At 40.2% G+C, this 134,158-nt stretch overlaps 4 protein-coding genes across 13 annotated transcripts; 3 read left to right on the forward strand and 1 right to left on the reverse strand.

Moving 5' to 3' along the window:
- The first annotated feature begins 43,543 nt into the window (after positions 1 to 43,543).
- LOC143481760 (uncharacterized) lies at positions 43,544 to 53,837 on the forward strand. Its single transcript, XM_076979907.1, has 7 exons — positions 43,544 to 43,758; positions 46,502 to 46,678; positions 47,276 to 47,437; positions 47,891 to 48,040; positions 48,751 to 48,909; positions 49,461 to 49,505; positions 53,152 to 53,837. The coding sequence occupies exons 1-7, from the start codon at positions 43,559 to 43,561 to the stop codon at positions 53,342 to 53,344; spliced, it is 1,086 nt and encodes a 361-aa protein (XP_076836022.1). The 5' UTR covers positions 43,544 to 43,558; the 3' UTR covers positions 53,345 to 53,837.
- Positions 48,228 to 59,710, reverse strand: LOC143481765 (uncharacterized). Of its 4 annotated transcripts, XM_076979911.1 has the most exons (3): positions 55,741 to 59,710; positions 51,045 to 51,147; positions 49,077 to 49,524 (listed from the first exon to the last, which is right to left on the reverse strand). In XM_076979911.1, exon 1 carries the CDS (start codon positions 58,528 to 58,530, stop codon positions 57,541 to 57,543), a length of 990 nt encoding a protein of 329 aa, XP_076836026.1. In that variant the 5' UTR covers positions 58,531 to 59,710; the 3' UTR covers positions 49,077 to 49,524; positions 51,045 to 51,147; positions 55,741 to 57,540. The 4 variants fall into 4 exon arrangements, with proteins under 4 accessions (XP_076836028.1, XP_076836026.1, XP_076836029.1 ...); XM_076979913.1 differs by lacking the exon at positions 49,077 to 49,524 and adding an exon at positions 48,228 to 48,888 and having other exon boundaries at positions 51,045 to 59,710; XM_076979914.1 differs by having other exon boundaries at positions 51,045 to 59,710.
- On the forward strand, positions 54,993 to 56,505 carry c20h2orf81 (chromosome 20 C2orf81 homolog). Its single transcript, XM_076979917.1, has 3 exons — positions 54,993 to 55,226; positions 55,727 to 55,936; positions 56,215 to 56,505. Exons 1-3 carry the CDS (start codon positions 54,993 to 54,995, stop codon positions 56,503 to 56,505), a joined length of 735 nt encoding a protein of 244 aa, XP_076836032.1.
- Positions 59,711 to 59,734: 24 nt separating the features above from the next.
- LOC143481736 (NACHT, LRR and PYD domains-containing protein 12-like) lies at positions 59,735 to 96,442 on the forward strand. 7 transcript variants are annotated; one of them, XM_076979849.1, is made up of 17 exons: positions 59,735 to 60,965; positions 61,454 to 61,535; positions 62,329 to 62,445; positions 63,504 to 63,629; positions 63,963 to 64,079; positions 65,142 to 65,196; positions 65,337 to 65,466; positions 68,264 to 70,031; positions 71,119 to 71,295; positions 71,832 to 72,008; positions 89,111 to 89,287; positions 89,819 to 89,995; positions 90,306 to 90,482; positions 90,790 to 90,966; positions 91,518 to 91,694; positions 91,977 to 92,015; positions 92,111 to 96,442. In XM_076979849.1, the coding sequence occupies exons 2-17, from the start codon at positions 61,483 to 61,485 to the stop codon at positions 92,124 to 92,126; spliced, it is 3,660 nt and encodes a 1,219-aa protein (XP_076835964.1). In that variant the 5' UTR covers positions 59,735 to 60,965; positions 61,454 to 61,482; the 3' UTR covers positions 92,127 to 96,442. The 7 variants fall into 7 exon arrangements, with proteins under 7 accessions (XP_076835964.1, XP_076835965.1, XP_076835966.1 ...); XM_076979850.1 differs by having other exon boundaries at positions 61,457 to 61,535; XM_076979851.1 differs by having other exon boundaries at positions 59,735 to 59,994; positions 61,457 to 61,535.
- Positions 96,443 to 134,158: the final 37,716 nt, after the last annotated feature.

A 134,158-nucleotide genomic window follows, 5' to 3' on the forward strand; every position in this document is an offset into this window, starting at 1 on the left:
CGATGTTTAACGGTGCATAAATAGCCACCCGATCGTACACTTTGTATTTTGCACACAAATTACAGAGATCACATAGCTGGATGCATTTAATCACTCATTTTAATGAATTTATTTTGCACAGAAAAGACACAAGACTGGGTAGCTGTTGTACATTCAACCATCGATGTTTAACGCCGGATAAATAGTCAGCCTTCGTAATTTGCACAGAAATTACAGAGATCGCGTAACTGGATGCATTTAATCACTCATTTTAATGAATTTTAAACGTGTCAGCTCACTAGCCAGCTGGTCCGACAGCCGCATTTTGAACAGAAACGACGGATCGGGCAGCAGGCTTCCTACCGAGACGCAACCGAGCGGCGGTTTTAGCTAAATGACCCGGTCGGTCTTCGCACTTTAAATCTCCACTACAGGCTATCGAGACAGAGGGATGAAATAAATAAACTGCACATAATACTTACCAGAAACGAAGTAAAGCTCGAAAATTGAAACGAGGTGTCAAACGGTGATCAAAAGAAGAAAACCTTTAGCGCTAACTTACAGCGAGAAGGGGGGTGCGAACGGGAGAAGCAACGAGCTAGCAACGGAGAGCCAATGAGAATTCGAGAAGCACATTGGAACAGGCCAATGGCGCTCTGCACGTTTTCTGTATATATTGGAACAGGCCAATGAGAGGACGCAAGCACATTGGAACAAATTGGAACAGAAGATCGGTCTGCCAGGGGCGCAAGGATGACACGCAAAATCGTGAAGCGTCCAATATTTTGGCCCCTGGGGGCCCCCCGGGGCCAATAGAGTCATCAGAACTCCTATAGAAGGCTCAGAGAGCCACAGGTACTTATCAATTATTAAAACCTATAAATAATATACACTACAAACAACTTTAAAATAAAAATAAACAGAAAAAAACAAACAGCTAAACATATGTAGACCTGTCAGATCGGTCAACCATACATAAGGGCCTTGCAGCACTGCAGGATTATAGCGAAAGGACATTGTGGTCTGTCTTCAACTCTGAGGTCAAACCCCTCATCACTCCTGAGAGAGAGGAATCTGAATTTCAGTGAACCTGGAGACTCAGGAGTGAAGCAGCTCTCTGATCTACTGGAGGATCATCACAGTGAACTGGAGAAACTACAGTGAGTTACGCACACATTTTCCACTTTTTTCTCAAGCATGTTCAGTCTCTTACACAGCTGAATTGCACACACAGACACACACACTCAGTCACTCGTGCACGATCACACATGCTCTCACTCACACACCCCATCACTCACTGACATCAAGACACATGAACACACACTCTACCACACCCTCACTCATGCTCACACACATTCACTTACACCTCTCACCCACACACCGACCCTCAACAACAAACTCCTTCACTCACTCATGCATACACACAAACAAGCAGTTTAGTTGTACTATTACATTGACATGTACAGAATCAAACACAATACAATTAAAGGCCCTTTCACATCGAATGACATTTAGAGACAAAAAAGATTTTAAAAATTCACAGCAGGGCTGGACTGGGACAAAAAATTGGCCCTGGCATTTTTGGTTTAGACTGTGGTTTTGGTTTGGTTTTAAAGCATTTGACACCATTTTACTCTTATTCAGTGTGGGCATATCGTTTGCTAATATTACTTTTATATTTTTTTTACACGTACTGTAGTCATGCTTAAATTGCAAAGCTTTTATTTATCATTTATAAATTTTAAAATCTGTAATTTTACTTGTTTTGAGTGCTTTTTAAAACATGTTGAACCACAGCATAGAGGCTACGAATTCAAACTACTATGCAGCCTTTCAACACACCTTTAACCTAAATATCTAAATTGCTATGATAGCCTAAAATGGATACTAGCAGCTCATCCAACACTTCTCAGTCTTGACCATTTGCTATTTTATCAGAATAAGGGCGCATGGCTGCCCGATTTTGGGAAGTATGCAAATACCAATTAATATTGATACTAGTGGTGGGACTTTAACACGTTAATTTCGATTAATTAATTACTGGAAAATTAACGCACTAAAAAAAATTAACGCATTTAACGCATGAGCCACTTTTGCACCGTGGAATGTTTTTCAGTGCACGAGTTCCAGACATACAGATTATATGGACGCACAATAAGATCATGATGGAGATGACTGAAGAGGCTACGCTGGTGGATGGGAAATTTAAATATAAGAAACTTCCAGATGGAAGTACAAACACAAATAGTGTTATTTACACTTTATGTAGGAAGGAGTTCGCTTATCACAGGAGCACTTCCACCCTTCATTACCACCTCAACGCAAAACATGTTGGGGATAACGCGCAGGTCAGTAATGATAACTTAGCTGCTAAATGTATTACTAGTATGATAGGGTGACCAAACGTCTGTATTTGCCCGGACATGTCCGTATTTCACATCCTGTCCAGGGTGTCCCGGGTTTTTTTTTAAGTGAGGAAATGTCCTGGTTTTTAAATTACCTTCATTGGACCATTAAGACTGGATTAAACTTTCGCGAGTGGCCGTAGAGCGCGACTCCACACGTGTTTATACATGACGCGTCACATGATTTGCAGTGTTGTTCGCTCTCTGTGGTCGAAGATAAAGGCTTACAAGACGCGCTGCAAATTGCGTCAACTGATGCAAGTTACGAACTGCCGTTCAGAAAGACAATGTCGAAGAAAATCCAGCAGCTGTATGATGAGGAAAAGGAAGTAAAACAGGTTATTGTGAAGAGAGCCACAAATGTGGCTCTGACTGGGGATCACTGGACCTCTGTTAGCAACAAGAATTATCTTGGTGTTACAGCTCATATTATAGATGATGAAGGGAAGATCCAGTCATTTGCTTTGAGCATGCAGAAGCCCACTTCTAAGCACTATGGAGATGCCTGTGGCAGAGGCCTTGGAAATGAAAGAAAAATATACCATCTAAAATGATATTAAAAAACATCTTCTGATTTACTTCAATTCTTCCAATATCCTGAGAAAAACTCCCAAAACAACATTTTTGATCAGAATTTCCAGTGTTCTGAACTGTTTTCTGCACTCATCTATTGGTCTGTGTAGTAGACTGGTGGAAAAATAAACAAGTTGAAGTTTATGATAATGTTCATTGATTAATTCATCATTCAAACTTAAATTAATATTTATCATGTTAAATACTGAAATGCGATTAAAATGCGATTAATTTAGATTAATTAATTACAAAGCTTCCGATTAATTCGATTAAATTTTTTTATCGCGTCCCACCCCTAATTGATACTAATCAATCGCCATTGCTCATCATTCTCATGTAATAAAGTCCCTGTGTTATCCTAACATTACTACCTGCTTACGTACTACACTTTCACGCTCAGTCTGTCCCTCGGTTTCTCTATCACAAGCCTGCATCTCTGGCTGCTGCTCTCCCTGTCTGCTGCTGCTGTCTTCACCTACAGAGGACGTGGAGGCTACAGCAGCGAACATGTCTGTGATTTTTACACATTTTGTAGCATCTACATTGAGACTCCTCAATTTCTTCACTCGTAACTTCTCCGCACCCCCTTTCTGCCGCTTCTGTTGCTCTATGCTGCCTCTCCTTTAACAATGCGCTCAACACTCAACGTAGCGGGAGTTACAGCGGACCACGCAGAGAAAGGGTGGGGCGGCTTTCGTCCTATATCATGATTGGTAATACCGGTACACCAGATTACCAGTCCAGCCCTGATTCACAGACTATTTGAAAGACTGACCACAGTGCACCTGGTCATACAGGTCAGACAACATAATATAATGTAATCAGCTGATGCTCATCATTTTCAAAATCCTCATGTCGACCTGCTTCTTCTCCTGGCTGCAAGTAGCAAAGAGTGCAGCTGGCCTTTTTGACACTGTCAGTTGTCTCAGGGCAACATGCATCCTTCGGTGGTATACTCACCATCTTTGACTGAGGATGCCAAAGACATTGTCTGAAACACGGCATGCTCTGGAAAGACTGTAATTAAACATTAGCATGTCCTCTAGTAGACATCTTCCTGAATAGGGTCACAGGAGATATGGCTTCAGTGGAAAGGCTTCATTTGCCACAATGACATGTGGCACTTGCCCCAGCTCAGGTGGGAGGGGAGAGGACGGGGACACATTCAGGGTTCCCGCTTGCAGACCACATCCTAAGGATGAATTTGTGAATATGCCCCCATCACTATTACTGCCATAGCCATCAACATCAACTGCGATTAATTTATAATTAGCATCAACAAGAGCAAGGAGGTGTCATCTACCTCCACCGGGGGGAGATCACGAGTAAGTTCTCGTCAGCACAATGAGCGGTGATGACCTGCATCTGTCTTTCTCCCTACTTAAGGAAGACAGATGCAGTGTCTCACCACTGAGTTTGCTTGTAGCCCCACACTATGTGTTTGCAGGCAGTACTGTGTTGCGGTGTCTAGGTGTCTCATCACCACGCGCTCTCTCTGAGTCTCTGTTTGTTCGAGTGTGTTCACTCCTGCGCCGTTCTTTGGCCTATCTCAAGTTTTCCTTCGCTGTTTGTTCCTCTGTCCAGTTTTGTTGGTTATTTTGGGAAGGGCTTTTTGTTTGCACTTCTCTTGCTTTAGAGAGCCAGTTACTTCCCCTGGCGTCCTGAGTTTGCTTACTAGATTCTTTTTGAGGTTGAGGTTTCTGCGTCTTTTCTGTTTTTTTCTGTTTTTCCGGTGCTGTGAACGGTGTATTTCCTGTAGAATTTTGGAGAATTTCAGTTCTCCATTTATTTTTGTGATGTTGGCGTTTGTATTCTTCCATATTTGTTAAAAACTTTGTGGTGTTTTTACTTCTGTACTAACCACAGCATCACAGGAGGACTATAGAGAATGTTCCCTTGTAATTACAAAACTGGGAGCCTGATTTGGCTGGTGCTTGAATGACAATGTGCTTGATGCCCAGTGCACCAATACAATTAGGAAAATTCCACTTTTCTGTAGCCTTCCAGAGCTCTTCTGTTGGCAGGGGGCAAGTATATTTCTTTCAAGTTTGTCCAGATGACATCACATGTATCTTTAACAATTTTGGAAATTGCTGAGACCCCTGTACTCATTAATCTGTAAAAAACAATGATACAAGATGATTGACAAAATTTAAAAAGCCTAAAATAGTTAAGTAATAGTAAAGAGCTTTTGCGTCGAAGTCCGAATATGTCGAGTACCGAGGCGTTCTACTGTACATAAAACACCGTGTTGATCTGCTTTCTCTCCTGGGCGCAAGTAGTTGCAAAGAATGCCGCTGGCCTTTTTGACACTGTCAGTTGCTTACTTACAATTTTGCTTACTTAGACCAAATGGAAACTATTTTATTAACTATTTTACAATGCTAATCAAATATTAGCTGTTCTCTCTCTCCTTATACTTTTGAACTGTACAACAATTTACTCTCATCAGCTGACTCTAAACTAAAGTTAAATAAACTCTTTAGCTTCTGATCTGACAGTCAAGGGGAGAGTGAAGGAAAACAGCACTGAGCAACTGACTTTCTTTGGGGGAAGAGAAGAGCAGCGTTACAGAGAACATGTGTAACCCCTTATTTAGGAACATTTTGAGTTGTGAGTAATGCATGAGTCATGCATGATTGTTCTCAGGCAAGCTACCATATTTCATAACAGACCTTTTGTTGCAAATATGCTATTCAGGCCCTTACTTAATGTTTCTGAATTTGTATTGTTTCAAAATTATGTTCAATTTCTCTTAAGCGCAGAGGCAAAAATTAATTTTGTAATTTTGCAATTATTTAAATGTAACACAAGCAATTTCTCTGATGAATGCTATCTTTGACACAGATTAAATTGAGTGAATTTGGCCATGGGTGTGATTTCACTTGAAAACAACACGCCACTTGACTAGTTTCGTGTTTCCCTCTTAATAAACAACAGTAAAGAGACCAGTGGTCACTCTAGCTCTGAAGGAATGCATGAAAGGAAAAGTGCCTTTTCATACAACAGAACTGCAAGCTGGGGGGGAGTCACGTGACCAACTGGGAGATGGCTGCTTGAACTTTTGCTCCGCTCCGTTTATCTTTTATATTCGACGCTATCCTCTGTAAAACTGATTCGAACACCCTTTAATTGATCTCCTACGGGACCCGAAATGTCTGAAAGTCAGGAGACACGAGACTTTCCGCTCTTTTCATCTGCCCGGCCGTCCAGAGCAGCAAAGCAGAAAGCTGCTAAGCCAGATACTTCTCAGGCGCCATTGGAATTAGCATCCCAAGAGGATGTGCTGTCTGAAATACGCGCGCTCGGCTCTCGGATGGACGCACGTCTGGACACCATTGACAGCCGCCTCGATGTACTAACTTCTAACCTTTCCACACTAGGTGCAGCTCTTACTGATTTGACGGAAAAGGTTAACTCAGAGAAAAGGCTGTCTGAAGCAGAGGACCGTGTGTCAGCAGTAGAGGATCTTACAACTTCTCACGATAGCCGACTAACCGCGTTGGAGAAAAAAACTCACCAACTCCAGTCCAAGGTTGATGACCTGGAGAACCGCGGACGAAGAAAAAACATAAAAATTGTTGGCCTTCCTGAGGGCGCTGAAGGTTCCTCGTCCCTGACTGTTTTCCTGCGCACAATGCTACCGCGATGGCTGGACCTTTCACCGGAGTTTGCTCCCGAAGTAGAGCGGGCACATAGGTCACTCGCACCAACTCCATCTTCGCATGGTCGTCCTCGCTCTGTTTTGGTCCGCTTCCTTCGATATCCAGACAAGGAGACAGTATTGAGAGCTGCGCAGCAGAAGCGACAGGTGATGCACGAGGGTACACAGCTCCGATTCTATCAAGATCTCTCTGCTGAAGTTCTCAGAAAGCGGCGCGAGTTCAACGAGCTGAGGCAAGAGCTTTCTACCCGGCAGATGTTCAGGGGATTTGCTTATCCTGCAAAGCTTCGGTGTCTCCATGACGGCAAAATTCGTCTGCTTTCGACGGTTGAGGAGGCAAAGAATTTCCTGAAAACTATCGAGACAGATAAGTAACTGTACTGGGAACCCGGCCAATCTGGTGTTCTTTTCATTTTCTTCTTACAGACCTTACTAGAGGTAAAATTTTCTTGGATCTCTCACTTAAGGTGACAGAAACTGTCCTCCCCGACTTTTTATTTATTAAAAGGAAGCGAGGGAAGAAGAGAGAGGGGGAAGAATGGGGGAAAAGGAAAAAGAGGATCTTATTATTTTTCCCCCCTCTCTCGGCTCAAGTCGGCGGACAATTCCTTTTTTTCTTTTGAGATCCGAACAAATGTTGTTTTAATATAAAGTAGCGGAGCGATGCTCGCTTGGTTTTTTCTCTATTTCACAGCGAATGTGGAATATGTTTTTTTTTTTGTGTGTGTGTGTTTTTCTTAGGGTTTTTTTTTTGCGGTTGTTCCTCTGCAGGCCTAGTGACCTATTCTCATTCTATTTGCCCTGCCGTTTGGGGGTGGGGCTCGGGGCGGGTGGGTTGGTTTGTGTGTGTTGTTCTGTGTGTGTTAAATTTAAATTGGTTGCTCCTAAACTTTCCTACTCAATCTGTACCACGTTCTACACCCATGCAGTCGCAATGTTCTTATTTAGCTCTGTGATTGCATATGAATGATTCTCTTATATACATAACCTGGAATGTAAAAGGTCTAGGGCATGTCGTTAAAAGGAAGAAAACTCTGACTTTTCTTAAAAGGAAGAGAGCATCAGTTGCCATGATCCAGGAAACGCACCTGTCGGATTTTGAGCATTTAAAACTTAAAAGGGATTGGGTGGGACAAGTGTACTTTGCGTCTTGTACTTCTAATCCTAAAAAGCGTGGGGTGGCTATATTGATCAACAAACATCTGCCATTTATTTTTGAAAAACAAATAAGTGATCCTGAAGGTAGATACGTCATGATCTCAGGCCTATTGTATGGACAGCATATTACTATGCTCAATATCTATGCGCCAAATGAAGACTGTCCTAAGTTTATGTCTGATGCAATTTTGTTGTTCAATAATAACCGTAAACACTTAGGTGTTTTGGCCAGGGATTTTAATTGTGTTTTGGATCAAAATTTAGACAGGTCATCTACTCACTCTACCAATTCTAAATCTTCAGTGGTGCTTAATCAGATGTGCACGGAATCTGGATTAATTGATATTTGGAGAGAACTGAACCCCCAAGTCAGGGACTATACTTTTTATTCCAACCCCCATAGTTCATACTCACGAATTGACTATGTATTTGTACCCAATGCTTCAATTTCCCTTGTAATGGGAAGCAAAATTGGTCCAATTGCTCTGTCTGATCATGCTCCAGTATATATGGAAATGAAATTGGACATTCCAAAATCCAACAGCAAGACTTGGAGATTTAATTCTTCTCTACTCACAAGCACAACATTTTGTGACTTCATGCGTCAGCGCATTCGCTATTTTTGGGAGGATAATAAATATTCTCCAGTATCTCCAGCTACTTTATGGGACGCAGCCAAGGCTACAATTAGGGGTGACATTATTTCATACTCCTCTTCAGTAAAAAGAGCTCAGAATCAAGAACGATTGGATTTGGAGACAGAAATTACTCGTCTAGAAAAACTACATAAATCCTGCCCCACCCAGTCTAACTGGGTGGGGTTATGCCAAGCAAGAGCTAAACTAAATTTGAATTATACAAACCATATAAAAAAACTGCTTCTCTTTTCAAAACAGAGATATTTTGAATGGGGCAACAAATCAAGTCGATTACTTGCGCATCAATTAAAGAAGGAACAAAATGAGAGAGCTATTAAATCCCTAAATAACCCCGATGGCACAATCACATATGACCCCTCAGTTATAAACAGTTCCTTTAAAAATTATTATCAATCTCTTTATAAGTCAGAAAATACAGCATCTGAGGTGGATATTTCATCCTTCCTGGATAAGTTAGCTCTCCCTGCTATATCTAATGAGGACAGAGCTAACCTAAATGCCAGGTTCTCTCTGGAAGAGGTCTTCCAAGCACTGCAAGCAATGCCTTCCAACAAATCCCCCGGTCCCGACGGCTTTCCACCTGAATTTTTAAAAACTTTCTGGCCTGAGCTACACCCAATCTTATTACCCGTCTTTCATGACCTTTTTGAACATGGTTCAGTGCCTGAAACGTGGAATATGGCAACAGTGTGTTTAATTTTGAAAAAAGGAAAAGACCCTCGGGACTGTGCATCTTACAGACCAATAAGTTTATTAAATGCTGACTGTAAGATATTAGCTAAGGTTCTTGCTCGTAGGCTGGATAAGGTGCTGCCTAAGATAGTCAAACCCGATCAAACTGGCTTTGTGACAATGCGATATGCCTCTGACAATATACGCCGGTTACTAAACATTGTGGACTTTGTTAATACATCTAAACGCCCTGCTCTTATTGTGTCACTTGATGCAGAAAAAGCTTTTGACCGGGTGGAGTGGGCTTTTCTGTTTGCCACACTTGAAAAGTTTAATTTGGGACAGAATTTTATTAATTTGGTCAAACTTTTATATTCTGACCCTCGAGCCACAGTTTTAACTAACGGACAAATGTCACAAGCTATCCACATTAAAAGAGGCACGAGACAAGGTTGCCCTCTCACCCTTAATGTTTGCCTTGATGATCGAACCACTGGCTGTGTTGATCAGAAGGGACACCAATATCTTGGGGATCCAAGTTGGAAATGAGGACCACAGAATTTCCTTATATGCCGATGACGTTCTATTGTTTATCTCCAATCCCGCTCAATCACTCCCTGTAATATTGGATAACATTGCTCAATATAGCACACTCTCTGGATACAAAATTAACTTTTCGAAATCCATGGCATTACCATTCAATGTTCAAGCCAGCTCTCCTGCATCTTTGCCTGCTTTTCTGGGGGATGACTTTCCATTTCAATTAACCCACAAGGGTTTTAACTATTTGGGTATTTTCTTGACACCAACTCTTAGCAATCTTTTTTCTGAAAACTATCTACCCCTGGTGCAGAAAATTAAGACTGATCTGGATGTCTGGTGCTCTCTCCCTCTATCTTTTTTTGGCAGGATAAACGCCCTCAAAATGAATGTTCTTCCTCGTTTTCTGTACTTATTCCAATCCCTTCCCTGCTACCTCTCTAGTGCATTCTTTAAAGATTTGAACAGTTGTTTTTCAAAATTTATTTGGAATAATAAGAAGCCTAGACTTAAACTTTCTAATTTAATGAAACTGAAGGAAAAGGGGGGTGCTGGGGTACCAAACATGCAGTTATATTATTGGTCAGCTCAGATTAAGCACATCCTCGGATGGTGTGCTAACAGATCAGAGTCTTTATGGATTAATATGGAGTCTAGGATGTGTTCTCCTCTTCCAGCTCATTTTCTACCATTTATCCATAATCCAGAAAAATTGAAGGGTGTTTCTGCATCCTTTGTCATATCCAATACCCTGTTGACATGGAAAGATGTTAAAAACTATTTTAAAATACCTAAACATCTCTCTCTGTTTTCCCCAATAGCTCATAACCCGGATCTTCCCTACCAATTGCGCAATATAGGTCTCCATAATTGGTTTAACCGGGGAATTACGCAGATCTCTTGTTTATTTTCAGATGGAGTTTTGTTGTCCTTCACAGACATTGTGGAGAAATATAGTTTGCCAAAATCTGATTTTTTCAGATATCTTCAAATCAGACACTTTCTTAAGTCCTCTCAGGACAAACGGCAGCTGCGAGTAGAGCTGACAGAGATAGAAAAATTCTTCACTAAACAATATGAATCTAAGAGGCTGGTCTCGAGGATATATACTGTCCTATCTAATGAGTCCTCATCATCTTTGGTTAGTTTGAAAAATGTTTGGCAGAGTGATTTGGAAGAGGAATTTAACCAGGACATATGGGACTCTATATGTTTGAACTTGTACCCCAAATGTACCTCAATTAGTGTGCATGAGCTTAACTTTAAATTCATGCATAGAATCTATTTGACACCAACACGTTTAAACAAGATATATCCAGAGAGATCTGACTTATGTTTTAAATGTCAGACACAGAGAGGTACACTTATTCATTCTTTTTGGTCCTGCAGCAGAATAGAACCGTTTTGGAGGGAAGTGCATTCAGCTTTGGAGAACATTTTTGATATGAAGTTTGCTATGCACCCTTCTCTATATTTACTACATGCCCAGCTAGGTGATGTTTTTGATTTCCGACGGAGACAGATTTTTATTTTGCTGACTTTTATAGCAAAAAATGTATTCTGCTGTTGTGGTCCTCGAGGCGAGCCCCGTCTATGACTCTGTGGATCTCACGGCTGATGTCTCTTCTTCCCCTAGAGAAATTGACTTATGACCTTCACCAGAGGTCAGAAAGGTTTTCTCAGATATGGACTCCTGTCTGGACTTACCTGGAAGGTCTTGGCTAGAGCCCGATAGAGACCATGCTCTGTTCTAGATTATATTCGCTGTTCTAGATGTAAATATGTGATTGTTTCAGACTGTGGGTGTGGATGTGGATGGGATCTGCAACGCTATCATTGTATTTAAAGTTTGTATGCAACCTTGGAAAAAATAAAATAATAAAAAAAAAAAAGAACTGCAAGCTAATTTTACTGAGTAGCACAATTTGGGTTTGATGACAGCAAGTGGTTTTGTTGTAATAGCTGTGGGCAGAGCCAGAGTGGCTAATCGGGAGATTCGAGAGGATTCCCGATGGGCCGGATCATGTCAATCTTTAGTTTGGTCCGATTGAGAGGGAAAAAATAATTTTGGGCCGGATTTGGGGATGAAACTCCTGGACTGAAAAAGGGGCTCACTCCGGCCCTGGCTGTGGTTATAGTGTGAGGATTATTTATTGGAAAATATTTTATTCAGCTTGTTATTCAATGACCGTTTGAGATGACTTGACATGTTTCAAGGTAGTGTGAAGCAAGGTTATAATTGTTAAAAACGAAAAAATTAAAACTGATATTGAAAACATTTTCATTAACTGAAATCAAATCAAATATATTTGTATAGCGCTTTTCACAACATTTGTTGTCACAAAGCGCTTTACAGAATTTACAAGGTTAACAATACTATGGGTCCAAATCCCTAATGAGCAAGCCAAAGGTGACAGTGGCAAGGAAAAACTCCCTAGATGGTGGCGAATAGGAAGAAACCTTTTGGAGGACCAAGACTCAAAAGGGAACCCATCCTCCATTGGGCAGCCTGTTAACATTCCGTGTTGGAGCGATGATACTGGTATTGTATAGGCTCCAACTGCAGTGTTACTCCCCAAGTGAACCTCGGAGAAGAAAGATATGTGATGTGGTAGATATGTAACAGATTATTCAAAGGCCAAACTAAACAGATAAGTCTTTAGTTGAGTTTTAAACATTGAGACTGTGTCTGAGTCCCGAATAAAGGCAGGAAGATAATTCCACAGTTGTGGAGCTTTAAAAGAAAAGGCTCTTCCACCTGCTGTTATCTTTTTGATCCTAGGAACAGTTAATAAGCCTGCGTCCTGTGAACGAAGTGAACGTGCTGGATTGTAATGATCAATAAGTTCACTAAGATACTCTGGAGCTAAGCCATGCAGTGTTTTATATGTTAATAAAAGTCAATACGTAATCTAACTGGCAGCCAATGTAATGACGATAGTACAGGACTAATGTGATCAAATTTTTTAGTTTTTGTTAAAACTCTCGCTGCTGCGTTCTGAACCAGCTGGAGTTTGTTTATCGATTTACCAGAACATCCAGCTAGAAGACTATTGCAATAATCTAGTCGAGAGGATATGAATGCATGAATTAGCTTTTCCGCATCACTAGTATTTAATATATTTCAAATTTTAGCAATGTTGCGTAAGTGAAATGAATAATGAATAATAACGGTAATTTAAAGAAAAAAACGCTAACTATTTGTAACTATTACATGTTTAGAAAACTAACTAAAATATTGTGAAATTATAGATAGGATACTCTTCGTTTTTGTGTTTGTCAATTTATAAGTTCTGTGGACTGATATGAAATCGATTTTTTTTTCTTCCCCACTAGAAGTTTTATATTAGTTGGCAGAAGCGTACGGCACCTCATGGTCCATAACGTCTCTTGCTTAGAGCTCCTGCTTGCCATGCTAGCCTGCAAAATTACGACAACAAAAGTTGGGAGAAAACGGCGAGTCCTGTATGGGATTTTTTTATATGACTATGAGAAAGACTACATGTCTTGTAGTGTAAACAGGTGATAAAATATATGGAATAGTTCTCAAGAGGAAAAACGCCATGAATTTCAAAGCTCACATAATGGGGCTAACTGCCAGTGCCTTGACAAACTAGTCTCTGAGTAGCTCCACCGAAAGAGAAGCACCCGGCTAGGTAGTACCGGGAAAGAGAACCATAATGGACCATAATTTTTTTAAACTAATAAAAACTAGCAAACATGCTCTAAAAACTAATTTAAACTAACTGAATTAGAAAAAGAGTCACAATTAAAACTAAACTAAAATGAAAAACCCAAAACTATTATAACCTTGGTGTGAAGGGGTCTCAACAATAATTCAACTTGATTTAATATCATTAACACAGCATTTTTAATATACTCAAGACCTTCCCCCATTTCTCTCTCTCTCTCTCTCTCTCTCTCTCTCTCTCTCTCTCTCACACACACACACACACAAAACAGCATTTTTTGTAGTAGATAGTGGCTGCCCCTCCCCCACTCAGTGGTGATGATTTGTTACATTGCCCTAAATTCTCACGGGGCTGAGCAAAAGCAAATCTAAATGAATATGCAAGATCTATATAAAACCCCCTGCCAGTATCAAAACTCCTCACATTCAGACAGTTCAGCTTGTGAACTTGCTCTGTGCTTTTACTACAACTTTTACCTTGCTATTACCAGATCAGCAACCAACAGCCTTTTTAAGGCTCATTGCCCTTTTTAAGGCTCATTGAGCCAGCTCTTGGCAGCAAGATCACAATCAGCAGTGATGACTTGCAGCTGTCCTTCTTTCTACTTAAGGAAAGCAGTTGCTGTGTCTCACTGCTGAGTTGTTTGTATTCTATGCTATGAGCATGCCTGTTACCGCCCGGTCTAGGTCAGACGGTAACAGCGAATTAATGTTGGAGTGGTTGAGGAGTGAAATAATAAAGGGTAACCGACAACACGTTAACTGATTCAATAATGTGTATTTGGACAACATGAAAATGCAAGATGTAACAAGCATTGGCTTAGCACCACTGACTTCAGGTAGGCCACGCTGAAAACGGGAAAAGAAAACTAAACTACAAAACAAACAGCGGCCTACCCTACCTGGTGCTAAGCGACTTCTTTTAAACTTACACAACAACCAAGAAAATAAAAGAGAACACTACATAACAAACACAACTACGCAAAAACAGAGACACAGTCCACCACACACACACAAGAACAAGGGGCAGTCTAACAAGTCTCGATTACGGTTAGCAGATGTGTATATGTATATATCCAAAATCATCCCCAAAACAGGGAGATCAAACGAGGAGAGCCTGCCACTCTCTCCTGCCGTCTTCACTTCCAGGAAGCCTTTTATAGCTGTGGACTGACTTGTCAGGCACCACCCAGAACCATGTGACCCCATCATCCCGGGTGCACCTGAAAGAGATTACAACACAACACACATTCCACAGCACACCACGCTCCCTCGGGAGAACAGCACAAACACACAGCAACAACTCATCACGCTCCCGCAAGAGATTAGTACAATGTGTACAGTAATAACTCATCTCGCTCCTGCAAGAGAATAGTACATATCAGGACCTAACAATGCCAGTAGCGAACCGTGACCATTATACCTGGGCCTGCGGGGAGCAGTTGGGGTTAGGTGCCTTGCTCAAGGGCATCTCAGTCATGGCCTCAGGTCTGGGAATCAAACCCACAACCCTCCGGTCACAACACCAGCTCCCTACCACCATGCCATTACTGCCTCTGGTGTCTCGTCACCATATTTATCCCCTGTTTCTAATTTCTCCTTTTGGAGATGTTCTCCTGTCCCTGCTATTTCGAGTGTTTTCACTCCTGTGCCTCTCTCTGGCCATTCTCAAGTTTTCCTTTGCTGTTTTTTCTCTGTGGGTTTTCTGGTTGTTTTGGAAAGGGTTTTTTTTACTTACCACTATGCTCAGAGAGCCAGTTACTTCCCCTGGCGTCCTTAGTTCGTTTTTTGTTTTTAGCATTGAGTATTCTGCATGTCTTTAGTAAGCCCTGGTTTTTCCCCGTACTTTGTGTATGGAGGTATTTTATTTCAGCACTTTTCCTGCAGTCTTTTTGGCAGAGGTTAATATAATTTTGTTTTTGTGTGGACAGGCTCTTGGGTTTGTCTATTGAAATAAAACCTCATGGTGGAGCTTGTTACCGAGACTCAGCGCGTTACAAAATCAGGCAGATTTCATGAAAAGTGTTCCTTTGATTTCAAACTTTTTTGAGAAACCGCTGGATATGAGTTATCACTGCTAACATTAGCTATACTTGTCTGAGTTCTAGTGATGACGATGTAATCCCACTGGCTTAGTGTCACCTGTCGGTGACTACCTTTGCAGACCTAGTCAGGCTACCACTGACCAGCAGCAGAAAGACGATGAAGGGAAAGTTGCAGGTGTGTCAGACCCACAATCCGATCAGCCAGCTGCATCGTGTCCGTGTCCTTTTTCAAATGAGGAGGGCAAGGACCCCAACTCCTCCCCAGGGACCCAGACTATCCTTAATCCGACCTTTAATTTTTAATTAAGACCTCAATTAAAAATTCTGAAAATTTCAGAAATGTGATCTATGCGTTTTCGTGCGAGTCTCCTGCTTTGGTTCAAATTGGTACCTGCTAGTGGTCCACACAATGCCAAACCTGACAGAGTAAAAGTAACATGGGTGTGGAACTCTTCCATCTTGAAACGTTTCCCACAGTGCAAGACATCAGAGTATTTGTAAGTTAACGCCTCAATAAAAAGCAAGGAACTATCGCACATTTCCATCAGTCAACATATAAAATCAGTCCTCAGCTTACTTAAATTTACCATTATTCGTTGCAGCACAACCAAATATTATATGGATATAAAAACAAATTTAAATACCGTTAAGTCTGAAAAGGAAGCTCCAGTGTTTGTTACAGAAACTGTAGGCTAGTGGCTTGGTTCTGCCATTTCCGTCATTTAAATAAATCTGCCAATCGGTGCTTATAAATATTATAAATCAGTGCTTACTTATTTTGCTAATTAAAAATTATTTACCAACCAGTGCTCATTCAGTACACATAAAACTATATATACTTCAAAAAGATATAGATCCCCCATACTCAAATAGCGGCCTGCGGGCCATCTATTTCTGAAAAGTTTTTAAAATTTATTTATTTTAATGATATTATTTTTCAATCGCGCTATCCGCTCTTATTTTGAAATCGCGCACCGCAATCTCAAGACGAGGCTGGGGATTGCCTCCATGGCAACAATAAACAGATAGCAGATGCCCAAATATGTTTGCTCACAGTGTGGCCCCTCATTGTTTCTATTTGAGTACCCCTCATATATATTTACATAAAAAAAAATATATATATATATATATATATATATATATATATATATATACACACACACAACTATTTACAACAGGGCAGGTGGAGTGTTTGTATCACTGACTCTGTCCAGCAACTCTCTTCATCTTCTCCATCCACTGCTCCACTGTCTTCCCCACTGCTGTTGCGCCGAAAGTGGCTGTTGGCAAAATCTTTGGTTATTGGCTGGCCACATTGTTTGCATGAGTCTGATCGTACTTTAGCCGCTTCGTGGGGACGGGCTGTCTTGCCCTTGCCCGCGGTGGAACAGCAGTCCCGGTCCACATAGAGGAGATGGGGAGGATCCTCTCCGGCTCACTGGTACCGCTCCATCAGCTTCACACACATGGGCAGCAGGCCCTCGCCCTCTCCCGCCGTGAGGACGCTGATGAGGACCTGCCCAAACTCGTTGCCGACGTTTGTTGCCCATGCCGCCGTGCCGGAAGCAGCACCAGCAAGTTTCTTGGTCACCTGAACAGACAGACAAGACACAGCGCATGACAAAAAAGCCCACCATAGAGATTACTGTGTGTGTGTGTGTGTGTGTGTGTGTGTGTGTGTGTGTGTGCGCGCGTGTGTGCATAGCCGCGGGAAGGTATTTTGCTTAGGGGGTGCTGAAAGGGGGGGGGGGGGGGTAGTGTTGCGCTTTACAACGTCACAGCAAATATGCAAATACAAGCCCTACACTCTGAGTTTGACAGCAAGTACAGCACACAAGATACATACAACCTACACCAGCTATTTAATGCACTCTGCACAGCGGCAGGACAAACCACTGTCCTACCTCAGGGTTGCCAACTCTCACGCATTGAGCGTGAGACACACGCATTTGACTGTCTTCACATGCTCACACGCCACACATCCGAGTTCTCACGCCGAAAAAAAATCTAGTTTATTTACCTCTGATCTACATCTATGATGCAATGAGTTACTAGAGTTACTAGTAGTTACTACTACTCTGGCGCCAACCACTGGCGGTCGATCCCGATATAATACTTGTGTCCATTTTACGTTCACCTCCCCCATCGACAAGTTACACTCGCCAGCACCTCCAGGTTCAAATCTCACTCCAAGCGATCTTGAAAAGTTGGCAACCCTGCTACCTTCTTTCTGCAGCTGTGCCCAAGTGTCTCATATAACCCCAAACGTAGCCTTTCTCTCATGGTTGGCGCTAATGAAAGTCTTCATTAAAACGTAAATGTCCAAACTCTCCAAAATGTGACTGTGCACATGCATAAGTGCTAGATGTGTCAGTCTCTTTTGTGTCATTGTAGTGCGTAACCAGGTTTTCAGGTGGCGCAGAGAAAGTTCTCTCAGATGAAGCGGCTGAGACAGGAAGGCTGAGGCAAAGCTTTATAAAGTTTTCAGCTTGTTGGAAAACACTTCGTGTTTGACTTGTTGCTATGTTTTGCACACTGTTGCACTGTGAAGCTTGAATGACATCACCAAGCATTTTTAATTGAAGTTCCAGGCGCACTCGGTCACCATTTAGCTGCTGTGGATGATGAAAGGACTGTAACCAGATTATTATTATTAGTAGTAGTAGTAGTAGTAGTAACAATATTTACTAAATGATTTTTTTCAGTTATTTGTTTTATTCATTTTTATTTTTTGGTATCTATAATTTTTCTTTAGTTACAGATGTTTGAAATTATACTCGTAGTGCCCACAGGGGGTGCTGCAGCACCCCCAGCACCCCTACTTCCCGCGGTTATGGGTGTGTGTGTGTGTGTGTGTGTGCACATGTGTGTGCTCCCATACAATCTTACCTTCTTAGTGGAGTCCATCTTTAATACGGCTCCGTAGATGGAGGTAATCCTGGCCTTTGTCTCCTCAAGCCGTGACAGCACATCCTGGGCATATACTGTCAGCAGCCATTTTGGAGTGGGCACTGGCACCATCGGGGGCAGCTGGTGGGTGATGGTGTTGGGGTCAGTGCCCGGGACCAGACACTTTTTGAGCACGGAGAGGTACTCAGAGGACTAAGTCAGCCATTGCTGTCTGTGCCTGACACACAGATGCTTGTACAGCTAAAGAAAGAAAAAGAAACACGTGTTTTCAGTTACTGAACGCTTCTAATGATGTTGTACACATCGCTGCGCGTAACTACAGTGCAACATCAGGGACCTAGCTAGGTACGTTTAATCAAGAATCTTAAGGAGAACTAACTAGCCACTTGGACACGTCAGATATATTACCATTCGGACGTCTGAAGCCCTTATCTATCTTTCAGGACTATGCCTTCAACTCAAAAGGAGTACTACAAGAAAGAATAGAGAGAGACTACAGGCCTGCTGAGCATACACTGATCAACATGTCCTAGGCCTGACATATATAATATACCTTAATAAAGTGATTTCCTTTCCACTTATTACTAATAGTGTTCAATGCATATATGAATACTGATTATGATTACAGAAAGACCAAATATAAATTTTGCCCTGACACTGGTTAACCATTTGTAAAAAAGATTTCAGTAGCCTAAAAGTGTTACATATCTTGTAAATTTGTTTGTACTTTTGTAATTCTGTTGACTAAAATTCACATTTGTCTTGCCCTTCTTGGCTATCGTAGTTCTGTATCACACAGAATGTTTTCCATGACTCTGATGCTTCCCTGAGTGAGGTTTTCTTTCTCAGGCCTGAAGTAAAATTCATTGGTGAAGGAGAAAGGGAACAGGAGCTAACCAGCTGTTGGTGTCACAGGAGAAACTCTTGTTCAATTACAAACATTGCATCACGACATTGATCTGCTGTAGTGATATAAAAATCATTACTGAAGAATTTTTTTTTCTTGTCATCCATTTTAATGAACAATTAATTCTAAAATGAAAGAATTCCACATAAATTAACTTTAAACAAACCTTCAGGCAGTTCTCCTCTCCATTTATAGCAACAGTTCATTCCAGTGTGATCAGTTCAATAACTTTTTGTTGCATTCCAGTATAATCATTTCAGTGGAACACCAGCAGTACAAAACAGGACCAACCTGTACAAATGATAAAGTGCATTCACACTTACTAACACCTGATGAAGTTCTTCAACGTGAATTGGTTGGCACTTCCTCAAAGTCCAGAACAGAATTTCTGCTGGTGCAGGAAACCCATTACTCCACCCCCTTACTAGCTGTCGTGTCTCTGTTGTCCTGTTGCATGTGCCAGTGTTTCTCCGTGCCTGTTTGTGCCCTCCTAGTGATTTGTAACCCCAATTCTCATCATGATTCTCATGTGTTCCTTATTTAGTTCCTTGTCAGTGTCATGTATTTAAACCCTGTGTTAGGTCCATTGTCTTGCTGGTTCTTGAATGTATTGACTGCTGTTATGAGTTAGTCTGGCATCTTTTCTTGTGACAAAATTCTGCCTGTTTGTCATCTTCCAGTTTATGTTCTGTTTAGTCTGCCAAGTTTTCCTTTTGTTTACTTTTTTATAAATTGTTGGCTTGGTGACTGTGGACTGTGACCCTGACTCTGATTATGGATCTGCCTTTAATAAACCATGCTTAGCACACGTGTCCACCTCATCGCTCTCTGATGCCCATGGAGTTACAATGACAATTGTTACCCAGTCCTCTGGGGTTTAGACATTATTATTATTATTACTACTATTATTATTACGTTAGTATTATATTATCTAATAACAAAGATCAGAATTATTTTAAACACAATATATCAAGATAATTATTTGTACCAGTGTAACACAAACACCATGTCAGTGTCTCTGCTAAGAATGATCCAGGGGCGGACTGGGGAGAAAAAGTGGCCCGGGAGTTCCTGACAGACTGGCCCGCTATATTATATATACAGTATATATATGACCCTGACAAAATACATGGGAAAAACAACTGGAAAGCTACTGAAACCTACATTGTTCACTCAGTGAGTAACCTCTGCAGCTTTTCTTTTTTTCTCTCTCAGCGCCACCTATACGTTTCGTAGTTTGTTTAGACCCTGGCTTAGACTGCTCCATCTTTACGGCAATGCGGACTTATTTTTTCACCCGTCAACCGTGTCATGGAGGGATCACATGATGAGTTAGACCCTCAGCAGTGTCAGTGTGCAACTAGCGTCTCTCTCATGACTTGTCACTCGTGGGATACAAACAGGGAGATATCATTAATGTGGCATTAGTATGGACAAGGCTTTCCCAGTTCGTGACCACTTCTATTAATAAGTGACACAGCTGCTGTATGTTTTCATAGTCCGGCCTGGAATTTCTGGGACAAGTTGGTCTTTTTTCTGATCTCTGCTGCATGTTGTCAGCCCGCATCAGCTGGCCGGCATGCTCGTTCATGTGTTTACAGGCCCAGTCCGCGGCCGCGCGCTGAGCAGATTTGCCTGACTGCAGTGGGGGAGAGGTAATAGGCACCATTAATGCTGGATTATACTGTCTGGAATGATCCACCACCCGAATAATACCTGGTCTTTGGTGGTCCTGTGTTACGCTTCAGTATTGGGAGGCTGGACACAAATGCAGAATTTTCAAAAGTCTTTTAATAAAATAAACACTGCAGGGAACATATTGATGAAACAGACTAACTAACCAAACAAAATCAAGCAGATTAACTAAAGGGCAAGTACTACATACATAGGACAGAGGAAACATAAAGGCTTAGAATCAGAGAACATAGAACAACTGGGAAAACAAACAGCATACAGGCAGGAACTACTTACGAGGAAGAACTGACAAAGGAACAGGACAGTCATGGGGCTTTTAAACACAGGCTACAGGGGAATTAAACAAGACAAAGCTGGAGACGATAACGAGAGGGGCGTGACAAACAGAGGGACAGACCAGACGCGGTGAGGAAAAACAAATGTGCCATTCCGGTGCACGCATGGACCAACACGAGGGGGAAAGACCAGGGGCAGAATTGGAGCAACATACGTGGAAACTGGGGAACTGGCATTCACAACAGGACATTGGACCACATGAGACAGGACAGGGTTGTGGGGCATGGGGCGCTGGGGGTGACTTGGACTGACAGGGATGGGTAACGTTGAACCGGAGTTAGACAAAAACACTGGGAGGAGACACGAGACGGGGGCTAGCGACGGGAGACGAGGCAAACACAGAAGCAAAAATGCGTTGGGTTACAATGTAGGGAACCAAGACAGGAACAGGAACACGGACCACAGTACCACACACAACCACAGGGACGGGCATGCAGACATGAACGGAGACATGAACAGGGACTGGGACCAACAAAAAACCAGGGACAAAACAGCAAAGGGGACACGGGCATGGATGGGGAACAGACAGGAGCAGAAACAAAAACATCAGTCTTGGGCCCACATGTGGGCAGTGCCATCACAGGGGAGACAGGAGGAGTCCTTGGACAAGCAGCGAGGACAGGAGATGGCGGTGACCCCTTCTGGGTCACGGGAACAGGCGCAGGCCTCTCCTGGGCCTCTGGCGCTTGAGCAGGCCAGGAGATGGTGTTGGGAGGGGCTACAGCCGCTGACTTGGTGCCTTGTTTCAGGTCCTGGAGAGTGTCTCCACTACCCCATCCCCCACCTTTGGACAAGGTAAAACAGAAGACATGGACAGGACTGACAGCAGGATTGGATCCATACATGACATCCTGTAAGGATACTGATGCCCCCTCACTGTATATGTTCTGGCGCCGGCCCTGCTGATGGGATAGATTGCACAAGAGTTCAAAATACTGTAGCTCTTCCTGTAAACTGAAATTATAATCAGAACCTTGATCTGTTATTGTGATACCTCATCTTTCTGATGCGTCCTTGAGAAATTGGTGACCCAAGTTCTCCACCACCGGCTGCTCCGACATGGGAGGATTCTAGATGTACACTGCAGGTTGAAACCCCAGCATGCACTCAAACGAGGTGAGCCTCAACCCTGCATGGCAGAGAGAGTTCTCTGTGTATTCTGCCCAGGATAAGTAGGCGCACCAGTTAGTTGTGTCAGTGCTCTTGACAGTATGCCCACAGGAACCTACCTAACACCTGGTTAACCAGTGTCCTTCTACCTCGTCATGCTGGACATCAGCTTCTGGACAAAATCTTAACTGATTGCGACCCATTCTTGCCTTTTCAATTCTTTGGAGTTGATCAGAGTTCTTGGGTTTTGTCACGTCCAGCTCCGCCCTCCTCCCTGGTCCCGCCTAGTTTCCCCGTTTCCTTGGTTTCCCTCTGTCTGTCATGCCCCTGCCTTCAGTGCTCGCACCTGTGTCTCGTTTCACTCCCCTATTTCAGTGTATATCATCCCCTCTGATTCTGTCCTCCATGTCAGTCATTGTGTTTGCCATGTTTCCTGCACACTCCGGTGTATGCTTCTCTCCACGCTCAGTAGCCTGCACTCTCCCTTCGCTTCTCCCGTGTGCTGGTCTGGTTTGTTCTGTTTTGTCTTCCCTGTTTTAGTTCTCATATCTCTTTGCTGGTTTATGTAGTTGTTCCTTGTTAGTTGTGTTTTCCTTCACATCTTGTTCTCCTCCCTTGTTCTCTATTCAGACCCTCCAGAAAGTCGCGATGTTGCGATTTGCAACTTCAATGCAACTTCAAGCAAACACCGCAAATTCAGGGCGGTGTTGCAACTTCAGCCAATCACCGCAACTTTCCCGCAAATTTGACCAATCACTGATGTCTTCTTGATGTGACGTCGACAAACTCCCGCCTTACTTCCGTATATACGTTCAAGAGGAGCAGACTGAAAGCAGCATGAGCGACGAAAATAACGGCAAAAAGATCGGGAAAAGCAGTATCCCGGTACACTACATGAAAGCGGGGATAAACTGTCCAGATCCGACCCGCGAATTGATTATATATGGCCCCCTGGATGATATTTAATTACTATTAGAACCGGCCCGCAGGCCACAGCCGCCCGATGGTGTTTTGCACGCACAAACACTACATTCCCCACAATGCAACGGTAGCCCGCGAAGTCACAACTTACGTTCGCTAACCCCGCTCCCCCCCGTCAACAATTAATGTTCGCCACCCCCTCCAGGTTCAAATCTCACTCCAAGCGATCTTGAAAAGTTGGCAACCCTGAATAAATAGGTAAATAGATAATTAAAATGAACTACTAAATAGAGGAAACCATACCAACCAACATTTACTCCCTATTGCAATGTACTCACAAAAAAGCAAAAACACACCGCAACTTCCATCGCAATTTTTTTGAAAAACACCCGCAACATCAAACATTTTAGCCCGCAACAATCACAAAAAAGGGCCGCGAAATCCTGGTGGGACTGTCTTTTGTTTTCTTCGCACGTATATTTCTCCCCATCATTCTGTTCCCCTTAGTGCAGACCTGGGCAAACCACGGCCCGCGGGCCACATCCGGCCCGTTGTGCGTCCCTGTCCGGCCCGCGAGAGGCCAATCATAAACTAAACAAATATCTATGTCGTGCGTGCAATACAACTGTGATGCTTTTATTTTGAAATCGCTACGTTTGTGTTAATTCCGTATGGACGTACGTGCGCGTGTGTGAGCTGTGCGAGAAACAGTAGGGTTAGGTAGGTGATCAGCGACAAATTAATACTTTCGCGAATGAACGTAGCGCGCGAACCTCCACGAACAGCGGAACATTTACGTGACAAATTTTAATGTTGCATTGTGTTCCAGGTTTGAAATGTGCTGGAATTTAAGCTAAAGTACTTGAAAATGCTTGAAATTGTGACTGTATTTTGATTCACAACAAATAGCTGACTGAACAGGGGGGTAATTCCAGAAAGCGGATTTAGTGACGAAACCGGGTAAGTAAACTCAGAGTTAACGAAAACTCAGGGTTTTCCGTTCCAGAAACCGAGCTTAGAGAGAACCTGAGTCAGCTGGGAAATATTGAAATGGATATTAAAAGTGCCGTAGAAGTGATTTAAAGCTAGGTTTAAGCCAGGTTTATACTTGTCGCTGCGCGAGGGTCATGTTTGCAGGGTTTATACATCTTTACAAGGTGGAATTAAAGCACTTGTACGTCACTTTCAAGGTCCATTTCAATATTTCCCAGCACGTTAAACTTAATTAAGTTAAATATTTATACATATACTCGAAATAATTCACTTTTAATCACATTATTTAATGGTGGTTTATTTTCAAAACGCCCAATCTTAACGTCTTCGCTTTCTCTCATGTTTCGTCCTGGAATTACAATAGGCTCGTATTTGTTAACGTAATACAAGAAAACTGTTTAGTCAGACAGATATCTGTTGTGAAAAGAAGTATTTACAATTTCAAGCATTTTCAAGTATTTAGCCTAAATTCCAGCACTTTTCAAATCTGAAGCAAAAAGCAACATTAAAATTGGTCAGGCAAATGTTCCTTCCCCTGTTTTTGAGGGGTGTTTCTTTACACTAACACATATCGTTTCAGACAACACTGCACAGAATGTGATGCGGCAAGTATAAAAGCCTCTGCCGTTTGCGGAAGTTCGCGACAGGTGGGCGGAGCCACCGCGATGACGTCATTTTCGTTTGTGTGGCCCTCTGACACAATTCAGGTTTCTCATGTGGCCCCTTGTAAAAATTAATTGCTCACCCCTGCCTTAGTAGTTGGGTTCTGTTGTAGCCTTCGTTTTTAACTTCTAAGTTCGTGTATAAATTCCCTGTGCATTCTAGTCTTCTTGCTTTCTAGTCATTCAGTTTATTCAGTCCCCTTTGTGGTATGGTTGTCATGCTTTAGTATTGTTAGCTCGTCCATTATTGTAAGTAGAGTAGTCCTTCCTGTGGTGTGTCTAAAGTTTAATATTTCTTGTATTTAAAGTGGTGTTTCATTTAGTGTGTTGCTGTGTTGTCTAGCTTATGTTTGATCTAGAGCAGGGATGTCAAAGTCAAATACACCGAGGGCCAAAAAAACTAATTTGTTACAAGCCGAGGGCCGGACTGGTTCAATGTTTATTAAAACATATTAAAATGATTGCACATAGCCTACTGAATCAAGACCTAACACAGTGTATATTATTTAATGCTTAAATGAATAAAGCAATATTTTCTTATGCATCTGTCAGTAATTTCAAGTGAAAATATTTTTCAACAAGCAAACATGAATAAAGTAATAAAGGTTTGAAAAGTGCTGGAATTTAAGCTAAAGTACTTGAAAATGCTTGAAATTGTAACTACTTAATTTCACAACAAATAGCTATCTGACTGAACAGTTCTCTTTTATTACGTTAACAAATACGAGCCTCTTGTAATTCCAGGACGAAACATGAGAGAACGTTAAGACGTTAAGATTGGGCGTTTTGAAAATAAACCACCATTAAATAATGTGAATAAAAAGCTAATTATTTCGAATCATTTCGAGTATATGTATAAATATTTAACTTAATTAAGTTTAACGTGCTGGGAAATATTGAAATGGACCTTGAAGGTGACGTACAAGTGCTCGAATTCCACCTTGTAAAGGTGCATGAACCCTGCAAACATGACTTTGTTCATTGCGCTGAGGCGCGGCGCGCGCAAAGTACAAAATTCGAGAGATGCACGACCTCGTGAATCGACAGCGCGCGAGACGGTCTCGCACGAGCTAAACCACTGCGATTACGTTATTTTCGCCGCGCTGACCCTCGCCGCTTGTGCGCGCTGCAGTGACTTTGCGGGCTACCGTTGCATTGTGGGGAATGTAGTGCTTGTGCGTGCAAAACACCAGCGGGCAGCTGTGGCCTGCGGGCCGGTTCTAATAGTAATTAAATATCATCCAGGGGGCCATAGATAATCAATTCACGGGCCGGATCTGGCCCGCGGGCCTTGACTTTGACATATGTGATCTAGAGTATATTCTCCTGTCCTTAGTTGTTCTCTCTTGTTCCTTTTGGTCTTTGTTTAAATTAATAAATCACATTAATACTTGCGTTTGCGTCACACCCGCCCCCCCTTGATTTGTTACAGGTTTTTGTTTGTCCACTGTCCTTTCAAGGATTTACAACAGGTTCTTAACACTAGAGCTCCTGAGAATTCAGGATTCTCAGAACATCACCCCTCCTTCTTCTCCTTCTTGCCAGCAATTAGCAAAGCCAAACATCACCCTTTATTATGTTAATTCACAGAGCAAGACTGAGGCAGCAGCCTCACCCAGAAAGTCTCTGATCACAGAGATCACAGATCACAAACAAGCAGAAACACAAATGCTTCTATCAAATGCTTCTAACACAAATATAGATAGATAGATAGATAGATAGATAGATAGATAGAGAGGTAGTATAAGAAATGTACAAAGAGCAAGATTCAAGCCTGCTGTTTAGATCACAAACAAGCAGAAACACAAATGCTTCTATCAAATGCTTCTAACACAAAGATAGATAGATAGATAGATAGATAGATAGATAGATAGATAGATAGTATAAGAAATGTACAAAGAGCAAGATTCAAGCCTGCTGTTTAGATCACAAACAAGCAGAAAAACAAATGCTTCTATCAAATGCTTCTAACACAAATATAGATAGATAGATAGAGAGCACATGAATTTGTTTTCCTGTCTTTTCCTCTCCTTTTCCAGCCTGCTGTTTAGATCACAACATTTATCAGTGATGCAGTGATGCAACGCGAACATGCTAATTTTCGCTAGCAATGATATGGGATTTCCTATATAACATTAGCATCAAGCTAATTGCGCCATATAATTTCTTAGCTTTTCAAACGCGGAAACAGAAAGTGTTTGATTACAACAAATATTATATAGCATAGTATATGAAATATACAAAGAGCAAGATTCAAACAATTTTATTTATTTTTATTGTTTGACGGGACTCATTAGAGAAACTGTCGTCTCTACATGCGATTGAATTGTAACTTTTGAAACACGAGTCTACAAATTTTCCGCTGTTTGTTGTAGTATCGGTAACATAGTCTGCTTGTAACTTCAACTTTTTCGTGAAGTATCACGTTTGGTGTTTTGGTCATATGAGCTTGGGGGTGAGCCAGCTTGTGCTTTGGCAGGCGTATGAGCTGGGGGTGAGCCGCTTCCACCGCATTACCAAGACAATGGGCGTTAATCCCTTCACAGCAGGGGAGTGGGCTACATGGACCCTACCAAGCCCTGTGAAATTTTTCGCTTCTCTAGGAGCTCTAGTGTCTTAATGGGATTGAGATGTGGGGAGTTTCCTGGCCATGGACCCAACATTTCAATGTTTTATTCATCCAGACACTTGGTGCTCCATCATACTGTAAAAACCATTGTTCATCTCCAAACTTCCCCTGGATCATTGGGAGAAGTTGCTCTTGGAGGATGTTTTGATACCATTTCTTATTCATGTCAAGTGATCTTGAGCAAACCCACTCCCCTGGATGAGAAGCAACCCCACAAATTAATAGTCTCCGGATACTTCACTGTTGACACAGGACTCATGGTAGTGCTCACCTTTTCTTCTCTTGACAATAATTTTTCCAGATGTCCCAAACAGTCTCAGGGGTTCATGAGACAAAATAACTTCACCCCAGTCCTCTGCAGTCCAATCTATACTACAACTTCCTGCAGAATGTCAGTCTGTCCTTGATGGTTTTCTTGGAGAGAAGTGGCTTCAAGAACTTATTTCCTATTATGAACCCCCACGTCTAAGATCACATGGTGCTGGCTTCTTATTAGTTCCAATAATTAATAAGGTAACAGTAGGGCAAAGAGCCTTTTCCTTTAAGGCCCCCAGCTATGGAATAACTTTCCATAGTTGGGGGACTCTGACACAGTCTCAAACTTTAAGTCTAAGTTGAAAACTTACTTATTTAGTTTAGCATTTGGTAATTAAAGTGCTCCCTTAGATAAAGGTACAGATCCAGGGGTTCAGATCCAAGGGTTTTATGGTAAACTGGGGCGCTGGTGCTGTCATCCCATCACTGCATGTAATTGCTCATTTTTGTTGACAGTGTAGTGCAGGAGTCTCAATCTCAAATGACCTGGGGGCTACTAACCAAGCTGTTTGGTTTGGTCAGTGCTTGCTTTGTGTTTGCTCAGTGCTTGTACGTACACATACAGTAATTCAAATACTTCCCAGCTCTGGCGATGAGCTCACTCACCACCTCAACTGCAGCATCTCTTTCTCTTTTTGCTCGCTGGAAATAGTTTTGGTGCAGGGAAAGATCTTTTAGAAGCTGAGTGACTCGTGTCTCCCTCTCCTCTTCTTCATACCTACATACTGCTCTGCATGTTTGGTTGTATAATGACACCTAAGGTTGTCATTTTTAAGCACGGCAACTTTCTCCTTGCAAATCAGACAAGTGGCGGTCACATTGAACTCCACAAATAATCGATTGTCCACCTCTCTTGAAACTCTGTGCTCCAGGTCAACCTTTTTTTTATTTTTTGAGAGTTTTGGGCTGAAGGTTTACGAGGACTAGGCTGGAAACGAGGTCTGGAACGAGAGCAGAGGTCAGTACACAGGATATCAATCACAGAGATATAACGCTTGGTAAGTGGCATGCCAACAATACTTCACAACCTGTAAGCGAGAGGGGAAGCTTAAGTATTCGTGAAATGGTGAGTTAACGAGCAGCAGGTGTATAGAATAATCCGGGAGGTCACGTGCTGTTCCTAACAAATGGTTTCGCTGGGAATGGTGAGCACATGCGTACAGACGTGCTGCCTACGAGTGGACTGGGCTTTTTATTGACTAGCACCATGCAACATAAAAAACATGTAAGACACACAAATACAACAAGTTAAAATAAAATATAAAAATTAAGTAGATTTCATGTTCAGTCAGTGTTGATCACATGCTGATGTAAAAGAAAATCTGATTCAGGTTCTCCATCAGGAATTGGGGTTGAAGAGTGCTAAAATCACATTTAAACACAACACAAAAAATAAGCATGTGGATTTTTATGGTGCACACCTGACAGAGAAGCAGCTTCACCTGCAGATCACCACCTGTATGCCACTTTTACAAACATTTTGGCAATGATCCCAGTTCATAGGAACAGTACATTGTAGTAGTATGATTACAAGAATGCATTCCAGCATAATTACTTCATTGGAAGATCAGCAGTACAAAACCTCACCTCAACGCAAAAAAGAAGTTTCTCAAAATGATTTGGTTGGCACTTCCTCAGAACCCAGGACAGAATTTCTACTGGTTGAATTAACCCATAACAAAATTGCTACCCAGTCCTCTGGGGTTTAGACATGACTGATATTTAGTTACCATGGAGGACCTCTTGTTTATTATACAAAACAATTTCATTTGCAGACAGTTTTGCTTCTAGAGCCCTAACATTAACAGTATTATTTCTAATAAAAAAGATGTTAGGGTTAGGTTTAGTATTTGAAACACAATATTCAATATCGAGTCTACATGTGTAGTGTAGAGACAAAACATTCTATTTCCATTTTAATCACATCCAACACTTTCAGAGTTTCTGAGATCCTAAAACAAGACATAAGTTCTGAAATAAGTGCAATACATAAAATATTGAAATGAAATGTGTATTTACATTTGCATGTTTGATCAATTATTTATGTAAGGTTTCTTTATTAATATTATCTCCATGATTGCAACATCTGATTCAAAGAGACACTGACAGCAGCACCGATGAACAGTGTACAGGTGTTCCCCCTGCCACCAAAAACCAGGAGATATTGATGTGTATCGGTCAGGTGGGGTTACAGGAGAGGAGTGTAGTGTTATGGTCAGGTGGAGTTATGGGAGAGGAGTGGTTAGGGAAAAATGTTATACATGTTTATAGTTTTTGTATACTTTTGTTGGATTTTCAGTCAGAAAATCTGGTATAAATTTGGTTAAGGGTATCCATGAGAGGAGGTCTACAAAAGGGTCGAGCACTGAAGTCCCTGAATGTCTGCAGCAAGTACATTGCATGTATGAGGACCGATGTGAGGAGGCGTATCACTGATGAGACTGACCGGAGAGAGGGGTGAAGCGACTGTTTGTTTTCTGTTTGTTTCCCTGCCTCTACGCGGATCTGGGTCCGCATCGTACCACAGACATCATGGGGAATTTTTTTGAACATCTCAAATGCTGGATAACAAGATGTTTTAATATTATTTCTTTCTGTGCAATGACTGGAGACATATTAAGGACTATCTGTCATAAATACCGGTCAAACACTGGTATGTTTTTTTTATGTTTAGTAAATTGTTTATTTAAACCAGAGTAATTTGGTTTTTATTATATTCCTGGGTGTAATACTGTGGTTGTCGTGCAAGAAGTGGGCCTGGCAATTGACGGGATAATGGTAAGACACTCATTTATTGATATAAAAGGAAATCCCCCCCGCCCCCCATAACTAGCGTAATCTCCATAGCTATACTCATTAGTATAAATAGATATTACAGACTCACTGTCACGTAGGGCTACGCCCCCTCTCCTAGCTGTCACTCCGGGTTCCCTCGTGTCTGTGTTCCTTGCTTGTTTATCCCGCCCTGCTCGTTTGTTTCGATAATTCCCTAGGCTATTGTCTACCACGCCCCCGTGTCATTGCCGTCACCTGTTCCTTGTTTAAAGTTCTGTGTATATATAGTCCCTGAGTGTCCCTTGTCCTTCGTCGGTTATTGTGTTATGTTCTAAGTTTGATTACTGATCGCCCGTTGTGCTTGTTCTCCGTATCTCCCTGCCTTGTTGGTGTTTCCCTGTTTTCGTTATGCCCGTCTATCTTTGTTATTCGGACTGCCCTCCTGTTATGACCCTGGATTGCTTTAGCGACGACGATGATGGAATGTCCTTTAATAAATCTCGCTCTCCTCAGCATTTGTGTCCGTCCCCTTGCTACGCAGCGCAAGCTTCGTTACACTCACCTTACTTTGCTGAGCAAGGCAAATATAAAAGTAAGGGGCTGCTGCAGTTAATACTTTTGAATACATTGTTGGTGCTCTCTTCTGTTGATGCTGTTACTTTATTGCCATCTCAAGTCAACTGCTAATATTCTGCCTGAGCTGAATGAATTACTCACAGAAGCCTCATATATTTCCTCTGTTATCATGTTGTTGGGTGATTAATGTTCATATTAACTCTACCTGTGAGCTTTCTACTGTAGTCTCAGATGTTTTTGAATGCTGTGGATTGACTTGGCATGCTGATTTTTCTACACATTTGCTTGTATCTTTGGTCTGGTTCTTGTATCCGGTTCTGTTAACCTTAACTCTAATCCTAGGCCTAAAACTCTTCAATACCATGAATAAATTTCAAACTCCGTCACACCATGTCCAACATCCCTGCCCAATGTCAAATCTCTTTGGATTATTTTCAGGATGAAATTTATAAAAGTTGGAAGCATTTAACTCAATCCTCTTTAATAGGTCTCTGTCTTTGTGATATCTGATAACTCTTCAGACAGCCATTGAAAAATTAGTCAACAATTTGCTGCTGTCAACAGATGACAGATTTTCTCAACATCCCGGTTCTCCTAGCTCTATCAGCAGCTTTTGATACGGTTAATCGTGATCTGCATTTCTAGACTGTCATCTGTCGTCATTACTGGCCTAGCCCTAATTTGTTATGTCATATCTTGCCAATAGATAAAAATAGCCTCTAACAAATAATCTATGGCCTCTGTTGTAGGCTTGGCCGCCGATATTTCCAAAAAATGCATATCGGTATAGGATCAGCAGGCATGAATAAATGCTGATCCAGACTCCCGATCCAGTTGCTTTTGAATGTCCGGGTTTTCTAGCGCACCCATTTAGATAGTCCATTCCGGTTTTTGCTGTGTTTTCGCCAGTGAGAGTAAAATCTGGTCCGCATGTTTTCAGCACACCTTCAGCATACGAGCATAGCATCTCCCCAATTTAGCTCAGTGGCATCTCCTAACCATTAAGACGGCCATGTAAATTTGAAGTTATCGGTAAAAATGTCAGTTGTGTGGGATTATTTTACCTTAAAGGACGACAAAGACGAAGAGGTAGAGTGCAACATAGTTTTAAGAACTTTTAATACAACCAATCTAATCAAACCTTTAACGAAATACCACCATAAACAACAAGAAAAGTTTCTAAAGCAAACCGAAGTGTGACGGCGAGGTGAAGGAGGCAGGCACGACGCCGTTGACGGTGAACACACAACGTTTATTGGCACAATGTGAAGCTCCGGGCGGAGCGCGAGCAGCACGACAGACACACTCACGCAGACACGAAACTTTAGACAAAGACGAGCACAAGACACCGCGTTAACGCATATTAAATACGTGAATTACACAGACCCACGTGACCTCGAGACAAGGCACAGGTGTAACCACGAACACGCTCACAAACAACCCACACCCACGGAAGTACAAACATGGACATAACGACACTCAGACAACATAGCGGCACGCCCACAGGGAAGGGTCCGGAGCTGTTCCGTAACACGAAGACAAAAAGAAAGGTCCTACACAATTAACAACTTGGTTTACACTTGTTCAAGAGCACTGATGAGTACAGCACCCAAGAGTACTGATGCTCTTAATAGACTTTTTTCTACTCAGGTGTGTTTTGCTTTTTTAATACAATTTACAATATTTTTTGCACTTATGGCTTTTTAAGCCTTGGTTTACTGGTGCCATTTCTGTTTGTTATTTATTATTTTGTCTATTTTGAGTTTATTAATTGCTAAATAAACTATTTGGAACAAAAAACTTTTCTGTGTTTTGAATTTCTCTGTTCTCTGCTAAGGTGTTGCTGTCAAGGCAGTACAAATGATTAAAAATGCCAGCTTTCTCTTTGATTCATCACTCACCATTGAGTCTCACATGAAGATATTCACTAAAATGGCATTTTACCATCTATGCAATATTACACACTTACACCCTGTGCTTAGTGATAGTGACTCTAGAATGTTGATCAATGCCTTATTATTGTCCTGTATTGATGATTGTAACACTTCCCTATGGCCTTCCTGTCACACGATTGATCAATTGTCTCCAGCAATGAGAGTTCTTACATCTTATTTTTCTGAACATTTTCTCCTCTCACACATTGTGATCTTCCAACTCTGGACTTCTTACTGTTCCCCAAACTAGACTGTTAACCATGGGTGGTAGATCCTTCACCACCACTGCTCCCAAATTCTGGAGCTCTGTCTCAGCCCTTCTACAGCTACTGGCTTCTTTCAAATGTTTGCTTAAAATGTTCCTTTTATTCTCATTGTGCTTCTTAATCTCTCCCTATTCTGTATTTATACTTTTATATGCATGTGTGTATCTATATACATACATATCAATGTAGGAGGAAATTAAGAGGAAAAATGAAGATCAACTTGAATCTGGAGTCTCCACCTCCAACAATCATATAAGAAACTGAACAGGACAAAGATATTCACATCAGAGTGAGAGAGACTGAGCAGGATCATCATTTTATGAGACACACAACTATTTTAGAGAAAAACGGTGAGTATGTGAGTCTGTGCTATAGATTCAAAATGATCAGAATTTGGACTTCAGTAGATGATGTTAGTGGAGACACAGCAGTAATAGACCTCTTCAGTCATTCTTCCATACTTCTACTTTCTTATTAACTGTCTTATTAACCAGAAGCCTTTGAGCACTGTTATAAACCGTTTGTGATATTCTGTTTTGATGGTTTGTGTGTGTGCTTATAATAATATTGTAATTTGCCATGAAGTTTTGTTTAAGAGGAATAATTATTCAGATTTACTGTTGAGAACACGTCACATTTGAGGTGTTGCAACTTAGTTATTTGAGAAACTTCAATTTTCATTATACTAAAATGACACTCACCGTATGTCTGAACTGTAATGTTTTCAGTTAGATTAAAATTACACCATCATGATTTCCAGACTACTGTCTGTAACTATTGTCTGATATGAAGATGCACAAACTGATGCACTGATTTTTATAGAACACATTAAACCACAACAAATTGTGTTTGAAACACAATTAGCACATTAAAACACAACAAAAAAAAGTTTTAGAAATAGGCACCCTGCAAACAACCACAAGCTCTCTGATACTCCAGTGATGAGGCCCTCATGTTGTTTCCCAACAAAAGAGAAAAGGTTCCAGTGTGTTTGGTTTTTCTTATTCGACTGGTCTGTGCCCTTATTAGCCAATACTGGCACAGCTTCATTCTGTCAAATACGAGTCAGTGGGTCATCATATAGGTTGGTGACATGAAGTTCAAAGATAGCATGTTATCTAAAAATACTGTTAAAGAGTTTAGAGTATTAAGGAGCATGGGCAGTCCATGCCTAAAATGAACATGATTTTCATCCTAGTCTAATGGAGTGCTTTTATTCTATGAATGTAGAATCCTAGGAATCTAAGAGTGCGGTAAGCTATTAAAATATCTGTAAAAGAATATTAAGCAAAATCAACAAGAGAAGAAAAATGGCTGAAGATTTAATAATGCCACTTCCCACTAGGCTATTAGCATCCTGCTTACAGAGATAGCTAAATGACAGATTTGAACAACTGTAACGCACCTTCATTTATGTTTCATTTCACCTATAATTGTGAACTGTTTTAATGTGTTTGATTTGGAAGTTAATGGATATGTTTATATCTGTTCAAGATGCCACGTTAGAAAAATAAATGGGCATTGTATTTTAACATACTGAACAATATTAATGAGAAGTAAACCATCAGTAGGGGAGGAGCTAATAAGGAGAGGTATACCATCATCAATAATGGAGGAGCTAATGAGGAATGGTAGCCTGTAATCAGTAGGGGAGAAGCTAAAGAGGAATGGTAGACTGTGATCAGAAACTGAGGAGCTAATAAGCCATGGTAGACTGTGTGTAACATATTAAGCAGGCAGACGAGGATCCAAATGTGGAGGAAAGCTGTTTTTATTAATAAAGAGAATACACTTAGACTGACGCGAAAGCACTTAGACTGACGTGAAACTCTGCTCAGAGCTTGATGTACAGGGATGCTGCACACGGAGTCAGGACGGTCCAGGGTCACGCCAGGAAGACAGAGGCCAGAAGGTACAGTAGAGCTAGGCAGGGAACGAGTTCTAGAAGGAGAACAGAGGTCAGTACACGGAGAGGCAATCGCTTGGGTAAAACGCTCAGTATGCGGAAGTGTGAAGTGGAAGATTAAGTAGTCGTGAAAAGGGGTGGGGTAACGAGCAGCAGGTGAAACGAATCTTTCCAGGAGAGATCATGTGCTGTTTCTAACACTGTGATCAGTAGAGGAGGAGCTGATGAGGAATGGTAGACTCATGTCAAGACTTATGGCAAACAAGATTTCCTCTTTCTTTCTGTTCATATTTGTTGTTTTGTAACGCAAACCTGATAACATACACAGGGAAGATCTGCTTAACATCAGGCAGCTCACTGCTAATAGTTTTCAGGATAAAATTCAGTAAAAACATGCTGACTCATTTTTTATAATCCTTGGAGACTTAACAGAGCAAGACTGAACCACAAACTACCAAAAAACAGACAACACAACTGTCAACATCAACTGTCCCACCAGGTGAAACAATAAACTAGATCACTGCTACACGAATTAAAGATGTGCCATGTGCAGCTTTAGGACATTCTGATCACTGTCTGGTTCCTCTTGTTCCAACAAATAAGATCACTCAGGCCTATGGTCAAAATGGTGAAGAGATGGACCAACAAGGCAAAACAAGAACTATAAGACTGTTTTGACTGTACTGATTGGAGCGTTTCTGAGACTGGAACCAACAGCCTGGATTAACTCACTGATCGTGACATCATATATCAACTTGAAGATTACATTAAATTACTAAGGAAACTTTGTCAAGAAAAGGAGGATACCTACAGAAGCGGAGACAGGGCCCTGTACTCAAGGCCAGAAACATGTTGAACAAAGTGATCAGGCTCACCAAAAACAGCTACACTGAAAAGTTGAACAAGTTTGCAGTTAATGACTACATCAGTATGGATAAGCAACTACATGAGATCCCCCAACTCCATTGAGGCAAACAAAGACCTGGCTGACAACCTTAATGTTTTCTATTGAAGGTTTGATAAGGACATGTTCACACCCATCGTACACACTTACACATCAACAGGCCAGATCACACCTTCAGCCAGAACCACAATCCCCACCAAGGTCTTGTGTGCTTTTATCAATGATAAGTACAGAGTTATGCCATATGGCCTTAGTGTGGCTCTGTCTGTATTTCAGTCCTTCATAAATGACGTACTTCGTGACTTTATCAGTCTATTCGTCACTGCTTATACAGATGAAATTTTAATTTATTCCAGTGACATGGTTTCTCATGTGCAGCAGGATAGGGCAATGCTTAAACGTTAACCAAGGGGGCGTTACCATGGATGACCATAGGGCCGAAGCCTACTTTAACCCACTTTACCTTCCCTTAGTTGTGAAGTCTTGCTACCGAATTATGAGTACATACCAAGCGTTTCCCAGTCAGCGTTTCTGTCATAAACCTCTATTCATGTTCCTGGTTTAATCTCTAGCCTGCTCCCTCAGATTTGGTCATTTGGATTTCCCTGTCTTAATCCCTGTCTGTTCCTGGAGTTCCCTGCGTTATACGAGTGTCACGGACTCTGAATACAGCCTGTCTCTAGTCTTCTATATTTTATTCTGTTCTCAATAAATCCCTTTGATCTCCAACTTTGTTTCTTCACAAAACCTACCTAGTGAATAAAGCTGATTCTGATTTATCATAGGGGAGGAGCTAATGAAGAATGGCAAACTGTTATTCCCATAAGTAAATGCAGCTGAAAACGTAGATGTACTGCTCGAGGAGATATAAAGATGGATATATAGTTAGTCCACAAGTGAGGTCTGAATACACATACTAAATAAGAAAAGTTTGAGGAGATCAAAACGTGGGTAAATCATAACCAGTTCACAGTTCAACAGAAGATGGACACAAGTGTGGTAAAGCGCCTGTTTTATTATGGAGAGACAGCAGAACCTTCTGCAGGGAAGCTGCGGCAACACAAATAGCATGGGAACAGCGAGACATGTTTACACTACCCAAATTAAAAATCACAGAAGTTTAATACAAAATATGAGGATTAACACAAATACGCTACACCCAAACAAACTCAACACGAGACCACTTAGTCATATGTAAACAACATAAACATTCACTTCAGAGATATGAAACAGTGATAAACCTGATACATGTGACTATAGTTACCAACAGAAATGAACACATACATATACAGAGAGACCCACCTGAATCAAATGTTCACAGCCAGGTACGGAACTGGAAAACAAAGTGCTAATATGAGAAGCAGGGACTACACACCAATTACACAAACACAATAGGAACCCAGAGGAGCGGAGAATATCGGAGATCAGCACAGAGCTAATGGAATAAGGAAATAGCAAGGAGACATATGAGTGAGTGAATACATGAATCTCAAAAGACAAGTAGACTTACAGGGAATATAAACCTAACTAATCATCAAGAAAAAAACAGAAACAGCTGAACAATGGGCAGGGGGACAAAGAGTGTGTGTCAAACAGAAGGCACAACTAAAGAAAGCAAAAGAAGGGTGAAACCTAGGAAACATGAAAGCGAGACACAAGGTAAGGGGTGGGGTAGACTTGATGAGCCTGGATTATCGGTGAATGCATGACTTGTTTTCACATAAGAAACAGTTTCAAAGTAAGATACTTTAGGTAGTGCATTTTTTTCTTAAAGTTGATTTTAAGTATAGCTATTTTTGCGTAAATAACACACTCAACACCCTTTATTGATCCAGTCAGATGTTGCTACTAACTTGTAACGTTTACTCAGTTCCATAAGTAAAAGTGGAATCTTGGAAGTTTAATGCATTTTTAATGGAAAATGGATTTTCAAATTGTAATACCTTTGAGTATTTTGAAGGAAATAAGTTTTACCAGTCTACATATTGTCAGCTTTAGTTTTAGAAAACCCTTTCCCAACTTTCCCCTTGTAGTGACACACAATGGCCACTAGTTCTCCACTTCTCCTGGATACTCTCAATGAACTGCTGAAAGAAGAATTCAAGAATTTTAAATGGCATCTGAAACATGATGTAGTGGAAGGTTTCAATCCCATACCTCAGGGTAAGCTGGAGAATGCCAAGCAAACGGATGTTGTGGACCTGATGGTGAGCCAGTATGGTCAGTCAGGTGCTGGGGAAATCACCATCACAGTCCTCAAGAAAATCCCACGAGAAGATCTTGCTGAAAAACTGAAGACAAAGCTTGAAGGTAAGAGAATGTTCTGCACATGACACTTCAGCTCCATCTATGCTAAAATGTTAGAACTAATCCTATCTCTACAAATAAACACTGCAGGCAAGATAACTTGCAACAGTGCATTAGAGCAATTTAAGTGAGTATAAACGAATTCACAGACTAAACTGATGTCAGCCTTTAAAAGCGCAAATACTTAGTTTTTGGGTTTCCCTTGCTGTAGACACCTCCTTGGAAATCCAGACACATTTCTTTTTGGGGTTAAAACTGATAGCGATCTTTTGGCTTCTCCCCAACTCTCCCCTTTTACTACTTTTTCTACCCCTTCTCGAATTCAGGTTTTGTTTTTTAAGTATTGATCCAAGGGTGTTGCGGATCATACTGGAGCTGAGGAGGTAATCAACTTAGTAGTAGAAATAACCATCACAGAGATGTGATACTAGTCTCATAAGTGAATGTCATGGTAAAATGGGAAATATGATCAGTAGTATATATGCATCAATATGGAACATGCAGTTAGCTCAATGCTATTTTATTAGCAATACGCTAACGGCAAAAACACACTGGTTCTAAGGGAGGGGGGACACTAACACGCATACAACACACATCCAGGGAAACGGGGGAACTGACCGCGGAGCTGTATGTGGTTAGAAAAAGTATCTAAAACTTGCCCCCAGCTATAAGTATTTAATTAGAAATCGATTGGGCTTCAGCAAATGCTTAATTACTACGCAGATCTAGCTAGCTAGGTAGCTAACGTTTGTCCGCATGCTAACAGTTTGCCGACATGAGGTAAAGTTATATTCGTAACGGATAGCTAACACGTAACGGTTAACCGTTAATCGGTAGCTTGTCCTTGCCAACCACGACAGTATTAGCACTAACATTACTAAACTCAGCAAAGTTAAACACTGAAAAACAACTTGTTGGCTTAGCGCTAGTTTTGATAACTATACGCTAGGAAAATATGTTGAAATACGATCGGGTGACCATATTTTTGTTTGGGAAAACAGGGACACTGTGGACAAGTAGTTGAGCGGGGGGGGGGGGGGGGGGTGGCGAACGTAAGTTGTTGGTTCTTTGCCAGTTGAGTACCCGGGACAGGACGTAAAATACAGACATGTCCCGGGAAATACGGACGTTTGGTCATCCTAAAATACAACCTAGTTCAAAATTCAAACTCAACAAACACCACCAAGTTAGTTGTGTTAGCTTAGTAAAGATCCACATTAACTTCACTCAGTGAACGTTTGAAGTCCTCTAGATAAATGGTGAAACGCTGGGTCTTCATTTTAGTTTTGGTGCAAAAGGCGCCAAAAAAATCGTCTCTCTTGAGCATGCGCATTAGTTTCACCACTACCACTATTGCTCGCCCAACAGTTTTTTACTTTGAACTTGACATGTTGACTGAGAACCATAATGCTCATTCACTGAACACAAAATACTAAGTTGAATGGTAAAAATGCAGCAGCTGATGGTACAACTCATTTTTCGTTTTTGGAGAAACTATTTTTGTTTCATGCTTTGCCCACATTCATTTTTATATTCACAGAACATAAGCAAACAAAGATTTTTTACAGTGTACCTTAATTATTTGTATGTGGTCGTCCTCATGTTATCTATCATTGATTTGAGCTAGAGTGAGTAGTATATCAGGTGACCAGTTGGCTAAAAATGCTTAGTAGTTTGGTGCTGTATGAGACATTTTACTGCACAACAAAATGATTTCATGTTGGGCTTAGAGAGCAAACAGTACGATTTTACTTGATGTGTATGTTACCTGGCTGGTGGGGCACGAGAGAAGAAGTCTATTTGTGACCGTGCGTGCTGTACTGAAGACGCTTCCTTCCACTCGCTGAACTGAACTGCTGCTGCAGCGCATCTGGTGTGACAAAGGAAGAGAGAGGTCGGGTGTGTGCGAGGTGGTGGCTCATTTCCGGGCATTGTTTTTAATCGTTCAGGTTTTCAAAAAATAATTTCAAACCGACCTCAGTAAAATGTTAATAATAATAATAATAATAATAATAATAATAATAATAATAATAATTTTAAAAAATGAAGTTTCAAAAGGGCACTTTCGTTGATAAAGGGCAGAGCTGGTGGTGCTTTAGCACCACCTGAGGTCTAATTGTGCACGCCTCTGTGTAGAACACATGCAAGGCCACATGGCGGGGAAACTGAGAGTAGTGGAGAACAAGATTAAGATCTTGTGGGAACCTCCAGATCCAGACAGATAAATGAGTAGTGAATCAACCAGACTCCTGTAATGTTCACAGCACAGATGATCTCACACCTTATATCATGGACGTAATTTTGATTTCATAGATGGGGGGGACACGGTCGATTTCTGCATGGTCCTAGCGCTAGATTTGTCGCTATTTAAATATTTGTTTTTTAACCATTAAAAAGTGGGGGGGGGGGGGGGGGGCATGGCTTCGTCGCTATTTAAATATTTGGTTTTAACTGTAAAAACTGGGGGGGACTGTAACGGAGCTCACGTCCGTTCCATGTTTCACTGTTTGAAGAATGAACCACAAGACAACCTCAGTTTTAAAGACTCTTTTTATTGAAACCCACAGGACTGCAGACCCACAGGACTGCAGTTGGACCTTGTCAGAACTCTGAAACACAATAAACTGCTGGGATTATTTTGCACCATTCAGGGTGGCCAACTGATGGTGTACATTATAACAATCATTCCATGTATTTTTGACTGTTTATAGTGTGTTTAGGAAAATGGTTCGGCTTACCTGTTGGTCATACCATGTTGGCAGTCTCTGGCAGGTCAAAGGACCTGAGCCCAGGGGTTTGTGGGGTTTTGTAGTTTTGGAGGAGGTTGTGTGGCAAGTGGACCATGCCATTTCGGATGTTTGAGCCGGGGGGAGAGAGAACCTGCTTTGAGGGGTCTAGTTTTAAAAGGTCATTCCAACTTGAATGTCTGATGATAAAATGTTTTATACTCATAGCCAACTATTGCATATATATTAAAATGTTTGATTTAATATAAACTAGGAAAGGTAATTATAGCCTGTGCGTTTTAAACCTTCCCTGTGGGCGTGCCGGTCAGTGGTGTAACCCAAGATTAAATGTTTAAGAGCAGAACTCTGAGAAGAGGGGAGCTGGCTGGGAATGCAGAGGCGTGAGGGCCTGGTTGTAATGTATCAATTGAGGTTGATTAGTTAGGTTAATTTGTTTTTTTTGTTTTTGGGTTTTGTTTTTTGTGCATTCTTTATTATTATGGTTGGTGGAATGCCAAGGCACTCTGCATGTGGACTAAAATAAATATGGGATGGTGGAACTTCCGGTTCTGTTTTTCAGTTTTTGCAAACGCCGTTCGGCTATTCTACAACAGGGACCAAAACTGGCTTTTGAAAAAGTGCCCCCCCAAATTACGTCCGTGCCTTATATAATCTGATTGGTTTGGATTACCTGACTGAGGAAAAATACACAAACAACACACTGTTCATACATTATATTCATATTAAAATACATTTGTTAAAGTGCTTATAGCCATTAGTACATACTGGTTAACCAAGCATCAATAAAAAAGGACTTAAAAATCTTCAGTATTTAAAACCTCTTAGAAGAATAATTTGTAAGAAAACAATGTAAACTGTAAACACTATCAAATTATTTATTGTGACGTCAACTAAATATATTTTTACTAGCAGCTAGGGTTGCAGCGGTAACCGCTGAGATTTTCTTTGAGATTTTCACGGTATGATAACCATCTCAGAAAATACCGCGGTATCACGATTATCACGGTATCAGTTTGTTACATATATTATTAAAAGATGCATTGACCCTTAAAGAAATTACAACAAAAGTTTTTTTTGTTCAATGAACAATTTATTGTAGAAACCTGGATCTATGGTATACAAAATGTCTCCTTAAAAAAAAAAAGCTGTACACCTGTTTATATAAATACTGCAAAATTAGAGAAACCTAAATCATGGATTTCAGTACAATTATTTAAGTTTAAATTATTTAACATCTGATAAACTGAGCCTGGGTTAGTGTCTGAACAACAACTATTGTAAACGTCCGTTTTACTTCCAAGTTGGAATATAACCAGATACTGCAGAAAGAGAGGATTTATTTCTGACATGATCCTCACAATAGAGATTTCCATATTAAGGCTTTCACACCGAGTCTGGTTTTAACATGTGAAAAACAGGCACGTCAGAATTTGAAAATGAACGCATGTAAATTAATGGCGTCTTTCCCATCCAGTAAAAGCAAGGACCTTAAAAAGTGACCGTAGCGTGCGACTCAGCACACCTCGCGCGAACCTGCGCGAACGGCAGAAGCGTTTATACTTGCCGCGTCACATTCTTTGCAGTGTTGTCCGAAACGATACGTGGTAGTATAAAGAATCACCCCTCAAAAACAAGGGAAGGAACATTTACCTGACGAATTTTAATGTTGCTTTGTGTTCCAGGTTTGAAAAGTGCTGGAATTTAGGCTAAAGTACTAAATGCTTGAAATTGTAACTACTTCGTTTCACAACAAATAGCTATCTGACTGAACAGTTCTCTTTACCTTAACAAATACGAGCCTCTTGTAATTCCAGGATGAAACATGAGAGAACGTGAAGACGTTGAGATTGGGCGTTTTGAAAATAAACCACCATTAAATAATGTGATTAAAAGTGAATTATTTCAAATCATTTCGAGTATATGTATAAATATTGAACTTAATTCAGTTTAACGTGCTGGGAAATATTGAAATGGACCTTAAAAGTGACGTACAAGTGCTTGAATTCCACCTTTAAAAGGTGGATGAATCCTGCAAACATGACTTTGTTTATTGCGCGAGGCCCTGGCGCACGGGCGGAGCCACTGCGATGACGTCATTTTTGCAGCGCGGACCCTTGCTCCGCTCGCGACATGTCAAGTATAAACCAGGCTTTACCCTTTTGGTCTGTTCGAAATAGCCTACTACATACTACTGGCATACTGATTGGGCCCCAAATCAGTATACAGTATGCAGTATACAGTATGTAGTAAGCTATTTCAAACAGACCCTTTGGTCTGTCATGTGTCTCACCTGTGTCTTGTTCCCCGTCATCGCATGCTGCCTAACTGCAGAGGAAAGCTGTGCTGCTTTAGCATCAGCTTCAAACCCCTCATCACCCCTGAAAGAGCTGAATCTGAACCTCAATGAACCAGGAGACTCAGGAGTGAAGCAGCACTCTGCTCTACTGGAGAATCCACACTGTACACTGGAGGAACCACAGTGAGTTACTGACTTACGGACTCTCTCAGTCAATATCCCCTCTGTGTGTGTGTGTGTGTGTGTGTCAGTGTTGCCAACTTAGCGACTTAGTCACTATACTTAGCGACTTTTCAGACCCTCTAGAGACTTTTTGTAGTAAAAAGCGACTAGCGACAAATCTAGCGACTTTTTGTGATGTTATTGGAGACTTTTGGAGACTCTGAACACACACGCTCTTCAGTTGCTGTCCTCTGGGGTGGGTGCTGCCGTGAGCCCCGCCCACAACACTCAGTGCAGTCTCACACTCAGAGCAGACCCTCACCGCTCCACGTCCACACTGCAAATGAACTGCGCATGCCCAAAGCTGCCGCTGACGCCCCGTATTTACAGAGCGGGATGTAAATATAAATGTTTTAGTCTTCAGTGAGACACGAAATCACTGCATTTAACTCACACAGTCTCAGCCATTCTTCACCTCATTCAATCCTGCTAACTGCTACTCTTATACTAACATTTAACAACACAGCGAAAAAACTATTTATGTAATTTACGTAAAAATGATTTACACAAATCATTAAAGTCATGTAGTTCTTTTGAGAAGTGACTGCCTATTTCAAAGGCAACAGATGTTGTTCATTTGTAGTTCTAACATATTTAGGGTGTTTTTTTACTCACTTTCTTCTCTCCCAACGTTATTCCTTTACAGCTTCAAAAACGAATTGTATTATGCAAATTAGGTGATGACGTCATTTAGCGACTTCTAGGACAACCAATAACTACTTTCCTTACTGAGGAGTTGGCAACACTGGTGTGTGTGTGTGTGTGTGTGTGTGTGTGTGTGTGTATCCCTATCTCTGTCAAATACTTTAACATGCAGGGAATATCGCCCCAATCCCCTCACACACACATACGCTCAATAAATATATCTTGATGCACACAGTCAAAATTCTCACACACAGGGCCGGCCCTTCCATTAGGCGACATAGGCAAATGCTAGGGGCGCCGGCTGTCCAGGGGGGCGCCTCGCGTGCATGCGTTTTTTTTTTTTTTTTTAAACAAATGAACAATTAATAAATGTGAAAACAAGCAAAGTCCACATAATCATAATTTCATTGTTTAATAATATTAGTCAAATTAATAATTCTTATAATAACACACGACACCTCTCACTCGCGCGCCAACCCGCCCTCCCACGCGCGCTCTGTTTCTCTGTACACCGCAGAGTGAGTGACATCTCCCTGTAAAGACGTCAAAAAGGCAGAAAAACAGGTAATATAATGGTAATATGTGGTGAATTAACACTATACCATTGGCGAATCGTCAGGGACTTCAACGCCTTCTCTGAAGGTTAATTGATCTTAAAAAGGATGCTTTATCTATTATATGTAATATATGTTAATAACGCTTCACCAATAATTTGTATTTTTCCTATAAATCGGCTTTCAAATCCACTTTTCGTACTTGTGCTGGAAAAAAACCTCAGCGGTGAAATAAAAAATCAACCAATCAGAATATTTCACACCGTTGTTTCTAGGTAAAAGAGAGAAAGGCCCTTTTACATTGAGAGCTTTTATTATAGATTGGCAGTTTTATCAACCAATCATATTATCGAATTAAAATCGTGGGGGGCGTGCTCCAATGGTCTCCTTTTTATTTGAAACAAATCCAAAATGTTGCCAATCTGTAGCTGTTGTGTTTTTCTTTGAAACCAGCTCGCTTGACTCACAACACTCAATTGTCATTGTGGCTTTTTCCCCTCTGTATGATTTTAGTGAAAAGAGTCATCATACTGCCCAATCCTAGTAGGTGCTATGATTAGCTTAGCTTAAAATAAATATATACTAAAACACACATATGCTCCTCTGTTCATTGCGAATGCACTTTTGAAATAATAATGTTGCAGTAGGCAAATTGCCCTGATTTGCACTGGTGGTAGTTGTTGTTTTTTTATTTTTATTTTTTATTTATTATTAATATTTAAAAGTTGTTCTCTGCACTACGTTATGTAAAATAGTTTTAAAATATTTTTTGTGCAACACCTTTATATTTATTGCTTGTTATATGGTAATATTTAAGTCATTTGCTTTTTATTTGTTTCTTTAATAGTGATACAATCAACACAATGATTGATGATGCAGGGGGCACCAACCAAAATCTCGCCTAGGGCACCACATTGGTCAGGGCCAGCTCTGCTCACACACGCATACATACACCCAAAGACAGAGTCAGTATCCACTGCACTACTGACACACTATATAGATTAGATAAAACATTCAAGGAAAATGACCAGCAAGAATCAATGTGATCAGTGCAACAATGTGAGCAGCAATGTAGTGTAACAACAAAATAATAGATTTTTTATACTTTTTTCACAAGACTTTTATACTCACTACAAAAGAGTATAATATAATAATAGTGTGCGTGTCATACAGCAGACCCAAGAGGACCACAACACCCAGAATCCCATTTGTCATCTGCCTTGTTCCTCCTCCCCTCACTACTGACTCACATCTGTTTTAGTATCTCCCATATATACTTCACTCACTCATGTCCACACACACACAGTACCCCTTTTATCTATGAGACAAACACTATCACTGCATAGATTATTTTCAAATACACACATTCTTGCTCATTCTGTCTCTACACAAAGACACACATTCCACTGCATGTCTTTCCTGTGTACACATACAGTGTCTGTGTTCACACGAATCTGTGTTCATTCAGCTGTAAATATAGCTGAGGAGTTCACTCCTGTCTGCAGGCAAGAGCACTGCAGGATTATACCAGAAGGCCGTGCTGGTCTGTCTTCAGCTCTGAGGTCAAACCCCTCATCATACCCGAGAGAACTGAATCTGAACTACAATGAACCAGGAGACTCAGGAGTGAAGCCGATCTCTGATCTACTGGAGGATCCACACTGTAAATTGGAGAAACTAGAGTGAGTTCTACTACAGCAGAATTTCTTTTCTCAAGCAGTGTCAGTCACACATAAACCCCTAAATCGCTCACTCACACCCCTCTCATGCACGCTCACTCACTTTCACTTACTCACACACTCATCCTCTCACACACCATCCCACTCACACACAACTTATTTTATTTCCTGGACATGGATCCAAAATTTCAGTGTTTTGATCATCAATCCACTTGGAGCATCATCATGCTGGAAAAACCCATTGTTCATTGCCAAATTGCTCCAGGATAATTGGGAGAATCTGTTCTTGCAGATTGTTTTGATATTTCTTAATTATGGAAAGTGATGTTGGGCAAAATCCTGAGCCAACCCCACAAAAGAATCGTCTCAGGATGCTTCACTGTTGGCATGACACATGACTCATAGTAGCGCTCACATTTTGTTCTACGGACAATAATGTTTCCAGATGTTCTAAACAGTTCGAAGGGGGCTGTGATGGCTGGAACATGGGGCCTTGCAGACGTGTGCATTCAATTACACACACACACCCCTCACTCTCTCATACACACCCCCCTTCACTAACTCATGCCCCTCTCTCTCACACACGCACATTCACTGCAGGATTATAGCAAAAGGACATCCTAGTCTGTCTTTGGCTCTGAGGTCAAACCCCTCATCACTCCTGAGAGAGAAGAATCTGAATTTCAGTGAACCAGGAGACTCAGGAGTGAAGCAGCTCTCTGATCTACTGGAGGATCATCACCGTGAACTGGAGAAACGACAGTGAGTTACTGAGTTTCTGTTGTTTTATACAGTTTTTCTCTTTCTCACACACATTTTCCGCTTTTTTCTCAAGCATGTTCAGTCTCTTACACACCTGAATTGCGCGCGCACACACACACACACACACACACACACACACACACACACACACACACACGTGCACGATCACACATGCTCTCACTCACACACCCCATCACTCACTGACATCAGACACATGAACACACACTCTACCACATCCTCACTCATGCCCACACACATTCACTTACACACCTCTCACCAACACTCACTCACACACACACCTACCCTCACCAACAAACACCCCTTCACTCACTCATGCCCACACACACAAAAACGTATCTCTCCATGTATCTCCTGAATACACACAGTGCCTGTGTTTGTGTGAGTGTGTGTTTGTTCAGCTGTAAGCATTAGGACTTCTTCTCCTCTCTGCAGCCAGGAGCACCGCAGGATGATAGCGGAAGGCCGTGCTGAAATGAGGTCAAACTTCTCATCACACCTGAGAGAGATGAACAACAGTTTTCCAGGAATCTCAGGATTCTCTGATCTACTAGAGGATCCACACTGTACAATGGAGAAACTTCGGTGAGTTACTGGCTCTTTGCACAGTTTTTTCAAATAATCCTTAAACATTCTCTTTCTCTTACTCACACATTTTCTCAACCAGGTTCAGTCTCTCTCTCTCTCTCACACACACACACACACACACACTCACGCAGACCCTCTCACTCACTTATTGTAATGCCAGTGAGTGATAAGGCGGACGCATGTGCTGAGCAGAGCAGGTTTATTAAGGGCAGATACATAATCAGGGTCAGGGTCCAGGGTCAACAAGCCAACACTGAGATTCATAGTGACAAACAGAACCAAACAGACTAGCAAAAGGAAATGAACAAAACACTAAGGAAAATACACAGCAAAATACTAGAAACAACTGACTTACGTTGGACAACCAGACCAGGGCCGGAGTGGGACACTTTTTCAGCCCGGGAGTTTTATGACCAAATCCGGCCCAAAATTATTTTTCCCTCCCAATCGGCCCAAACTAGAGATTGACATGAACCGGCCCATCGGGAATCCTCCCGAATCTCCCGATTAGCCACTCCGGCTTTGAACCAGACTCACTCACTCACTCACTCACATAAAAACACACACACACACACACACACACACACACACACACACACACACACACACATCAATGCATGTATCTCCTGAAAACACACAGTGCCTGTGTTTGTGTGAGTGTGTGTTTGTTCAGCTGTAAGCATTAGGACTTCTTCTCCTCTCTGCAGCCAGGAGCACCGCAGGATGATAGCGGAAGGCCGTGCTGAAATGAGGTCAAACTTCTCATCACACCTGAGAGAGATGAACAACAGTTTTCCAGGAATCTCAGGATTGAAGCACTTCTCTGATCTACTAGAGGATCCACACTGTACAATGGAGAAACTTCAGTGAGTTACTGGCTCTTTGCACAGTTTTTTCAAATAATCCTTAAACATTGTCTTTCTCTTACTCACAAATTTTCTCAACCAGGTTCAGTCTCTCTCACACACACACTCACGCAGACCCTCTCACTCACTTATTGTAACGCCAGTGAGCGATGAGGCGGATGCATGTGCTGAGCAGAGCAGGTTTATTAAGGGCAGATACATAATCAGGGTCAGGGTCCAGGGTCAACAAGCCAACACTGAGATTCATAGTGACAAACAGAACCAAACAGACTAGCAAAAGGAAATGAACAAAACACTAAGGAAAATACACAGCAAAATACTAGAAACAACTGACTTACGTTGGACAACCAGACTCACTCACTCACTCACTCACATAAAAACACGCACACACACACACACACACACACACACACACACACACACACACACACGCGCACACATACATATCAATGCATCAATGCATGTATCTCCTGAATACACACAGTGCCTGTGTTTGTGTGAGTGTGTGTTTGTTCAGCTGTAAGCATTAGGACTTCTTCTCCTCTCTGCAGCCAGGAGCACCGCAGGATGATAGCGGAAGGCCGTGCTGAAATGAGGTCAAACTTCTCATCACACCTGAGAGAGATGAACAACAGACACACACACACACACTCCCACTTACTCACACATACTCACACACCATCACTAACTCAAACACATGCCCTGAAAGTCACACACCCCATCAGTCTTCACATCACTTACATACATATACACGTACCATTACTCACACACACACACACACACACTTAACTCAAACACCCTCTCACTCACTCACTCACACAGTTGCTTGTGTTCGGTTTTAACACAACTAAACTAACTAACTAAACTAACATAACTAAAGTTAGACCCCATGTCTTAAGAACGCTCCTGGTACTAGAATATAATAGAGCTTTATAATAGAGCTTTATAATAGAGCTTATTGATATTTCAAAACAATATCAAAAAGAGTACCAGGCATTAAGGATGCTTTCCACAGAGCACATGTGAAAGTTTTGAGAATGGGGAAAGTTCATGCCAAACCTACACAACCTTTTGAGGTAGAAGAGTCGCTGTTGAAGGTGCAGACCTCTCTAATGAGAACCCCACAGATTCAATGTCTTGAACAGGTACCTCGTCACACAACCATGTTTCTCCGAGCTATATCAACCTGCCCCATTATTTTGTTAAGTTTCTTGTCTAGGGATGTACATTCGTAAGCACTACGCTACATAATGGGGAGCAGTGGATGCACATTTATCCCCTTGCGCCAGACACAGTAAAATTTTCTCAAAGCTACAAGCTAAACAGGGGAACTGCTTTGTTGAGTTCCTATGTGCTACTATACTACCACCACAGGGGAGAGTGCGTGAGCCAGTTCTAGTCGGAGTCTTCACAATCAGCAGTGATCTTTCACACCTGCCCTCTTGTGAGTTGTGACAGATCACTGCTGAATCATGTTGGTCTCATGCCGTTTTTATCAGCCAGTCTCTTCTCTGTGGTAAAGTGTTGCATTGCCTGGTGTTTTGCCACCTCTTGCAGCATTTGCCAGCTAGCCAGTTACTTCCCCTGGCATCTGTTGGTCTATTTTTTATGCTTTGAGTTTTCCGCATCTTTTGTGTTTGGTTTTAGTATTTTCTCGCTTTTTACGGATCGAGTTTATTTTTTTACGCATTGAATTTATTCCGCATCTTTTGTGTTTGGTGTTTGCCACCGCTAGTGTCTGCCTGCCTCGCTCTCTCGCTGTTCTGTGACACTTGTCATTTATTTGATTAGCTCGAGTTGACACTTGGGTCCACCTCTCTCTCTGCCATTATGCGGAGTGTGCGTTCGCTTATCCACCGCGTTACACAGTCATCTGGTCCTACATCAGCATCTCAGCAACATCACATCAGATCTTCAGGCAGAGTAAAGGCTTGTTTCCTACCTACATATATGAATTTGTTTCTGTTAAGAGTCCTGACAGACCGTGGAACCTACATTAACCAAATCTGAAATGTCACAGCCTTTCATAATTAATTATCTACTATGACTGGACAACAGGATCAGGCAGGAGTAGACCTGAACTGGTCTGAGTAGACGCATAACCTGTCATATGAAGTGTGGATGTAGACCCTTACATGTATTCCTGACTTGGACATGGCATGGTGTTGGGTTTAGGAGGATACTGCTGCCTCTCGCTGGTCCACCTTCCATGGCACCATGTTCCTCTCTCCAGCCCCACTGGAAAAAACATCAAAGCAGGAGCAGTTAAAATTCAGCCTGTTCTCTATTGCCTTTCAGTAAATGTACCTAAGTTAGAAGGTGAGCTGCTTTGCATGTAGAAGAGCAGGTAGGCTGTTTTTGCCCCACAGTTAAGGGTGGCTCATTTGTTCTTGCAACTTTTGACTCATTGAATGACAGCCAGCTCTCTCCTTCCTCTTCAGCTATGTGGCTAATGTAGTGCCCTGTTGGGGTAGCAAGACGTTAGTAGTAGCGTCTTGAGTTATCACATACTTTGTGACAATGCACACTTTAAATGAACACATGTTAAGACTAGTTAAGACCAGTGCATTTACATAAAGGACACAGATTAACCTGATGCAATTGCGTATGGACTTTTGCTACAAAGTAAAGTTTGCTACAGGGCAGATGTAAGAGAAGGAGACCCTGACTGTCCCTCCTCTTTCTGCTGCAGCAAACACAGCGTCCTGTGGAACACATGGGCGTCCTGTGGAAAACAGCACAGAACATCATAGGGGGCTTTGCTCTTGAACTTCAGCTGCAGCACAGTGAGAAAACAAAGAAGGCTGTGTGCAGTTCCTGTATGAGGGACTGATGTGTCCTTAATGGCTCAGAGGGCTATGTAGCTGGACCTGTTCATAGTACTCTACAAACGCAGGGCACCAGACTGAAACAGAGGCATTCAGGGCCCAAAGGCAAAAGACACTGCGGACATATTTGGTTTTTTCGTGTGCATGCAGCATCATGGCACCTGTTTGCATATTTTACTTCAGTGAGATCAGGCCAGTGGTTTCCAGGTTCAAATCTGATCTGAGGGGGTGACTTGGACACTGATCTGTGCTTCAAAGGAGGTGGAGTTGTAGTGGCTCTTCCTCTTTTGTGTGTTTCAACAGAACAAGCATTAATTAATGCATAAGCCACAGATGCTTTGAAATACAGAAGATCCTTCTTCTCCAGATTAGACATTCTGTATAGATGGCAGGTGTTCACAATGACCACATCCAAAAAATGAAAGAACATTCGGATGTACTACTGCTTGTTTTCACGTCTATGGGGATACATTGTGATGCATTGATCCATGAGGTCTCCTCCTTCCATGTGCTTATTGTACAGAAATATTGAAAATGGCCTTGGGATGTTGGATCACTGAGCTGTCTAACCATCTGGTGACTGTGATGTTTTAAGCATTGCTGATAACGGAGCAAACACATTCCCTTCTTTGAGCTGCTTTTCACAGTTTTAGCTGTGCTCCAATGAGCCTGTTAATGCTACATGTGCCAGTGCGACAGATGCCTTGTCGTTGCAGTGTCTGAAGGAGTGGAATGGTACAAAAAAAATTGTCAAAGAACACCTTGTGATTCTTCTTCTGAATATCATCACACAGATGCAAAACTACATCTGCACACATTCCCAGTGCACTGACCTGGGTGCACCAAACCAAACCCTGGTACACTTCGAATCAATACATGTGAATGAATGAATGAATGAATGAATGTTCAATTTATATGTATCCAGTGAATCCTGGTCTCATCCACACTTTCAGACCCCAGTGTTTTGGTATTTTTAGGGATGCACTGCTTAATGGACAGATGACCCTTGAAGGAAATAATCTGCTCATCCACTGACTGAAATTCTCCGGGATCTACTGCTGTTTTAAATGTTTTCTCAAGTGTGTCTAACACTGGTCTGACTTTGAAGAGCTTATCAGTATTTTCTGGCTACTGAGAGTAAATGTCCACAAAGTGAAGGTACCTCAAAATCTGCTCAAATCTGTTAACAGGGATGGCATTCGCAATCAAATCTAGACCTTCTGTAGATGCCCTTCTGTATTATTGATCTTGAGTACCGAAGATACGACATGACCATATTTATCTCCAGAAAAGTCTTCAGCTCTTAATTTTTCATACCAAGGTTTTCTTTTCCTTTTTGCAGTGCATACAAATTTGTGTTTTACACTATGTTTCGTGTGTATGTGCGCTGTTAACTGATCCTTTTTCATTACAGTATGTGGACACCGCACACCTTGTCTGGACACGGCACACCTGAACCAGTTATCACAAACCGGCCCATAACATCCAGATTCATGCCCAGGAACCTACACACACCACCTGAGTTTGACACCCATACTCCTAACCACTTCACCCACAGCTACACGAGTGAAAGAGTTTACAGAAATGTCAAATGGCCACCATCTTGAATAAGCGGAATTGCTTTGTCCTTTGAATTTATAATTGTACCAGAAAAATTAATTATGTTGATTTTAAGTTGATGACATTTATGATGGAGTTATGTGGATGTCGGTTTGGTTCCACGCAAGTGAATGAAGGTTTGGTAATGTTATAATGAAAGGTATTTGGGATCATAGCTTCCTTTTAATACTAAGTGTACTGCATCTTTAATTCTGAGTGTACTGCATCTTTAATACTGAGTGTACTGCACCTACTGAGTTTGTACCTGTGTGATCTTACTCTGCGGACACTATGTTCAGTAGAACAATAAACATCACTATAATGTTTTGTCACAAATTAACATGTTAATATTCATGTACCCTTGTTGCTTTTTACAATGTAGTGGCAGAATATACTGGAGTTACATTTGCAGAACTATATATTTTATTTGTGTGGAATTTACTCCAAACTCATGTAAAAATGTAGCCTGATGCTGATTAATAAAATACACTGTTAAAAACATTTAAAGCACTGTTTAAACATGATTAAAACATTAAACAGTTATTTACATTAAAGGTAATAAAGACATTTAAGACATTTATAGTGTTACATAAATTGCATACTATTTAATTCCATGTCAAGTTGATGTTCTCATTAGATCAGTCAAGGAATTGTCAGTCCCAATTGTAAGCAATGTAAACATAACCAATTGTAAACTGGTTCAGCTGAACTCCTGCAAAAATCAGAAGTGCAGTCACTAACAGTATCCCTGCTGGCAAACACTGGAAGAGGTCACTGACAAATGATTTAGCAAAGGAACAGTAAATTTAATAACAACACCCCTCCCCCTCGCACACACACACACACACAAAGAAAAAAAATCTGGAAACAAAACAAGTTCAAGCAGTAGGCCTAGTACGTCTACCGTATTCACCAGACATAAGCACACAGCGTGTATAAGTAAAACACACTGCCAAACATATTTTGATGGAAGAATACCTACAAGGTAGCTGAAAATGTATAATTGATTGCATGTCTGTATTTTGGATTTTATAGAAGTTACTGAATCAGCTGTGCTTAGTGCTCGGGTGTTAACAGTGGTACAAAAATGTAGCACATGAGTGTTTTAGCGTGTGTGTTTTAGCACATTTCAATGAAGGCTTAATTCATAGGAGTCTTCAAGGTGGGTTCTTCTTGCTTTCTTGTTCTTTGTCTTGCATTGTCTCCAAAACAAAAAATAAAATAAAATGAGACAAAACAAAGACTATCTTATGCTGGGTTAACGGGTTCTTTTTCAAAGGTTTTGTTTCAACAAATGTATAGAAACATTTTTACTCGCGCCACGGAGTGCTGTGGTGCGGCAGAATTGGTCTTTAAGTGCAATTTTGTTCATCTACTGCCATCTATCGGCCAGAAAGGGCACAGCACTCTTGGCTGCTAGGCAACAGGTGTTTGGAAAACTTGAACACGGAAGAAATTAAATGTAGCCTAAATATTGTAACGGTGCTAACGTTAGCGTATTTAAAATAGTTAAATGTAGCTTACGCTGTTTATGAAACAAACGAGCTGTCTCCTTTGCACTTTTTGTGCGATCAAAGAAAGATGTTCATTTAAAATGTTAAGATAGCTAGTTATAAAGCAGCCACAGGGATTTTGTTTTGTTTTGTTTTGTTAGTCATGTCCCGCTCAGCCGCCAAGTCACGGGCAGACAAAAGTCGCCCTGTCGCAGCGCCTCCTCCGCCTTCGGTCCCACCCGCCACCACCGTGGACATCGTCCCGGGTCGCCTGACGGAGACCGACTGGCTCGAGATGGTGGCGCGTGAGGAGGGCGAGGAGGTGGTGGCGCTCGTGCTCGGGCAGCTGCTGGAAGACGTTCTGGACAGGTGCTATGATGTGTACCTGCAGAGGCAGGTGAGGCACTGTATCCTGTTTCGAGTGTGAAGACTATAAAACTCTTGTTTTTATAGATCTGATAATAGGCATTAATGTGCACTCTAAATTGTCTTAATATTTATTTTATGTGTTTTTTTTCCAGTTTGTTTTAAAAGGCTTTATGTATTTCATTTAATAGTACTCCATTTAAACAGTTTTGTTACTGAATATGTCATTGTACTATTTAGAACATGGTGGATTACTGGTTTTGTCTATGTGGAGTGGAAATGTCATTATACTGGTCCCAGTCAGAATATGGTGGATTACTGGTCTCCTCTATGTGGAATGTAAATGTCATTATACTGGTCCCAGTCAGAACATGGTGGATTACTACTTTCCTCTATGTGGAGTGTAAATGTCATTATACTGGTCCCAGTCAGAACATGGTGGATTACTACTTTCCTCTATGTGGAGTGTAAATGTCATTATACTGGTCCCAGTCAGAATATGGTGGATTACTGGTCTCCTCTCTGAAGCAGCAGGTGCCCTTCACCGTGTGGTGGGTGCGGGAGGTCCTCATCCAGACCGTCAAATGGAGGTTTGTGGTGAGGGACGAAGGTGATGATCCTAACAGCGCCCTCCTCTGGACAGAGAACCCAGAACCCCAGGCCAGCATCATAGACTCCTGGGCAGAGGGCTGCATACCTGTTGTGTACGCTAAGCAGCAAGAGCACACGCCTTTACTGCAGGTACACACACTACAGTAAAACACTTACAGTAGTTACAGCCCTGACAGCTCAGATGGGCCACTGACGTTCATAAATATCACTGTTTGCCTGAATTTAATGTTTATGAAAAACAGCAGAATGTTATAACTGTGCACATGTAATATCCTCATATAAATGTATGATCACAGGTAATGTGCCCATGCAGAATATACAGTATTTTCATAACCTTACAGATAACATCTTACACTCAGGTCCACCCAGTATCATAGTTGATGACTCAGTATGTGATGTTTTTATAGAAACTATTAGACCTCTCCTTAGAAGAGTCTAAGGACTCCATAAACCCAGACAAGCCCAGCAGAGGCTCCTCCCAGTGTGGAGAGGGAACTCCACCCTCCGCCTTCCAAGCACCACCCTCCAGTCTCCGCCCTCCTGCAGAGCCACATCTACAGAGTGCCAACCCCAACAGAAAGTACCAAGATCTCCCCACACCATCCACTTCCCAACACAGAAACAATGGCAATACAAGGAAACCACTAAAATCACAAAGGTCAACTAAATCTACTCTTAGTTCACAGAAGCCATTGTAGGTCTTCTCTCCAAGAGCCATGAGGCCAGTGCAAGTTAGAGAAGACAAGAGTTTAGAGGTACAGAAAGCCGGCTTTGCACTCTGACCCTCAGAAGGAGCTCTATAAGTCTGACCCACTTCTGTGAACTGAAAACATAAACACAGACTCACATAATATCAGTGTGTACGAGAATTGATTAACACAGAGATTATGTCATATGCACAAGATGACAGTGGGGTATCATGATAATGAAATGACTGTACCTGGTCAGAGCAGGTTATGGAAACATGATAAATGTTTTAATAAATAGATTATAAAAATTGGTAAAATCTTAGCCATTGCCTGTATTTAACTGTGTTACTGTGTATTTAACTATGTTAACAATGTTAAATACAATGAGGAAAATAAGTATTTGAACACCCTGAGACTTTGCAAGTTCTCAAACTTAGAAATCATGGAGGGGTCTGAAATTTTTCATCTCCACTGTGAGAGACATAATCAAAAAATAAAATACAGAAATCACAATGTATATTTTTAAAAAATCATTTATTTGTGTGTTACTGCTGCAAATACATCATACATTGTGATTTCTGGATTTTTTTTAGATTATGTCTCTCACAGTGGACAGGCACCTAAGATGAAAATTTCAGACCGCTCCATGATTTATAAGTTTGAGAACTTGCAAAGTCACAGGGTGTTCAAATACTTATTTTCCTCACTGCACAGTTGTAGATGGTGTGTAAATTAAATGGATTGTGCACAATTAATTGTGGCTCGTATGTAGGTGTCCAGATTAAGGCTTTTATGTAGGTGAGCAGGTTAGAATCATGTATCCCTGCTGGTCAGCAGAGGTCTCTGGTAGCTCAGTGGTCCCCAGAGTTACAGTGGACTGAGAGTAGGTACATGTGTCTAAGAAAGTGTCAAAAACATCCTGTTTTCTGCAGTGGCATTATCAACAAAATAACACTGGCCATCATTTTGTGTCATATAATGTTATATAACTAACCATCACACACATGAACAATGCTGTCATGTATTGTTATACAAGTAATCATATCATAGGAGATCATGCTGGTATATACTGTTATATAAGTAACCACCACAGAGGTGAGGAGTGTGAGGGGAGGAGTGAGGAGTGTGAGGGGAGGAGTGAGGAGTGTGAGGTGAAGAGTGAGTGGAGGAGTGAGTGGGGAGAGGTGAGGAGTGTGAGTGGAGGAGTGAGTGGGGAGAGGTGAGGAGTGAGTGGGGAGAGCGGAGGAGTGTGAGTGGAGGAGTGAGTGGGGAGAGGTGAGGAGTGTGAGTGGAGGAGTGAGTGGGGAGAGGTGAGGAGTGTGAGTGGAGGAGTGAGTGGGGAGAGGTGAGGAGTGTGAGTGGAGGAGTGAGTGGGGAGAGGTGAGGAGTGAGTGGGGAGAGCGGAGGAGTGTGAGTGGAGGAGTGAGTGGGGAGAGGGGAGGAGTGTGAGTGGAGGAGTGAGTGGGGAGAGGTGAGGAGTGTGAGTGGAGGAGTGAGTGGGGAGAGGGGAGGAGTGTGAGTGGAGGAGTGAGTGGGGAGAGGTGAGGAATGTGAGGGGAGGAGAGAGTGGGGAGAGGTGAGGAATGTGAGGGGAGGAGAGAGTGGGGAGAGGGGAGGAGTGTGAGTGGAGGAGTGAGTGGGGAGAGGTGAGGAATGTGAGGGGAGGAGAGAGTGGGGAGAGGTGAGGAGTGAGTGGGGAGAGGTGAGGAGTGTGAGTGGAGGAGTGAGTGGGGAGAGGGGAGGAGTCAGTGGGGAGAGGTGAGGAGTGTGAGTGGAGGAGTGAGTGGGGAGAGGGGAGGAGTGTGAGTGGAGGAGTGAGTGGGGAGAGGGGAGGAGTGTGAGTGGAGGAGTGAGTGGGGAGAGGGGAGGAGTGTGAGTGGAGGAGTGAGTGGGGAGAGGTGAGGAGTGTGAGTGGAGGAGTGAGTGGGGAGAGGTGAGGAGTGTGAGTGGAGGAGTGAGTGGGGAGAGGGGAGGAGTGTGAGTGGAGGAGTGAGTGGGGAGAGGGGAGGAGTGTGAGGAATGTGCCCCTGACATTGTGCCCCATCTCTCATCAGAAACAGGATGGGACTGGATGCCTATTCAAGCAGAGCTGACAGGATTATTAGTGTATGTGTGTATTAGTGTATTATTAGTGTAACTCGTGTTCTTGGTCAGATGTTGTTTTTGATCAAGTCTCATGGACTTCTTATTTCATATTCTTTGTTGTTGGAATAAAAAACTAAAGATTAAAAGAAGCTCTTGTCTCAGGATCTTGCCTAATCCCCCACATCGTTACAATCATTGTCTTTGCCTTTTCTATTCAAAGTAAAGTTTCATTATTAAAATGCTGAACATAACACAAAACTACACACAAGACTAAACAAGTATACAAAATGTCATGCTATAAGTTAATATCTTAAACTAGTGTTTTCATGTGAAAGATTTGTGCAGAGTGGACAGAATTATATAGCTAACAACTTAGCTAAACCAATCAAACCAGTTTACAGGGTTTTCTATTAATTTTACAGTCACATTTTTCATTATAGTCACATTATTTATTAAAGTTCTATACAAATATATTTGATTTGATTTTGGAAATACAAAGATATGATGATTAAAAACAAGTACAGTGCAGCTAGCATGAAATAATTACAATAACAGATCTGCTGTTCAGACAGGATTTTCTTCTCTTCATATGTAACTTGAGTTTCATTCCAGCACCTTTATTCTTAAACTGTTTGGCCACTATTATTAGAAGGTTAAAGATAAAACTGAGCAGATTATCCTGGTTTGAGAATAAATGGTGGTGTTGGCCCAGTTTGGAGACTAGTATAATCCTTGTGGGAAGACAAAGATGACTTCAGGTAAAATGGCTTCTGGCTTCCCAAGTTAACACACCCCCACAATGAATACAGAATGACTTTCACATCAGGATTACATTCACTTAATGATCTGACCAGTGTATGTAGTCTTGATCGACAACGTTAGTTGTATCATCTGGTAGGTTAGGTTGCAATTGCAATCCATATAGTGTAGGTATCACACGCACACACAGCCAGGTAAGACCAATGACAGAGCAAAAGCATGTACTTCATACATTATTCTGACAGTTCATACAAACTACGAATCAAAATACACACAGCCTGGAAAAGACAAGGTATGCAGCAAGCCTTTGAATTTACCCCTATGAACCATTTAATCTGTGCGCTTAACTACTCAATATGCCGTGTTTCCAGTTAGATTTGAGGCATAAAATGATGTCGGGCCAGGCTAAAATCAGGTTACTCTATAGTAAACAAATGAATCTGAAACTGCGAATAAATAACCAACTTCAGCGTGGTCCGAATAAAGAGCTGCGAATAAGTAGCCAAACGAATCTGAAACGCAACTTCAGCGTCGTGGTTTGATGGTCGTCTCTGATTACTGCAGACACCCCGTAGTCTTGTGGAACATGACAGAAACTTTGGGCGTCTCCATTTTGTGAAGAGTGGAATAGAAATTTCTTTCCAAAAAAACGCAGTGAGTATGTTAATCTGAACTGTCATAAGAACTCTCCGAACCTACGCAACACAAATAACAGTTTCTAATGGATGTTTCCATCCGCAAGCAACACTATTTTACCGTCTGAAAACATAAAGGTTTTAGGCTCCATGTTGTAGTATCTAACTGCGTTTACAGGAAACCCAACAACATAAAGATAATCAGATTAAAAATAACTTACCTCGTTCTAGGCTCATCTAAGTAATTCAAAATGTTTACGTGAGCTGTACAAATATACGGTTACAGTTGTTTACCTTGTCAATTTACGCGAAACGCGTCTTTGTAATAAGCAGTTATACAGAGCTAGACTTTTAATCTTCGGGGTGGGTAAAGCTATTTTAGGGATCCACAGACTACGAATGCAATCTGTGTATAACTGTAAATGTCATGTTTTCTCAAAGTAGCTTACATCTTACGCGTACAGGAGCTACGATTTGTGTATGAAATTTGCAGTTTATTAACTGCACCTAACAGTAAACAAGTAGTATCGATTACAAAATACAACAGACCCTTCAACGAGACGTGCGGTGCCGTGGCACGTCATCTTGACTGGCACCAGGGGGATCCGATCAGATTTCAGCTGGATCCAGCGCAACCCGAACCCTTGGTCATTGGCTCCGCAATATTTGGCGAGTTTTTCTGGTGTTGTACACGTTCGGAAACTCGGACGTGCAAGCACATATCGTTCTGCATTTACTGTCCTCAACGACCAGTGTCTGCTGCCCTGAGCCTCTCCCCCGTCTCAAAGCACTCACAGGCGGTCAGTCTCACAGAAGCTGCAGTGCAGTCAGAGCAGAGGAGACACACACCACGTCTGCCCAAAGTCGCCGCTGATCCTGCCCTGGCTTTCAGAGCGGGATGTAAATGTTTCTTCATTTGTGAGGCTGAAATAAATCACCGTGTTTGACTCACATGGTCTCAGTGTCACCTACTCACATCATCCATAATGGGTATGCCTCTCTGTGAAATGAGCTAAACGCATAGCTATCTCATTATGTCTCAGTCTAAATTGTACACTCAAAAGGCTGCTTGAAGCCGTTTATTGGCTGATTTCTACGCCCAACACATGCTAATGGCCTATTTCAATGACAAAAACAAACAAACATAATGGACGGCAGAAAGTTCATTTGTAGTTTTAAACATATTGTAGGTGTTTTTATTCCTTTCCTCTACAGTGTCAATTCACGCAAAAGGGCTATTAAACAAATTAGACGTCATTTAGCGACTTCTAGCCACTTTTATGTCAGCCAACACCGTGTAGTTTATGTAATATTTTAATTGACTCAGTCTCAGGTTATTATTGGTATTGTGTATGTCTGTAAATATAGGCTACCTAATGATAATGAAGTGGGCATTCTGCCCTGCCCTTGTATTTGTGTAACAGTGATTTTGACCTGGATCATTACCCAACATGCAATTTTCTACTTTTGTGTGTTAGCAGGTTTATAGCTGTAATCTGTAGGAGACATGATCTCCCAAATGAGTCTCTCTCAGAAACGGCACAAGAAGAAAGGAAAGAGGTGAGAGAATAGTGGGACTCAGTAAATCTTAAATTCATGACCCTGTAAAGGCATTAATACTCTCATAAACACACCTGCAGTAGTTTTGTGCTCTTATTTACAAGTGGTATCTGAATACATTTATGGTTATTGAATTTAGCAGACACTGTTGTACTGAGTTCAGGTAATGATGATGTAGTAATGTGAGTGTTGTACTGAGTTCAGGTAATGATGTAGGGATGTGAGTGTTGTACTGAGTTCAGGTAATGATGATGTAGGAATGTGAGTGTTGTACTGAGTTCAGGTAACAATGATGTAGGAATGTGAGTGTTGTACTGAGTTCAGGTAATGATGATGTATGAATATGAGTGTTGTACTGAGTTCAGGTAATGATGATGTAGGAATGTGAGTGTTGTACTGAGTTCAGGTAATGATGATGTAGAAATGTGAGTGTTGTACTGACTTCAGGTAATGATGATGTAGGAATGTGAGTATTGTACTGAGTTCAAGTAATGATGATTTCTTAATTACAAAATGTATGTTTGTGTGGTTTGTACACCTACACCTAGAAAAAAATTTAAACATAATCCATTAGATTAGGGCTTCTCTAAATATGAACGCTAGTTGCTTTGAGTAGCGCTCTTTGTTACCGCACTCAGTCACCTTGCCTTCTGCTCCCTCCTTACATGTGCCCCTGCCATTACATCATTTTGTAATTTGTTAACAATGAATGTTAAATAAAAATTCTAATGCTAGACATATTGCTAGACAAGTCATATTTTCACCCTTGTAGCAATGCAATTGTTTGTTCTAGTCTGATTAAGGGTAACAGATTCAAATCACCTGAGCCCAGCTGTGTGACCATGAAGAGTGACACATCATTGGACTGTCCATATAACTTCAGAGAGGGAGACATTCTTAATGTGCTCAGGTAATGATGATGTAAGAATGTGAGTGTTGTACTGAGATCAGGTAATGATGATGTAGGAATGTGAGTGTTGTACTGAGTTCAGGTAATGATGAGGTAGGAATGTGAGTGTTGTACTGAGTTCAGGTAATGATGTAGGAATATAAGTGTTGTACTAAGTTCAGGTAATGATAATGTAGAAATATGAGTGTTTTAGGAATGTATTCCTGAGAAATGTCTCACAGAGTTACTCCTCCCTTTGTTCTAATATGGAAATCTTTAAGATCACTTCAAGGATCTTAATATGTATTACAATTACTGTACTATTTCCAATGTCTTTGTGTAATTTCTTAATTACAAAATGTATGTTTGTGTGGTTTGTACACACCTACACCTAGAAACAAATTTAAACACAATCCATTAGATTACGGCTTCTCTAAATACGAATACTAAAACTCTTCTTCACCATGCATGACATTAAATCATGACTAATGAATGTTAACAGGACTTCTCGCAGATAGATCAAATTGTCCCTGCCTTTCACAAAACTAAATCAGTTTTGATTGGATGTTGGCCCTGCCAAAATATTCCTGACGTTTTTATTCTTTGACAAAAGTGTCGAACCATTTTGTCATAGTTTTTAATCCTTTTATGAAGTTTTATTTAGATAGCATCTCGTTTTCGTCATGAAAAAAGGTTAGTTGGCGAAAACATATGATGAAAATTGTTCGTCAACGAAATAAACACTGATTTGAAATGAAACTGTGAGGTTTATTTGTCTATTATAATAGTCGAAATGGCTTGCGTTTCCAGATGGGGGGAATATGCTGCCTCCCCTTTGTACTAATAGCCAGTGAGTTCATGATTTTACCCCCTCCTGTCCCATGATCACCCCCCAACTCTAACTGCATTAGATTAAATTGCCTTTAACATTAAGAACATGAATTTAGTCAGGTGTATCCAAACATTTCACTAGTACTGTATATATACTTACATTTTCATCATATATCATAATACATGTAGAATTATGTATGTTGAATAATACACAAAATAATACACAAAAAACTTTTTTTTATTGTTAGCCTAATTCAGCTGATTCAGGGTAAGAGATCACACTCACCTGAACCCAGCCGTGTGTCTATGAAGAGTGAACTGTCAATGGAGCGTCCATTTAACTTCAGAGAGGTCGAGTGTCCTTATAAGCTCAGGTAAGGATGATATAGGGAATTTGAGTGTTGTACTGATCTCAGGTAATGATGATGTATGAATGAGACTGTTACCTGGCCTCAACACACACACCCCGTCTGCCTCACTGTTCTATTATATCCCACGCTGCCCTAACACACTGTTCTATTATATTATATTAAGTTGTTCTAGTGCTTTGAGTAGCGCTCTTTGTTACCGCACTAAAAGTCGCCTTGTCTTCGGCTCCCTCCTTACCTGTGCCCCTGCCATTACAGCTGTACCGGTTCAACATCATTTTGTAATTTGTTAACAAAGTCATATTTTCACCCTTGTAGCAATGTAATTGTTTGTTCTAGTCTGATTAAGGGTAACAGATTCAAATCACCTGAGCCCAGCTGTGTGACCATGAAGAGTGACACATCATTGGACTGTCCATATAACTTCAGAGAGGGAGACTCAGGTAATGTGCTCAGGTAAGTGTGATGTAGGGAATTCAGGTAATGATGATGTATGAACGTGAGTGTTGTACTGAGTTTAGGTAATGATGATGTAAGAATGTGAGTGTTGTACTGAGTTCAGGTAATGATGATGTAGGAATGTGAGTGTTGTACTGTGTTCAGGTAATGATGATGTAGGAATGTGAGTGTTGTACTGAGTTCAGGTAATGATGATGTAGGAATGTGAGTGTTGCAATGCACAGCACTGACTTGCGGGACCTGTGGGCTTAAATTGGGGCATGAGGCTGATGAGAGACAGGTGCAGGAGATTATTGAATAAGCGGGTGAACTGGACTGTGGGAGTGAACGACAGGTGGAGTGAAGTTGAATGGACAGGTCCCCTTTGGGGCTGGCCCCACCTACTCTACTACTGAGCTAACAAGGAAAACTACAAAAGTACTTTCAGTTACTACTTTCAGTTCAGTTACTGTCTTTCATATAAAACAGTCATATCTGATCAGTGGTACTGTCACGCTCTGGCCCACCCCCATCCAAACACACACACACACACACACACACACACACACACACACACACACACACACACACAACCACCCGCACAGCCCCATTCAGTGAAGGATCACTACAGTGTCACTGTACCACTGCTACACACACTAACACACCACCACCACAAGTAGATCAGACACAGCAGTGTTGTAGCAGTAGCTGGAGTTTGGACACTACATACAAGGATGTGTTCCTAAAAAGTGATGTAGTAAAGACAAGGACTGTGAGTTGGAGAACACTGAGATGAAGTCCATGCATCACCCTTGACATGAGTCTATATTGAATACTGGCTTAGTGGGTTAAAACCAGTTCATCCAGCCTGCATTGTACAGTATCTGCTGGTGTGTTGTGCAGGTATGAATGTGCTACTTATTCCCCATTAACATGGACGTAATTTTGATTTCAAAAGTGGGGGGGACATGGATTCGTAGCTATTTAAACATTTGGTTTTAACCGTAAAAACTGGGGGGGACCAAAGCTGGCTTTTGAATTACGTCCGTGCCCATTAAGCTCAGTGTTGTTTGTCCACAGTGAACAAAAGGAGAAATTAGTGCTTCCCTACGGAAAACCTGTGTCCATATTCAAGGTGCGTAGGTGCGGGTGAGCAGTAAACAGTCTAAAGTGTTCATCATGTTATAAAATCAGACTAATTTATACACGTAATACCACTAATTTGTGTAATATGTTGGTGTATTTGATTGTCTGTTGGTGTTTACCCCTAACTAGGATCTGGAGCACAAAGTCATCATGGATGATGAGGAGGATCAGAGCAGTGTCAGAGCACTGTCTCTGGAGATCACACTACACGTCCTGAGGAACATGAACCAGACAGACCTCGCTAACACACTACAGACCAGTAAGAGCTCTGGGTCATGTCTGTATCACTCTAACTATATTTAGTCCTGTGTATGATGAGTAGTTGTGTTGTGTCTCTTTTAGGTTAGCATCCTCCATGATTGGGAATCTCAAGCAAGATATTTAACTCATGTTAATATAATGTTAACTCGCCTTATTATTGTCATATGGTCAGTTTGAGATGCGCCACATCTTAAGTTCTGGATTTTAACATTTCAAACGGATTGAGGTGGAGCAAGTGGATGTTGTACAGTGTTAGTTGTGTGACCAGGGCTGTGTTTAACTGTGTAAAAGTTACACCCCTGTGACTTTGGGGTCCCAGTAGACTGTGGTACTGGAGTACAGAGTTCAGCTTCAGGAGACTGAAGACCAGCAGACTGGATCAGAGTAGGTCACGTGTGGCCAGAACTGAGCCTACTGTGTGTCAGAGTGTCTGATTATTCCTCAATCTGGTTCTGTGTTTTGGTTTTTTAAATTATAGGAATTAAATAAATTTTTAGGTTGCTCTTATCTCCGTAAGAGCAACTAGGTATAACTGTTAACCTAGGTATTAGTATATTGGTATAAGGTATCCTTGGCATTGCAGTTCCCATGGCACCGGCCCATCATGTCTTTGTTTTGATTTTACTTCCTGGTTTTTGTTTTCTATGTGCTTCATTAAATTTGGCTTGATTTTGGGTTTGTTCACATTGTGACTGCTTGTATCTTGTGTTTTTGTTGGTTAATTTATTTTAGTGATGTCTGCAGATTCCTGCAGTCCAGTGTGTGGTTATGTTTTATTGTACTGTGTCTTAGTGGCCCTAAATGAACTTTTAGGCATCCTTGAATTCGGTAATTTCTGTGACGTCGGCGGCGAGAGACAGATGCCAAGATGTGTAGCAGACTCACTCTCATTCTAATTACAAAAACAAACATATGCATCCAATTATATCTGCTCGTTAGTCTGCATCTAAAAAGGAGTGATCACACCTTGGAGAGCTGTTGCACCAAGTGAACTGACATGAATCATGGGTTCAACACGAAAGATGTCGATTGAAACAAAGGAGAGAATTATCAAACTCTTAAAAGAGGGTAAATCACGCAATGTTGCAAAGGTTGTGTCTGTCAGCTGTGTCTAAAATCTGGATACAAACAACATGGGAAGGTTGTTAAAGGCGAACATACTGGTAGATAAGGAAGACATCAAAGCGTCAAGACAGAAAACAATATGCAAAGCAATATGTCTCAAAAACAGAAAATGCACATCAAAACAAATGAGGAACGAATGGGAGGAAACTGGAGTCAACGTCTGTGACCGAACTGTAAGAAACCTCCTAAAGGAAATGGGATTTACATACAGAAAAGCTAAACGAAAGACATCATTAACACCTAAACAGAAAAAAGCAAGGTTACAGTGGACTAAGGAAAAGCAATCATGGACTGGATGACTGGATGAAAGTCATATTCAATGATGAATCGCGAATCTGCACTGGGCAAGGTGATGATGCTGGAACTTTTGTTTGGTGCTGTTTCAGTGACATTTATAAAGATGACTGCCTGAAGACAACATGCACAATTCCACAGTCATTGATGCTATGGGGCTGCATGTCAGCCATTTCCCCAGTGCCTTTACCTGTCATTACATATTCAATAAATGCACAGGTTTATGTTGGTATTCTGGACACGTTTCTTATCCCATCAGTTGAAAGGATGTTTGGAGATGATAAAATCATTTTTCAAGATGATAATGCATCTTGCCATAGAGCAAAAACTGAAAACATTCCTTGAAAAAAGACACATAAGGTCAATGTCATGGCCTGCAAATAGTCCGGATCTCAATCCAATTGAAAATCTTTGGTGGAAGTTGAAGAAAATTGTCCATGACGAGACTCCAACCTGCAAAGCTGATCTGGCAACAGAGTTGGAGCCAGATTGATGAAGAGTTTGTCACTCATTAAGTCAATGCCTCAGAGACTGCTGTTATAAAAGCCAGAGGTGGTGCAACTTTTCATGATTCCATAATTTTTTCCCTCTGCTTGTTCTAAAAAAGTAACCATTACTGACTGCCATTTTTTTTTGTGTTTTTTAGTATTTCTTAAAGCCAGAAAGTAGCCATTTGAAATGACTTTAGTTTTGTGTCACGTCTGAATGTCAACAACTGAATTAACATCCTCCAAGGACGGTGATTCCATAATTTTTGCCAGGGATCGTATAAACATGTGTCTTGGCCTTACGTGTTGTCAGTTGTTGTATCTGTGAATGTTGCAATGTTTGTCAGCGCTACACACTGGTGTTTGTTAATAAACGTCTGTGAGCCTGCTATGCATCTTGGCATCTGTCTCTCACCGCTGGCGTCACACTGAGTAGTGTTTGTACGCTCAGTCGTATATGTTTTCTGTCATCACCAAAGACACTGGTTACTGGATGTTAAATCATATGGTTACACTGTGTTAATTATCATGATTGACAGTAATAAACAGAAATGTAAATACACATATTAACGAGGAAAAACAAGCAGCACATAACGGATGTGGCAGACACACTGACAGACACAAACACACACACACACACACACACAAACACTAACCAAACACACACACACACACACTCACAAACACGAACTAGACACACACACATCACCACCATGAACCCTGTATAAGAGTAACATGAGTTAGTAACTATAACAGGTTCCCTCTTCCTTGAGGATGGGATAGTTAATTTAGGTCTAGTGCAATAAAGGTGTTTTGAGGAGGGACAGGGGTGGAGTTTGACTTCCAAGATAATGACCAAATAAAATAATTGTGTTTTGTGTTTTTTAGAGGTGGTCCATATATATCAGCAAAAGCTCAAACACAAACTGGTGGAGAAATTTAAAAGAATTAATGAAGGAGTCTCACATCATGGAAGCTCGACCCTTCTGAATGAGATCTACACAGATCTCTACATCACAGAGGGAGGGAGTGGAGACGTCAATAATGAACATGAGGTGAGACAGATTGAGACAGCATCCAGGAGACCAGCAACTCAGGAGACACCCATCAAATTTAATGACCTCTTTAAAGACAAACCCATCAGAACAGTGCTGACTAAAGGAGTTGCTGGAATTGGGAAAACAGTCTCTGTGCAGAAGTTCATTCTGGACTGGGCTGAAGGAAGAAACAATCAGGACGTTCTCTTCATATTTCCACTTCTTTTTAGGGAGTTGAATTTAATGAAGGAGAAACAGTTCAGTTTGATGGATCTGCTTCATCACTTTTTCCCAGAAACAAAACAATTAGAATTCATGGACTGTGATACTTACAAAGTCATTTTCATCTTTGATGGTCTGGATGAATGTCGACTTCCTCTAGATTTCCAGAACAATGAGAGTTTGTGGGATGTAACAGAGTTGACCTCAGTGGATGTGCTGCTGACAAACCTCATCAAGGGGAATTTGCTTCCCTCTGCTCTCCTCTGGATAACCTCTCGACCAGCAGCAACCAATCAGATCCCTCCTGAGTGTATTGACCAGGTAACAGAGGTACGAGGGTTTAGTGACCCTCAGAAAGAGGAGTACTTCAGGAAGAGAATCAGTGATCAGATCTTGGCCAATAGAATCATTTCACACATGAAGTCATCAAGAAGCCTCTACATCATGTGCCACATTCCAGTCTTCTGTTGGATTGCAGCCACTGTTCTAGAGACAATGTTGGGTGAAGCAGAGAGTGGAGAGATCCCCAAGACTCTGACTCAGATGTTCACACACTTCCTGATCTTTCACATCAAACACAAGGACAGAAAATACCATAGCAAAACTGATGCTGATATTGACCAGACTAGAAATATTGTTCTGGCACTGGGAAAACTGGCTTTCCAACAGCTGGCAAAGGGCAACCTGATCTTCTATGAGGAAGACCTGAGAGAGTGTGGCATTGATGTCAAAGAAGTGTCAGTGTATTCAGGAGTGTGTACCCAGATCTTCAGAGAGGAGTCTGTGCTGCACCTGGGGAAGGTGTTCAGCTTTGTGCATCTGAGTGTTCAGGAGTTTCTGGCTGCTTTATATGCATTTATCTCCTTCATCTCCAACAACACAAATGTACTGGACCAGAAAAAGAAAAGACTCTTTAAAAGGTCAGCAATGTCTGTCTTCCTTAAGAACACAGTGGACAAGGCCTTACAGAGTGAGAATGGACACCTGGACCTTTTCCTCCGCTTCCTTCTGGGTCTCTCACTGGAGTCCAATCAGACTCTCTTACGAGGCCTACTGACACAGACAGGAAGCAGCTCTCACAGCAAAGAGGACACAGTCAAGTACATCAAGGAGAAGATCAGGGAGAATCCCTCTCCAGAGAAATCCATCAATCTGTTCCACTGCCTGAATGAACTGAAGGATAATTATCTAGTGCAGGAGGTCCAAACATACCTTAGCAGTGGAAGTTACCTTTGTCTCCATGGAGCCAGTTTCTCTCCTGATCAGTGGTCAGCTCTGGTGTTTGTGTTGCTGAACTCAGAGGAGGAGCTGAATGAATTTAAGCTGAGGAAATATGACCCATCAGAGAAATGTCTACTGAGATTGTTGCCAGTGGTTACAGCATCCAGAAAAGCTGAGTGAGTATTTTTGCAAGGGTGGGTCTGGGAGGCTGGATGCAGACTGTTAAGAGATTTAATGACAGTACAAACAAAGCTTGGAACAACACTAACAGAAAACACTAAGACAGAACCAGGGAAAATTTAAGCCAAAGGGAACAAAAGACATCAAGAAGCTAATTTGGCATGGAACTTACAAGCAGTAGTCAAAATACCCGATGACACAAATGACCAAACACAAGACTTAAATACACAGACTGAACAGGAAACCAAACAAGACCCTGAAGATGGGGTGGAGTTACAAATGACAGGAGTGACAGAGGAACACATGGAGAAACAAAACAAAGCAAGAATTACAGGAGGGGTGAAGTTAACCGTGACAATTTTCATTCATAAAGTGTACATTCAGTACATTACTGTACTGGGCAAAAGCAAAATAAGACTAATGACATTGTTAACTGCAAAATGGAAATATCTACAGTGGCTCTGAAAGTCCATCACGATGCAAGTGAAAAAATCACCACAAATGCATCAAATTAAAAAATGCTGCAAATTCAGAAACACTGCAAATATGGCCACAACACAATGGAAGTGGCCCACAATGGAAGTGTTTCTGGTCTAATTATTTTATGCAGGGACTCTAGGTTTTTTGCCATAAACAACAGTTCAATTACATTGAACTGGATTTAAGTAGTAAATTAAGTTATTAATTAAGTCCCCTAGCTAGCTATTAGATAGAAACTAATTTGTGTTAAATTGGTTTTTTTCAGGTTTTTTAAACCTTAGTTTTTGTCTAAATACCTAGCTAGCTAGCTATATTTAAAGAGCATTTAGCTCTTTACCCGTAATATAAGCAGTGACTACCTAGTGATAAATAAGCGATTTTATCACAGGTGAGCTAAATCTCAAAACGATTCACCAAAATAGACTAAACAACCTGGTAAGAGACGAAGGGAATAACGCTGTAGTTTAAAAACTAGAAAGAAGCATTGTGTTAGACATAGAGAGTGTGTGTGTGCATTTGTATGTGGAGGAGAGTTTTTTGTATTCATATGTGTATGTTGATCTGTATGGAGGAGTGAGGAGTTATTTCTCCTTCTCTCTACAGTCTGTCTGACTGCAGTATTACAGAGGAAGGCTGTGTTGCTCTGTGTTCAGCTCTGAGGTCAAACCCCTCATCACACCTAAGAGAGCTGAATCTCGACTTTAATAAACCGGGAGACTCAGGAGTGAAGCAGCTCTCTGATCTACTGAAGGATCCAAACTGTACACTGGAGAAACTACAGTGAGTTACTGACTTACTGTCTCTTTATATACACACACACACACATAGTGGATTCACTCAAGAACACTGACATGAATAGAAATGGTATAAAAACATCCACCAAGAGCAGCTTCTCAAAAGAGCAGTGTGGAGATGAACAATGGCCTTTCCAGCATGATGACGCACCATGTTCCAAGGCAACAGTGATAACCAAGTGGTTCTGTAAACAAAACACTGAAGTTTTGGGTCCATGGCCAGCTCTGATAAACTCCAAAACACTGATAAGGCAAGACTTATCAGTCTTTGGTTAAACTGTATGTATGTCAATAAAAACTTTATGAAATGATTTTAATTGTATTTCATTATATCATATAAACATCTGACAAAAGACTGTAAAAAACTAAAGAAGCAAACATTGTGAAAAACACAATTTGTCATTTTCTCAAAACTTTTGCCATGGCTATTTACAATATATGGCTATATATATATATATATATAAGTTTATCTCACTACATGTGCCTGTTGATCTGTGTAACTTTTCCTCCTTCTCTCAACAGTTTGTGGGGCTGCAGTATTACAGAAGAAGGCTGTGCTTCTCTGTCTTCAGCTCTGAGATCAAACCCCTCATCACACCTAAGAGAGCTGAATCTGAACCTCAAAGAACCAGGAGACTCAGGAGTGAAGCAGCTCTCTGCTCTACTGGAGGATCCACACTGTAAACTGGAGAAACTGCAGTGAGTTACTTACTGTCTCTTTATATACACACACATACTGTACATGTACAGTATATACATATATATCAATACTACCAGTCAAAAGTTTGGACACACCTGACTAAATGCATATTCTTAATAGTAAAAAAGGCGTAATGGATTATACTTAAATTTGTTAATAAGAAAAATATAATTTGGGAAAAGTGTACACACATACACACAATTTTAGATGCACCTCAGCAAACACTTTTATTTCAGAACTTTAGATCCTCACTCTATAAGTGCTTTGCATGTGTGAGAATGTCTTCAGGACTAAAAACTAGGGATGCACCGATACCACTTTTCCTTACTGATACCAGCTTTTCAGGTATCTGCCAATACCGAGTACCGATACCGATACCAACTCTGACTTAAATGACTTTAATTTACTGGTTAAGTAACTGTACATTAAAAAGTTTCAGAGCTATGAAAAAATAAATTGCCACAATGCAGAAACATGTGAAAGAAGGAAAGCATAATCTCGCTAAGCTTCACAGCTTTTTAATTGTTTACATTCAATTCACATTTAAACAAGTTGATTAAACTAAAAAAGTAAAAGTATGCATACAAAAAATTTCTATGTAAAAAAAGGTTTGAACTGCTTGGTTATTTGCATGTAACAAAGCCACAAATTTTGAAAAAAAAAAAAAAAGCCAGTGTACAAACAAAAGGTGCAGCAAGTTCAATTTGCAAGTTCAAACCCCCCCCCCCCCCCAACGATGTGGAACACACCTGCATCCCCAGTAATAGTATTATTTTTTCTTGTGAGAGGTATTAAAAATGTATATTGAATATCATTGAATTTGAGATTTAAAAATGTGCAGATACCCTGGCTTAGATTTACTTTAGCTTCAATTTAAGGTTTTTCTTGAGAAAAATCAGCAAGGTAGGTAAAACAAAGGTAGGTTTATATATTCAAAACAATAGGATAGGTGGCCTACATAACAATAGGATAGCTGGCCCAATAGGATAGCTGGCTTACATAATTTATTACAACTATTTTGTAAATATAGAGTAAGGTAGTGCAGATTATGCAAGTTGTACCTTGGCTCTAAATGTTTAGTCGTCGAAAACCTATATTATCAACTATACTCACAAGGGCTGGTCATCCAACGCGACAAATTCAACCAGTTTCTCAGTTATTGCGAGATGCATCCAATTGCACAGCCGGAGAGCCAACTGCAGTTCTAGACCTGCAGTTTTAGACCTGCAGTTCTAGACGTGCTGTAGTTTTAGCCATGCGCCACCTAGCGGCTCGGAATGTAGCTAACGACAGCCAACTGCAGTTCTAGACCAGCAGTTCCAATGCATGCCGTAGGCTCAGGGGCTTGTATATTGTAATAATCCATTGTATAAAGAGTTTATTTGTTAAATATGCCCATTGATTCTCAATTGTTTTAGCCAAATCTCTAACATTTGACAAGTTTTAAACGATAATGTACACCACATTTTGTATTTAAATAGAAGTAGTACGCCTCATTTTCCCAGTTCTTTTAGGGAGTTTGGATTAATTTTGTCATTTACACAAACAGCTTGTCTCCTGAAGATATTTTATTTTTAATTAAACTACTGGATTACTGGCATAGGCTATTTTGTATTAAAAATCTGCAAAAATTGCATAATGTCAGGATGCTTTCAGTGAGTAAGCATACGTTTCCAGAATGTTAGGAGTGATTTATTTTACTCGTATACCTTCATTGGCATGCAACTAGCAAATATTATGTGATACTTGGGGTTTTTCGCTCACACGCCACACATCCGATTTCTCACGCCGAAAAAAAATCTAGTTTATTTACCTCTGATCCATATGATTCAATGAGTTACCAGTTCGCTCTGGCGCAAACACTGGCGACCGATCGATCGCAATATAATACTAATTTTTGTCCATTTTACGTTCGCAGGACTAGCATTTCTCTCAAAGTCGAAGTAGCTACAAAGTAGTCATAAAGGTAGCCAGAACTAACGAACTAAGACACACTAACGCTAGCCAGATTCATCCTTCATGACAAACATTACGATAACACAAAAATGACCTTCAGACCGATCATATTTCCATTTACATTTATGGCATTTAGCAGACTAAATATATGTGTATCATATATTAATATGCTCAATTGTATCAATATTCAGAACATAGTCTGGGTTCTTATGGGTTAATAATGATGGGGAAATGCTACTTTAGCTTGCTTACTACTTTTAGTATTAATAGTAGCGTAGTAAGTGCTAATTTCCTTCCTTTAAGTTGTTTCAAATTTAATCAAAGTAGCTACTAAGTAGCCATAAAGGTAGCCAGAACTAACGAACCAAGACACACTAACGCTAGCCAGATTCATCCTTCATGACATAAACATTACGATAACCCAAAAATTACCTTCAGACATTATCATATATCTATCATATAATTATTGTTGCTTATAAATATCATTCTTCCATCTGCTCCCGCGACATACTAAAACACTATCTGGATTTACGTTACATACATCTAAAACTACGGCACGTCTAGAACTGCAGGTCTAAAACTGCGGTTGGCTCTCCGGGTGTGCAATTGGATGATGTAGGTTATTGCTTTCGCTTTGACACTGTCAGGTGGGTATTTGTCATGTCTGTGAAGCACATTCTAACTAGGTTTATACTTTCGCGAGTGACCGCCCAACTCCGCACACTTCGCGCGATCCTCCGCGAACGGTGGAAACGTTTGTACTTGCCGCGTCACATTCTTTGCAGTGTTGTCCGAAACGATATGTGGTAGTATAAAGAAACACCCCTCAAAACGGGAAGGAACATTTACCTGATGAATTTTTGCTTTGTATTTCAGGTTTGAAAAGTGTTGGAATTTAGGCTAAAGTACTTGAAAATGCTTGAAATTGCAACTACTTTGTTTCACAACAAATAGCTGTCTCTGACTGAATAGTTCTCTTGTATTTGTGACGGCGGGGGCGTCGGGACAGAGGCAGCCGGAGACGTGGGTTGAACAGAAGGTGGTTTATTATCCATGGCAACCAGTAATACTCGTAGTACGCAATGCACGGTAAAGCTCGTAGCGCATACACTGCAGATGCAAGGTAAAGCTCGTAGCGCATACACTGTAGATGCAAGGTAAAGCTCGTAGCGCATACACTGGAGATGCAAGGTAAAGCTCGTAGCGCATACACAGTGGATGCAAGGTGACGCTCGTACACACACACGGTAGGGACGTGCTGTCAACCAGAGACGCTCGTGTAGCGGCAATGTGCAGCACTGGACCAGACGACCTGCGGGCTTAAGAAGTGCAAAGTAAACAAGAAACAGGTGCTCAGTATGATGGTGATTGCGACTGTGGGAGTGGCTGCGTGCGCGGGGGTGTGTGCTGGGATCGGCTGCTGGCCGGGTTGCGCGCCCTCTGGTGGCGACCCGGCCCCCTCACCGTGACAGAGCCCTCCCCCAAGGACCCCTCCCGTCGACTCCCACGCGGTCTTCCCCGTCGCCGCGGAGCTGGCCGGTCTGGATGTTCCCTGTGGAAATCGGCGATAAGGGAGGGGCCTACCACTTGAGAGGCCGGTATCCAGGAGCGCTCCTGCGGTCCGTATCCGACCCAGTCCACCAGGTACTGTAAGCCACCTCTTCTGCGCCTCGAGTCCAGTAACCTCTCCACGAGGTACGCGGGTCCGTCCGACAACTGCAGCGGCGAGGGCGGCCGTGACGTCGAGGCCTCCTCCAGTGCACCTGCTCTGTATGGCTTGAGAGCGGACACATGAAATGCACGCGACACACGTCTGTCTTCGGGCAGACTGATGCGGTATGTAACTGGGTTAAGCCGCCTCAAGATGACGTACGGGCCGGCATATCTCTCCCCCAGTTTACCTCTCCTGCCCAGGCGTCCATCTTCGGTGGAGACCCACACCTTATCCCCTACCTGATAAGATGGGGTCTCTCCCCTCCGATGGTCGGCTTTCCGCTTGAATCGCCGAATCGCCTCTCTCAGCCGCTGATGGGTGTCCTCCCACACCCGCTCGCTCCTCTTGCACCACTCCTCGACGATGGGCTGGTCTGAGGACGCGGCGTTCCAAGGATAGAGCGGCGGCTGGCGACCGAGCACGCACTCGAACGGTGTCATCCCCGTGCTGGAATGTGTGAGGGAGTTCTGTGCGTACTCGGCCCAGGGCAGAAGGGCGCACCATGTGTCCGCGTGCTCGCTGCAGTACGCGCGCAGGAACTTTCCCACCTCCTGGTTCGCTCGCTCCACCTGTCCGTTAGCCTGCGGATGGTAACCAGAGGTTAGGCTAACCGTGATGTTGAGCTTGGATAGGAACTCCCGCCACACACGCGAGGTGAACTGCGGTCCCCTGTCCGACACGATATCCTCAGGCAGACCGAACTGCCGGAATATGTGCCGAAACAAGAGATCCGCAGTCTCCCAAGCGGTGGGCAGGCCCCGCAGGGGAAGGAAGCGAACCATCTTCGAGAACCGGTCTATTACCACCATGATGACCGTGTTCTCCTCGGACGGGGGAAGTCCGTGACGAAGTCCAAAGCGATGTGCGTCCATGGTTGCTTGGGTGCAGGGAGAGGGAGGAGCTTACCCGCAGGAGGAGTGTGTGGCACCTTGCACCGCGCACACACCGCGCAGGACGCCACCTGCTGCAGTACGTCCCGGTGCAGCCCCGGCCACCAGTAGCGAGCCCCCAACAACTGAGCCGTCTTTGACACCCCTGGGTGCCCCGTCCCCACTGACGTATGAGCCCAGCTGATGAGGGCACTACGGTGCGCGGGGGGGACGTACTTACGGTGCGGGCAACCTGGATGCGGGTTCGCTGCCTCGATCTCCCGATCGATCTGCCACTCCAAAGCTCCCACGACGCACTCAGGCGTAAGCACCGGCTCCTCGCTTGTCGACTCCGTACTGCCAGGAAAGGACCTAGATAGCGCATCCGCACGCTGGTTCTTCTCTCCTGGCCGGTATGTCACCTGGAACTTGAAACGAGAGAAATACAGAGACCACCTGGCTTGACGGGCGTTCATCCGTTTCGTGGTCCTGATATATTCCAGGTTTTTGTGGTCAGTAAGCACGGTGAATGGATGCTTAGCTCCCTCCAGCCAGTGTCTCCACTCACCGAACGCCTTGCGCATGGCCAACAACTCACGGTCTCCCACCCCGTAGTTACGCTCGGCGGCGGTGAGCTTCCTCGAGTAGAAGGCTATGGGACGGAGAGAGCTATGCTTCTTCGGTCGTTGTGATAACACCGCGCCTACTCCCACGTTTGACGCGTCTACCTCCACTATAAAGGGACGGTTAGGATCCGGTTGGTGCAGAACCGGCGCGTCGACAAACGCTTGCTTCAGCTGGTTGAACGCTCTCGTAGATCTCTCTGTCCAGCGAAGCTTAACTCCTCCCCCTCTCAGCATGTCAGTAAGGGGCTCTGCGATCTGGCTATATGCGCGAATGAACCGCCTGTAGAAATTCGCGAAGCCCAGAAATCTCTGCAGCTCGCGCCGTGTGTGAGGCTGCGTCCATTTCACGACCGCCTGCACCTTCCTGTGCTGCATGTGCACGGAGCCTGGCCTAATGGTGTAACCTAGGAAGTTCATCTGGCTGAGATGGAACTCGCGCTTCTCGAGCTTGCAATACAACCGATTGCGCAAGAGCGTGCCCAGAACTGCCCGTACATCACGCACATGTTGGTCGTAGGAGGGAGAATAGATCAGGATGTCATCGATATAAGCGACAACGCATCTATTCAGAAACTCCCTTAAGACCTCATTAATGAACGCCTGGAAGAACGACGGAGCAGACGCCAAGCCATACGGCAAGACGCGATACTCGTAGTGCCCCGTAGAGGTACTAAACGCCGTCTTCCATTCATCACCCTCGCGTACGCGAATGAGGTTGTAGGCGCTGCGCAGTTCTAGTTTAGTGAAAACTTTAGCCTTCCTTAACTGCTCCAGCGCCGACGGCACTAGAGGCAGCGGGTAGGCAAAGTTCACTAAGAGGGAATTGAGCCCTCGGTAATCTACGCATGGCCTCAGCCCACCGTCTTTCTTCTTTACGAAGAAGACGCTGGCTGAGGCGGGAGAGGTGGAGGGAGTAATATAGCCCTGAGCGAGAGCCTCCTTAACATACTGAGCCATGACCCGCTCCTCTTCCTGAGAAAGTGGATAGACTCGACCGCGCGGTGGCGTAGTACCTGCCTTGAGTGTGATGTGACAGTCCCAGGGTCGGTGAGGTGGTAACTGGGTTGCCTTGGCAGCGCTGAACACCTCCGCTAGATCACGGTACGGAGCGGGAATGACTGGAGTGGAGCTGATGTTTGGGCTCTCAACGCTGGTGGATTGCGCGAACACACGGGAGGGAGACCGGGTGCCCTGTAGGGGCGCTACCCACTTCAGCAGCTTACCCGTGGACCAGTCGATAACGGGGTTGTGGAGTTTAAACCAAGGGAGACCTAATGTGATGGAATAGCGTGTGGAAGGGAGTACAAAAAAACTGATCTGTTCCCTTCGGCCCTGAACGTGTACGGTGACTGGTGCAGTGCGGTGAGAAATAAAACCCCCGCCCACAGGTCGCCCGTCCAGTGCGTGCACGCGTCTCGGCTCCTCGAGTTGGATCAGGGGCACCCTCAGCTGCTCAGCGACGCTCCTCCGCATCAGGTTCCCCGAGGCTCCCGTATCCACCAAAGCAAACACAGACAAGGACATCGCCCCGTAAGACACTGACACTTCCCACGTTAACAGATTTCCCATCAGAGCGATACTCACCCTAGCCCGCCCCCTCTTCGAACCAGCGGTACGAATGAGGGGAGGGGCGGCAGCACCCATCTCCATGGGCTCGGCGGGCGTGGTCTCACGGGGCGGTGTGTGCACAGGAGCCTGCGGGGTAGGAGGAAGCGCCGCTCCTCTGCCTCGCTCCTGCAGCAACCTGTCCATGGTTATGGCCAGGTGCACCATCTGATTCAGGTCCTGTCCCTCGGGCCGACAGCTCAGCTCTGCCCTCAGGTCGGGCTTCAACCCCGCCAGGAAGACGTCTGTTTGAGCCGCTTCTCCCCAACCAGTCCTGGCGGCCAGGGTCCGGAACTCCAGAGCGTAGTCTGCGGCACTTCGGCTTCCCTGCCGTAGTTTTAACAGGCTCTGGCCGCAGACCCTCCCATGGCTGGGGTGGTTGAAGACTGCCCGCAGCTCGCGAACGAACTGATCATAACTGCGGGTACAGGGCTTCTCCGCGCTGATCTGGGCTGCTCCCCAGTCCAGTGCCTTGCCCTGCAACCGGTTTACCATGAAGCCGACTTTCTCCTTCTCCTCCAGGTGAGGCATGCTGGTAAAATAGAGCTGGCACTGGACCAGGAAGCCCTCACAGCGCTCCGGGTCCCCGTTATAGGGCTCGGGTGGAGGAATCGGCGTTCTGGGCGTCGGAGGGCGCGCAGTTGCCTGTACCGTCAGAGCCTGGATGCAGGTCGTCAGGGTATTCACCACTGAGCGGAGCTCCTGGAGCTCCTGCTGTTGTCTGCCCAGGATGATGCCTTGATGGGCCAACACCTCTATAGCAGAGGCGCCCTCGCCTCCGGCTGCTCCAGGCTGCACATTCTGTGACGCCGGGGGCGTCGGGACAGAGGCAGCCGGAGACGTGGGTTGAACAGAAGGTGGTTTATTATCCATGGCAACCAGTAATACTCGTAGTACGCAATGCACGGTAAAGCTCGTAGCGCATATACTGCAGATGCAAGGTAAAGCTCGTAGCGCATACACTGTAGATGCAAGGTAAAGCTCGTAGCGCATACACTGGAGATGCAAGGTAAAGCTCGTAGCGCATACACAGTGGATGCAAGGTGACGCTCGTACACACACACGGTAGGGACGTGCTGTCAACCAGAGACGCTCGTGTAGCGGCAATGTGCAGCACTGGACCAGACGACCTGCGGGCTTAAGAAGTGCAAAGTAAACAAGAAACAGGTGCTCAGTATGATGGTGATTGCGACTGTGGGAGTGGCTGCGTGCGCGGGGGTGTGTGCTGGGATCGGCTGCTGGCCGGGTTGCGCGCCCTCTGGTGGCGACCCGGCCCCCTCACCGTGACAGTATTATGTTAACAAATACGAGCCTCTTGTAATTCCAGGGCGAAACATGAGAGAACGTGAAGACGTTAAGATTGGGCGTTTTGAAATAAACAACCATTAAATAATGTGATAAAAAAGCTAATTATTTCGAATAATTTTGAGTATATGTATAAATATTTAACCTAATTAAGTTTAACGTGCTGGGAAATATTGAAATGGACTTTGAAAGTGATGTACAAGTGCTTGAATTCCACATTGTAAAGGTGTATGAACCCTGCAAACATGACTTTGTTCATTGTGCTGAGGCGTGGCGTGCACAAAGTTACAAAATTCGAGAGGTGCACAACCTCGCAAATCGACAGCGCGCGAGGGCCTCGCGCACGGGCGGAGTCACTGCGATTACGTTATTTTACTGCATGGGGCTCGCGAAGCATCAAGTATAAACCTAGCCAAGGATTGCTGCTGACCTGTGCTAGCTTGCTTCTTTTGCTTGTGTTGTGGGCTGTAAACTTCTATCAACCACTATAGCCCAGCGTGTTCGTTTGATGGGAAGGAGATAGCAAGAACAACCATACCAAAATTATAGCAATAAACAAAAAAGGCCTTTATTAAAACAGAGATATCTCTGGGGATCTCACATTCTAACATTTTACATCAGAGACCCAACAAGTGTTTGAGCATGCCGTCTTTATATATGATTTCTCCGCCCCCAAACGCTTAGATCTTCTTCTATACCTTACATGGTGTTGTTCTTCAAGCATACAATACTTCTCTTTCTTCTCTGCAATCCCAACATGGACATATGGTTCCTGTCTATGGACTGATAGGCCGGCAAGAGGCCACCATTCATGAAGATGCTGTAAATTCATATTTCCCCAACGTCGGCACAATCAGGCCTACGCCTTCTGCTTTTTAGATCTCACTCTACAGTGTGGTCTGCTCACATCCTCTCCCTGGGGTTCACAGCTCGGTCACATCTTAGACAGTGGTTACATTTTACTTCTACATTAAACAATGATTATACTTCACTTCTTTTAAACAGTGGTTACATTTCGCTTATGTATTATGTTAAAAGAATAAACAAAGCATGTTAATTGCTAAGCAAAAAACCCAAAATCACAACAGACCCTCTCTTGATCTCTGAGAAAACAGAGATCACAAAATATCTTCCAATGTTACCCTCTCATCTGACTCCCCATGATACAACAGTGACATCATAGCTGCTTGTCCCTGAGTATTCCTCTGTTCAATCACCGTGCTGATAAACCATCACACTAAGTTTCTTACGCATGGAATACAACAACAATTTTACAGTTACTATTAAGATAATAAAGGCCTTGACCCACCATGGACCCACATACACAGGGGGCAGTCCCCTGAATGTCCTGGTGAGACAAACATTTTATGGCTTCACATTCAAATCAAAATCAAATCAAATATATTTGTATAGTGCTTTTCACAACACATGTTGTCACAAATCGCTTTACAGGATTTACAAGGTTAACAATCATACGGGTCCAGATCCCTAGTGAGCAAGCCAAAGGCGACAGTGGCAAGGAAAAACTCCCTATGATGGTGGGGAATAGGAAGAAACCTTGGGAGGTCCAAGACTCAAAAGGGAACCCATCCTCCACTGGGCGGCCCGTTAACATTCTGTTACATAGTAATCATCACATTAGTGCCAACTTTAATAATAATGCACAAACAAACAAAAAACAATTAACAATAAACAAAGTCAAATAAACAATGTTAAACTAGGCCTTTAACGTGCCCCAGCTCTAGTGTTATTTTAACTCGTTGTTTGAGAGCTCCGTATCTCTGCGCGCTCAATGTTTCTGATGGTCGGCACTGGCTGAAGTGATACCACATTTCTTCTTTGCCCTTCAATTGGATGGCGTGTGATGTCTTCTCAATGATTTGGTGACTGGTGGATCTGCTCATGGCGTTGATTCTGACTCCTCCTTCCACCTGGACAGAATAAGCTTCACAGACAGCTTTTTAGTGCATTTTACCATTATTTGTACAACCTTGTGGTTTTCCTGTGGGATGTCGCAAGCGCGTTGGGGGGCCCCCGAAAACTTCTCACTGTCATATGAGTTCATACGGAGTGAATCCTGTAACAAAATTCACTGAAGATCTTCTGGCCAACAATACAAACACATACATTTGTGCACATATCTTTTCCTTTATCCTTTACCATTTATCCTTTCCAATTTACCCTGAGATTGAGAATGATAAACCAACCCATATTTGTGTCTCAAACCCAAATTTTGTTCCACAAATTTTAGCTCCTAGGTAGTGAAGTGCATCCCATTATCTGAGTACACTTAATTTATTATACAATGGTGCAGTATCCAGTAATTTTATCAACATTTTGCAGACCAACTTGGAGTCCTCTGGCCTGGTAGGAAATGCTTCTACCCAACATAAGAATTTATCCACAGTCACTAACAAATACCTTAGTCCCCGTACTGGTATTAACATGTCAGTGTAGTCAGTCTGGATCTCCTCTCCTGGCTCCTATTGCCCAGGAAACTTGCTTAGACCTGGTCTTAAAACACAAGTTATGTGCATTACAGATATTCACATTTTCAGTCCAGTCTGCTATTAAGTCAGTTAAGTGTGGATGTGACCAGTAACACATTGTCCTTCATTTTTGCTACCTCGTGTGCTTCAGACAACACTGAATTAATCAATTGACTTGGTAAAATCGGTCTCACATTAGGTCCTTTCCAAACCTCCGTACCCCATTTACCACCTTTATTGAACCACAACATTTTTCCTGTAGTTAACGTAGCTCTGAATCCTATGGCAGAGGAGACCACTGTCCTCTGCCCTGCAAACCATCTGATGGGCTCCTGTAACATATCCTGCCTTTTTTTAGCACCCACGTCTGCAGCTGCATTAACTCTGTATTAAACTGCCCCCTTTTGATAACTTGAACATTTAATGATAGCAACTCTTACCAATAGTAACAACACCTTTTAAATCTTCTTAGCATTTAATGAATTTACCTCCTGAAGTGGTGTAACCTACTCTCTTTGTACAGAGTTCTACATAAACCACTCCTTCCACATACGCAGAGTGTGTACAGATGTTAACTTTCTTGCCTTCCACCCACCTTAGTGCTACAATGACAGCCAAAAGCTCAGCCCTCTGTGCTGATTGTACTACCCAGTTTTACCTGAATGTGCTACCCAGAACTCGTCTGCATCTCCCTGAGCTTCCATTACCACCACAAATCCTGATTCAACACCACCATCTCGACTCCTGAATCTGTCCACATGTTCTCTACCCCAGGAATTGGTTCCATTTAGCTGCATATGCCACCTCAGTTACACACTCATGTGCCAGACCTGTAACATACCATGCCATATTAATTCCTTCAAGTGAAAACATTAAGTTTTAAAACACAAAACCTTCTGTAGTGTGAACATTTGTAATTTTACAAAAGCCATGACGCTGTGACTGGTTAGAATATATAATGAATGTCTTGTGACTATGTGTGCTGTTTTATTTATTTAAACAAGTTGATGTAATAAATCAGCACCTTCCTGTCCCCCCCTTTTTTCTGAACCACAAGAGGGTGTTTCAGAAAAATCTAGAGTAATCTGCCTGTGTCTCAAACGCAGCTGGTGGCTGTGAGATGAGGCCAACGTCATGAGGTCCCTCTGACCCCAGAGAAGCTGTTATCTGATCTAAAATTAAATTATGGTCAAGATGATCGCAGCATTCTCTCTCCTGGAACCTGCTCAACATATCACATTAGAATAACTTTGACAAATGACATTGTTTTAATAAACCAAGTATTACAAGACTTAGCATAGCTCACACATGGAATATTAGTTATTACCCAATTCTTAGCTATAGTGGCTCTCCTAATCATACCAGCGTCGCTAAGCAGGTGTCAGCCCCACAGGGACCACCACACCCTCAGGCTCCACCCATATGCCCCTGGTTGCAATCTCCCATACCTTATCCTGTAGCTCTTCCTCAAATTCCTCCCCATAATCTGGATCCCCTATTGGTCATAAAACAAAGTAACATGCAGTGGGTCGGGTGGCAGGACGCAAGGCTCAGAGTGATCCACAGCTCCCAGGCCATGAACACAGAGTGGACGCCTCTCGCAGTGCAGGAGTCTGACTCCAGAAGATGTGAACTGTGGGAGGCCATTCCGTGGAGATCACCAGTCCTAGAGGGCTACATAACACAGTAGCTCCTAGTTTAAAAAATGTCTCTTTTGCAGACGTTATCACGTGCAGTCTCTGATATGAGGAAGTTGTGGTTAATGGGCTGCTGGCCACATTGCACAGTCATTGGAACAGCTTTATGCAGGCTTTGGTCCCAGAATCAGCATCAGGTAAAACACAGTTGATTGCTGAATGAGTTGCTCCTTTGTTTCAACCAGAAATGACAACCTTTTGAGTACAGACAGTGAGGGACAGCATGGGGTCTGCCGCAGCTTTGGTTTGGTGCTGGTACATACGGACTTCTGGACCTCCCTTGTCCAACGGCGTTCTGAGGACACTCCCTCGACCAGCAACACTCCTGCCCACAAGGAAACATCCACCCGACATGCCACAACCACAGTTGCCAGGACAACCCTGACCACCGTTGCCCCTTGCCCGACCCCTCCCTCTTAAACTTGAGTTAAATCTCATTGGTGGGTACTCCCACCCCTGTTGCAGATAGAGAACATATTGAGGAGTCTGGGGCGGGCCCCTGTACGTGTACACTGCCTGCGTACACTCTTTTCTAAACCAGTTAAGGTGTGAGCATTGGGACACCCGGATGTATGCTGCTTGGCTCTGATAACTTGTGGGAGTTGACTTATCCAACCATGTGACTTTAGAAATGGCGGATGCTGCATGTACTGGCCATTTAACAGAGGGCCTCACCTTAATGTTCCATTATGTCTAGTGAGGGGTACTTCATGTAGCAGGTGAGTTGTGCTTGCTGCATACTGAAAAGCACTTAACTTAAACAGTAACTTCACACTGTATTCCCTGACAGTGTGGTGAACTCATTAAAATTATTCTATTTGTAAGCAAAACTGCAAAACAGTTCAAACAGCTTAAAACATTAAAGTTCATACAATGATATTCAAGTTTTAATCTCAATAAGCTCAACATTTTCAAGTGAAGACAATCACTAAACTCATTGTTTTTCATTTAATATTTGCCGAGCGTCTGACACAATGCGCTCCTGCATGCCTATTGGTTAAAACCATCTAATTAACATACTGTGATTTTTGAACAAACATGGTGGACAGTGCGGCTGGTGCGGGAAAACTACACTGTAAACCCAGCATTAAGGTTTTGCACTGTCTTAACTTTTTGTTATGTTTTAAGTTTAGATTCCCAGACCTGAAGCCATGACTGAGGTGCCCCTGAGCAAGACCCCTAACCCTCAAGCATTGTAGTATGCAGTACTTAAATATATATATATCTTAAAAAATAATATTTTCCTAAACTTATATTTTATTTAAAGTTTTATTCTTTTTTAAGTTAACTGTAAATTATATTACATGAACTTAACATTTCTTAGGTAATCGGTTACAGCAAAACTTTTGAGTTCAGTGAACTTGTTGGGTTTTACAGTGCACTTTAACACTAAGAATATGAAGGTCCACCGTGACTATGCAAGGAAGATAAATTTATATGTAAGGGAATGTTAACAGAACACAAGGCACAGGGAAAACACCATAAGAACTAAAGCAACTAGCGATACAGAAACAAAACAGAACCTTATTAACTAAACCAGACTGCTAAAAACATGTGTAGCAAGGGAGTATGTCAGTAACCTAAACCGAAGACAAAACTGCTAGACAGGCAGATTCAAACACTAATAATGCATGAACATCTATCATACTCTCAGTAATAACCAGACACCAAAACAAACTAAGGACAAGGAGGCTAGATGAACCAGTAAAAATCCAATAACAGCAAAGCTTTTAAACATTTACCTAAACAAACTTATGACCCAACTGACCAGAGTAACAGAGGGAAAAAACACAAGATCACAAACACAATAACCCACGATCAGAACATATAAAACCAGGAACTAAATCCCAGACAATAATGAGATATAAACTAGAAACAGCTGAGATGGCAAATGAAGGCAGAACTATACAATGAATGTATGACAGTGCATCAACGTGCTACCACACCTCTAACGTCTCCCAAAGCCAATATCTTATCAAAACTTATCTAGTTTAACTTGCCAAATACATCACCGTTTCACTCTGGCATGTCTACGTCACTTACTCACTTCGCTTATCCCGGTGTGTGTGCCATCTATAACTATCTCCACCCAGTCCCTTTTAATTTGCAGTTAACCCTTACCACACGGCCTGACTTACTTTTATTGTCTATTTCCCTTTTTCTTGGTCCCTTAACTCCCTTCTTGGTCTTTCCTAGTTTAATTCCTTTAGCAGGATTAGCACGTTTTTTATTTTATTTTATTTTATATTTATTTATTTATTTATTTTACCTCTGCTCGCCTGCCTGTCTTCTGTGTGCAGCGTGTTCTAATGTTGTTCACCACTTCCTCTCTTTCAGTCTCTTCAGAGTGCTCAGATTCACTTCCTCATTGGTCGCAGTTCTCCCCCCCCTGCTTGCTCTCATCTTGTCGAATAACTGAATTTGCATGGGGTTTTTTACACTCTTTGTTGGGGGTTTTAACTATTTGGGACATGGGTTTTTTACACTCTTTATTGGGGTTTTTAACTATTTGGACTGTTCTTGTTTCTACATTAACCACTGAATAGATTCCTTTTACTTCTCCCTGAGTTTTGGTGGCACTCTCCTGTGAGGAAGCTGTGGGCATTACCGAGCCTTGATCATAAGGTGGCACATTTTACTGCTATCTTCCTGGCCTGTTCCCCGATAGCCCAAGCCAACAAACTTATATTTTGCATTGCAATGCTAGTTCTCTTTCACAATTGATTATTTTACGGTTTAACTGCGCTCGCTTCAGTCTTCCTACATTCTCATGTTGCTCTTTCAGTTGTTCTAATTTGCAGAGAGACTGTGATGATTTATGGTCAATGATGTCACCTAAAGACACACGGTCGTCGCCTGCCTGTCTTGGTCACCTCATACTTTTAATGTCTCATAACATTGGTTGTATGAATTACTTCACAAGTCACAGTCATTTGTTCCTATAAAATTCTCCACTCACATAAACCAACACCATAAACCAACCATTTTACATCAAACTTTTGCATACATTTCGCATTTCCTCACCAGCCATTGTTGTTGATAAAAAAACTGATACTCGCCTGCAGTCGTCTTCAACCTTACTTTAATAGATTGAGGGCTCTGTTGACACCGTAAGGTTTACCACCCTCAATCAATTCAGGTTCTTGGTCCAAAACCAGGCGATTTTGGGGGTACCTCAAGTCCCCGGGACGCCTGTGACCCAGCTGACTCGAGAACGCCGCTCGGTCTTACCGTCGCCTCGTCAGGCAAACGGGAGGGTTTGCCACACCCCAGGAAACAAAGAAACACTTATTAGGCCATTAGGGACTCCAACCCTGTTTTCATAGGGACTCCAACCCTATATATTCCTTTTAGGGACTGAAACCCTTTTTCCTTTTAAACCATATATTTTACCTTTTAAACCAAACCAAAAAAGATAATAAAATTTTTTTTAAAAATTGCTATTTAATTTAGCATCGACCAAACACCATTAGTTCATCACAATTTGGTATTATACAAATGTGCAGAAATTTTGTTGTAACAGGTATTCTGCTTTACCTTTAATTGAGCCGGCTCAGACGAACTAACGGTATTTTAGAAGACGTGTTCCAAAAAATCTATCTCTTCCCATCACGTCGGAAGGTCACCAACTGTTGTGGGCTGTAAACTTCTATCAACCACTATAGCCCAGCGTGTTCGTTTGATGGGAAGGAGATAGCAAGAACAACCATACCAAAATTATAGCAATAAACAAAAAAGGCCTTTATTAAAACAGAGATATCTCTGGGGATCTCACATTCTAACATTTTACATCAGAGACCCAACAAGTGTTTGAGCATGCCGTCTTTATATATGATTTCTCCGCCCCCAAACGCTTAGATCTTCTTCTATACCTTACATGGTGTTGTTCTTCAAGCATATAATACTTCTCTTTCTTCTCTGCAATCCCAACATGGACATATGATTCCTGTCTATGGACTGATAGGCTGGCAAGAGGCCACCATTCATGAAGATGCTGTAAATTCATATTTCCCCAACGTCGGCACAATCAGGCCTACGCCTTCTGCTTTTTAGATCTCACTCTACAGTGTGGTCTGCTCACATCCTCTCCCTGGGGTTCACAGCTCGGACACATCTTAGACAGTGGTTACATTTTACTTCTACATTAAACAATGATTATACTTCACTTCTTTTAAACAGTGGTTACATTTCGCTTATGTATTATGTTAAAAGAATAAACAAAGCATGTTAATTGCTAAGCAAAAAACCCAAAATCACAACACTTGCTTGAAAGAAGTCGCTGTGTTCTTTGACGTGGTTTCGCTTTAAATGCTTAAGTAAATTTGACGTATTGAAGGCGTTACAAATTTTGCAACGGGCATTTTTGCAGCTGCTCGAGAAATACTCCCACACCGCGGACATGCCGTTGGCTTTAGTCAAGCTCCATTTAGTGGTGCGCATGAGCGTCAATAAGCTTCATGATATCGGCGCTCTTTATTGCTGATACGATACTTTGTGTAAGTGCCAGTATCAGCGCCAATACCGATACGGTATTGGTGCAACACTACTATAAACCATCATAGGTGCTGTTTCATGAAGCTGGTTAACAGAACATCAAGATGCCATCAATATATAGGATAGTTACTTCAAAAATGTAATATTTGTATATTAGAGCATAATAACGTTATCTTTCATTGTTTTGGCATCTGTTTTTGTATTGTCAAAAATACTAAAAATAAACTTGACTGGTAGTGTGTGTATGTATATATGTATGTGTGTTTCCTACACATACACATACAGTGTCTGTTTGCTCAAGTGTGTGTTGAACTTTAAGTGTGAGTTTTTCTCCTTCTCTCTACAGTCTGTCTTGGTGCAGTTTTCCAGAGGAAGGCTGTGCCGCTCTGGCTTCAGCTCTGAGGTCAAACCCCTCATCACACCTGAGAGAGCTGAACCTGACCTTCAATGAACCCGGAGACTCAGGAGTGAAGCAGCTCTCTGCTCTACTGGAGGATCCACACTGTAAACTGGAGAAACTACAGTGAGTTACTGACTGGGTCTTTATATACACAAACACATACACAACATCAATATCTCCTCTATCACACACTCTAACAAATACAAATATATACAGTCAATACTGCCTCAACTTGCTCATGCATAGACACTCATATACTGTCAGTATCAACCACTCACACACATTCAGTCAATGTTTTCCTCTCTCACACAGTCAATATCTCCTCACACCCAGTCGGTACTTGCTTCTCATCTCTCTCTACACATACACACACAAGCTCAGCCAATTTTCTCCCCTCTCGTACACAGTCGGTATCGCCCCCCCACACATTCTGTGTCCCCATTTTTTCTCTTGAGACACACAGTATCAGTGTATTAATTAGATTTACACACACACACATCTTCTTGCTCATTCTCTCTGTACACACACACACACACACACACACACACACACACGACTTCATGTCTCTCCTGAATACACACACAGTGCCTATATTTGCACAAGTGTGTATCTTGATCTGTAAGTGTAAGGAGGTTTTTCTCCTTCTCTCTGCAGGTTGGCTAACTGCAGTATTACAGAGGAAGGCTGTGCTGCTCTGTGTTCAGCTCTGAGGTCAAACCCCTCATCACACCTGAGAGAGCTGAATCTGAACCTCAATGAACCAGGAGACTCAGGAGTGAAGCAGCTCTCTGCTCTACTGGAGGATCTACACTGCACACTGGAGATACTAGAGTGAGATATTAATTTACTGGCTTATTATATACACACACACATTTCCCTCTCTATCACACAAACACACAGTCAATATCCACACTGTAAACTGGAAATACTAGAGTTAGTTACAGACTTTGTTTCTTTATGCACACACATAAATATTCTCCACCCCCACAACATATACAGATAATCACTAATCTGTAATTTATCTCACTCTCTACACATACGCACGTAAAATCAGTGCATTTCTGTCACGAATAAACACAGACGTGTGTGTGTGTGTGTGTGTTTGTTGAGTTCTAAGGGGTTTTTATCCTTCTCTCTACAGTCTGTCTGACTGCAGTATTACAGAGGAAGGTTGTGCTGCTCTGTGTTCAGCTCTGAGGTCAAACCCTTCATCACACCTGAGAGAGCTTAATCTGAACCTCAATAAACCAGGAGACTCAGGAGTGAAGCAGCTTTCTGCTCTACTGGAGGATCCACACTGTACACTGGAGAAACTACAGTGAGTTACTGGCTTACTGTCTTTCTGTATACACACAGTTTCTTCTCCCCCTCTCTGTCTCTGCAACATACTCTCTCAAAATGCAGTTAATATTCTATATCTCTCTCCCTCACACACAGTCAGTATCCCTTTTTCTGAGACACACAAGATTACTTTATTAATTAGATTCACATACACGTTTTTGCTTATTCGCTCTGTACACACAAACAAACATCATTGCATGTCTCTCCTGAATACACACAGTGTCTGTGTTTGCATGAGTGTGTATGTGTTGATCTTTAAGGAGTTTTTCTCCTTCTCTCTACAGTCTGTCTGAGTGCAGTATTACAGAGGAAGGTTGTGCTGCTCTGTGTTCAGCTCTGAGGTCAAACCCCTCATCACAGCTGAGAGAGCTGAATTTGGAGTACAATGAACCAGGAGACTCAGGAGTGAAGCAGCTCTCTGCTCTGCTGAAGGATCCACACTGTACACTGGAGATATTACAGTGAGCTACTGACTGACAGTCTCTTTTATACACACACATATAGTCAATATTACTCTAAGTCTCTCTCACTCATATACACACTGTCAGTATTCCCCTTTCTGATACATAAACAGTCAATGTCTCACCCCTGGCCTCTCTCTCACATGCACATACAGAAACACAGTCGGTATTGCTCTCTCTCTCTCTCTCTCTCTCTCTCTCTCTCTCTCTCTCTCTCTCTCTCTCTCTCTCTCTCTCTCACACACACACACACACGCACAAACAGACACTTACACATGTGCTCAGTCAATATTCCCCTTTTGCACACATTCGGTATCTCCACACACACAGTCACTTTCCCCCTTTTTTCTCTGAGACATGCATCATCACTGTATTTTGATTCACATTCACATATTTGCTCATTCTCTCTCTCCACACACACACACACACACACACACACACACACACACACATCATTGCATGTATCTCCTGAATACATGCATAGAGCTTGTGTATGCATGAGTATGTGTGTGTTCTTAGCTCTAAGTGTGAGGAGTTTTTCTTCTCTCTAGTCTGTCTGACTGCAGTATTAGAGAGGAAGGCTGTGCTGCTCTTTGTTCAGCTCTGAGGTCAAACCCCTCATCACACCTGAGAGAGCTGAATCTGTACTACAATGAACCAGGAGACTCAGGAGTGAAGCAGCTCTTAGATCTACTGGAGGATCCACACTGTGCACTGGAGAAACTAGAGTGAGTTACTGACTTACTGGCTCTTTACAACAGTGCCCAAATGTATACACCTGCCTAATTTTGTTTAAATAATTATTGCACACTTTCTGGAAATCCTATAAAACTTAATTTCACTTTTCAAATACCACTGTGGTCATCTGCTATATGATATATTTAACTGAAATTGCTGATTCAAACAACCAATGATTTGTAAGGAAAATTAAGAAAATAGAAAAAAAACCAAGCTGAGATTGTGGTTTCTTCTCCTGTGAATTTAAATCTTCATTGTATATACCACTGTAGAAACAAGCAAGACAGAGTCAGAGAGAGAGCGAGAGAGAGGTGGTGCTCACACTGAGTTTATGTATAGTGTGATGTCTGACTGAGATGAGTTTGTGTTCATGTCTGATGGTTCTATCCTATTCTCTGTCTTACAGTATCCAGACACTATGAAGCTGACCTGATCTGAGGCTCACATACAGAGAAGAACATGACTAAACAAACACACACACACACACATACACATACACATAGGATTGTACGTTCCTAAAAGCTCAAATAGCTGCTTCACCTAAGGATAGAAAACACCAAAATCAGAAAACTATACCACAGAGGCCCACCATTAATTAAACCTAACGAGAGAGCTGTGGTTTGGCCTGCTGTCTCACAATGGATTGGATGTCAATGTTAATTTTTGTGGCCACAACGCACATCAAATCAAGTCATGGTGGAAAAACTACTCTCACAAATGTAAGTGCTCCCAAACATGCTGGCCATTGAGAGGGCAAAATCTCTGAGACGTGGAAAACGTGCCTCAGGAAGAAGTCTTCAAAATGAAATTCCCCTCTCGTTGCACTTTGCTTGAAAAAACTGGTCTGCCTGCAGCTCGTAGAGTTTGAGCTACAGCTCAGATGGTTGCGCGCTGACCACAGCAGAGAGGGGTCACATCTCGTGAAAATCTTGAAAACGATCGTTGAATTGCTCCTGCAATTTTTCGAGGTCTGCTTTGTATTTCCAGATTTGATTTTTGCACTCGGGGCTCTCTTTGCGAATCTCAGTGCACACGGGAAACTATGCCAGATTTACACGAAGAAAAGCCTTCTATGAACAGCCCGAGTTTGCGCTGAAATGCGGTCATGTGAAATTACAGATCACATACCATTTGATCTCTCACCTGCAAGAGTGTGTTGAGGTGATTGAGATGCCCTGTGATGTCTGTCAGAAAGGCCATGTCACAACGAAACTGTGTATCTTTGAGTTTTGCGCAGTATGCATTTGTATCGCCACTAATATTGTTCTCCAAGAAAACTGGTATTTCCGTGCAAAAAAACGCTCCAGACACCTCCCCCGACTCCTCCACCTGATATCCATATACAGTTGTAAGTCCCCATACTCTGCATCCACTTCATCCAGAAAGGTGATGAACCTCCGGTGACATAGAGATCTGTTGCCTCCTCGGATGATATTACTGACTTTTGTCATCAAATCCATGACGTAGCCAAAGTTCAATGTCTTTGCGCAGAGGGCTTCCTGGAAAGATTAGAAAAAAATAGTTGCGGTTAGAAAATATATTGCTTGTGTATCTTTCTATGTTTGTGTAGCCACGGCACACCAGGTCTAGTACAGTACATCTCACAATTAATATGACGCTACTCACCTGATGGATGATGCAGTGCAGTATAGGGCAGTTTACTCCGCTCTGCCTGAGTAGCCCCACGAAACCCCCGTGTCTTCCCTGCAGGAAGCGCCATCCGTAACAACAGTCGACAGCTTTTTAAAGCCACCATATTCACTCACAGCACTGGTTACGGCGTTGAATATATCGCTGCCTTTAGTGGTGTCGTGCAGAGATGCCAATCTCAATAACTCCTCGTGCACATCAAATTCAGAACGTCGGTCGTTCTTGCAAAAATCAGCAGTTGGCTAACATCCGTCACATCTGTACTCTCAGCCAAAGCTAGTGAGAAGTACTTGCAATCCTGGATTATTACTTGTTTCAGATTTACCTCGACATGATCGCTGATGTCAGAAATCCTGCTTGTTACTGTCTGTCGAAACAAAGGCACAGCTTCAAAGTTTTAGCTGTTTATGCTTTGGCCATTTTCACTGCGCACGTCTTGACCACTTCTCCATCCGACAGTGGCTTCTTCGCCCTAGCAAGTTCGAGTGCCACGTCATTAGATGCTGTGATGGCTGACTCTTAACAGGTCGTAGCTTTTGTGAAAAAGTGCTGCTGTTGACATACTTTTGATTTGAGGTCTGCTACTACAGCGGCTTTAGCAGCTCCAGTGTACTTCTCATATTAACCTTATGCAAGGTGTTGTAATGGTGACTTAAGTTGTAATCTTTTAGAGCTGATAATGTCTCCAAGCAAACTAGACACATTGCACACATTGAATTCTTCTTCCCATTTTGGCTGAAAAGTGCAATTTTCCCTGTCAAGTTTTCTCTTTTTTCCACGGCTAGTGGCCATGGCTCTTGACTTTCTTCTTCGCTAATGGAATGCGGCCGGCCCAATATTGTTTGCGTTTGCTCTATTGGTCAACAATATAATTGCAAGATTTTTTTTCTTTTAATTATTAAATTATTATTGATCTATTCGCGGGCTGCACTGAGTGAGCCCAAGGGCCGTGTGCGGCCCCCGGGTTGCCAGTTGCCCATCCCTGCTCTATATGCTCTAGCCACCAAAATCACTATAGTATAAGTCTGCTTATACTATATATCATTAAACATTCTTTTATTTTCCTCCATATTTAATTCACCCGTGTGAGGCTGGGTACATGTCTATTAGTGATGTAACATTTGAAGCGATGCCTCGGAGCCTGTATCGAGCAAAAAGGGGCGTGCCAGATGAAGCCCCGGTTCGAGGCGTGTGTCATTACCGTAAAAATCACGTGACTGATGACAAAGGAGGCCTCGGATTCAGTGGGCCACGTCATTGTTTCATTTTGAGTGTCACAACCACATATACGGGGTTTGAGCCTTGCGGCCCTTTGTGGGTTTTGAGTTGACGTTTGGTGTTGTGAGAGGTGTGCATTGGTCAATTAGTTATAAAATAGATTAGATCAGCTATTATTTATTATTCTTATTATTATAGACTTTAAGCTAGGTAGGCTTCGAAAAGGAAATCGACTCAACCCCAACAACTGTTAAAAAGCTTCTTTGAAAAAAATTAAAATCAGTAATTTATATTTGTTCCATCTGTTGCAGTTTCCTGTCTTTCAGTTCCATAAGCACTCTTGTACTCCCAGTTCCACAAGTATTTATTTTAAGTATTTATTTTACGTGTTCAACATCACATCACTCAAATAATATTTCCATGTAAAAACACACTTTTATATTCATTGCGACGTGGCAAAAAATATTTTATTTTATACACAGACATTCCAGTTTTCTCTGACTCTTAATTGAGAATTAATTGAGTCTTTCATATATCTTTTTGCACAGCAGGTGTCACTAGTGAGCAGAGCCGGCCCTGACCAATGTGGTGCCCTAGGCAAGATTTTGGTTGGTGCCCCCTGCATCATCAATCATCGGGTTGATTGTGTCACTATTAAAGAAACAAATAAAAAGCAAATGACTTAAATATTACCATATAACAAGCAATAAATATAAAGGTGTTGCACAAAAAATATTTTTAAACTATTTTACATAACGTAGTGCAGAGAACAACTTTTAAATATTAATAATATATTAAAAAAAAAAAAAACAAACAACAACTACCACCAGTGCAAATCAGGGCAATTTGCCTACTGCAACATTATTATTTCAAAAGTGCATTCGCAATGAGCAGAGGAGCATATGTGTGTTTTAGTATATATTTATTTTAAGCTAAGCTAATCATAGCACCTACTAGGATTGGGCAGTATGATGACTCTTTTCACTAAGATCATACAGAGGGGAAAAAGCCACAATGACAATTGAGTGTTGTGAGTCAAGCGAGCTGGTTTCAAAGAAAAACACAACAGCTACAGATTGGCAACATTTTGGATTTGTTTCAAATAAAAAGGAGACCATTGGAGCACGCCCCCACGATTCTAATTCGATAATATGATTGGTTGATAAAACTGCCAATCTATAATGAAAGCTCTCAATGTAAAAGGGCCTTTCTCTCTTTTACCTAGAAACAACGGTGTGAAATATTCTGAATGGTTGATTTTTTATTTCACCGCTGAGGTTTTTTTCAAGCACAAGTACGAAAAGTGGTTTTGAAAGCCGATTTATAGGAAAAATACAAATTATTGGTGAAGCGTTATTAACATATATTACATATAATAGATAAAGCATCCTTTTAAGATCAATTAACCTTCAGAGAAGGCGTTGAAGTCCCTGACGCTTCGCCAATGGTATAGTGTTAATTCACCACATATTACCATTATATTACCTGTTTTTTGCCGCCTTTCCTCCTCCACTTTTCTCATTTTACTACCCTGGGCACCAGAGGACTTCTGCCTTTTTGACGTCTTTACAGGGAGATGTCACTCACACAGAGAAACAGTAACGAGGTGCGCAGAGCGCGCGGGGGAGGGCGGGTTGGCGCGCGGGTGATAGGTGTCGTGTGTTGTTATTATAAGAATTATTAATTTGACTAATATTATTAAACAATGAAATTATGATTATGTGGACTTTGCTTGTTTTCACATTTATTAATTGTTCATTTGTTTAAAAAAAAAAAAAAACCGCATGCACGCGAGCGCCCCCCTGGACAGCCGGCGCCCCTAGCATTTGCCTATGTCGCCTAATGGAAGGGCCGGCCCTGCTAGTGAGAACAAGTCAACAAGGCTTCGGGTAATGAACCTTTTGGTGAACCTTTGAGCTGGAAAGCCCCATTGGTTCATGAAGCCTCGTTTTGCCATTCACTAATGTCTATTATGAATAGTGTAGCGAGACAGGACAGGGGTCAAAACCAGATCCAAGGAGACTACATTCAAGGGCCAAAAACAGGATCAAGAACAATCCAGGTCAGTAATCCCAATAAACAGCAAGAGCCAAGAAGAGTACAAAAGGGCAAATCCAAAAGAGTAGTGCAAACAGACCAGATCAAACCATGAATAGACAGGCAGTAGAATAACACTCGGTATGCTTACTAGAAGTTCGGCAATACTTTGCACTGAGGCTCCGGATGGGTAGGTCTTAAATGTGTGTTACTAATAAGAGACACAGGTGTGAAGAATTAATATTGCGGAGAGGAGGAATGTGGTAAACAACACAGAGGATTCTGGGAAACATGGTCCTCTTGGTTGGGCTGAATGACAACCCATTATTCAACCTGTCCCTCCTCCCATAGGAAGCCACTGACTGTATTACTCCTTCAGCCATAAGGTTTATGCTGTACCAGAACAAAAAGAAAAAAAAACTCAAAAAAGGATATTGTGGACATAAATGATGACACTTCACTTTCTGTATTTAGACAAAAAAAAATATCCAACAGCACGTAATCTTACCTTCAATGTTGTAAGTTTGTGCCTTCTTTCTAAAAGCGTTTTTTTCCACTTTTGTGAGGCCAATTAGATATATGCTGTTAGTTTTGTACGTGACAGTCTGTTGTTAAATAATGGGATCCAAGCCACAAACAAAAAATTGTAACGTCAGAGTGTGAAACGGTTACATTTGTATTAAAGAAAGCCATGTGAAAAGCAAATAGCCTACACAACAGTACTTTTCTCAACAAAACAGAATGCTGTCGCTCACCACAAATATTGCTCACACATAATTTGTCGTAAGAAAGAGTACACTTAACATCCTTTCCGATTTTTATCATGAATAAATATTTCAGGATTTTAATATATTTACATGCGTCAATTAATATACCGATGAATTACAAGGAAGACCAAATCAAAAATGTAAAATATTTATTGATAAAAAGAAAACACATAGAAGCTTAAGGGCAAAATATCTTGTGATGTCATCAGATTAGATTCAACTTTATTGTCATTATGCAGAGTACAAGTACAGAGCCAATAATATTAGTACTACTTAATGGGTGACCAATATGCAGCAAACATGAAAAGAGCCTGGGGTCAAAAAATAGGGGAAAGCAAGTGCCCCTTTAGCAGTGTGCTCGTGACACCAGAGTCATCAGAATATATTTATATGACACAAAGTGAAAATCTATATTTTTTGTTTATAATGTGGTAGCTCAACAATTTATGAAACTGTGAAATTTGAAAGATCAGAAGTGTAAAAGTTATCCAGTTAGCACCATGACTAAAACAGCTCATCTTCTTAGTCCCAGTACATCTGTCTGTTAGTCAGTTGTTAATCAGACATTGCAAACATTAATAGTCCTGATGATCCTGACAGGAGGAGACACTCCAGTACAGACCAACATTAATAGGGGCAGTCATGGTCCTGTGGGAGGGAACTGGTCTTGTGACCGGAGGGTCGTGGGTTCAATTCTCAGGCCTGAGACCATGACTGAGGTGCCCTTGAGCAAGGCACCTAACCCCAACTGCTCCCCGGGCACCGGCTAGAACTGTCCACCGCTCTGGGCATGTATGCACCACAGCCCCCTATTAATCACTAGTGTGTGTGTTCTAATTGCACAGATGGGTAAAATGCATAGGAGGAGACACTCCAGTACAGACCAACATTAATAGTGCTGATGATCCTGATAGGAGGAGACACTCCAGTACAGACCGACATTAATAGTCCTGATGATCCTGATAGGAGGAGACACTCCAGTACAGACTAACATTAATAGTCCTGATGATCCTGATGGGAGGAGACACTCCAGTACAGACCAACATTAAAAGTCCTGATGATCCTGACAGAATACACTCCAGTACAGATAAACAGTCCTGATGATCCTGAGAGGAGGTGACACTGACTGTAAAACACTCTGTGACTGTCAGCAGTTCCATATCTCACCACCAGAGTACTGACACACCATAACTATCACTCCACCTGCAGCTCAAATCTCTTGAGTCTTTATTGTGCCTGTTTCACAATGACCTATTCTGGACAGATCTGTTCTTCTTCTGTAATTTTAAGTAGGAGGAACCTCTGATATGGGACCTGCATGTTCTACCTACAGTGGGGAAAATAAGTATTTAGTCAGTCACCAATTGTGCAAGTTCTCCCACTTAAAAAGATGAGAGAGGCCTGTAATTGACGTCATAGGTAGACCTCAACTATGAGAGACAAAATGTGAAAAAAAAATTGAGAAAATCATTTTGTCTGACTTTTAAAGAATTTATTTGCAAATAATGGTGGAAAATAAGTATTTGGTCAATAACAAAAGTTCATCTCAATACTTTGTTGTATATCCTCTGTTGGCAATGACAGAGGTCAAATGTTTTCTGTAAGTCTTCACAAGGTTGGCACACACTGTTGCTGGTATGTTGGCCCATTCCTCCATGCAGATCTCCTCACGTTTCATCTTCATTGCCCTTGCTGATGGAAGGAGGTTTGCACCCAAAATCTCACAATACATGGCCCCATTCATTCTTTCATGTACACGGACCAGTCGTCCTGGTCCCTTTGCAGAGAAACAGCCCCAAAACATGATGTTGGCACCCCCATGCTTGACAGTTGGTATGGTGTTCTTTGGATGCAACTCAGCATTCACTGTCCTCCAAACACGACGAGTTGTGTTTTTACCAAATAGTTCTACTTTGGTTTCATCTGACCATATGACATTCTCCCAATACTCTTCTGGAACATTCAAATGCTCTCTAGCAAACTTCAGACGTGCCTGGCTTAAGCAGGGGGACACGTCTGGCACTGCAAGATCTGAGTCCTTGGCGTTGTAGTGTGTTGCTGATGGTAGCCTTTGTAACGTTGGTCCCAGCTTTCTGCAGGTCATTCACTAGATCCCCTCTTGTGGTTCTGGGATTTTCCCTCACCGTTCTTGTGATCATTTTGACCCCAAGGGCTGAGATCTTGCGTGAAGCCCCATATCGAGGGAGATTAGTAGTGGTCTTGTAGGTCTTCCATTTTCTGATTATTGCTCCCACAGTAGATTTCTTCACACCAAGCTGCTTGCCTATTGCAGATTCAGTCTTCCCAGTCTACAATTCGGTTTCTGGTGTCCTCCGACAGCTCTTTCATCTTCACCATAGTGGAGTTTGGATTGTGACTGTTTGAGGTTGTGGGCAGGTGTCTTTTATACTGTTAACGACTTCAAATAGGTGCCATTAATACAGGTAATGAGTGGGGGAAAGAGGAGCCTCTTAAAAAAGAAGTTACAGGTCTGTGACAGCCAGAAATCTTGCTTGTTTGTAGGTGACCAAATACTTATTTTCCACCATTATTTGCAAATAAATTCTTTAAAAGTCAGACAGAATGATTTTCTCAATTTTTTTTCACATTTTGTCTCTCATAGTTGAGGTCTACCTATGATGTCAATTACAGGCCTCTCTCATCTTTTTAAGTGGGAAAACTTGCACAATTGGTGACTGACTAAATACTTATTTTCCCCACTGTAAATACACATCCTCATCTTTATGAATGAGTCACACTGTTCTCAGGTCAGTTGTAGAACATTTACACTATTTGTGGATGAAATGTATGTACTGTATGTATTGGAACCAGTGTGCCTGCATTCCTTTACACAGTCTAATGTAGACCTGGGAGAGAGATGATACAAATCTGTAAAAAATTGACGTTTGTTGCATTTGAAAGTTAATGGATTGGTTCAGATCTGTTCAACATGCCATATGAAAAAACGAACAGTTACGTAGTGATCAATTTTAATGAGAAGTGTACCATAATCAGTAGGGGAGGAGCCAATGAGGAGAAGTTTACCATCAACATACCATCAGTAGTAGGGGAGGATGATCCAGTCTGTGAAACACACTGGCTTCTGTCATACTCTGGGCTATTTCACAGAATAATTTACATCCTCATACGTTGATGTTTAGTGATGTTGGTGAAGTAATGTCTGATCAGAAGATGGAGGCTTCTACTCCAGTCCAGACCAACATCACAGATCAGACCAACATCGCAGCTCAGACACCAACATCACAACTCAGACAGGAGGGAACGTCTGTGCTCCTCAGTGGGACTCAGTTTAATGCACCAGTGACAATGAACACTACATATTGTCACGTTGAGGACCCCGGCCCCTCCCTTTTGGGCGTGTGTTTATGTTGTCCACGTGTACCGTCTGCGTCTGTGGACCCTCGTGGTTGTGGTTATGTCTTGTGATAATCTGTCTCGCCTGTGACTTGTCTCGTAATCACGTGGGGCTAATGTGGTTTGTCTATTTAATGTGCGCTCGCGCAGTGTCCTGTGCTCGTCGTTGTCACGGACCGGTACCGTGGTCTGGATGAGTATTGACTTCCTCTAGATTTTCATAACAATGACAGTTTATCAGACATAACATAGTTAACCTCAGTGGATGTGCTGCTGACAAGCCTCATCAAGGGGAATCTACTTTCCTCTGCTCTCCTCTGGATAACCTCTCGACCAGCATCAGCCAATCAGATCCCTCCTGAGTGTGTTGATGTGGTAACAGAGGTACGAGGGTTCAGTGACCCTCAGAAAGAGGAGTACTTCAGGAAGAGAGTCAGGGAGCAAATCTTGGCCAATATAATCATCTCACACATAAAGTTATCAAGAAGCCTCTACATCATGTGCCACATTCTAGTCTTCTGTTAGATTGCAGCCACTGTTCTAGAGACAATCTTGGGTGAAGCAGAGAGTGGAAAAATCCCCAAGACTCTGACTGAAATGTTTACAGCAGGGGTCGCCAACCTTTTTGAAACTGGGAGCTACTTCTTGGATGCCAATTATTGCGGAGGGCTATCGGATTAGTACGAACGAAAAGTTGCGTGTGCGTGTGTCAATTGCTAAGCGGGAAGACCGCTAGCAACCGCGGACAATCTATAATAGCAGCAAAAACATAAACGATGCAGCGCTTTGATGCATGGCGCTATAGTGAGCTATTTTTAAAAAACTCACGATGTGGGTGACCCCTGGTTTATTCAATATTGATGGCAGCCTAACTTTTTGATTGACAGCTAATTGAGCAATAGAACACGAGAGGGAGTGTGCTATCGTGAATATATGTATATGGCGTTACTTGACAACGCGTCCACGGAGTGATACAGAGAATGAGAATACCGTGCTGTTATCACACATATCTGCAGGGTTAGAACACTTCTCAACCAGTCGGATTGTGAACTAACTGTTGTATAATTGGCGAATAATCATTTAGTGTTAGAAGGGGAGGAACAACTGTGAATTTTGATTGGATATAAATTTAAGTAGATTTCTCGATGGGACCAATTAGGTTTACAAATTTATATGTAATTCATTGGCCCTTTGGCGAGCTACTCGGAAAGGGGTGGTGAGCTACTGGTAGCTCGCGAGCGACGTGTTGGGAGACCCCTGGTTTACACAATTCCTGATCTTTCAGATCAAACACAAGGACAGGAAGAACCATGGTAACACTGACACTGATTTTGACCAGACCAGAAATACAGTTATGGCACTGGGAAAACTGGCTTTCCACCAGCTGGAAAAGGGCAACCTGATCTTCTGTGAGGAAGACCTGAGAGAGTGTGGCATTGATGTCAAAGAAGTGTCAGTGTACTCAGGAGTGTGTACCCAGATCTTCAGAGAAGAGTCTGGACTGCACCTTGGGAAGGTGTTCAGCTTTGTACATCTGAGTGTTCAGGAGTTTCTGGCTGCTTTATATGTATTTTTGTCTTTCATCTCCAACAATACAAATGTGTTGGAACAGCAAACCACTGCAGACCTACAATACATTAAAAGGACAACAATATCTGACTTCCTCAAGAATGCAGTGGACAAGGCCTTACAGAGTGAGAATGGACACCTGGACCTTTTCCTCCGCTTCCTTCTGGGTCTCTCACTGGAGTCCAATCAGACTCTCTTATGAGGCCTACTGACACAAATAGGAGGCAGCTCTCACAGAGAAGAGGAAACAGTCAAGTACATCAAGGAGAAGATCAGCAAGAATCCCTCTCCAGATAAATCCATCAATCTGTTCCACTATCTGAATGAATTGAAGGATGATTCTCTACTACAGGAAGTCCAAACATTCCTGAGCAGAGCAGGTGAACGTTGTCTCCACGGAGTCAAACTTTCTCCTGATCAGTGGTCAGCTCTGGTGTTTGTGTTGCTGAACTCAGAAGAGCAGCTGGATGAGTTTTTCCTGAGTAAATATGATCGATCACAGGAATGTGTACTGAGACTGCTGCCAGTGGTCACAGCATCCAGAAAAGCTGAGTGAGAATTTTCATTCATAAACACATTATTGCACTGGGGGGAGTTTCCCCAAAGCATCATAGACTACGTACAAAAGCATAGTAAGGCTAAGCACACTGTTCACTCCTTCTTTAGGTAATTTAATCTGTCAGCATTTCCTGAACTCCTTTGAAACCAATGTAGCCTGTACTCTAGTCTTTTGCAGCATCATTTACACATTATTCCTCTTTTTGTTGCCTATTTGTCTTAGGTTTTTTCCACCATTATATCCAAGTTATGCATATACATTATGTGGTTTTGACATCCTTATGTCCAAATGAGAGGGTTCTGCTTTTAGACTTTTTCCCACTTCCTTAAGTATTAGTTCTTTTAGTTTTACTTTCTCACAAGTTTTATTTTGAAAGAGCATTTAAGCCAACAGTAACTGACCAAAGTGCAGTAGTTACAAGAGGATAAAATAATAATAATAAAAACATCAGCACAGATTAACATGTTAAAGTCTGTGTGATGCCATGAGAATTGAAACCTGGGTTTCAAAACTTCTAATCTGACCGGGACAGTTCATTTCTGCCCTGACGGATCAAACATTTTATTGTGTTTTATTGATGTATTTCCCTGAAGCTCTCTCAGAAGAATTGACAGTCCTTACTACTGTAACATCTTGTAGGTAACGCCAGGAGGCTGGACGCAGGTGTGAATATTCAGGCGAATTATTAACAGAACCAAGAAAACTACAAAGAGCACAAAAATACAGAAAAAAGACAAACCAAACAACACTAACCATAACAACCCAATAACTAACTGAAAAAAACTGATACATAGAGCAGGGGAAACATGGAAGTACAAGTACATAAGAAACATGATTACCAGACCACTAGAAATATACCAACATGAGAATTTACAACAACCACAATGGACTAATCACAGGACTTAAGCTACAAAAGTATATTCATAATTTTGGGAGGCCTTACAAGGGTCAAGCAGCATATTAGTGTAACAGAGAAAGGTTGGTCCACAGGAAGTGTCAGACTCTTGTGTAAGTTCTACAGAATATGTTCTACACCAAAATGCTTGAAAAACAACACAATATAAGGTTGACACAACAGAATATCAAATAATGTAAAGTCAAACAAGTATAAAAAAAACAACTCCATGTATGGGATGGAAAATTACTGTAAGAGTAGGCAGTAAGGAGGGCCAGCATATAAAAACCTGCATGTTACCAGTAATTTTCGGATTTATCTGATATACGTTTTGTATGTGTGAGATCTCTGTTCAAATAAAAGGCTTTTTGGCATTGCAGTAATTTGGTCTGTTGTTCCTGCTATCTACTTCTACATCAACGAACACACTGGGCTGAAGTGTTGAAGAGAAGTACAGAGGCCAACACCCTCCTCTTATACAGCAGAGGCCCCTCCCTTTATGAGCTCACAAACCAATCATAAAACAGAAGTAATTAGTGAAGTCATAAAAATGTGTCAAAGTGAGTAAGCCTTTGATCAGCTAAATGACATTATAATCTATCAGTGTGCACTCCTGACAGACTGGATTATAAATTATAAATAATCATTAATAGTCATTTAAACTTGTATTTTATCTGCAGGTAGGCTACCTGTCCCATTAAACAGATGTCTATATGCTCGAGCTATTACATAGTCCGTGTTTACTGTCATTAAAACTTACTACTGTCTCAGTCATTCTAGTACTTACTTACTTCATCTCACACACACACTCGCGCGCACACACATTGTTAGTATCCTCAATCTTTCTCATACATATATACACATGCTGAGTCATGCTAGAAGCCTAGATCGATTCAGAATCGATTCTCATTTTTAAAAAATCGATTTTTTTTCGGGTGCGTGTGTGCCTTCTCAGCCACCGTAGTGCTAGTCAAAGCTGTTTCCTTGTTTTGCTTATGTGCAGGCATGCTAGTAAAGCTATAGCGGGTTGTGTAGTGTATGGTATTTGTTGTTGCACCGCTTAAGTATGAAGTCCAAATGGCTCTGCGGTCTTTGAAAGCAACCATTTGAAAACACTTTAGATTTTACCGGCACCGTTCAGAAACTGATCAGTTCAGTTAAATTAATAAAACTGTAGTAAAGTAAATAAAATTGGTAGGCTTAGGCTAGCTGCCAGAACTGGCCACTACTCAAAAATTGTATTATACAAAAATACTGCTCTTTCTGTAAAAACAACAAATTGCTTCATATAAGAATTAGGCTTAGGCTAGCTGCCTATTTCTGAGAACCACTTCCAGAAACAAAATTACACATTTTTCCTTAACAAATCACAAAAATAAAAATTATATGAAAGTGCTTCCAAAAATAAGTGCTGTTACATTAATAAAATGGGTAGGCTTACGTTAGCTGCCAGAACTTCCCCTTCACAGATTATATATATATAACGTATTTTCTAAAAGCCGCATATATCTACTGAACTGAACACATTTAATGTAGTGTTCTGAGTGTCAGCCTCAAACAGACATGTTGTCTTGGATTTACCTTTGTGTGTTTACATTATTGCAATATGTTGATAAAACCTTTACAATTATAATATCTTTATAAATGTACTCTGCTTTCATGCCAGCAGATCGAAGTAGCTCGTTTTGAATTGAGAATCATAATAATTGAATAATCATTTTTGAATCGAATCGTTGGGATCTGAAAGAATTGAGAAAAAATCGAATCGTGAACCCAAGAACCGATTCTGAATCGAATCGTGGGATTCCCAAAGATTCGCAGCCCTAGTGTTGATCTGTAAGTGAGAGGAGTTTTTCTCCTTCTTTCTGCAGTCTGTCTAACTGCAATATTACAGAGGAAGGCTGTGCTGCTCTGTGTTCAGCTCTAAAGTGAAACCCCTCATCACACCTGAGAGAGCTGAATCTGACCTACAATGAACCAGGAGACTCAGGAGTGAAGCAGCTCTCTGCTCTACTGGAGGATCCACACTGTACACTGGAGAAACTATAGTGAGTTACTGACTTACTGACTCTTTATACATACACACCCTTTCTCTCTCTCTCTCTCTCTCTCTCTCTCTCTCATACACACACAAACTCTTTATACATACATTGTGTTAATCACAAATACATACACAGTTTAATGTGTGTTTGTTTTTACATATTTGACAGGGATTTATTTCATATGTGTATACTGTATGTTGTATTTGTAGTTGTAAGCTGTAGTGTGGGAAAGAAAATTTTGTTGATGTTAATACTTCATGTTCATCCTCACATCCTGAGTGTGTGTATGTGTGTGTGTGTGTGTGTGTGTGTGTGAGAGAGAGAGAGAGAGAGATGGAGAGAGAGCAACAGACAGAAAGATGGTGTTTACCATAATTGAGCATTTGTATAGTCTGATATCTGACTATGATGTCTCTGTTCTGTCTTACAGTATCCAGACATTGTGGTACTGATCTTGTCTGAATCTCATATACAGAGAAGAGGATGACCAACACACACTTGATTGTACATATAAGTCTCCATGGTTGTGTGTGTTAGAGTGATTGTGTGATCATGACTGCAGTAGAGGACTGTGTGTCCTCCCCATGTCTTGCAGCATCTGGAAACACACACACACACACACACACACACACACACACACACACACACAGACACACACACCTGACTCTAAACACACACATACACAAACTTGACCTGGACACACACCACACACACACTCACACACTCACACACTTGACCTTAAAATACTTATGAATGTAAATAAATGGTTTAGTAAAATATGTTTTAGCAGTGGTTTAGTAAAAACTGACTAAACCACTTTTTATGTTTAAAAAAAATTGCTTTTTATGGCTTTGTATAGCTATGTACCTTCCCCAAGTTCCACCATACATTTCTCAATACTGTGAGCTGTGGATGTGGAATTGGTGGAATTCTTTCTTAATCAAAATGTGAAATTGTACCAGGAAAATGGAGGGGAGGTGATGTGTGTGGAGAGGTTTTGTGTGTAAGGGAGTTTTGTGTATAAAGATGTATTTATAAAGTTCATATATGACTTTAAGTTTCGATATTGTCAATATTGATATTTACCCCAATTCACCCAGAGTGGTGGGCAGCTCTAGAACAGAGCTTATAGATATTACACTTACTACTGTATCCTGTAACAAGACATCATGGATCATCCTGTGGACATTACACTCATTACTGTATCATATAACCAGTGATCATGGGCATTACACTCATTACTGTATATAACCAGAGATCATGGACATTACACTCACTATTTTATATAACCAGAGATCATGGACATTACACTCATTACTGTATATAACCAGAAATCATGGGCAATACTCTCATTACTGTATCATATAACCAGTGATCATGGGCATTACACTCACTACTGTATATAACCAGAAATCATGGACAATACTCTCATTACTGTATCATATAACCAGTGATCATGGGCATTACACTCACTACTGTATATAACCAGAGATCATGGACATTACACTCAGTACTGTATCATATAACCAGAGATCATGGACATTACACTCACTACTGTATATAACCAGAGATCATGGACATTACACTCACTACTGTATCATATAACCAGAGATCATGAACAATACACTCATTGCTGTATCATATAACCAGAGATCATGGACATTACACTCATTACTGTATCATATAACCAGAGATCATGGACATTACACTCATTACTGTATTTAACCAGAGATCATGAACATTACACTCACTACTGTATCGTATAACCAGAGATCATGGACATTACATTCATTATTGTATATAACCAGTGATCATGGACATTACACTCATTACTGTATATAACCAGAGATCATGGACATTACACTCATTATTGTATGATATAACCAGAGATCATGGACAATACACTCATTACTGTATCATATAACCAGAGATCATGGACATTACACTCATTACTGTATATAACCAGAGATCATGGACATTACATTCATTATTGTATATAACCAGAGATCATGGATATTACACTCACTACTGTATCATATAACCAGAGATCATGGACATTACACTCATTACTGTATCATATAACCAGAGATCATGAACATTACACTCATTACTGTATATAACCAGAGATCATGGACATTACACTCATTACTGTATATAACCAGAGATCATGGACATTACACTCACTACTGTATCATATAATCAGAGATCATGGACCTTACACTCATTACTGTATCATATAACCACAGATCATGGACATTACATGCATTAATGTATATAACCAGAGATCATGGACATTACACTCACTACTGTATCATATAACCAGAGATCATGGACATTACACTCATTACTGTATCATATAACCACAGATCATGGACATTACATTCATTATTGTATATAACCAGAGATCATGGACATTACACTCACTACTGTATCATATAACCAGAGATCATGGACCTTACACTCATTACTGTATCATATAACCACAGATCATGGACATTACTTGCATTATTGTATATAACCAGAGATCATGGATATTACACTCACTACTGTATCATATAACCAGAGATCATGGACATTACACTCATTACTGTATCATATAACCAGAGATCATGGACATTACACTCATTATTGTATATAACCAGAGATCATGAACATTACACTCACTACTGTATCATATAACCAGAGATCATGGTCATTACACTCATTATTGTATATAACCAGTGATCATGGACATTACACTCATTACTGTATATAACCAGAGATCATGGACATTGCACTCATTATTGTATATAACCAGTGATCATGGACATTACACTCATTACTGTATATAACCAGAGATCATGGACATTACACTCACTACTGTATCATATAACCAGAGATCATGGACATTACACTCATTACTGTATTATATAACCAGAGATCATGGACATTACACTCATTACTGTATATAACCAGAGATCATGGACATTACACTCACTACTGTATCATATAACCAGAGATCATGGACATTACACTCATTATTGTATATAACCAAAGATCATGAACATTACACTCACTACTGTATCATAAAACCAGAGATCATGGACATTACACTCATTACTGTATTTAACCAGAGATCATGGACATTACACTCACTACTGTATCATATAACCAGAGATCATGGACATTACACTCATTATTGTATATAACCAGTGATCATGGACATTACACTCATTACTGTATATAACCAGAGATCATGGACATTACACTCATTACTGTATCATATAACCAGAGATCATGGACATTACACTCATTACTGGATATAACCAGAGATCATGGACATTACCCTCACTACTGTATCATATAACCAGCGATCATGGACATTACATTCAATATTGTATATAACCAGAGATCATGGACATTACACTCACTACTGTATCATATAACCAGAGATCATGGACATTACACTCATTACTGTATTATATAACCAGAGATCATGGACATTACACTCATCACTGTATATAACCAGAGGTCATGGACATTACACTCACTACTGTAACATATAACCAGCGATCATGGACATTACATTCAATATTGTATATAACCAGAGATCATGGATATTACACTCACTACTGTATTATATAACCAGAGATCATGGACATTACATTCATTATTGTATATAACCAAAGATCATGGATATTACACTCACTACTGTATCATATAACCAGAGATCATGGACATTACACTCATTACTGTATATAACCAGAGATCATGGACATTACACTCATTATTGTATATAACCAGAGATCATGGATATTACACTCACTACTGTATCATATAACCAGAGATCATGGACATTACACTCATTACTGTATATAACCAGAGATCATGGACATTACACTCATTATTGTATATAACCAAAGATCATGAACATTACACTCACTACTGTATCATATAACCAGAGATCATGGACATTACACTCATTACTGTATTATATAACCAGAGATCATGGACATTACACTCATCACTGTATATAACCAGAGGTCATGGACATTACACTCACTACTGTAACATATAACCAGCGATCATGGACATTACATTCAATATTGTATATAACCAGAGATCATGGATATTACACTCACTACTGTATTATATAACCAGAGATCATGGACATTACATTCATTATTGTATATAACCAAAGATCATGGATATTACACTCACTACTGTATCATATAACCAGAGATCATGGACATTACACTCATTACTGTATATAACCAGAGATCATGGACATTACACTCATTATTGTATATAACCAGAGATCATGGACATTACACTCATTACTGTATATAACCAGAGATCATGGACATTACACTCATTATTGTATATAACCAAAGATCATGAACATTACACTCACTACTGTATCATATAACCAGAGATCATGGACATTACATTCGTTATTGTATATAACCAGAGATCATGGATATTACACTCACTACTGTATCATATAACCAGAGATCATGGACATTACACTCAATACTGTATTTAACCAGAGATCATGGACATTACACTCACTACTGTATCATATAACCAGAGATCATGGACATTACATTCATTATTGTATATAACCAGAGATCATGGATATTACACTCACTACTGTATCATATAACCAGAGATCATTTACATTACATTCATTATTGTATATAACCAGAGATCATGGATATTACACTCACTACTGTATCATATAACCAGAGATCATGGACATTACACTCATTACTGTATATAACCAGAGATCATGGACATTACACTCACTACTGTATCATATAACCAGAGATCATGGACATTACAGTCATTATTGTATATAACCAGAGATCATGAACATTACACTCACTACTGTATCATATAACCAGAGATCATGGACATTACACTCATTATTGTATATAACCAGTGATCATGGACATTACACTCATTACTGTATATAACCAGAGATCATAGACATTACACTCATTACTGTATATAACCAGAGATCATGGACATTACACTCATTATTGTATATAACCAGAGATCATGAACATTACACTCACTACTGTATCATATAACCAGAGATCATGGACATTACACTCATTATTGTATATAACCAATGATCATGGACATTACACTCATTACTGTATATAACCAGAGATCATGGACATTACACTCATTATTGTATCATATAACCAAAGATCATGAACATTACACTCACTACTGTATCATATAACCAGAGATCATGGACATTACATTCATTATTGTATATAACCAGAGATCATGGATATTACACTCACTACTGTATCATGTAACCAGAGATCATGGACATTACACTCAATACTGTATTTAACCAGAGATCATGGACATTACACTCACTACTGTATCATATAACCAGAGATCATGGACATTACATTCATTATTGTATATAACCAGAGATCATGGATATTACACTCACTACTGTATCATATAACCAGAGATCATTGACATTACATTCATTATTGTATATAACCAGAGATCATGGATATTACACTCACTACTGTATCATATAACCAGAGATCATGGACATTACACTCATTACTGTATATAACCAGAGATCATGGACATTACACTCACTACTGTATCATATAATCAGAGATCATGGACCTTACACTCATTACTGTATCATATAACCACAGATCATGGACATTACATGCATTAATGTATATAACCAGAGATCATGGACATTACACTCACTACTGTATCATATAACCAGAGATCATGGACATTACACTCATTACTGTATCATATAACCACAGATCATGGACATTACATTCATTATTGTATATAACCAGAGATCATGGACATTACACTCACTACTGTATCATATAACCAGAGATCATGGACCTTACACTCATTACTGTATCATATAACCACAGATCATGGACATTACTTGCATTATTGTATATAACCAGAGATCATGGATATTACACTCACTACTGTATCATATAACCAGAGATCATGGACATTACACTCATTACTGTATCATATAACCAGAGATCATGGACATTACACTCATTATTGTATATAACCAGAGATCATGAACATTACACTCACTACTGTATCATATAACCAGAGATCATGGTCATTACACTCATTATTGTATATAACCAGTGATCATGGACATTACACTCATTACTGTATATAACCAGAGATCATGGACATTGCACTCATTATTGTATATAACCAGTGATCATGGACATTACACTCATTACTGTATATAACCAGAGATCATGGACATTACACTCACTACTGTATCATATAACCAGAGATCATGGACATTACACTCATTACTGTATTATATAACCAGAGATCATGGACATTACACTCATTACTGTATATAACCAGAGATCATGGACATTACACTCACTACTGTATCATATAACCAGAGATCATGGACATTACACTCATTATTGTATATAACCAAAGATCATGAACATTACACTCACTACTGTATCATAAAACCAGAGATCATGGACATTACACTCATTACTGTATTTAACCAGAGATCATGGACATTACACTCACTACTGTATCATATAACCAGAGATCATGGACATTACACTCATTATTGTATATAACCAGTGATCATGGACATTACACTCATTACTGTATATAACCAGAGATCATGGACATTACACTCATTATTGTATCATATAACCAGAGATCATGGACATTACACTCATTACTGTATCATATAACCAGAGATCATGGACATTACACTCATTACTGGATATAACCAGAGATCATGGACATTACCCTCACTACTGTATCATATAACCAGCGATCATGGACATTACATTCAATATTGTATATAACCAGAGATCATGGACATTACACTCACTACTGTATCATATAACCAGAGATCATGGACATTACACTCATTACTGTATTATATAACCAGAGATCATGGACATTACACTCATCACTGTATATAACCAGAGGTCATGGACATTACACTCACTACTGTAACATATAACCAGCGATCATGGACATTACATTCAATATTGTATATAACCAGAGATCATGGATATTACACTCACTACTGTATTATATAACCAGAGATCATGGACATTACATTCATTATTGTATATAACCAAAGATCATGGATATTACACTCACTACTGTATCATATAACCAGAGATCATGGACATTACACTCATTACTGTATATAACCAGAGATCATGGACATTACACTCATTATTGTATATAACCAGAGATCATGGATATTACACTCACTACTGTATCATATAACCAGAGATCATGGACATTACACTCATTACTGTATATAACCAGAGATCATGGACATTACACTCATTATTGTATATAACCAAAGATCATGAACATTACACTCACTACTGTATCATATAACCAGAGATCATGGACATTACACTCATTACTGTATTATATAACCAGAGATCATGGACATTACACTCATCACTGTATATAACCAGAGGTCATGGACATTACACTCACTACTGTAACATATAACCAGCGATCATGGACATTACATTCAATATTGTATATAACCAGAGATCATGGATATTACACTCACTACTGTATTATATAACCAGAGATCATGGACATTACATTCATTATTGTATATAACCAAAGATCATGGATATTACACTCACTACTGTATCATATAACCAGAGATCATGGACATTACACTCATTACTGTATATAACCAGAGATCATGGACATTACACTCATTATTGTATATAACCAGAGATCATGGACATTACACTCATTACTGTATATAACCAGAGATCATGGACATTACACTCATTATTGTATATAACCAAAGATCATGAACATTACACTCACTACTGTATCATATAACCAGAGATCATGGACATTACATTCGTTATTGTATATAACCAGAGATCATGGATATTACACTCACTACTGTATCATATAACCAGAGATCATGGACATTACACTCAATACTGTATTTAACCAGAGATCATGGACATTACACTCACTACTGTATCATATAACCAGAGATCATGGACATTACATTCATTATTGTATATAACCAGAGATCATGGATATTACACTCACTACTGTATCATATAACCAGAGATCATTTACATTACATTCATTATTGTATATAACCAGAGATCATGGATATTACACTCACTACTGTATCATATAACCAGAGATCATGGACATTACACTCATTACTGTATATAACCAGAGATCATGGACATTACACTCACTACTGTATCATATAACCAGAGATCATGGACATTACAGTCATTATTGTATATAACCAGAGATCATGAACATTACACTCACTACTGTATCATATAACCAGAGATCATGGACATTACACTCATTATTGTATATAACCAGTGATCATGGACATTACACTCATTACTGTATATAACCAGAGATCATAGACATTACACTCATTACTGTATATAACCAGAGATCATGGACATTACACTCATTATTGTATATAACCAGAGATCATGAACATTACACTCACTACTGTATCATATAACCAGAGATCATGGACATTACACTCATTATTGTATATAACCAATGATCATGGACATTACACTCATTACTGTATATAACCAGAGATCATGGACATTACACTCATTATTGTATCATATAACCAAAGATCATGAACATTACACTCACTACTGTATCATATAACCAGAGATCATGGACATTACATTCATTATTGTATATAACCAGAGATCATGGATATTACACTCACTACTGTATCATGTAACCAGAGATCATGGACATTACACTCAATACTGTATTTAACCAGAGATCATGGACATTACACTCACTACTGTATCATATAACCAGAGATCATGGACATTACATTCATTATTGTATATAACCAGAGATCATGGATATTACACTCACTACTGTATCATATAACCAGAGATCATTGACATTACATTCATTATTGTATATAACCAGAGATCATGGATATTACACTCACTACTGTATCATATAACCAGAGATCATGGACATTACACTCATTACTGTATATAACCAGAGATCATGGACATTACACTCACTACTGTATCATATAACCAGAGATCATGGACATTACACTCATTATTGTATGATATAACCAGAGATCATGGACAATACACTCATTACTGTATCATATAACCAGAGATCATGGACATTACACTCATTACTGTATATAACCAGAGATCATGGACATTACATTCATTATTGTATATAACCAGAGATCATGGATATTACACTCACTACTGTATCATATAACCAGAGATCATGGACATTACACTCATTACTGTATCATATAACCAGAGATCATGAACATTACACTCATTACTGTATATAACCAGAGATCATGGACATTACACTCATTACTGTATATAACCAGAGATCATGGACATTACACTCACTACTGTATCATATAATCAGAGATCATGGACCTTACACTCATTACTGTATCATATAACCACAGATCATGGACATTACATGCATTAATGTATATAACCAGAGATCATGGACATTACACTCACTACTGTATCATATAACCAGAGATCATGGACATTACACTCATTACTGTATCATATAACCACAGATCATGGACATTACATTCATTATTGTATATAACCAGAGATCATGGACATTACACTCACTACTGTATCATATAACCAGAGATCATGGACCTTACACTCATTACTGTATCATATAACCACAGATCATGGACATTACTTGCATTATTGTATATAACCAGAGATCATGGATATTACACTCACTACTGTATCATATAACCAGAGATCATGGACATTACACTCATTACTGTATCATATAACCAGAGATCATGGACATTACACTCATTATTGTATATAACCAGAGATCATGAACATTACACTCACTACTGTATCATATAACCAGAGATCATGGTCATTACACTCATTATTGTATATAACCAGTGATCATGGACATTACACTCATTACTGTATATAACCAGAGATCATGGACATTGCACTCATTATTGTATATAACCAGTGATCATGGACATTACACTCATTACTGTATATAACCAGAGATCATGGACATTACACTCACTACTGTATCATATAACCAGAGATCAGGGACATTACACTCATTACTGTATTATATAACCAGAGATCATGGACATTACACTCATTACTGTATATAACCAGAGATCATGGACATTACACTCACTACTGTATCATATAACCAGAGATCATGGACATTACACTCATTATTGTATATAACCAAAGATCATGAACATTACACTCACTACTGTATCATAAAACCAGAGATCATGGACATTACACTCATTACTGTATTTAACCAGAGATCATGGACATTACACTCACTACTGTATCATATAACCAGAGATCATGGACATTACACTCATTATTGTATATAACCAGTGATCATGGACATTACACTCATTACTGTATATAACCAGAGATCATGGACATTACACTCATTATTGTATCATATAACCAGAGATCATGGACATTACACTCATTACTGTATCATATAACCAGAGATCATGGACATTACACTCATTACTGGATATAACCAGAGATCATGGACATTACCCTCACTACTGTATCATATAACCAGCGATCATGGACATTACATTCAATATTGTATATAACCAGAGATCATGGACATTACACTCACTACTGTATCATATAACCAGAGATCATGGACATTACACTCATTACTGTATTATATAACCAGAGATCATGGACATTACACTCATCACTGTATATAACCAGAGGTCATGGACATTACACTCACTACTGTAACATATAACCAGCGATCATGGACATTACATTCAATATTGTATATAACCAGAGATCATGGATATTACACTCACTACTGTATTATATAACCAGAGATCATGGACATTACATTCATTATTGTATATAACCAAAGATCATGGATATTACACTCACTACTGTATCATATAACCAGAGATCATGGACATTACACTCATTACTGTATATAACCAGAGATCATGGACATTACACTCATTATTGTATATAACCAGAGATCATGGATATTACACTCACTACTGTATCATATAACCAGAGATCATGGACATTACACTCATTACTGTATATAACCAGAGATCATGGACATTACACTCATTATTGTATATAACCAAAGATCATGAACATTACACTCACTACTGTATCATATAACCAGAGATCATGGACATTACACTCATTACTGTATTATATAACCAGAGATCATGGACATTACACTCATCACTGTATATAACCAGAGGTCATGGACATTACACTCACTACTGTAACATATAACCAGCGATCATGGACATTACATTCAATATTGTATATAACCAGAGATCATGGATATTACACTCACTACTGTATTATATAACCAGAGATCATGGACATTACATTCATTATTGTATATAACCAAAGATCATGGATATTACACTCACTACTGTATCATATAACCAGAGATCATGGACATTACACTCATTACTGTATATAACCAGAGATCATGGACATTACACTCATTATTGTATATAACCAGAGATCATGGACATTACACTCATTACTGTATATAACCAGAGATCATGGACATTACACTCATTATTGTATATAACCAAAGATCATGAACATTACACTCACTACTGTATCATATAACCAGAGATCATGGACATTACATTCGTTATTGTATATAACCAGAGATCATGGATATTACACTCACTACTGTATCATATAACCAGAGATCATGGACATTACACTCAATACTGTATTTAACCAGAGATCATGGACATTACACTCACTACTGTATCATATAACCAGAGATCATGGACATTACATTCATTATTGTATATAACCAGAGATCATGGATATTACACTCACTACTGTATCATATAACCAGAGATCATTTACATTACATTCATTATTGTATATAACCAGAGATCATGGATATTACACTCACTACTGTATCATATAACCAGAGATCATGGACATTACACTCATTACTGTATATAACCAGAGATCATGGACATTACACTCACTACTGTATCATATAACCAGAGATCATGGACATTACAGTCATTATTGTATATAACCAGAGATCATGAACATTACACTCACTACTGTATCATATAACCAGAGATCATGGACATTACACTCATTATTGTATATAACCAGTGATCATGGACATTACACTCATTACTGTATATAACCAGAGATCATAGACATTACACTCATTACTGTATATAACCAGAGATCATGGACATTACACTCATTATTGTATATAACCAGAGATCATGAACATTACACTCACTACTGTATCATATAACCAGAGATCATGGACATTACACTCATTATTGTATATAACCAATGATCATGGACATTACACTCATTACTGTATATAACCAGAGATCATGGACATTACACTCATTATTGTATCATATAACCAAAGATCATGAACATTACACTCACTACTGTATCATATAACCAGAGATCATGGACATTACATTCATTATTGTATATAACCAGAGATCATGGATATTACACTCACTACTGTATCATGTAACCAGAGATCATGGACATTACACTCAATACTGTATTTAACCAGAGATCATGGACATTACACTCACTACTGTATCATATAACCAGAGATCATGGACATTACATTCATTATTGTATATAACCAGAGATCATGGATATTACACTCACTACTGTATCATATAACCAGAGATCATTGACATTACATTCATTATTGTATATAACCAGAGATCATGGATATTACACTCACTACTGTATCATATAACCAGAGATCATGGACATTACACTCATTACTGTATATAACCAGAGATCATGGACATTACACTCACTACTGTATCATATAACCAGAGATCATGGACATTACACTCATTACTGTATCATATAACCAGAGATCATGGACATTACAGTCATTATTGTATATAACCAGAGATCATGAACATTACACTCACTACTGTATCATATAACCAGAGATCATGGACATTACACTCATTACTGTATTATATAACCAGAGATCATGGACATTACACTCATCACTGTATATAACCAGAGATCATGGACATTACACTCACTACTGTATCATATAACCAGAGATCATGGACATTACACTCATTATTGTATATAACCAAAGATCATGAACATTACACTCACTACTGTATCATAAAACCAGAGATCATGGACATTACACTCATTACTGTATTTAACCAGAGATCATGGACATTACACTCACTACTGTATCATATAACCAGAGATCATGGACATTACACTCATTATTGTATATAACCAGTGATCATGGACATTACACTCATTACTGTATATAACCAGAGATCATGGACATTACACTCATTATTGTATCATATAACCAGAGATCATGGACATTACACTCATTACTGTATCATATAACCAGAGATCATGGACATTACACTCATTACTGGATATAACCAGAGATCATGGACATTACCCTCACTACTGTATCATATAACCAGCGATCATGGACATTACATTCAATATTGTATATAACCAGAGATCATGGACATTACACTCACTACTGTATCATATAACCAGAGATCATGGACATTACACTCATTACTGTATTATATAACCAGAGATCATGGACATTACATTCAATATTGTATATAACCAGAGATCATGGACATTACACTCATCACTGTATATAACCAGAGGTCATGGACATTACACTCACTACTGTAACATATAACCAGCGATCATGGACATTACATTCAATATTGTATATAACCAGAGATCATGGATATTACACTCACTACTGTATTATATAACCAGAGATCATGGACATTACATTCATTATTGTATATAACCAAAGATCATGGATATTACACTCACTACTGTATCATATAACCAGAGATCATGGACATTACACTCATTACTGTATATAACCAGAGATCATGGACATTACACTCATTATTGTATATAACCAGAGATCATGGATATTACACTCACTACTGTATCATATAACCAGAGATCATGGACATTACACTCATTACTGTATATAACCAGAGATCATGGACATTACACTCATTATTGTATATAACCAAAGATCATGAACATTACACTCACTACTGTATCATATAACCAGAGATCATGGACATTACACTCATTACAGTATTATATAACCAGAGATCATGGACATTACACTCATCACTGTATATAACCAGAGGTCATGGACATTACACTCACTACTGTAACATATAACCAGCGATCATGGACATTACATTCAATATTGTATATAACCAGAGATCATGGATATTACACTCACTACTGTATTATATAACCAGAGATCATGGACATTACATTCATTATTGTATATAACCAAAGATCATGGATATTACACTCACTACTGTATCATATAACCAGAGATCATGGACATTACACTCATTACTGTATATAACCAGAGATCATGGACATTACACTCATTATTGTATATAACCAGAGATCATGGACATTACACTCATTACTGTATATAACCAGAGATCATGGACATTACACTCATTATTGTATATAACCAAAGATCATGAACATTACACTCACTACTGTATCATATAACCAGAGATCATGGACATTACATTCGTTATTGTATATAACCAGAGATCATGGATATTACACTCACTACTGTATCATATAACCAGAGATCATGGACATTACATTCATTATTGTATATAACCAGAGATCATGGATATTACACTCACTACTGTATCATATAACCAGAGATCATTTACATTACATTCATTATTGTATATAACCAGAGATCATGGATATTACACTCACTACTGTATCATATAACCAGAGATCATGGACATTACACTCATTACTGTATATAACCAGAGATCATGGACATTACACTCACTACTGTATCATATAACCAGAGATCATGGACATTACAGTCATTATTGTATATAACCAGAGATCATGAACATTACACTCACTACTGTATCATATAACCAGAGATCATGGACATTACACTCATTATTGTATATAACCAGTGATCATGGACATTACACTCATTACTGTATATAACCAGAGATCATAGACATTACACTCATTACTGTATATAACCAGAGATCATGGACATTACACTCATTATTGTATATAACCAGAGATCATGAACATTACACTCACTACTGTATCATATAACCAGAGATCATGGACATTACACTCATTATTGTATATAACCAATGATCATGGACATTACACTCATTACTGTATATAACCAGAGATCATGGACATTACACTCATTATTGTATCATATAACCAAAGATCATGAACATTACACTCACTACTGTATCATATAACCAGAGATCATGGACATTACATTCATTATTGTATATAACCAGAGATCATGGATATTACACTCACTACTGTATCATGTAACCAGAGATCATGGACATTACACTCAATACTGTATTTAACCAGAGATCATGGACATTACACTCACTACTGTATCATATAACCAGAGATCATGGACATTACATTCATTATTGTATATAACCAGAGATCATGGATATTACACTCACTACTGTATCATATAACCAGAGATCATTGACATTACATTCATTATTGTATATAACCAGAGATCATGGATATTACACTCACTACTGTATCATATAACCAGAGATCATGGACATTACACTCATTACTGTATATAACCAGAGATCATGGACATTACACTCACTACTGTATCATATAACCAGAGATCATGGACATTACACTCATTATTGTATATAACCAAAGATCATGAACATTACACTCACTACTGTATCATAAAACCAGAGATCATGGACATTACACTCATTACTGTATTTAACCAGAGATCATGGACATTACACTCACTACTGTATCATATAACCAGAGATCATGGACATTACACTCATTATTGTATATAACCAGTGATCATGGACATTACACTCATTACTGTATATAACCAGAGATCATGGACATTACACTCATTATTGTATCATATAACCAGAGATCATGGACATTACACTCATTACTGTATCATATAACCAGAGATCATGGACATTACACTCATTACTGGATATAACCAGAGATCATGGACATTACCCTCACTACTGTATCATATAACCAGCGATCATGGACATTACATTCAATATTGTATATAACCAGAGATCATGGACATTACACTCACTACTGTATCATATAACCAGAGATCATGGACATTACACTCATTACTGTATTATATAACCAGAGATCATGGACATTACATTCAATATTGTATATAACCAGAGATCATGGACATTACACTCATCACTGTATATAACCAGAGGTCATGGACATTACACTCACTACTGTAACATATAACCAGCGATCATGGACATTACATTCAATATTGTATATAACCAGAGATCATGGATATTACACTCACTACTGTATTATATAACCAGAGATCATGGACATTACATTCATTATTGTATATAACCAAAGATCATGGATATTACACTCACTACTGTATCATATAACCAGAGATCATGGACATTACACTCATTACTGTATATAACCAGAGATCATGGACATTACACTCATTATTGTATATAACCAGAGATCATGGATATTACACTCACTACTGTATCATATAACCAGAGATCATGGACATTACACTCATTACTGTATATAACCAGAGATCATGGACATTACACTCATTATTGTATATAACCAAAGATCATGAACATTACACTCACTACTGTATCATATAACCAGAGATCATGGACATTACACTCATTACTGTATTATATAACCAGAGATCATGGACATTACACTCATCACTGTATATAACCAGAGGTCATGGACATTACACTCACTACTGTAACATATAACCAGCGATCATGGACATTACATTCAATATTGTATATAACCAGAGATCATGGATATTACACTCACTACTGTATTATATAACCAGAGATCATGGACATTACATTCATTATTGTATATAACCAAAGATCATGGATATTACACTCACTACTGTATCATATAACCAGAGATCATGGACATTACACTCATTACTGTATATAACCAGAGATCATGGACATTACACTCATTATTGTATATAACCAGAGATCATGGACATTACACTCATTACTGTATATAACCAGAGATCATGGACATTACACTCATTATTGTATATAACCAAAGATCATGAACATTACACTCACTACTGTATCATATAACCAGAGATCATGGACATTACATTCGTTATTGTATATAACCAGAGATCATGGATATTACACTCACTACTGTATCATATAACCAGAGATCATGGACATTACACTCAATACTGTATTTAACCAGAGATCATGGACATTACACTCACTACTGTATCATATAACCAGAGATCATGGACATTACATTCATTATTGTATATAACCAGAGATCATGGATATTACACTCACTACTGTATCATATAACCAGAGATCATTTACATTACATTCATTATTGTATATAACCAGAGATCATGGATATTACACTCACTACTGTATCATATAACCAGAGATCATGGACATTACACTCATTACTGTATATAACCAGAGATCATGGACATTACACTCACTACTGTATCATATAACCAGAGATCATGGACATTACAGTCATTATTGTATATAACCAGAGATCATGAACATTACACTCACTACTGTATCATATAACCAGAGATCATGGACATTACACTCATTATTGTATATAACCAGTGATCATGGACATTACACTCATTACTGTATATAACCAGAGATCATAGACATTACACTCATTACTGTATATAACCAGAGATCATGGACATTACACTCATTATTGTATATAACCAGAGATCATGAACATTACACTCACTACTGTATCATATAACCAGAGATCATGGACATTACACTCATTATTGTATATAACCAATGATCATGGACATTACACTCATTACTGTATATAACCAGAGATCATGGACATTACACTCATTATTGTATCATATAACCAAAGATCATGAACATTACACTCACTACTGTATCATATAACCAGAGATCATGGACATTACATTCATTATTGTATATAACCAGAGATCATGGATATTACACTCACTACTGTATCATGTAACCAGAGATCATGGACATTACACTCAATACTGTATTTAACCAGAGATCATGGACATTACACTCACTACTGTATCATATAACCAGAGATCATGGACATTACATTCATTATTGTATATAACCAGAGATCATGGATATTACACTCACTACTGTATCATATAACCAGAGATCATTGACATTACATTCATTATTGTATATAACCAGAGATCATGGATATTACACTCACTACTGTATCATATAACCAGAGATCATGGACATTACACTCATTACTGTATATAACCAGAGATCATGGACATTACACTCACTACTGTATCATATAACCAGAGATCATGGACATTACACTCATTACTGTATCATATAACCAGAGATCATGGACATTACAGTCATTATTGTATATAACCAGAGATCATGAACATTACACTCACTACTGTATCATATAACCAGAGATCATGGACATTACACTCATTACTGTATTATATAACCAGAGATCATGGACATTACACTCATCACTGTATATAACCAGAGGTCATGGACATTACACTCACTACTGTAACATATAACCAGTGATCATGGACATTACACTCATTACTGTATATAACCAGAGATCATGGACATTACACTCATTATGGTATGATATAACCAGAGATCATGGACATTACACTCATTACTGTATCACATAACCAGAGATCATGGACATTACACTCATTACTGTATATAACCAGAGATCATGGACATTACATTCATTATTGTATATAACCAGAGATCATGGATATTACACTCACTACTGTATCATATAACCAGATATCATGGACATTACACTCATTACTGTATCATATAACCAGAGATCATGAACATTACACTCATTACTGTACATAACCAGAGATCATGGACATTACACTCATTACTGTATATAACCAGAGATCCTGGACATTACACTCACTACTGTATTATATAACCAGAGATCATGGACCTTACACTCATTACTGTATCATATAACCACAGATCATGGACATTACATGCATTAATGTATATAACCAGAGATCATGGACATTACACTCACTACTGTATCATATAACCAGAGATCATGGACATTACACTCATTACTGTATCATATAACCACAGATCATGGACATTACATTCATTATTGTATATAACCAGAGATCATGGACATTACACTCACTACTGTATCATATAACCAGAGATCATGGACCTTACACTCATTACTGTATCATATAACCACAGATCATGGACATTACTTGCATTATTGTATATAACCAGAGATCATGGATATTACACTCACTACTGTATCATATAACCAGAGATCATGGACATTACACTCATTACTGTATCATATAACCAGAGATCATGGACATTACACTCATTATTGTATATAACCAGAGATCATGAACATTACACTCACTACTGTATCATATAACCAGAGATCATGGTCATTACACTCATTATTGTATATAACCAGTGCTCATGGACATTACACTCATTACTGTATATAACCAGATATCATGGACATTACACTCACTACTGTATCATATAACCAGAGATCATGGACATTACACTCATTACTGTATTATATAACCAGAGATCATGGACATTACACTCATTACTGTATATAACCAGAGATCATGGACATTACACTCATTATTGTATATAACCAAAGATCATGAACATTACACTCACTACTGTATCATATAACCAGAGATCATGGACATTACATTCATTATTGTATATAACCAGAGATCATGGATATTACTCACTACTGTATCATATAACCAGAGATCATGGACATTACACTCAATACTGTATTTAACCAGAGATCATGGACATTACACTCACTACTGTATCATATAACCAGAGATCATGGACATTACACTCATTACTGTATCATATAACCAGAGATCATGGACATTACAGTCATTATTGTATATAACCAGAGATCATGAACATTACACTCACTACTGTATCATATAACCAGAGATCATGGACATTACACTCATTACTGTATTATATAACCAGAGATCATGGACATTACACTCATCACTGTATATAACCAGAGGTCATGGACATTACACTCACTACTGTAACATATAACCAGTGATCATGGACATTACACTCATTACTGTATATAACCAGAGATCATGGACATTACACTCATTATTGTATCACATAACCAGAGATCATGGACATTACACTCATTACTGTATCACATAACCAGAGATCATGGACATTACACTCATTACTGTATATAACTAGAGATCATGGACATTACATTCATTATTGTATATAACCAGAGATCATGGATATTACACTCACTACTGTATCATATAACCAGATATCATGGACATTACACTCATTACTGTATCATATAACCAGAGATCATGAACATTACACTCATTACTGTACATAACCAGAGATCATGGACATTACACTCATTACTGTATATAACCAGAGATCATGGACATTACACTCACTACTGTATCATATAACCAGAGATCATGGACCTTACACTCATTACTGTATCATATAACCACAGATCATGGACATTACATGCATTAATGTATATAACCAGAGATCATGGACATTACACTCACTACTGTATCATATAACCAGAGATCATGGACATTACACTCATTACTGTATCATATAACCACAGATCATGGACATTACATTCATTATTGTATATAACCAGAGATCATGGACATTACACTCACTACTGTATCATATAACCAGAGATCATGGACCTTACACTCATTACTGTATCATATAACCACAGATCATGGACATTACTTGCATTATTGTATATAACCAGAGATCATGGATATTACACTCACTACTGTATCATATAACCAGAGATCATGGACATTACACTCATTACTGTATCATATAACCAGAGATCATGGACATTACACTCATTATTGTATATAACCAGAGATCATGAACATTACACTCACTACTGTATCATATAACCAGAGATCATGGTCATTACACTCATTATTGTATATAACCAGTGATCCTGGACATTACACTCATTACTGTATATAACCAGATATCATGGACATTACACTCACTACTGTATCATATAACCAGAGATCATGGACATTACACTCATTACTGTATTATATAACCAGAGATCATGGACATTACACTCATTACTGTATATAACCAGAGATCATGGACATTACACTCATTATTGTATATAACCAAAGATCATGAACATTACACTCACTACTGTATCATATAACCAGAGATCATGGACATTACATTCATTATTGTATATAACCAGAGATCATGGATATTACTCACTACTGTATCATATAACCAGAGATCATGGACATTACACTCAATACTGTATTTAACCAGAGATCATGGACATTACACTCACTACTGTATCATATAACCAGAGATCATGGACATTACACTCATTACTGTATTATATAACCAGCGATCATGGACATTACACTCATCACTGAATATAACCAGAGGTCATGGACATTACACTCACTACTGTATCATATAACCAGCGATCATGGACATTACATTCAATATTGTATATAACCAGAGATCATGGATATTACACTCACTACTGTATTATATAACCAGAGATCATGGACATTACATTCATTATTGTATATAACCAGAGATCATGGATATTACACTCACTACTGTATCATATAACCAGAGATCATGGACATTACACTCATTATTGTATATAACCAGAGATCATGGATATTACACTCACTACTGTATCATATAACCAGAGATCATGGACATTACACTCACTACTGTATCATATAACCAGAGATCATTGACATTACATTCATTATTGTATATAACCAGAGATCATGGATATTACACTCACTACTGTATCATATAACCAGAGATCATGGACATTACACTCATTACTGTATATAACCAGAGATCATGGACATTACACTCACTACTGTATCATATAACCAGAGATCATGGACATTACACTCATTACTGTATATAACCAGAGATCATAGACATTACACTCATTACTGTATATAACCAGAAATCATGGACATTACACTCATTATTGTATATAACCAGAGATCATGAACATTACACTCACTACTGTATCATATAACCAGAGATCATGGACATTACACTCATTATTGTATATAACCAATGATCATGGACATTACACTCATTACTGTATATAACCAGAGATCATGGACATTACACTCATTATTGTATCATATAACCAGAGATCATGGACATTACACTCATTACTGTATCATATAACCAGAGATCATGGACATTACACTCATTACTGTATATAACCAGAGATCATGGACATTACACTCATTATTGTATATAACCAAAGATCATGAACATTACACTCACTACTGTATCATATAACCAGAGATCATGGACATTACATTCGTTATTGTATATAACCAGAGATCATGGATATTACACTCACTACTGTATCATATAACCAGAGATCATGGACATTGCACTCAATACTGTATTTAACCAGAGATCATGGACATTACACTCACTACTGTATCATATAACCAGAGATCATGGACATTACATTCATTATTGTATATAACCAGAGATCATGGATATTACACTCACTACTGTATCATATAACCAGAGATCATTTACATTACATTCATTATTGTATATAACCAGAGATCATGGATATTACACTCACTACTGTATCATATAACCAGAGATCATGGACATTACACTCATTACTGTATATAACCAGAGATCATGGACATTACACTCACTACTGTATCATATAACCAGAGATCATGGACATTACAGTCATTATTGTATATAACCAGAGATCATGAACATTACACTCACTACTGTATCATATAACCAGAGATCATGGACATTACACTCATTATTGTATATAACCAGTGATCATGGACATTACACTCATTACTGTATATAACCAGAGATCATAGACATTACACTCATTACTGTATATAACCAGAGATCATGGACATTACACTCATTATTGTATATAACCAGAGATCATGAACATTACACTCACTACTGTATCATATAACCAGAGATCATGGACATTACACTCATTATTGTATATAACCAATGATCATGGACATTACACTCATTACTGTATATAACCAGAGATCATGGACATTACACTCATTATTGTATCATATAACCAAAGATCATGAACATTACACTCACTACTGTATCATATAACCAGAGATCATGGACATTACATTCATTATTGTATATAACCAGAGATCATGGATATTACACTCACTACTGTATCATATAACCAGAGATCATTGACATTACATTCATTATTGTATATAACCAGAGATCATGGATATTACACTCACTACTGTATCATATAACCAGAGATCATGGACATTACACTCATTACTGTATATAACCAGAGATCATGGACATTACACTCACTACTGTATCATATAACCAGAGATCATGGACATTACACTCATTACTGTATCATATAACCAGAGATCATGGACATTACAGTCATTATTGTATATAACCAGAGATCATGAACATTACACTCACTACTGTATCATATAACCAGAGATCATGGACATTACACTCATTACTGTATTATATAACCAGAGATCATGGACATTACACTCATCACTGTATATAACCAGTGGTCATGGACATTACACTCACTACTGTAACATATAACCAGTGATCATGGACATTACACTCATTACTGTATATAACCAGAGATCATGGACATTACACTCATTATTGTATGATATAACCAGAGATCATGGACATTACACTCATTACTGTATCACATAACCAGAGATCATGGACATTACACTCATTACTGTATATAACCAGAGATCATGGACATTACATTCATTATTGTATATAACCAGAGATCATGGATAGTACACTCACTACTGTATCATATAACCAGATATCATGGACATTACACTCATTACTGTATCATATAACCAGAGATCATGAACATTACACTCATTACTGTACATAACCAGAGATCATGGACATTACACTCATTACTGTATATAACCAGAGATCCTGGACATTACACTCACTACTGTATTATATAACCAGAGATCATGGACCTTACACTCATTACTGTATCATATAACCACAGATCATGGACATTACATGCATTAATGTATATAACCAGAGATCATGGACATTACACTCACTACTGTATCATATAACCAGAGATCATGGACATTACACTCATTACTGTATCATATAACCACAGATCATGGACATTACATTCATTATTGTATATAACCAGAGATCATGGACATTACACTCACTACTGTATCATATAACCAGAGATCATGGACCTTACACTCATTACTGTATCATATAACCACAGATCATGGACATTACTTGCATTATTGTATATAACCAGAGATCATGGATATTACACTCACTACTGTATCATATAACCAGAGATCATGGACATTACACTCATTACTGTATCATATAACCAGAGATCATGGACATTACACTCATTATTGTATATAACCAGAGATCATGAACATTACACTCACTACTGTATCATATAACCAGAGATCATGGTCATTACACTCATTATTGTATATAACCAGTGATCATGGACATTACACTCATTACTGTATATAACCAGATATCATGGACATTACACTCACTACTGTATCATATAACCAGAGATCATGGACATTACACTCATTACTGTATTATATAACCAGAGATCATGGACATTACACTCATTACTGTATATAACCAGAGATCATGGACATTACACTCATTATTGTATATAACCAAAGATCATGAACATTACACTCACTACTGTATCATATAACCAGAGATCATGGACATTACACTCATTACTGTATTATATAACCAGAGATCATGGACATTACACTCATTATTGTATGATATAACCAGAGATCATGGACATTACACTCATTACTGTATCACATAACCAGAGATCATGGACATTACACTCATTACTGTATATAACCAGAGATCATGGACATTACATTCATTATTGTATATAACCAGAGATCATGGATATTACACTCACTACTGTATCATATAACCAGATATCATGGACATTACACTCATTACTGTATCATATAACCAGAGATCATGAACATTACACTCATTACTGTACATAACCAGAGATCATGGACATTACACTCATTACTGTATATAACCAGAGATCATGGACATTACACTCACTACTGTATCATATAACCAGAGATCATGGACCTTACACTCATTACTGTATCATATAACCACAGATCATGGACATTACATGCATTAATGTATATAACCAGAGATCATGGACATTACACTCACTACTGTATCATATAACCAGAGATCATGGACATTACACTCATTACTGTATCATATAACCACAGATCATGGACATTACATTCATTATTGTATATAACCAGAGATCATGGACATTACACTCACTACTGTATCATATAACCAGAGATCATGGACCTTACACTCATTACTGTATCATATAACCACAGATCATGGACATTACTTGCATTATTGTATATAACCAGAGATCATGGATATTACACTCACTACTGTATCATATAACCAGAGATCATGGACATTACACTCATTACTGTATCATATAACCAGAGATCATGGACATTACACTCATTATTGTATATAACCAGAGATCATGAACATTACACTCACTACTGTATCATATAACCAGAGATCATGGTCATTACACTCATTATTGTATATAACCAGTGATCCTGGACATTACACTCATTACTGTATATAACCAGATATCATGGACATTACACTCACTACTGTATCATATAACCAGAGATCATGGACATTACACTCATTACTGTATTATATAACCAGAGATCATGGACATTACACTCATTACTGTATATAACCAGAGATCATGGACATTACACTCATTATTGTATATAACCAAAGATCATGAACATTACACTCACTACTGTATCATATAACCAGAGATCATGGACATTACATTCATTATTGTATATAACCAGAGATCATGGATATTACTCACTACTGTATCATATAACCAGAGATCATGGACATTACACTCAATACTGTATTTAACCAGAGATCATGGACATTACACTCACTACTGTATCATATAACCAGAGATCATGGACATTACACTCATTACTGTATTATATAACCAGCGATCATGGACATTACACTCATCACTGAATATAACCAGAGGTCATGGACATTACACTCACTACTGTATCATATAACCAGCGATCATGGACATTACATTCAATATTGTATATAACCAGAGATCATGGATATTACACTCACTACTGTATTATATAACCAGAGATCATGGACATTACATTCATTATTGTATATAACCAGAGATCATGGATATTACACTCACTACTGTATCATATAACCAGAGATCATGGACATTACACTCATTATTGTATATAACCAGAGATCATGGATATTACACTCACTACTGTATCATATAACCAGAGATCATGGACATTACACTCATTACTGTATATAACCAGAGATCATGGACATTACACTCATTATTGTATATAACCAAAGATCATGAACATTACAATCACTACTGTATCATATAACCAGAGATCATGGACATTACATTCGTTATTGTATATAACCAGAGATCATGGATATTACACTCACTACTGTATCATATAACCAGAGATCATGGACATTACACTCAATACTGTATTTAACCAGAGATCATGGACATTACACTCACTACTGTATCATATAACCAGAGATCATGGACATTACATTCATTATTGTATATAACCAGAGATCATGGATATTACACTCACTACTGTATCATATAACCAGAGATCATTGACATTACATTCATTATTGTATATAACCAGAGATCATGGATATTACACTCACTACTGTATCATATAACCAGAGATCATGGACATTACACTCATTACTGTATATAACCAGAGATCATGGACATTACACTCACTACTGTATCATATAACCAGAGATCATGGACATTACACTCATTACTGTATCATATAACCAGAGATCATGGACATTACAGTCATTATTGTATATAACCAGAGATCATGAACATTACACTCACTACTGTATCATATAACCAGAGATCATGGACATTACACTCATTACTGTATATAACCAGAGATCATAGACATTACACTCATTACTGTATATAACCAGAAATCATGGACATTACACTCATTATTGTATATAACCAGAGATCATGGACATTACACTCATTACTGTATATAACCAGAGATCATGGACATTACACTCATTATTGTATCATATAACCAGAGATCATGGACATTACACTCATTACTGTATCATATAACCAGAGATCATGGACATTACACTCATTACTGTATATAACCAGAGATCATGGACATTACACTCATCACTGTATATAACCAGAGGTCATGGACATTACACTCACTACTGTATCATATAACCAGCGATCATGGACATTACATTCAATATTGTATATAACCAGAGATCATGGACATTACACTCATTATTGTATCATATAATCAGAGATCATGGACATTACACTCATTACTGTATCATATAACCAGAGATCATGGACATTACACTCATTACTGTATATTACCAGAGATCATGGACATTACACTCACTACTGTATCATATAACCAGAGATCATGGACATTACACTCATTACTGTATTATATAACCAGAGATCATGGACATTACACTCATCACTGTATATAACCAGAGGTCATGGACATTACACTCACTACTGTATCATATAACCAGAGATCATGGACATTACATTCTATATTGTATATAACCAGAGATCATGGATATTACACTCACTACTGTATTATATAACCAGAGATCATGGACATTACACTCATTACTGTATATTACCAGAGATCATGGACATTACACTCACTACTGTATCATATAACCAGAGATCATGGACATTACACTCATTACTGTATTATATAACCAGAGATCATGGACATTACACTCATGATTGTATATAACCAGTGATCATGGACATTACACTCATTACTGTATATAACCAGAGATCATAGACATTACACTCATTACTGTATATAACCAGAAATCATGGAC

The sequence above is a fragment of the Brachyhypopomus gauderio genome, chromosome 18 (genome assembly GCF_052324685.1).
Source record: "Brachyhypopomus gauderio isolate BG-103 chromosome 18, BGAUD_0.2, whole genome shotgun sequence".
Lineage (NCBI taxonomy): Eukaryota > Metazoa > Chordata > Actinopteri > Gymnotiformes > Hypopomidae > Brachyhypopomus > Brachyhypopomus gauderio.

Bases quoted from the DNA above. Each gene is read 5' to 3' on its own strand.
- LOC143481760 (XM_076979907.1), top strand. From the start codon at position 43,559: ATGTGTCTCACCTGTGTCTTGTTCCCCGTCATCGCATGCTGCCTAACT. The intron at 46,679-47,275 runs GTGAGTTCTACT...CATTCACTGCAG, and splicing joins TGTAAATTGGAGAAACTAGA to GATTATAGCAAAAGGACATC. The intron at 47,438-47,890 runs GTGAGTTACTGA...TCCTCTCTGCAG, and splicing joins CGTGAACTGGAGAAACGACA to CCAGGAGCACCGCAGGATGA.
- c20h2orf81 (XM_076979917.1), top strand. From the start codon at position 54,993: ATGTCCCGCTCAGCCGCCAAGTCACGGGCAGACAAAAGTCGCCCTGTC. The intron at 55,227-55,726 runs GTGAGGCACTGT...TCTCTGAAGCAG, and splicing joins ATGTGTACCTGCAGAGGCAG to CAGGTGCCCTTCACCGTGTG. The intron at 55,937-56,214 runs GTACACACACTA...ATGTTTTTATAG, and splicing joins AGCACACGCCTTTACTGCAG to AAACTATTAGACCTCTCCTT.
- LOC143481765 (XM_076979913.1), bottom strand. From the start codon at position 58,530: ATGTCAGGGGCACATTCCTCACACTCCTCCCCTCTCCCCACTCACTCC.
- LOC143481736 (XM_076979849.1), top strand. From the start codon at position 61,483: ATGATCTCCCAAATGAGTCTCTCTCAGAAACGGCACAAGAAGAAAGGA. The intron at 90,483-90,789 runs GTGAGTTACTGG...TTCTCTCTACAG, and splicing joins TGTACACTGGAGAAACTACA to TCTGTCTGAGTGCAGTATTA. The intron at 90,967-91,517 runs GTGAGCTACTGA...TCTTCTCTCTAG, and splicing joins TGTACACTGGAGATATTACA to TCTGTCTGACTGCAGTATTA.